We start from the raw sequence: 144,179 nt of genomic DNA, 5'->3' as shown, positions 1-144,179 counted from the left end.
GAGCCTGTGTTCTCCACTGACCGCTTCTGTCGGCCGGACTGCCCCTGGTCCAGGCTGTCAGGTAGGGCCTTCTCTAACAAGGTCTTTCCAGAACCTTCTTCTGAGGCTTGCTGCTCCTGGCCTTGGAGAATGAGGCCTTGGGGAATCATCCTGCTGTCTTTAGCTTGAACTTCAGTCTGGTTAAGATGGGTGATATCTTGAGGAAAGAGACAAAGGTGGTGAGAAAGAGCTAAGATTAATAGCTGACTACAATTAACTTCCACTTCTGGAGAAAGTTCCCCAGGCCACCTCTGTTCCCCATGGACATCAGCTTTAGTGACGTGGAAAAGTGGTTTTGAATCCAGCTGATTCTCATAATGCTAGCTATTTTTGTTTTTAACGTAGTCCATTCACATTTTTATTTATTTAACTTGAAAAAAGGAGTGTAAAGTAAGCATGAGTAGACTGATTGAAACTCAACTGAAGTCAGTGAACTGTCATATTTGATAAATTATCAAACAAAGGGTGACACTAACATTTTAGTTTCTCCCAAGGATAATTAAAGCAGAGATATGAGTCTTTGAGCAATAGAGTAAAATGCGGTTCTCTTAGAACACATCTTTTTTTTTTAACCTAGTCTTCCCAAAAGATGTCCACCCTCCCTGAATTGTTTAAAAATCAATGTAAAATCGATAGAACATCCAGAACATGAGGTTATTTATTCAGGAAGACCAGCAAGAGTACCTTCAAAGTCCACAAGAAGTATAAGATCATCATTTTTAAGAAAACTCCTCCTGTTTAGCATTTGGTGGGACATGAAACTATTCCAGCCCAAGTCGATGCTTCTAAAACAGTCACAGTCGCTATAGTAGGACCCCACAACGGACGGCCTGTCCCAGATGACGGAGCCATTTATCGCTGCAAAGTTATAGACAACATCAAATCACACTATGTCTTTATACTTCGCTTTCCAGTTTGTCTTAATGAGTTTATAGAGCTTCATTTGCCAGAAAAAAATATGTTGGAAAAAATCAGGTTATTTACTCTTTCTGGAGAATTAAAACTCAGAATTGGGAGCGGGGAGAGGCAGAGAACCACAGCTCTGAATGGTCAGTTGTCCCCTCCTGAGTGACCTCCTCAGTGAAGAGGGACGAACACCAATAGTTTCTTTCTTTTAAGGCTTAAGGATCTTTACCTGGAAAAAAAAAAGTCTGCCCATTCCTTTTTTGATGCAAGTTTGTTTCATGAACATAGGGATGATCAGTAATATTTTAGGAGTTAGTGCATTAGTTCTGCACAGAGCCTAGGAAATTCTGTGTATTTGATCAATGATTGGCAGTATCTATCTTCTCATTTAGACTGAGCTCAGTAAAGGAGGAATTGCCTGATTTGCCTGTATTCGAAGTACCCAGCATAGAGTTTGGCACATTGCAGGTCCTTAAAAGATGCTGGATGAGTGAATTCAGAAAAGAGAAGGAAGCTGACATTGAAAATTTTAACTTAACGCTCCAATGTGACTGGTACTGATACGCCCACGGAGGAAATGTGAGAGGAACATTAATCTCTCTCACACAGAGGAGAATCGCATCTGTTGGCCCTTCCAGGTTGAGGGGCAGATCTTAGAACCACCTACCTGAAGATGTCTGGGACTTGGAGGTAGTGAACACCATGCTTGAGGACATTCTATTCCTGACATCAGCCTCCTGGTCAAGTACTGTTATTATCACTTGTCTGTTTTCCACTGGCCACTCCAGGATAGCGTCATTCTCCCCACTGCACAGGTGAAATGCAAGTCTTATGTAGCCAGAGCTACTGGAGTTTGTTCCATGAGGGTATAAGGTCAACCCAAAACCGTATCCCTCTGAATTGTAGAATCGAGGGCTCAGGAGCCTGTCCCCTTTGACGGTGTTCTGAAGGACCTGGGAGAAATTCCGTACTGTCCAAACCCCTGTGGGGCATGGGGTTTCAGTCAGAGTGATGTCATCCAGGTAAATTCCCCCATTCGAGTTCTGGGGGTCACCTTTTGTGCCCTGGAAAAGGTAGCGAAACTTCTTTTCCTCTCTGAGTGTCACATGGGCAATTTTCCAATTTTGGTCGCTGTCTCCTGAGGACACAGAATAAGGAGAGTGACAACTTTGGCCGACATTTATTGAGCACTTACTATGAACCTGGTACGACGCCACGTGCTTTCCATGAATTAGCTCATGCAGTCCTCCCAGCAGTCCTGGGAGATAGGTACTGTGATAAACTGGGTAAGGGACTTTTCCAAAATCACATGTCTAGTAAGGGAAAATAGCTTAAAAAATGACACATTATGACTTATTTTAAAATTCGTATTCCGATTTAATCATGAATGTGTTTTCCATTATCATTTAATTCCACAGATTCTGGATTTCTACCTGGGTTTGATGGTATTAATGTACTCCATCCCCTAACATTAGCCCTAAATACCCAAGAATTAGGCTGAACCATATAAAATAGTCATTTTGTAAGCCAAAAGCCAAATAATGGCAATTTCACGGAGTCTGACCAATGACTTAATGCCAGAGAGAAATATGGAAGGCCATAGAGAAAATGATAACTTACAAGACCAGCTGGACCTCCCCTACCCAAAACTGACTCAAACCCTAACATCCAAGTTTTTATCTTCCTCATATTATCTGAAATTCTACCAAGTAGGGGCTTCCTCCTCTTTTAAAAAACAAATAATCCAAATAGAGTTACCACCAACCAGATATCCACATTCCAGTGAAATTTAGATCTACTTGCTTTTTCCTGAGACTGAACTGGAAGTAGGAATTTTGAATAAAGAGCCGAGGGAAGAAGTGAGAAGCTTGTCCTAGAACATGGGATCCTGGGCTGGACAGCATAAGAAGCCAGAAAGGAGCCTGTGAGACTGAGGAGAGAAAGCCGCCAGGCCAGAGAAACGGAGAATTCCCCGAGGATCCGCCCCACTTTGATACTGTGCCCGGGGGGAGCCCTAGCATTGGGCTTAGAGAGGTGAAGAAAAATGTGACATCGCCAGAGGGAATCATGCTGCCTAAAATGAATTCACACAGACGAGCGTTCCAGAAGTTTAATCTGAAATACAAGTTGCCAGAGGGCTTTGAAAAGGTCTTTTTTTCCTCTTTCTGCGTGTTGTAACCAGAAATCTACTCACAGAGCTGTACTTTCCCCCAAACTCAAAAGTCCTTTTATCTCCCTTTGCTCTGGGTGATTCTCTCTAAGGACGACTTCAAGAGACAGGTCTAAAATGCTCTGTTCTCCGGGGTAGAGCTGGTTACGGCCTGTGTGGTCAGGGTACATGTACACAGAGGAGAGAGATGGAGAAGGAGACCATGTCTGTAACATACAAACTGATGTAACTGTCATCTCCTGGGGACAGGACCACAGCCAAGTGGAGGACACATGGACTTGAAATGTAATGGGTGCCAGAAAGTCCAGAATAGGGACAGAGATACGAGATTTGAACTATTTACCGAGCAGAGTTATAGATCATAAGAATTCTGAAAAAAGAACAAGAATTACTTTCTTGCTGATGACTAAGTACCCTTTTTTCTTCAGATGGGTTGACCATGAGGTTGGAATGTGGGAACATAGGACAGAGAGGAAGACCTGAGGGGCCATTACCATGTGGGCAGGGCCTCATCTACGAAGTCATTAACAAGGTTGTATTTACATGCTCCCACAGGGCTGCTGTGTACCAGGCAGGCAAGAAACGGTACTGAGATTGTTTAAGACAAAGCTCATCCTTGTTAGTTCAGAATTGTTATTCTTAAGGGTATCCTGGCCTCACTGAAAACGTGCGTGTGTGTGTGTGTACATACATATATTTATGTGCAAACATTTTGCATGTAAGTTTGCATATAAACATATATATATATATATATATATATATACACGTGCACACAGAGACATATTTTGTATGTGAGCATTTTGGTTAAAAGACACATTTTTCAAAAGTTAAAAGCTATTCAAAAACAGTTGCAACTATCTTAAGTTGAATACCACCTGAACACTAAATGTATTCAACTAACCTTTGAGAAAAGTTTCATCGAGAAGTCAGTATCAGAATGTACTACTTTAAAAATCCATTCATATGCCACTTCCAGGGAACTTACAGAGACACACCTTGAATTCTACCGAATTCAAAGCATAAGCAGTGTAAGTAACTAAGACAGCATAAGAAATTTGCTTGGTTGAGTTTATGCTTGTGAGGATAATATTTGAAGCTTTCTATGAAAGTGAGCAGTAATAGCTCCCATCAATATTATTGAGACTCTAATTCATTTTCTCATTAAATATTTACAATCCTAGGTAATAGCAAATTCTCAGCTCTTAAGGGCGCCTAGCTGTCATCCCCCCATTTGATAAAGATGCTCTGTAAATTTCAGCCAGAAAAGGGAACCCCTCGAAACCGTTATCTGTGGCGTCCCCAGGGGGCCCCCAGAGTGGCCTGGGCAGAGACGATCGGGCATCTGTTCTTATGTGTGGCCTCTAAGGAAGGCTCCACCCTTCGAGAGCAGCAGCAGCATCTAGAAGTTGACAAAGAATGCTTCCTTTACTGGGACTCATTTTAACTTGAGAAATTCTTTGTCGAATGGAAAAATAGGAAAGCGTGTCTCTCTTTTCCTAGTTATGAATGAACCACCACCACAGCAAAAGAATGTAAATACTTAGCTTTATAACCCAGGATTTTGATTTACAGCCAGACTACCCTCACATCCTACTGCCTACCTTAGCACTGTAAGATTTCCACGCTCTCTTACAGAAATACATAAAGTATAAGTTAGCAATATATAAACGACGGTAACAAAATTGATTTATACAAATGGCTTATTTCCCATCAACTTCACAAGCAGGCTTCAAGTTACTTCAGTGTATTAAATAAGGCTATTGTTCAGTTTTCTGAAACAGATGCAGAAACACTTATGGTCAAGCTATTTAACCAGTCCCTCTCCAGCAGCATCGATTCCTGCTTCCCTCTTTCCTTCCAACCTCCACTCCTGAGTCAACAATTTTCTCTGTCCTGGCTTTCTCCAAAGTTCTAGAGAAAATTGGACTTGTATATTCTGATTGGCATCTTACAAAAGTATATTTCAACCTCACCTAAACCCTCACTGCTTCTTCTGATTTCTGAGTGGCCAAAACATTCATTGAGTGGTTAAAGCATGCCAGACATTATGCATTTAGAAGAGGAGGATGAGGACGGGAGGTGGAGGACAAGGGAGGAAGAGGAGAAAGAGGAGGCGGCAGAGTGGGAGGAGGTGGCGAAGGACTGAATAGAGGAGGGAAGGAGGAAAAGAGAGCAGGAGGGGAAGGAGGAGAAGGATCAAGATCTCAGGTTTTTAGCCAAACCAGTCCTGGCATCAGTCCCTCCAAGTACCTTGAAAGGTCTTCACCTTGACCAGCTTGCGGACGTTGCCCGTGCCGTCATCCCTCCTGACCCAGACGACGAGTCTATCTGAAGGGCTTCCTGTCATTCTATAGAAAAACTGCAGGCACTGCTCCTTCCTCTTTGGGTAAAGAATCCGAGACTCCAGCAGGGCTGCCTCTTCTGTGGACCCCGAGCTCGTGTTGAGGTGCATGAAGTAGCCGGCACCTACGGAGAGAGCACCCCAAAGTCCCATCTCTGGCTGCCCACACCACAGGGTGCCCTCGACCCCAGCAAAGTGAAATTGTGAACAACAGCCATTATCCAGGCAATGAAGGCTAGACCTCCTCTGGGGAAAATAAAAAGGTTGTTTGTCAGTAAATATTCTGTTTGTCTCCATGGACAGACTCGCTGGCTAAGCCACAGCTCTCCACTGCTTCTTTTGATCATCTTCGTTCCCAAGCTTGCATAATGTATACCTCTGACTTCAGGAGATACGGGCTTCAAGCAAAGTTTGACAGAATTTAGTGTCTGTGAGATGAATTCCATTTTCCTCACTGACATCACTGTTTAAACTAGAGATTCATTCCAAAGAAAAGAGCTGGCCTCCTAGTTGTGTAAGAAACTGGGACCCAAGGTTTAGGAATTGGATTTTAAATATTCCCAATGACAAGGGTTCAGTTTCATCTGTTTCTAGGCTAATAACTGAGTTATTATCAGTGGTAAAGAATCATCTTTACCGTGTCATAAGAAGGGACATTCATGGCATATTAGGGACTAATTGAGGATTTCTCCTGAAAGGGCACTGAAAAAGAGGGCAGAAAGTGTCTCCATTTGTGCCAGAGCTGGGGTTTTCCCAACTCAGATATCTCAAAACTGTCTCCCCCAAAACAAGCAGGTGGCTAAGCAGATATGTTACTTGGAAAACCAGCACGCTTTCCAAAGTCAAGCGCAATGAACAATTTTTGCATATAAAGCAGTCACTTAAACTTGCTCCAGTACTCAGTCTCTTACCAAATGCTCCACTGAAAACATTTCTCAAAGTAAAAATGAAGTGAGCATCTACTACAGTTCTAGATATTGTGGCAATATGCTTCTCGGCCTCACCCTGCCTCACCCATGGGGTGCCTGCCTTCCTTATCGGCAGCAAGCATCAATGTGTAAATAAGCTTTCCACAAAGCTTAAAAACATCACAAGGTTTTAATATTACATCAGGACAAATTATATTATCTTCCATGTTCTTCTAAATGTGTTATGAATTACTGAGTGCTTGGGTTAAAGGAAACGAGCTCACATGGTCTCCAGGTGGTCCTTGCTCAGGAATTCTGTCCAGGTGGACTTGGAATGGGGAAGTCAAGTCCAATAACTCAGGTCTTGGAGTCAGACCTGAATTCTTGCCCTGGCTCTGCCACTAAGTAGGTGTTCATTCATCTCTCTGGGTTTCAAATAGGAGGTATCTTCTATGCTTCAAGCTCTTCAAGTCTGCGCATCTACCTGAACAATACCAGTGCTCTCTAGACAGAGGAAACACCATCCCATTAGATGCCTCCTGTGGAAGAAGCATAATGGCTGGTCAAGTTAACCTGACAAAGCTTTTCTAGATATTTCTTCTAGGGTGTGGTTCTTTCCTTTCCTATTAAGTTGCTAGAACATTGTTCTAGCTGGTTCCTTCCAAATGAAGATCACCTTTCTGTTTAGCTGGAAACTATTATCCTAGCAGCAATCCCACAGGAGAGATTGGACAAGAGGCAAAGATGGAAATTTAGAGAGAACTTCAGGCCTCGATCACCCTTTGGACACTTGGAATTATGTGTTTAATAATCTGCTGTGTGACAGAGACTTTCAAACTTTGCCAAGGCCAGAGGAACAGTGGCAATGTTTTATGACCTCTGACATTCTTCTCCCTGGTGGCTGGCATCTGAGTGACAAACTGGGTTCCTTTTATGAAGGAACTCTAACCATCTCTCACACAGGCACGGACTAAGTGACTTCGTAATAGACCAGTCTTTAAAACGCAATTATAATCTATAACCCCACTGCTTCCAAACAGAGGAGAGATGATTTCAATGACAGGCACATAATAAAAGGATGCTAAAATAGAAATTAAAAAAAAAGGAACCTCTGACAAGAAAGGGAAGATGGAAAAAAATAAGGAGTGAAGCTGCTGGTCTGCAGCAGGAAGCTCTGTACGCACCATCTCCTTCCATCCTCATTGTGAAGCAGCAATATCTTGATGGTCAGAGAGGGTTATAAAAGCAAAGACTTAAAAAGCAACAACAATGAAAACAATTTCTTGTGGTCACATTAGCAAGTAGTGGAGGCAGATTTCAAACCCAGGTCTGTCTGACTTTACGGCTTTTTCACTATACAAACCATATATAGGAGCTGTCTGAAGCTGTGCTATCCAATATGGCGGCTGCAAAACAAATGTGGCTATTGGGCACTTGAACTGTAGCCTGTCCAAACTCAGATGTGGGAGAAGGGTAAAATACGCACCAGATTTCAAATAACTAGTATAAAAAATTGTGGAGTACCTCATTAATAATTTTAACATTGATTACATGTCAAATGTTAATATTTTGGATATAGTGGGTTAAATAAAATATATTTTTTTACATAGCTTATTTATTATACACATATTTTAAATAAAATATAGCTTTTTTACATAGCTATTAGAAAATTTTACATTACATATGTGACTTTCATTATAGTTCTATTGGAGGGCACTGCTCAGGTACACTACCCTTATTTACAAAGTCATGTCTTATCAACCATACGCTGTATCAGTTTTGTCATTGCTTAAGTGCATCTTTCTTTTGCATGCCCAGAACCTGCATGCTTTTTACTGAGTTAATAAATAAGATATGAGAAATGTTCTTTGTCCTTGTTCAAATTTCCAAATTTGATAACTAACATTCCAGGGGAGGCAAAACATGTTGACAGCCATTTCCTAATTGAACCTGGTGAACCAACTCAATCTGTTTACGCTCTACCTTCACCAACCTGTGCATTGTCCCACCAACGTGTGATCCACTTGTTCAGGCTGAGAGCTGTCTTCATGGAGCCAGTCAACATCATCTCTGGTACCCTGAATCATCCCACAGATGTTTGTCTTCTCAAAAGCACAGTGGTCCAAAAGGGTGTGAGTTGTGGCTGCAAATGATATTTTTGTCACCTTGTTAAAAACTTAAGGCATCTCATTTCAAATACCTAATGTCTCAGACCAGTAAAACCTCATTGCTCAGATACAATAGTATCATGAGTCTTTCATTTTCTTGACTTTTTCTCAAATGCAAATCCTATTCTCATCCATTAGATCTGAGACTTGCAAACGCAGATGAAGCCCTACCTACCTCACTGAGTCACATGATGAAAAGAATTATGCTTTGCTATATAAATGCCAACCACGAACCCCTTTAGATCAAGAACAAGGTACCTGTGTACTGGGCCTTGTATTTAGTGGATCTTCAGCACATAAGTACTGAACAGAATTAAACAATGTGTCTCTGAAGACTAGTGGGGTGTTGGTTCACAACCACGGGAGTTTCCCGGGTGCCAACAAGGGGAGGGGAGACTGAAGAAAGAGGCAGACTGCCCCAGATTGGTAGGTGGCAGGTTTCCTAAGCAAGGGAACTTACTTATGAGGCTTTTCATGGGAGCCTCATGGTGAATAGCTCTCCACACCCACCCACTAGAATCTTAAGGCTTTATATGGAGGTCTTAACTGGATTCAGTCACATATACCGTCCAGATGTTGTCAACAACACATTGCTCTCTCAAGGCTGCGTCCTTGAAAATGGCTCCAGCTGTGGGAATGGCGGGCGAAGGTACATTCTAAGGACAGGGGAGGGGTGAGAAGCCTCAGATCGCCTGGGTCTAGCTCAAGGGTTAACTGCTGTTCACATCCTCTTGACGACCTCCTCCAACATGGGGTCATCTTAGAAAACATGCCATCCCAGAGCATTGGGTTACTCTCGGAAAAACTAAACTGGATAAAAAAATTTGCATGGAAAAAAACCTTTCTAGTCTATCACCGACCTCGAGCTTTACATGGTGATGCGTCCTTCCAAAGGAAGCTACAGAAATGAGACAATTACAGCTCCTTACGTTGATCCAATACTTCCACTTTACAAAACACAACCACACATTTGATTTTCATAACCATCCTGTGAGGTGGGTGTTATAATTTTTTCTATTCCAGAGACAGAGAAACTAAGGTTATGTAGTTTCCCATAACTAGAACATGAACGAAGAGGAAAGGAAGCGCACAGGAGATCAGCAAGGCTGGAGGACTCTGTGCGGGGTCTTGTACACCCAATCCTCAGCCCCAGGGGCACTCACTGCAGTTGTACATTCGGTTCAGCCTCTCCAAATCGACGGCACTGAAATCCAGGCGCTGCCCAATGATGGAGTCGAACTCAGGGATTTTTGCCGTGATGGTGGGGACACTTGCATCCTTGTTAAATGAGAAAGGCCCGTAGTGCATCACAGACTCGTAATCATAGGGTGTGTTGAGGTCTGTGATGAAGTTGTCATCGTAGGTGTTAAAGTTGTGCTGGTAACCTGTCAAGGAGAGAATCCACAGGTCCTGTTCAGTCACAGCATTTCCCCTTTGACCAGATTCTCAAGCAGAGATCAAAAAACAAGGAGACAATGTATCTTTGATTTAAATATATTTATATATTTAACACATTTATAATTAGCATAATGTATAAAATTGATGCATATTATTAATTACTATTCACCAATTAATATTATAATGAATTAAGATATAATAGCATATAAAATTATTATAATAAATATTAAAAATATATATTATAATTAATATATAAATATATACATGTTATATATTTTTAATATATGTATATATTTAAATCAAAGATCATTAAATTTCTGGGTGAATGTGTATGTGTACGGTTTTCAGAAAGAGAAGGTAAAATGTCGAAGTGGAGGCAGGTATTCCAACTGGCAAGAATTTTTGAATTCAGGAAAATATCCAGGAGTGATACACCTTGCTAATAGCCAAGTACCTCAGCCGGCTCTGTACCTGGCCAGTCCTTCCACAGGTTAGAAAAAGGAAATCTGAGGGGCAGAGGGAAAGGTAAGCAGCTGGCAAGAAAGGGGCATCTTGTCCATCAAGGCTCACATCCTTCTGTTCCAGAAATAGCCTCATGGAGAGAAGAATAAAATAGGAAGAAAACAATTTATTTTCCTATCAAAATAGAAAAGGAAACTATTTTCACAAGATTAGTGCAAGTGAGATAACATGTACTGCAAAGTGCAAGGCTGAAATGAGAAACCGATGGGCTCTTCTTTTCGCCTACTAGCCACCAGGCATCGACTGCTTCAGCTGCAGTCATGGGAGGTTCACAGATTTTTAATTTCCTTCTAGAGCAGTGGTTGGAAAACTGAATGAGAATGTTCATATCTCTTCCAATAATAACTTTCCGTCCTCGTGATCTTCTCCTTCTCTAGTTCCCCTTCAGTTGTTTTTATCAATTAGAAGAAAATATGCCACCGGCCAGGTGGCACAATGGTTAAGCGCGCACGTTCCACTCCTCGGCGGCCCAGGGTTAGCCGGTTCAGATCCCGGGAGCGGACATGGAACCCCTTGGCAAAAGCCATGCTGTGGTAGGTGCCCCACATATCAAGTAGAGGAAGATGGGCACAGATGTTAGCTCAGGGCCAGTCTTCCTCAGCAAAAAGAGGAGGATTGGCAGTAGTTAGCTCAGGGCTAATCTTCCTCAAAAAAAAAATTTAAAAAAATAAAAATTAAAAAGATGAAAATATAATCGTCTACCAAAGGCTTTCATACAGGTACATTTAGGACTGAAGAAGCGTGGCGCAACCTGGGGGATGGTCCAGCAGGTGCGGGAGGGAGTCTCCAAATGCTTTTGGAAAAGCCAATGAACCTCTTTGAGCAAGACTTTGCTTTAACTATAAAACGAAAATACTCATATTTCATCCTCCCAACTCACAGGGATTGTATGCAGACTATGGGATCAAAGCATTTTCAAAGGTGGGACAGGACTGAAAGAAATAAATGACCCAAACAGGGAAGGGGGAAAGCGACTCCTTCCAGAACATTTTGTCCTAGGATGTCATTTGAGGAGCAGATTTATAAAGAGCATCACGGTGGTATGAGGACTAGGGCTTGGGTCTGAGGTCTCCTGGTGACTCTTGGCGGCACCTTAAGCAAAGCACTTTCAACTCACTGGATGTGTTTTCTTTAACTTTCAAGAGAATCAAGTTAGAATAGATTATTTTATTCTTTATTATTCAAGGATTCTTATCAGAGTGCTTTACCAAATTAATGCTTTGAATGATTTTTAAAAACGTATTCATTTTTGTGCTTAATTTGTTGTGCTTAATCTCTACTGGGAGCTGTGCCAGGTGGGCGGCGGCCCCTGGCCATGAACAGGACAGGCAAGGTCCTGCCTTCAGGAAACTCGCAGCTGAGAGCCTTGAAGAGGGAGCGGTCTTGTAAACCAGAGGTCTGTCGGCAAACCCGTTGTGTAAAGGGTCAGAAAGAGAATACTTTTGGCTTTGCAAGCCATATGGTTTCTGTCACAGCTATTCAACTCTGCCACGTAGCACAAAAGCTGTCATAGGCAATGCATGAACAAAGAGACGCGGCTGTGCTCCCGTAACACTTTATTTACAAAACCAAGTGGATGTGGCCCATGGGCTAGAGTTGCAGACCCCTGCTAGACTTCAGAAGTTGAGTTTTTCTTTAGTGGAGAGAAACAGATGCAGAAAACACAATTCCAACTTAAGAAACGGAGATGGATTTGGGGAGAGAACTACATAGCCAGTACAGTGTGTTCGTAAGTTAAGCAACAAGATTGCCATCAACTGAAGATCAGATGCAATACAAGTCATAAATTACCCTGAGCAATAATACTGCCCTTGATTATGATTTTATTGTATTTGATGTCCCACTTGAGAACCATTCTCCAGCGAGTGCAGGCAATTTAGATATATGGAATTACACCTGATGAAAATATAGATAGGTGATGAGCAAACGTGTTGAGTAGCCCATGCTCGACCCAGGACTCAGCAAGTCTGCAAACTACCCTGGCAAACGTGTCAGCTCCCTCCGAGAAAGGGAACTTCATTTGGCCTAAAACCATCCAAAAAGCACTAAGCATTAGGCTCTGCAAGACTTAAAAATGTGAATATTTTCTGCTTCCCTGTGTAATTTTCAGCAGAGTCAAGTACAGGTGCAGGAAGGTAAGAAATTCAGGCCTCTAAACAAATACAGAAAAAGTCTAATAGTGCCTTGAGTCTCACAAACAGAGACTCTTTTGGTCTTTGACCTATGACCTCCCACTCCCCTACCTCTCTACACAGACCCAGTTATTACCCCGGGAGAGAAATACATTAAATTTGATCTGTTATTTCATATCTGGGTAAATTTCATATCTGGGAGGCAAAAAAGAATATGACTCGGCCTCTAGCTCCATGGTTGAGGGGTGGATGGGTGGAAGTGTGTGTGCGGATCCAGTCCTGCTGACATATTAGGCTTTTACAAACCACACAGTTTCCCTCCTTCCGTCAGCACTCCCATTCATAGAAATACCAGAAGATGAGGTACTGGGAGAGACACACATTGAGAAACCTTACAGGTGATTTTGATACGATTGGCCATCCCCACCCCCACCTCACGTGAGAACCATTCACCCACTTCACTCCAACATGAGCTAGTTCTGGCGGAAGTCTTTTGGGCATTCATATTTAATTTTAAACTATGGCCAGTTCTTCCAAGTCCCTAAAAATAAAGTTGTTAGAGATGCCCTGCACTATGTGAACCCACACATGAAATTGGGATCTAAATAAAACAGGCAGTTACTTGCCTTATGAAAATCATGTGTGGTAATAGTTAAGGCATTTTTAATCCATTAAAGTTTCATTAATCTATTACTGCCAAAAATAATGCTTTTCCACTCCCTCAACTAATTCCTAATTAAAATTCAGGTGTCTTCAGAAACACAGCATTGACTTTTTCTCTCACTGGAAACTACTCAATAAATAATGTTTTAGCGTACTCAAAGCCACTCTACTTAGTTGTCTCAAACCATTAAGGATGGCAGTGTCCAAAGAAGTCTAACAAAATGAAAGAACGCCGAAATTGTTAGAATAACGTTACTGCATAATAATATGTGAAATAAAACTGTGTCATCATTTGCGTAGCATGGGCTGCGGGCAGAGGAAGAGAGGTGCTCAGGAAGGAGAATGAAAAGACCAGCACATTTTGATTAACTAGAATTCAGACTACTAGCCAGAATTAACATAATTAGGGGTACAATTTCAGATAGAAGTATTCATTTTTGTTGTTTTTTTTTGTTTTATTTTTAACACCTATCATTGACCTGGTAAAGCACCAAAAAAGTTCTTGAGTGTGTTTTAGCGTCATCACACAGTCGACTAAACCTCATGCAGTCTCCTACAGCTAGATGGGGTTTCACATCCAGAAAAATGACCCCGACATCCTCAGAGACCTAATGCACTTTACTAATTCAGATGGGAAAATAGACAGCATTTTAGACAGATTTTCGACGAAAACACTGAAACAAAGTAAAAACTTCTCATTAACTTTCAGTTAACTCCCACATTGAGTTAACCAACATACAGCATTCCCTGAGACTCTTATCTGGGATTGGTTATGATCGGATCAGTACAGTCCACAGGAGAAGCCAACAAATTGCATCCAGCAAAGTGTGTGTTCCCACTGGAGAAGCTGAAGCTCCCATCCACACACAGATATGGCCAGGTCATCCCAGGGTTGTCTCAGATAAAGATAATAGCAAATCCCACCCAACCACCTTGGTTTCATACACACCTGAAATAATTTCATCCCACCAGATGTTCACATAATCATCCCGGTCAGTCCTTGACTGCTCATGGTAAAATCCCAAAGCATGCAAGATCTCATGTTCGATGATGGCTTTATAGCCACATCCCTGGCCAATGGAAATGTTCTGTCCCACGTGTTGGTCGCCAACCTCAGACCAGCACCTTTAGAAAGGAGAAGAGGGAAATTTTCTCCTACAGAATTCTTAAGTGGCTGTAATTCACAGGATTCCAGAACACAAAATTTGAAGGGAATTAGATTTGATTTAAAAAAGAAATTATCAATAGGCATTCTCATAAGCAAATGGCTCAACATAAAGGATTGGGTAAATAAGCAACATTCCCTGGAGGGAATGTCATGCAGGCTTTAAAAGTGACGGTTCATCATAAAGGTGGTACGTGTACTCAGAGGCAAAGTAATCCTAATAACACATCAGGTGAAAGATGTAAAAATTGGCATTCTTCCTCACCTTCGCAAAATCATAGGGCATTCCAAAGAATAACGCTATTGCTTTTATACTACAATATTAAGTTTTCTCTGAGCGGTGGCTGTGGTTGATTTAAATTTTCTCCTTTATACCTGAATGAATTTCCAAATTTCCTTTAATGAGCAGGTGTACATTTTAGGATCATGAAAAAGAACATCATTAAAAAAGCAAGTTAATCCAGCCCATTTATTTGATGTAAGCCGATCTGTAGCATGATGACAGCACAGAGCAGGCTGCCTAACTCATTTCTGAAGGGCTCCAGGCCAGGAGGACCCATAACCTCCCTCAGGAAGCAGTGGACTCGGACACTGCTGGCAGAGATTGAATTCCTCATGGTGTAAACTCTTGCCCTCTTTTCCCCAATTATTTTTGTCTTTTCTCATAAATTCAGTTTTCCACCTCTATTAGCAAACCTGAAGGTTTCTGCAGATTGTCCCCTTACCTGCTTTAAGTTGTGGAATAAGCATCGATACTCTAACCCATGCTCCGCAGGATGAGCGATTTGCTGTTAGTTTGAAATGCGACCAAGGGATTGCAAGTTCCTTGGTAAAAATCGCGTTGTCTTATCTACCATTGTTTCTCGAGATTGCTAACATCACATGCTAATGGATTTGATTTCTACTCAAAGATAAATCTTAATTATTTGCTAACAACTTTATTAAGATATAATTTACATATCATAACATTCATCAATTTTAAGTATACAACTCAACAATCTTTAGTAAATTTGCTGAGTTGTGCAGACATCACGGTGAACTCCTGCCTCTCTGACAGTAGCATTTTATTACCAAACCAGAGTTTACTCTGCAAAATATTCATAATCCAGAGGGAGCATTTATTATTTATCGTTTTTTTTTAACATCCCTCCCCAACAAAAAGGTGTAAGTTGCAAAAAATACCATAACTGTGCCACTCTGTGAATCTTCCACCTTGTCTTCCTGAAAGAGCTCAGCTCACCTCCAGCTTCGGGGACCAGGGCCCTGAAGGGTCTGGGGTATTCTGGTCCAGTCCCCTCCCTAGAACTTCTTCTTCCTTCTCCCCTCCCCAAACTTAAATGTAACAGAGACACCTCCCTGCCAAGGCAATATGAGTCCCCCAGATTCAGTTTTACAGAGAATGTCCCTCACAGCTGGCCCACCCTTTCCTCGGGTACCTGGAGACTGAGTTACAAACTGAAAAGAAACCAAGAGAATTTTACTGGAAAAGGGAGAACTTTTGTAAAGTGAGCAGATTGACTTTGTTTTATTTTTGAGAGAAACAAATTGTCTCTGTTTGTGCAAAAAAAAAGGGGGCGTAGTTAAAGAATGGAAATAAAAGTGTTAAGAAAATGAATATTTTTCCTGAAATTTTCAATAAATAATTAGAGGTTTTGGGACTTTCTGGAAGCTCGGAGGTCGCCAAAGGACAGTATGAAGAAGTCAAAAGCAGAGGACCTCCAAAATCTGTGTTCTTGGCAAGGCCTGAGGTATACTTTACATGCTTTTTTCTTCACATAAGAAGAAACTATCCAAATATTATTGGTTACCTCCATTTATGCGGCCGACAAGAACCTCAAACAATAAACCACATGTCTAGGAACAAATTCACTGTTCTAACCCAAAAGTGGTTCCTCCAGCAATATTCCCAAACTGGGTGAAGGAAGTTACCACTCACCAGTCCTCCAAATCAAAAATCTTCGAGACATCCCGGATTCCTCTCTCTTTCTAATCCCTCACATCAACTAATCACCAGGTTCCGATAAGACCGCCTCCTTACAAATTTCTCAAATGCATTCCCTCTTCTTTATTTCAACTGCCTCTTCTTCAGGGTAGGTCCCTTTCATTTCTCTCCTGGAGGACTAGAACGTCCTTTAATTGGTCTCCTGCCTCAACTTCAGTTCTTTATTCACTATTGCTAGAGTAATCTTTCTAAAATGGAAACCTGAACATATAATGAATCTTGCACAAAACAGTAGCTTCTCTTACGCATGGCTCTCTATTGCCAGGCTCCTGTTTATCATGCTGGCTCATTCTCACCGTTCTGCACCTCACATGCAAAGCTTCAGACTTTCCAAACTTAACGGATTCTCCAAGTAAGCCAGATTTCCATTCATGTTTGCTGTCTTCTCTCCTTTTTCTTCTTCCCTTTCTCTCTTCTTCTTCCTCCCCCCTTTTCCCCTGCTCTCACTCTCTTCCCACCCCCCATTTGTCCTTTCCTCTCTGCTGCCACTATGTCCTCTCCCTTCTTCATCTCTCTAACACCCAGGTTGGCTCCCCCTGATGCTTCACCTCACACTAGTAGGTATTCATAAATTTCTTTTTTAATAAAAACACAAGCTAAGAAAACAACTAAGGTAAGCAAGGTACTTAACTTGTATCTAAGTAGCCATCAGAATTTTACTTTTTTTTAGTGCTAATTGCCGCATACTTCTTCTTAAGAGCCTGAGTCATATGCTAACTTCCTTCGGCATCTGTTATCCATCCATGATTTGCAAAAACCCCACCGTGGGAGCTAAACCCCCAAATCCAGGCGACACCTAGAGGCAGTGATGGGAACTACAGTGTGAGGAAACTCCCGGAGCAGCTTGAAGACACAGAGTCAGGGAAGACGGTAGCTTCACTTTCCAACCTTATCAGCCCAGGTTAGTTGACATAAACCCCACTGGAAAAAGGGCTTCTTCCTTGATACACCATTTATTTCTTCTTAGAAATAAATAACTATGAAGAGCAAATTTACATCCAGAAATTTTTAAAGAGGTCCAGCCAACCAAGTACCATAATTTAAAATGGTACCATTAAAAACAGGATAATTTATACTTTAATAAACCTGACTTTAAAAAGGCGCCATAATTTAAAATATGACCTAAGCCTAGAAAAAGACTTGGGATAAATCTCCCTGAGGCCCAGAGTTATCCAAACAACTCATTCTCTACATAATACATTAAAAATGTTATGTAATTTAAAAATCCACAGTGAAAGATTTGATTTTGCTTTCAGTTTCTTTCCAATTTCTTCTTTTAGCTGTTGAAAGAGATGTGTCACTTTTTATAAACCAAAGGATGCATGACTTTCACACTCTGTAAAAGTTCATACTTACCCGCTAAACTGCTGAAAGATGATATATGAGCTCTCTCCTTCATAGGGCTTGAAATCCACACAGGACTTAAGGCGGAACATTTCAAAGGCATAGAGAATGGCTCCTTTGGCATTCAGGTCTGCAGAAATCAGCAAAAATATCAACGAGCATTCTTTATGTCTTGGATAATATACATAACATAGTTTAGAGAAAATCATGCCATGACATAAAACCCACAGAGGCCCATTATAGATTTTTTCGGTAGTAAATAGATTCCTTGAAAACTAAAACTGAAAAATTAGTTGTGGATATAAACATTAAGTGCATACTTTAAATATATAATGCAAATATAACAACAAAATAAGAAGACGTGTGTGTGTGTGTATAGGTGAATAAAATCATAAAATAATTTCCCACTTTCTCCCTTTCCTATTTCCCCATTCAAGCAGGGATTCTCAGCGCATTGCCTCAGGAGAGTCGCATGGCAGAGCAGAAGACAGAAATGACTGCAAGTCACTTCTGTCATCTGGATGAACTGATGAAGTACCTTGGAGAGCAGCGATGCAAATGGCGTTCCTTTACCCCAGTCTAAAAAGGCATCCCCTCTTGCCGGAGGGAGAGAGCAGAGCTTAGAGAGGTTTGTGGGTTCTGAAAGCATAAGTCCATATGGTATTTAACCCTGCTTCCCTACAAGACCCCTGGGGAGATGGCAAAGCTAGACAGACAGCCTTAGAATAGACTTCTGTAACCCAAGTTTGGAACCAAAGCAGCAGAAGCCTAATGGACTTGAAGGGGCAAGAATAACAGATGCCTTCTCGCAACCTGTGTGGACCAATGACCAAAGATCAAATGTCTTTTCTTTCACCTAACGTGCACACACCTCGGTGTTGCGTAAGACAAGGATGGGTGCAGAAGAAAGGTACTCCAGAGGAACAGAGAGTATGTTTTACTTTGCGTGTGTGCCTATTTTTTTCTTCCGTCGACTCATCGAAGGTAGGTCTCTAAGTTAAAAATCAAGCTAAGTTACACAAAATTAAATTACATTTCTGGCACATTTGATTTTGTGCAATCTCTCAAAGAGTTTACAATTCTTGGGAGTTTACCAAGAATTTACGAGTCCTTATCTCATATTTTCCTGGCCCTTATTTCATTTGATAAACTACCAAGTTGGAGATTCCACAGTTCAGATGTCGTAAGATCATAGCAAGGTCACTAAAGAAATAGTCATTGGAATAATCCGTAAGTTAATTGTGGAAACAGCAGAGATAACAACAGTAAGTAGTCCAATAAACTTACTAAGGGATTTTCATGGACTTTTACCTATTCTTATTTAGTGATATCTGTAATAGAAGGTATATACACAAGACAGCTTGGTCATCACAAAAGCGTAAGAAAAAAAAGTTTGATTATACTAAAGTCTAACTGTCTATAAGATTCGGTTGCTTTTGCTATCCTCAAGCCAAATGGTGGGAGTTCCAAAAGTGGTTAATTTTAGAATCACATCTCTTCTGCCCTCCCCACACCTGAATAACTCGTAAAGAGGGAACTAAGCAACTCTGTAACAATTTTGTAGAAACTCTTCCAACATCATTCAAATGGAAAAAAAAAAAAAAAAAACGGAAAAGAAGCCCACTTGAAGCCTCCTTATTCACCATGAAGCCAACCTCGGGAAGCCACGCTTGATGTTTTGTGCGCTGTCTTTACACAGGTGATCTGCTCCACTTAGGACGCTGCTGGCTCTTTAAGAGGAAGGAGCCTATCTTTTGCCTCACTGTATTCCTAGGTCCTAGTTCTTTACTCTGCCCTGACATAGTTAAGTGTTACATAGCTCTATCTCGAACAATCATGTTAGTTTGGAAAACCACTAGCCCTCTTTCACCCTGGATCAAATAACATGAGAAGAGTTAACTTCAGACACCGATGACTCTACATGTTGGAGGACGAGCACAGGAAGGCTAACTCTACTCAGTTTAAGAGTCCCTTGAGAGAGTTTTTGATTCTGATAATAGCAGAGGACCTTGAATCTGACTAATCCCCCCACAGATAACATTTATCAACTTTGGGAAAAATCAAGAAAATAAACTCTTTGAATGCCTAAAACAGGGAGAAACTGGAGGAGTGTTTATTCTTGACAGAAGGAAATTTCATTGGTTAAGATTCACATCTATACAGCTTTTTGCATGAGGGCATTCCCCAATCCTTTCAGCACAAGGAAGAGAGAACTCAAGCATAAACCTACAGGTGTATTTGCTTGGCATATCAGAGGGAAGAGTTTGGGACTGCCTGAATGGCTGAAAATCAAGGGAGGAAACCTGGAAAGGAGAGAGCTACGAATGACTAGGGAGGCGAGGGCTAGTGGTTCCAAAATCTGTGTATAAACACCTCTCCAATCTTTTGTCTGACTCATGAACATTGCCTGAATGGGAGAAGACTCCAAGGAACTTAGTGGAAAGTAGTGGGGGGAAGGCCGATTAAATTGAAGAGATGTCTCAGCTGCTGCCCACCGTCGTGGAGAGAATTTGAAGCTGGAGTCATGTCAATTAGAAGGGCTGGGAAAATTCTTGGGTGTCTTATTGAAATCCAGAGAAGCCATGTCTTAAAAGTAAAGACTATGTCCCAGCACAAATGGATTTTCTTTGAACTAAGGACAAAATCAAAACAAACCCTTTATAAATCCAGGAGGACCAGACAGTAATTTAACTGCTCTGACAAAAGTTAACACTATTCAGAGAAAAACAGAATGCAGAGTGTCTACAATGTGATATCTACGATGACTAATATATAGCCGAAAATTACTGAATCTGTGAAGAAACAGAAAAGTGTGATCCATAAACAACATCAAAAGCAGACAATAGAAAGAGAAACAGACCCGAAGATGACCCACGTGTCATAAATAGCTGACAAGGATTTTAAAGCGTTATACATTTGTTCAAGGATTTAAAGAAAAAAAGACGAACAGTCAAAGAATCTCTGCAGAAAAATGGAAATTATATAAAAGAACTAAAAGAAAATTCTATCAGTATTATATCCAAAATCAAAAATTCACTGGATGAGTTTAATAACAGACTAGAGATGGTAAAAGAGTCAGAGAGAAAAATATTGAGAGAAATGAAGAGAGCTTTAGTGACCAATGGAAAAAATACCAAGCAGTCTGACAGCTGTGCAATTAGACTCTGAGGGACAGGAGAGGCACAGAAAAAATATTTGAGGAAATAATGGCCTAAGATTTCTCAGATTTAGTTACTTAAAAAAGTCACTGTAAGGTCTAAGAAGCTTGGTGAACTCAGGCAGGATAAATATAAAGAAAATTAACAGGCATATCAAAGTCAAAATATTAAAAAAACAAAGAGAAAGAGAAAATATTGAGAGCAGGCGGAGAAAAACAGACACATGACATACAGGGGAACAACAATATTAAAGATAGCTAATCTCTTGTTAGAAAACACCAGAAACCAGAGACAATGTAATTGGGGCAAAATATTTGCAAAATACATATCCAAAAAAAGACTTATATCCAGAATATGTAAAGAACTCTTACAACTCAATAATAAATACACAAATGACTTGATTTTTAAAATGAGTAAACTATTTAAACAAATACTTCACAAGAGAAGATACACAAAGGACCAATTAAAAATGAAAAAGAGTCAGCATCATTAGTCAACATGGAAATGCAAATGAAAGCCACAATAAAATACCACTACAGGTCCACCAGAATGGCTAAAATTAAAAAGAATGACACCAAATGTTGGCAAGGATGTGGAGTAAAGGAACTCTCATTCATTGTTTGTGGGAGTGTAAAAGGGTACAAGCAGTCTGAAAGAGGTCCAACAGTAAACCTACATCTATGTGAAAACCCAGCAATTTCACTCAGGTATTTACACCAGACACACGAATATGAAGGCACACACGAATATTAAAAAAAGATTTGCACAAGAGTGTTCATAGTAGCATTATTTGTAATGGCCAAAACATGGAATCAACCCAGGGGTCCAACCCCACGAGGATGGAGAGCAAGCTGTGATGTCCTGAATTCATACAATGGAATGCCACTCAGAGACAGAAAAGAACCAAGTATTGACACACATGACAACTGTGATGAATATCTCAACATTTTACTGAGTAAAAGAAGCCTTAATCAAAAGAGCTTCCATTTGTATGAAATTCTAGAACAGGCAAAACTCATCCATGATTAACACAACAACAACAAAGAGAAGAGTAGTTGTTTCTCGAAGGGTGAGCATAACTATGAAGGAGAACAGAGAACTTCCTGGGATGATAACAGTGCTACATATCTTGACAGACGTATAAATATTTTTACACTGTATAAATGTAATATATAAATTATAGAGGTGTATAAATATTTTAAAACTCATTGAATGGTACTTGTAAAACTCATGCATTTTACTCTATCTACATTTTACTTAAAAACGAACCATAAACAGAGGCTGGCCGGGTGGTGTAGTGGTTAACTTCATGCACTCTGATTCAGTGGCCCAGGGTTTGCCAGTTCGGATCCCAGGCACAGACCTACACACTGCTCATCAATCTGTGCTGGGCGGTGTCCCACATACAAAATAGAGGAAGATTGGTAGAGACCTCAGTTCAGGGACAATCTTCCTCAAGCAAAAAGCCAATCCTCCTCACCAAAAAAAAAAAACACAAAAAACTAACACCACCCATGTAAGAGAGGATGTAGAGCAAATGGGACACTGATACATTGTTAGTGAGAATGAAAAGTGGCACAGCCACTTCGGGAAATTATTTGGCATTTTCCTAAAAAGTAAATACACATTTTATGATCAAGCAATTCTATTCCTGGACATTTACTCAAGATAAATAAAAAAAAAAATCTATCCACACAGACTTGAACAAGAAGGATTGCAGTGGCTTTCTTCACAACAGCTGCGAACTTGAAACAACCCAGTGTCCATCAACAGAAAAATGGATAAACAAGTTGCAATATATTCACACAAAGGAATATCACTGAGTAGTAAAAAACATTAACTACTGATCCACAATGATATGGAAAAACTTCAAAAACATGTTAAGCAAAAGAAGGCAGATACAAAAGAGGACATGCTATGTGATTCCATGTATGTGTAAATCAGTTGTACACCAGGTAAAACTAATCTACAGGGGAACAAGTTAAAATGGCAGTTGTGTCTTGGGGAGTGGGATGGGGGTTGGCTGGAAGCAGACCCATGGGCACTTTCCGGAGTGATGGAAGTGTGGGTTACATACTTTATGCATTTATCAAAAGTCATTGACTTGTACGCTGATTTGTGCATTTCACTCCATGTAAATTTAACTTTAATAAAGGAACTCTATACAAATATTGAACTGTAATTAGTACATTTACTTTTCTCAATGCCATGGGTCCAGGCATCTGAACCGTTTTTAACCCTACAGGTGATTCTCACGTGGTGCTGCTTGAGAGCTACCACCAAATGCTTGTGCTGCCGTCTTATTTCAGGCCACTTGTTTTCAGTTTGCTCTCCATTGATCTGTCGCCTACATTGCAGCTCAGGAGACCTTACTACTCAAAGTATGGCCAGCAGACTAACAGCATCAACATTCCCTGGGGGCCTGTTAGACTCTCGGAATTTCAGGCCCTGCCCCTGACCTCCTCTGCATTTTAACACAATCCTGGGGGACCTTTATGCCCCTTACAGTCTGAGAAGCACTAACGTCCGCCTCCCAGAGGTGCGGTGAAGGGTAAACAAAATATCAGGTGTCTTGATGGGAGGGGCGTAGCACGGGTGTGACAAACAGGAAGACAACTGTCATGGGAAAAAAAACCCTTTCAAAGCTGACCTTTCTTAAATCAGGTGGCAATAAATACGAGTACACCATGAATTTGCAAGTATCCTGGCAAACACTGGGAAAGACAACTCAGCTCAATTTTCCATAAAATAACTGAGAACAACAGCATTGGTTTGTACCTAGCTCTTCTCCAGAAGGGATTGGAGGCAGCGCTGATAAGGGTGACGGAAAATACTGAGACATAATCTACGTCTCCTGAGAGGGGGAGCAGCCTAGCAGCCCACTAAGACTGTGCAACCTTGTCCTGGCTTCCCCGCCCCTCTCTCCTCTGCTCTCTCCACACAGGCTGGGCTCGCAGGTGTTGTATCCTCGTGCCTGCTCAGCTATCAGTCAGCTGCTTGAGGTCAGCCAGCGTCTGCACGTGGCTGCTAACACTTATTTATTTCCACCAAGTATTGTTTCCACAAAGGGTAAAATATAATTTATTCAGTCCTTTATCTTAAGAGAGAGAAAAGAAGATAAATTATTAATACTGAGGAACAAAGACTATGAACACGTGAAATACACACGTTTCTATTTCTCAAAAGGGTGGCATAGTTGTAAAAAAAACCCGAAGAAATCAATACGCTAAAAATAGTATCCTCAGACCATACTTAGATTGACCTAAACCAACTATTATTTAAAGTGCAAATTTTTCCTGCTATGATGTCAAATTATACTTCATTGTGTTTTTGTTCTTGATGTTGCTCCTGGTCTTATTAACATGGTAATGTGTACTGGGTTTTTAAAATTATTGTTTGGTACTGTGTCTCAGACTGGTTAGGCAGCACTGGTTTTGATGTAATGTCATGCCTTTCACTCCGGGAGATAAAGAATCATCGGGACTTGGAAACCCTCTTATATGCTGGTGATTACTCTCCATCTGAAGCTGACGAACAGGAGGAAGGAGGAGGGAGGAGATTTAAACCCCAAGCTCCTAATTAAGACAGTTGCTATTACCCAGATTGTCAGCCAGAATGTAAGGAATGGGGAACTTCCATCTGGCGTTGGGCTCTCTCAGGGCGTTTCTGGAGTTCTGTAGAGACAAAGGCAAACATGACCAGGAAGGCTGGTCCTCAAGGCCTCCCCGGCCTCCTCCCACCAAACTCTCACACCACAAACAATCTGTCACACAATTCAAGCAATTTAGTGGCATTTGTCTTTTGATTATAAAAGTGATAAAAGTTCATTATAGGCAATTTGGGAACCTGGGAGAAATTAAGAACAAAATAAAGGAGACTGAGATAGCCGCTTTAAACATATTGGTGCACTTCCTTCTCTCTCATTCTTCACGTCTTAGGAACATTGCGTGGACAAGCAAAGTACTAATTATAGACTCTTCTGCACTCTTTCTAATTTTTTCATCTGTTTTTGTCATCACCAACCACAGTGGAAGTTCTTGTGTGTACAGATTATAGATTAGATTCTTCATCTCCTTCACAGCACCCATCTCAGGGCAGGACACAGAGCAGAAACTCTCAATCCTATGACACATCCAGTCCTGAGGGACGCTGTTGTGTCATTGGCAGGTACTCACCCGCAAGAGGATGTCCCCTTGAAAGAGGTCCAAGCCCGCAGCTAGACATGGATTTTTAAAAACAAAAAAGGCATGTGTCATAATAAAATTAATCTTTTCCATGAGAATCTTTCATTGTTAATCTTTATGCAGTGAAACTCATTTTGAAACAATGCAAACATTCCCTCTAATTGAGTGAATGTAAATAGCCAATAGATATCCTATATTGTCACAGCCTCTGTTTTCGTTTTTGGAACAAGAAACCTTGTCCAATTCTCTTAGAATTAAGTGATGAGTTAGAAGGGATCTTACTGATCATTGACTTCAGAACTCTCATCCTTCAGGGGATGAAACGGAGTCCTGAGACAGGAAGTGATGTACTAGGAGGTCAGTGGCAGGAGGAGCATTAGAACTCCCGACCTTCCATCCAGAGCCCTTTCTGCCATTGCACCATCCTGCCTCCTGACCCTAAGTAAATGGGTTGATTTTGCTCTTTCCCATGGAAAACAACGGTTCCCTCCAAATCCAAGCTCAAGATGCCACCTTTGTAATAAAGAAGACCAGGCAAACATGGACAGTTCCATTCAAAACTGGGTCTCCAAACATCTACTGTCAGGAGCTTCACAGAATATGCTTTCTCCGGGATCATATTCCTTAATTCTGGTCTCACACCATTTCTGAAAATAAGGTCCTTAAAAGGGAGGCTCCTTGCTGGAAAACTTTAAGAGCATTGAAAGAATGTCACTCCTTATCACAAACTTCCTGTGATAAGCAGCTTCCCCCATAAAACACAAACGGCTTCAGACAGGGTCATTGGATTGGACCTTGTTCTGAAGACAGCCCCTGACTCCCAGCTGGGAAGTCAAGCTAGAGAATAATCACGAGAGCCTCACATGGTACCCGAGGCCCCATTGGCAAAGCCTATGGCCCACTCGGGAGCCAGGTGTAGTCTGTCAATGACACCATGGAGGTGTCAGGTATTAGGAGGCATCATGGTTTCACTTGCCAGTGACTGACTAAGGCCGTCCCTGTATCACCCTCTTCCCCAAGCACACATTTCCTAGATTTGCTGAACTTCCATAACCCTAACCAATCCTCAGGTAACAGCACAACTAAACTACAGCAAAAAGCAAAGACACCACTGCACCACTGGCACTAGGGCCCAGGTTCTGAATTGCCTTTTCTGCCAAAGTACTATGTGCTGGTCCATCCACAGTCTTGCCTAGGCTTGTCATGAGCAAAAGGATGCATTTCCTGACACCTAGCCTGGATTAGAGATGGGGAGTGAGGGGAGGGCTCTTCCATAGCCATATGGACAAGCCCACTCAGACTTTGGCCCCAGTGGTTGGTCACTATGAATGCGATCACAGGTGGTGAGATAGTGTGGCAGGAGGAACCCTTCACAAAGAAGCGTAAATCCATTGAGAGCAAGCCTCACTCTATTTACTACCCATTTGTTCACAGAGCGCATACTTATTAAATGCCTCGTGTGTCCTAAGCATTGTTCTAGATGGTGGAGATATAGCAGAGAATAAAACAAAACCCTCAGGGAGATGACATTCTCGACTGGGGTGGGAGGAGAAACAAACAAATAAACAAACGTAGAGTATGGCAGATCATGAAAAGTGAAATTTAAAAAAAACATAAAACAAGGTAAGAGGGAAAAGAGTGCTGAAGTGTGGGAGGGTTGATATTTTTTAAAGGGTAGTCAGGGAAGGCTTCCCTGAGGAGGTGGCATTTAAGCAGACCTCTGATAGAGTGAGAACGAAGGAAGAGAATTGAAGGCTGAGGCAACAGCCAGTGAAATGTCCTGGGGCAGGAAAGCCTTGACGTCCTAGAGCAGTGCTTCCCAGACTCTAGCCTCAGAGCCCCCTGGAGGGCTTGTTCAACAGATTGCTGGGCCCCACCCCCAGGTTTCTGAGTCAGTAAGTCTAGGGTTGGGCCTGAGAATTTTCATTTCTAACAAGGTCCCTGGTGATGCTGCCGCTGCTGCTTGGGGGACCACACACTGAGAACCACTTTTTTAGAGAAATAGCCATGAAGTCAGAGTGGCTGGAGGGCTTGAGAAAGTAAGGGGTTGAGTAGTAAAAAATGGGTCAGAGAGGTGGCTGGGGTCAGAGCATCTCAAACTTTAATATGCTCGGAATCATCTGGGGTCTGTCAAAGTGGAGATGCTGATGCTGCAGGTCTAGATGGGACCTAAGATGGGGCATTGCCAAGACAGTTCTTGGGTGGCACATGTGATGTTGGCCTGTGGACCGCACTTTGAGAATGGGGATTCTAGGGCCTTTATTTTGTGATGGATGAGAAGTCACTGGAAGAATGGATCAGAGAAGTGACACGGTCTGTATGACATTAAAAGGAGCACTGGGTCTACTTTGTGAAGAATAGCGTGTACGGGGTGAGGGCAGGAAGGGAGGAGCACTCTTAAGGCCACTGTAGAGACAGGCCAGAGACGAGGTGGTGCGGACCAGGGGAGGAGAAAAGAAAGTGCTTAAAAGTCACAACTTGTATATAATTTGATGGTAGATCTAATCGCATTTGCCGACTGATTATGTATAAAATGTGAGACAAAGACAAGTGTCAGGGGCAGCTCTGAGGTTCTGAGCCTAAAAAGTTAGAAGGAGGGAACAGCATTTGCTGAAGTGGAAAAGACGGACAGAAGCAGGTCTGGGGCAGAAAGGTTAAATCAGCACTGTGAGGCACAGAGAGAAGATAGAAAAAGGTGACAACTCTGTCTACTTGGTTTTCCCAACCAATTTGTGAGTTAGAATCTCACTGTGTGTCTAACCCAAACAATCCTGGTAGCTTGGCTGCAAGAACCCCAAAAGAGAAGGAATCCACATGGTACTTTTTTTCATTAGAGTCGCAGTTCAGAGGTGGGCGGAGCTGAAGGGTCAGATGGCTCTAAGGTAAAATATTTAACTTTTATTAAATAAATAAGGACGAGATTAGGAAAACTCCAATCCTAATCCCAGCCCTACTCCATGAGAAATAATTGAATCTAGTCAGTGTTTAGCAAGCCCTCCAGGAGATTCTGATGCTGAAGTTCGAGAAGCGCTGATCTGACATCAAGGCTTTCCTCCCTCAGGACCTTTAAAATATGACCGATCCTCCGAATTACATACACCTTGACTGCCAGGCTGGAGAGAGAGAGAATTTGATGCCTGGCTCCGAAGTCACCCATTTATCTTACTTAAACCATATCTACCCTGCCCATGTAGCCATCCACAAGCTCTTCCGATTGAATATCAACTAGCCTGCCTTTCCCGTAAATGGGACAAAGCCGGAGGAATTTAACCCTGAGCACAGGGTTTTACAGTTTTGTAGTCTTCAAATAGCACTGAGCTGCTGAGCTGAGTCAGGAGAGCTGGAGGTGAGCCCCATCACTGCCGTCTGTGATCTTGGGTGAGTCACCTTCATTAAAAGAAGCCTCCAGTTCCTTCCCTCAAAAGGAAACGGCACTTACTCCACTGCAGGATTTGACAAATAAATATGCAATTGATACGAAAGCTTTTTTAAATTACAAGGTGTTTATGATCATGAATACTTCTGTTTCCCACCAATTCTAGCCAAAGACACCCAGAATACAAAGGTTTCTCCTTCATTTTAGAAGCAGGACAAGAGAGGAAAAAGAGAGATGATAACTAAGCTTTTCTCTCCTCTCAATCACGATTTCTTCAAGAAATGTGTTTGCAGACAAATGTCGAAATGGAATCATCTCTACATTCTTCTCTAAATTCCGACAAACAGTTGTTAGGCAATACAATGGGCCAGTAGAGGGGCTGGGGGTGGGGGAGGTTCCCCACTAAATACAACCAAAGGCATATTCCTTATATTTTTCTTAAACAAGCAGAATAATCATCCATTTTTCTTTCCTTTTCTTTTCAAAATGGAAACTGAAAAAATGAAATTTTTACAAACAAGTACCTTATGTATTTTCAGATCCATTGAGCACTGACTAGCTCTCCTAGAAACTTTGGTCTAACCATCATTCTCTTTCCACACTTCCATTTTTCAAGAACTCTGCAAATTCTAATGAAGCACCAATAAATATTTCTCCCCCAAATTTACCCAATACCATATTACGAAGCTAAAAGTTTTTCACAGGACTTAAAATTCTATCACAGGACTTAAAATTATTTCAAGGCATTAATAATGCAGAAATTGAACCCACCTAAATTGATTTCTGAAATATCCTTCTGTTCACCAAAATCTATTAAAGGGAGGAAAAAAAATTGTTACCAGTCTTGCTGAACAAAAGAAAAAAAGTTCAGAAGCATTCTCGATGCAATCAATTGGTTCTTACCATTTTCTTCAGAAGGACGCCTAATCTGAAAGGAAATAGATAGACAGAAAATGGATAATGCATACCAGAATTAATATTTCTACATACCCCAAAGAGCAGAACTCTTCTTACCGAAACAGCTGCTATGTGGGCAAAAAGCAAGATGAAGGAGAGAAGGCAAATAGATCTACTCCAAACCATTGTTGCGAGTGAATGGATATTAGCAAAGACACCTTGTAACAAACATATTTGAACCTTGCCCTACTGGCATATTAGAAACTTTGACCCTTCCATGTATACTGTAGTTTTAAAAAAAAAAGTAGTCAGAATGTCATTGAGGCAGGCCGGCCCTGTGGCGTAGTGGTTAAGTCTGGCACGCTCTGCTTTGGCGGCCAGGGTTTGCTCCCAGGCGTGGACATACACCATCCTTCAAGACATGCTGTGGCAACAACCCACATACAAGACAGAGGAAGATTGACACAGATGTTAGCTCAGAGCAAATTTTCCTCATCAAAAAAAAGAAGTCATTGACATTTTTGAGGGCAGATACTAAGTTTAACATAAAAGGTCAAGTTCCAGAGACCAGGGAAAAGTTTGAAAAAGTTAATACTGAGATGTGCATATAAGAATCAATAACATTCCTATACACCAGCAATAATTGTTCACATAATATAACAGATAAAAGATCTGTTTTCACAATAGAAATAAAAATAATCTATAAAGTGATCATAAAATACTTTAATAAAAAATGAATTAGTTTTATGGAAATATTTCAGAGCAATTATTGAAGGACGTAAAAAAGATCTATCTATATACACACATATACGTATATATTTATATTTGTGAAATATTCGTGGATGGGAAGATTCAATATAATAAAGATGGCCCTTACTTTAATGTTAGTCTATAAATTCAACGTTATTCCAATAAAAATCTTAACAAGGTTTTTGCGGAACTTGACAAACTTGACAAATTCATTCTGAAATTCACATGAAAGAGTAAACCTCCAAAAATAGGTGAGAAAATTCTTAAAAGGAAGAACAAGAAGAAAGGAAGTGCCCCAGCAGAATATCATTAATTTTTATACAGTTATGGTAGAGAGTATGATATTGCCAAAAAAAACCCCAAACAGCACAATGGGTCTAGAGAATGCAATAGAGAATATCAAAATAGATGCAAGCATATATGGGGAAGAGGAACCAAAAAATCTTATAGGAGAGAAACCAAAAAATCAATAGGGAAACTTTGGTCTTTTCAATAATGATGTTGGGATGATAGCATTTCCATCGGAGGAAAAAAATTAAATTCTTACATCATTCACAAAAATAAACTCTGGATGGATTAAAGACGCAAATGTGAAAGTCTAAATTTTAAAAAAGAAAATATAGGAAAATGCCTTTAACTTTGAGGTCAGAAAAGATTTCTTAAACAAGAAAAAAACCCCACAGAAATCATAATAAATTTGACCATATCAAAATTTAAACTTCTTCATGACAAAAGAGACAACGACATAGTTAAAAGACAAGCCACAGATGATACGGTATATAATTGAGGAAGAGTACGTTACTCATGGTATATAAAGGAATTCTTACAAATCAATAAGAAAAAAGAGAGAGATGATTTAAGAGAAAAATGGACTAAAAGTATGAACATAAAATTCACAAGAAAGAAAATCCAAATGGCCAATAAATACACAAAAACATTTTCAACCTCACAAGTAATCAGAAAACTCAGCTCAAATAACACTGAAATGCCACCTCAAGCTCAGACCGACATAAATGACAAGGGCTGACAATACCAAGTGTTGACAGGAACATGAGGAACCAGGAAATCTTGTACACTGCTGGTGGGTCAGCAACTGGATGCTCATATGTTGAAATGTGTATAATTTATAAGCTAGAAATTCCACTTCTAGATATACACCCTAAAGAAATTCACATATGTGTACACAAAGTACCATATAATATATTCACTGCAGTATTTTTTTGTAATAGTAAAGAACTGGAAAAATGTGTCTATAATAGAACAAAAAAATAAATTATGGGATCTATTCATTCATGCACAAATAAATGTTTAACCGTCAGCTCCCTTAGAAAACAAGCCCTTATTTGTAGTGTTTGCTGATTTCTGGGGGGGTAATTGTTCCCACCGTGGTCAATTTCAAACTACCAACATTTACGTCACTGAATGCAGTATTGGGAAGAGATGTGCACTGTGGGCTCTACCCGCTCTACAGTACTGCATATATTTACACCCCCTCCTACTCTTGCATGCACAGTTATAAGCATCCTGGGTTTGGGGCGGTCCTCCGGGTCTGGAGCCTGCATGTCTCCGTCTCAGACATACTACCCCGGCAAGTGGACTAGTCCTGATATCAGCAGAGCATATCCTGTCAGAAAAGCCTTTCTGGAGGCAGAGAGTGGGGCTTCCTGAGCTATAAAATAGGAGGCATGACAGCTGGGGGCCAGCTTCTGACAGGCAGAGGAGGTGTATGGCTGACTTCCATTTTACCGCAGCCGGTGACAGTGAGGTTGTGAAAGAGAGTATAGTGTCATCCCCCACCCTCTCTAACCCCTGGAAGCCACCAGTGTTTTCCAGAAAGAACCGAACCTGCTCGACAGCTAAAATGGCTTAGGTCAGCAAATACAATCTTTATGATTAAAACATGGGTGGGAGGGACATGATGAACATCAACTTAATGAGAATAATTAGCTCTAAGCTTAGAGGAGGAAAACACAAGAGACCTTTATTTCTTAAAAGTATTGTTTAGTTTTTTCTCAAATTTTGAAACAATGATGACAAAAATGAGTATTTGTTAATTCTGGAGGCCAGGAAGTAAGGGTTTAGGACGCTGTTATCTTGTTTTTTAAAGAAAGGGCAGTGCTCTCATTTTGGTACTGCTCCCTACTAAATCTCGGGCATTAGGATCAAATAGGTAGTAGTGGGGCTGTTTAATTCTCTCCACCCTCCCCGCCTCCAGCCAGATGTGTTTTTATCTTTCCCTTCCTTCTTTTTTTTTTTTAGAAAGTTTAGCCCTGAGCTAACTACTGCCAGTCCTCCTCTTTTTGCTGAGGAAGCCTGGCCCTGAGCCAATATCCATGCCCATCTTCCTCTACTTTATACAGGGGACGCCTACCACAGCGTGGTGTGCCAAGAGGTGCCATGTCTGCACCCAGGATCTGTACTGGCGAACCCGGGCCACCGAGAAGCGGAATGTGCGCACTTAACTGCTGCGCCACCAGGCCGGCCCCCTCCCTTCCTTCTTATACTTATCTGAACAATATGCCATAAAGACAGGTTTGGAGTCACATGGACAGGAATTTAAATCCTTCTACCACCGACTACCTGTGGTGTTTTAAGCCTCTGCTTTCCATGTGTAAAGTGGATAGCGGTGCCCACTTCATGGGGCTAATATAAGGATCCAGTGGGATAACCTGTGTAAACCGCAGGTAGCAGAAACACAGGAAGCACTCAATAAACTATAGCTCTTTCTATCCAAACACACTGCCTGTTTGCAAAGGACAGGCACTAAGAACTCAAGAGCCTAGCGTGCTCCTTGCTCAGAGAACGCCCAGCTGACGGGAGCATAGGTCTTCAGCAGACACAACTTGCCCTTGGTGATTTTTCTTTTATGATGTTGATTGTAACTGTTAATTAGTTACCAGTTATTTGCAATCCTAGGCATTTCATGCCCCGGGGTGTCAAGTGAGTGAGGCTGGAGACTGAAGTCCTAGAGTTGAAGAGTTTATGGCTTTGCAGCTACGAGGTCGACTACGCACTCCACTAAGCAAGCTCCATGTTTTATTTTCTGTATCTGCCCCAGTGTCTGGTGCATAGTAGGCGGTTAGAGATCATGTTGAATGAAATACAGTAAAATCTAGTTTTCTTTGAAGGTCTCGGATGCAGCGACTGACTTTGATCTCAGTGACAGTATTTCATAAACCGACCAGTTGAGAAACCCACATGAAGACTGGAAGAAGAAAGCCATTGGCAGGTGGGAAGAGGGAAAACTCTCCTCTGACTGTTGTAGGACACTCTCCAGCCCAGGCCAGGACCACTCAGGACTGAGCTAGGAGGCTGGAAAAGACCCCTCCCCTCAACTCCCTCTCAGGGATGTTCCCTGCTCTCTGCTTCCTCCACCTTCTACCCTCTTTCAAGACACCAGCTCCTTCTGCTTCACCCACAGAGCTGTGCCCTCAAGTGTTAACCTCTAACACAGCTGCCTTTGCTGTCCTCCGGGAGATCCACATATTAACAGGGGCTCGAAGGTGATTAGAGCAAGAGTGGGCAAACTTTTTCTCTAACGGTTCAAACAGAAAATATTTTAGGCTTTGTGGGCCATGAGGTCCCTGTTACAACTATCTAACTCTGCCGTAGCAGTAGGAAAGCAGTTGCGGACAGTTAACTAAAGGAGCGAGTGTGGCTGTGTTCTAATAAAGCTTTATTGACAAAACCAGGTAAGGGGGCCTAGTCTGCTGACTCCTGGGTTTTAGAGAATTGACCCCCAGATGGTGGAGATGGAGATAGTAACAATCACAGCAGAAGCAGCAGCAGTAACCGACACCCACACCGTTCTTACTGTGGGCCGGGCACTGTTCCAAGCCTCTGAAGTGTCGTTACTCATTTAATCCCCACAACAGTTCTAAGAAGTAGTCACTACTATTCTCCCCATTTTACAGATTAAGAAACAGAGACAGAAATATTAAGAAACCTGCCCAAGGTCACAGAGCTCCTGGCAACGCTCCTAAAATACCACCTGAGGGGCAGCTTTCTCTACCTGGGGCTGGCCCTGGCAGCCCATGGGTGAGGCCTCCACATCGAGCTGCAGCCTGCAGGGCCCCATGTTCCACAGAGTGCCCTCTCCAACAGTTTGCTAAGAAGATTTAGCCTTTGCGGAAACAGTTCCCAAGCTATAGAGTCTTTCAAAAGCCCCTGGAAAGCTTGTGAAAGTACAGATTCCTGGGCCTGGAATTTGGAAATTTTGATTCAGATCAGAGAGTGAGAGCCAGGAATCTGCATTTTTGATCAGCACCCCCGTGATTGCGATGCAAATAATCTGTGGTATACACTGTGATAAACAAGGCTCTAGGGAATTTATGTGAACCAGATGCTTCTACTCCGATTGTGGTTATTAGATAGCTTCCCCCTGGTTCCCTTTTTATAAGACAATCAAAAGATCATAGCAGCCTCCAGTTTCCTTTTGGGGACGTTAGCGGTATTAAGAATTAGACAGATCTTCCATGCAGAAATCCACTTCAGAACACCTCTAGGAGCCGCCTCTCTGGGGGTGGCTTGAGAACCTGCATTTTTAATGAGCAGGGAGGCAAATCCTATATGGAAAATGTGAGACCCACTGATCTTTGCAGACAACTCTGTTTGGGGCTGTGCCAAGACCCCATCATGCCAGTGGGCCCCACTGGAGAGCCAAGGAGAGACTTCTTACTGTCCTGGCCACTGAGGTTCCTGAAAAGCTGCTCTCCACGTCCAGGTGGGCATTCAGTGGATTTGGTTTGAGCTTTTCCTCCTTTATGGGACCTAAAAACACATTACGGCCCATCTTTCATGGTGTGGAAAAGAATCAGACAAGAAGGTTGCTTCATTTTTTTGCCAATCCTCTTCCTACTTATTAAACCCTCACAGAGGACTTGAAATTGAAGCAGACTCAGCTGAGAGTGACAGGATTGTCCCCTGATTTCAGGAAAAGTCTCTAACCTCTACTAATTACAAGGGTTACCACTACCCAAGAGGCCAAGTTGGACCATGGTGTCAGGCAGGAAAGACTGAACACATGGGAATGGTTAAGTAAAGACAAGACACAATTGGGACGGGCTTTTCTCTGAAAGGAAACATGATCCTGAAGAGAAAAAGTCTAGCTGTTTTCTACTGTCAAAAGACGACACTAAACCAATTTAGTAACAAGTTTGACGTCCTTTATTCAAGGGAAAACAATCCATGGATTGGGGGAGTCCAGCGCCTCACAAGCAGTGGTGATTGACTGGGGTTGAATATCTGATCTTGTTTAGCAAGATCAAGGAACAATGAAATAAGTTTAGAGCCCAGAGTTGGCTTGGCGTTTGGGGATTGGCTGACCGGATATATTGCATTTCTGGTTAAGCGGAGCATTTACAGGAATATGAGAGTTCAGTTTGCTGACATGGCTTCCCGGGCAGGAGCAGCTCCATCTTGGGCCTAGAAATTTATTTCAACACTACTGTCCCTGAAGTGAGGATACAAGGAAACAGGCTCAAATTGCAAGAAGGACACAGTTGTTAGATACAAAGACTTTCCTGGTCATCTGAGGATTCTTGGATTCTAAAGTGTGGTAAGGAGGGAGACAGCGTTAGTCAGAGAGAATAACGCCAAAGCTGCAGGCTGGTGGTGAGGCAAGCACGGACAGACGAAATTCTTCGGAAAGAGATGGTGCTGGAGAAAGAATAGGTGGGGCTCCATTTGGGGCTTTTTCTTTGTCCTGGGAGGCGTCATTCAGTTCTGTGGTCATTTAATGGCAGCAAGATGATGGTAAGTCCCACACGTAACTTGATCCAGGGAACAAGAGGTTCAGCCTTCTTAGAAAACAAATGGGAATTGTAATTGAATTTCCCTCTGAAAACCATGAAATTGTTTTTGGTAACAGCTGATTCTTTTATGCAAGTGGCCAGCAGCTCTGTTCAGGCCCAATTGCATTATCTGATACTTCAACAGGAATCTGAATTAGCACAAGGGGAAGGTGATAGGAGGGCTTGTGGGGGACATTATTGGAAATTCAAGGGGTAATTGGTCAAAGTAAATAGGCTAGCTAAGGAGGCTTCCTGAATTAGTAGCAGCTCTGTTTGTGTTCATATGTGGAATCAAATTTTTAAACATAAGTTGATCTTCTAATTATCAATGGGGAAGACTACAGTGGCAGCCACTTCCAAAAGCAATGTCATGTATTACACACTACAGAGGACAGCTTTACACAGACACACAAGCAGGAACGTCAGTCACTGATAACCTGTGAATGGATGGGGCTCAGTCACAGCATGCCAGGAAAGGAAGAAAACTAACAACATCTCGGTGTTTCAGTTGAATTTCTGGGAAAAGCAGTTTGCTAACCCTCTACAAAGTTCTCTACCTTGAATGGCATTTCTTCTTATTCAAATAATAACAATTATTATGATAATAACCAGATGACTTATCAGGCACTTAATACTCTGCAGGCACTGTGTAAAATGCTTTACATAAGCTATTTCGTATAATTCTTATAACAATCCCAAGAGGTAAGAATCATTGCCCTCATTTTATAAAAGACCGAGCTCAGAGAGGTTGTATGTAGTATCCAGAACCTGAAAAAGATCAAAATAGAGAAATTAGTGTAACAATGTGGTTCTCTTTCCAAAGCAGTCTCCATTCTCAGTTGATGAGCTAGACCAACCTATTGTATTCATTCATTCATTTGTTCACCCATGCATTCATCCATAAGATTTTTATTGAGTGCATCCTCTGTGCCAGGCACTGTGTTAGGCACTGGGGACACAGCCATGAACCAGATGGATACTGACACTGTCCTTGCCCTCACAGAGCTTAGACAGAGGTGAACATCATGGGGAGGCAAGTACCCTCCAGCATTTTCGTAGATCTCAAAGTAAAGATAGATCAACAGGCAAATAGATGAATAAATTGTGATATATTCATAGATCACAGTAGACTCCCACTAGAATATAATAGAATACACATTAGAATATGGTCATCACTGAGTACTACTCAGCAATGAAAAAGAATTGAACTACTGATACACACAACAACATGGACAAACCTCGAAAGGATTATGCGAAGTGAAAGAAGCCACATACAAGACCATATGCTCTGTGATTCCACTTATGAAAAACACTAGAAAAGAAAAAACTATAGTAATTGAATCTGGATCAGCAGTTGCAAGGGGCCAGGGTTGGGAGTGGAAGGAGATTGACTACAAAGAGCAAGAGGAAACTTTTGGGGGTGATGGAGTATTCTATATCTTGATTATGTTGGTGGTTATGCAACTGAATAAATTTGTGAAAACTCAAGGAATTGTGCACTTAAAGCTGGTGAATTTTATTGTATGTAAGTTACACCTCAATAAAGCTGATAGAAAAACCAATGGAAACCCTGGCGTCCACATCTCACCTCTTCCGCTGACATACCGTATGACATCGGTCAAAACATCGAATGGACGTTTTGGTTTCTTCTTTCGTAATATGGGGCTAATGAGAGCCGTTCTGCTACTTTTATTACTAGGTCAAGAGAATTTCAAATGCGCAGGAGAAAAGCTTTACCATGTATTAAGTGCCATGTAAATAGGTAACTTAATTGTTATTGTTCCCTCACTGAGGACCATCTATCTCAATTCTCAGGGGCCTAGAGTGAATTTAGCTTGATAGGTTTCATAACATTTTAGTTTTTGATCTTGTAGGCAGGGCAAAGCAGAGGCTGAGACGGGGCTTTCTAGACGTGTGTCAGCATGTTTTGGAGAAGACCCACCCATCTGCTCTGTATTTGGACCATCAAACAACTGAGCAGATGGAAACATCATCTTCTGAAGTTTTTTGCCAATGACCACACATCCCTACATTATTAACAAGTCCGCGTCCCCGTCTGTCTGGATGAGAGACAAATGCTGAGGGTGGTTCCATGGAGACCAGTCGCAGAATAAAATAAGCAATTGCTGGTTGGCTGTGTTTGGAAAAGCTCTTTGATTTTCATCCAGAGATTTATCTCTTTAGTGCTGGCTATTTTCCTGAAGAAGCAGAATTGCTTTCTTCTCAATTCTGAAAGCAATTCTTATGCCACCAATTTATATTTTAATTAAAAATAAAATTGCCTATTTCATTTTCATTTTAAAAATAAAATTACTTATTTTACAGTTCAATATGTCACTAATTTTGAAACTAGTCACACTAAGAAGGAACATGAGTAGCACAGATAATCCAGCTTGACATATTAACCAGCCAGCCAGTATTTGATCCAGTCACCAAGATGCACAAGGGCCCATGCTGAATGCTGAGGGAGAAACCAAGAAGAGTACTGCACATTCCACGTCCTCAAGACCTTTTTACATTTAACTTTTCCTGAGAGGTCAGCCTCTTTGTTCATTGGGTCAGAAAAAAAAAGGTTATAACATTAAAACATGTCCATTATGGAGTATTTTTAAAATTTAAAAATATATAAAAAAGAAAAATCACCATGAATTCCACTCTTGACGCATAGTCTGTTTCCTTCCATTTTTTAAGTTTATAAATGCATATTTTATAGTAAGACAAATTTTGACCACTAGGGCCTTCAAGGAGTGGTTGAGTTGGAATGTCATTTAGTTTTCCTAAATTATTCTTCTCAAGAGCTCTCATCAGCACTCGATCCTCCCCAGCAAGCTATCACCGGTGCAGAGCCCCAGCAAAAACACTGCGGGTCCTCGGATAACTCAGCTTTCCAAACAAATAATGTTTATTAAGTTTCCCTGTAATCACAATTAATAGTTATTCAATGCAAAAAACTGGAAAATGCTAACTTTAATTCCACTACCCAAAATAACCACTACTGGCATCTTGGTGTATGTCCTTGATATTTCCCCCATGCCTATTTTTTTTCATAAAAATGTTGGTTACGTTAGATTTACAGCCTGGCTTGCAAATGTTTCCTCGTGTTGATAATTATTCCTCAACAACAAGCTTTTCAGTGACTACATTCAATTCCACTGAATGAATATCCGGGATTTAACTGACCAGGCCTGGGTTGTGGATGTAGAAGTCATTTTCAGTTGGTTTTGCTTAGGACAGGTAAAGCTAGGGTAAATATCCTTTCGCATTGTATGTACCTCAGGCTGCTGCCTTAGAACAAATTCCAAGTGGAATTGCTGAGTCAAAATATACTTTGTTTTATTTTTTTAAAGGAATGTAATTACGAAAGGTCTCCAATGTCCCCACCCTCTGAAAGCATGTCATAGAAAGGTGAAGGTAGTTTGAACTCCTTTAGCCAAAGACCCTAAGAATGCAGGAAGTAACTCTTTAAGACAGAAACAAAGTAATTTTACTGTAGTTTGGTGGCTTACAAAAGGCAACACAAAAGTGAGAGCTATTAGAGCTAATACCATGGAAAAAGTATTGTCATTCTTCCATTCTTTGTTAGATGCTGTAAAACAAGTTAAAATACATTTAGCGAGAGTAGCAAAGTATAAGTTTCCTATAATGGGATAATGATTGAAGTTTCCTTCAAATGGGATAATGATTACAAACACAATAGACATGACAATTCTCTTAAGGCACAAAGGAAGTCAACTTTTGTTACCTGTACGCTACAACCAGAATAGAGCCAGTGTTTATGTCATTATATCACTTAATCTTCACTCAAGCCTTTTAATGTATGTTATGGACTGAATGTTTGTGCCTGCCCCTCCCCGCATTCATATATTCAGGCCCTAACCCCCAGTGTGGCTGTATTTGGATATGGGGCCTCTAAGGAAGTAAGTCAGGTTAAATCAGGTCATATGGGTGGGTCCCTGATTCTTATAAGAGATACCAGGAGCTCACGCTCTCTGTCCACGTGCGCGTATCAAGGAAAGGCCAAGTGAGGAGACAGCAAGAAGGCAGCTGTCTCTAAGTCAAGAAGAAGACTCCCACCAGGAGCCGAATTTCCCCGCGCCTTGATCTTAGACTTCCCAGGCTTCATTATTTATGAGAAAATAAATTTGTATTAATTAAGTCACCTGGTCTGTAGTATCTTGTTGTAGCAGCCCGAGCAGACTAATGCCACAAGGGCCTTATCACCATCATCTATGTCATAGATGAGAAAACTTTGACTGAGAGCGGTTAATAATTTGTTCAAAGTCACACAGTAAGCAGTAATCAGCTTTTAAATTCACCTCAGTCTGCTGTCACAGCCCATGTCCTAGCTGCTTTATCTCCCTGACTTTACAAAGAAGGACCATTGGTGACCATCTTTTAAGTGATTTGAGAAACTCTATTCGACCCTTCTAGGCCCCGAAACATGCCTTTTATCATCTGTCTCAGTTCCTAAAAATCCACTATTAAAGAATCTTTGCCCAGTGTTCCAAAGTCTTCTCCCTTTTCTTGGAACCCCTTATAAAATTCTCAAACCCCTGAAAGAATAATGTTTTAAGCCAAGGAATTGGATATGTATCCCCTGCCCGAAGGTACAACCCATCTGAGTTTTCAGGCTACATGTCTAATCATCTCGACTATGAATGAGGAGACCAGTCAGGCTTAACCAGTTGCCTACCCATGCAGTTGCATTGCAAACAAATGTCAGCCAGGAGGCTTGAATCAACAAGTGATCATGATTAAAACCTAATGTGATGATTACACACTTTAAAGCTGATTTAATTTCATTGTAATTACATCTTAAAACTGGGGCATCATGAAAGTTTACTAAGAAGAAGACAGAGAAGAACAAAGTTTCCATTATGCCCTTGACTTTGTCTTTTTAGTCTCATCAATACTTGCAAGCCAGGCATGGACTTTCTCCAATCCCCTTGCTATCAGTTAAGTGTCCATGTGAACATGCACACACACACACACACACACACAAGATTTCAGACTATGTGTCTCAATCCTCCAAAACTCATAAACAATTTGCCTATTAACTTTTTTTGGCCATCATTTATTCATTTAGCCTGCTCTTGCTCTCATATTCCGTACCTCACTTACCATCTATCCAACCACCCCAAACCAGCAATATAGGAAGCATCCTTGCGTCTTCCCTCTCATGGAAGTTAATCTCAGTAAATTCTGTGGATTAACCCTCATAACCAACTCTCAAAACCATCCACTTCACACCCTTCCCATAGCCCCCACGCCATCGCGGGTCAGCATCACCCCTCCCTTCTATAATTGCATCAGCCTCCTAACCAGCCTCCCCACCAATTCCCTCTAGGTAGCTTGAGAAACTTCAAGAATGTTTAAGGAAAAGGTATCACTAAAAGTATGGTATATTTGCCATACCATAGGAATATATTTCTCTTGACACATCTCTACGTGGTCTTTTATGGATACTCAGCATGATAATGAAAATCATGAAAGGTCATAAATTCTTAGCAAGACCTCAGATTTGTGATGTTTTATGGTTTGAGAACAAGTCACTTCACTTCTTTGAGCTTTGGTTTCATTATCTATAAAATGATGTCACACCTTGATGATGCAACATCTCAAATTCTAAGATTCTATGATGTCTTGAATAAACTTATCATCCACTTCTAAGATTTTGTTTGCTTTTATAATTCAAAGCTGGGGATTCATTGATGAGGGCTACTGTGTTTAGACTGTTCAATACTTCCTGACTGAAATCTTTCTTTCGTCTTATATAGTCCACAAGAGGGCGCCCGCTTTCTAGCAAATTGGACATTAAAGCCTTGGTTTCACAGAAATCAATTCTCTTAAATTTAGGGAAATTCCGTTAAGCACAGGATTATAAGCAATTTAAACTGTACTCGTAGTTTAGTTAGTTATTTCAAAAGATAATTCTTAGTACAAACTGACTTCAATTTTTTAAAAAAGAGTATCTCCACCAATGGGGTAAATTTGTGATTTTACCCATGATATTTCATTTGTGATGGAATATATGACATTTGCCTGGAGCTAGAGGTGAAGTTCTATTCAACACTATAGAGAATCCCCAATTCCTTAACTTACCCACTTCCTACTTAATGGTTGTGCTTCCCCATTACTTCTGCTTGATTTACCTCAGAGGACTTTATGGAGATTAATTTAAAGGATATGAAAACGGATTTGGAACACCATGTAAATGTAGGCTATTGTTATTAGGCAGGAGTTTATTGCTGAAAAAAAATCAGGACTTAGGATGTGTGTTAATTGTCTTAATTATAATTAGATACTTGTATGAGAAAAAAGAAAATGAAATCATAGAAAGATCCACTTTGTCTTTTTGAAATGCATTTATGTGAAATCCCCATCAAATGGAAGAAAGGTACCACATAAACAGCATGGGTGCACTCAACAGCATCCTACTTTTTATGCTGCATGGTGGCTTTATCAAAATAAGGCCATTGAGTCAAATGTTTTCCTTATAAAAATTATTCTGGGCACAATTCTTCACAAAAATGAAATATTTTGGAGAAAGAATAAGTAGTTTTGAAGGAAGATTTTTCTACCCATTGAGCGAAGTTGATTCAAGGATGCATATTTATGGGCTTTAGGTAAATTATGATGGAATTTGGTGGTGGAGGTGGTAGTGATGATGAAGAGGATGGGGCCAAGTTGATAGGGATAGGGAAGGGAAAAGAAAGGAGTTGGGAGATCTAGTGGAGGGGTGGGCGGAGGACAAACATATCAGTAATCACAGGGACCTTGTAGGCGGACGTTAGGTCAGCACTTCTGACACCAGAGAGCAGCTGTCAAGCAAACTGGACACGAGGTGGACTAAAAAGTCTCATAAAAGGCAGAGCAGCTACCCAGAAGGCTGGTCAGGGCATCACGAGAAGGTGTGAGATGATGTCCATGAGAAGGGTTTCTTACATGAGGTTGTAGAATTAGTAGAAAGAGCACGGGCATTTTCAATATGGGTTTGAGTGACCTTGAGAACATTAATTAACATCTCTAAGGCTCAGTTTCTTCAACTGTGAAATGAGCATGATAATACCTACCTCTCTGTATTGTGTAAAGATTTAATGACTTAACATGTATAAAGCCACCCACGGCAAGTATAACAAAACACAACCATCATTGTGAGCTTCCTCTCTTCCTCCTCCTCCTCATTTTTATCTTCATCATTATCTCCACGTGTTTTTTTCATTCTAAGGCCTGAGGATGAAAGTCCTTCAGTGGACATATCTAGCTAAAGGCTCCTGTGGCTTCCCATGGATGAAAACTAAATTGAAAACAAAAGTCTGATCAAGTTTAACATACACCTCCCCTCTGACCAAGCGATTCCACTCCTAGGTATTTACCAGAGAGAAATGAAAATATGTGTAAATAAAAAGTTGTGTACCCAATATACATTGCAGTTTTTTAAAATTGTAATGAGAACATCTAACATTAGATCTAACTTTTTAACAAATTTTTCAGTGTACAATACAGTATTGTTAGCCATAGGCGTGATGTACAGTAGATCTTTAGACTTTGTTCATCGTACATAACTGAAATTTATTCCCATTGAACAGTAACTCCCCAATTCCCCTTCACCTGAGTCCCTGGCAACCACCATTTTATTTTTTGCTTCTATGAGTTCGGCTATTTTTGATATCTCATATAAGTGGAATCATGCAGTATTTGTCTTTCTGTGTCTGATTATTTCACATAGCCTACTGTCCTCAAGTTGCATCCATGTTGCCACATATGACAGGGTTTCCTTCCTTTTTAAGGCTGAATACTATTCCATTGTGTGTATCTGCCACATTTTCTTTATCCATTCATCTGTCAGTGGACATTAAGGTTGTTTCCCCGTCTTGGCTACCGTGAGTAATCTTCACTGCAGTTTTAATCATAATGGCCTCAAACGGGAAGCAACTCAAGTGTTCATCAATTCCTATTATTATGAACTAATAAATAAATCGTGTTATATTCATCCAGGGAACAATCTACTGACCCAGTCAATAACATAGCTGAATCTCAAATACAGTATGTTGAATGAAAGAAGCCAGGCACAAAAGAATGCCCATGAATGATTTCCTGATATGAAGCTCAAGAATAGGCCAAACTAATTTCTGGTGACAGAAATAAGAACAGAGGTCGAGGGGATGAGGCTGAGGAGGGTAGAGATTGACTGGAAAGCGGCATGAGGGAACTGTCTTGGGATATGAGAATGTTCTAATCCTGTTTAGGGTGTAGATTTCATGGGCAAGTGCGTTAAACTGTTCACTTAGGCTTTGCACATGTGACATTTGTAGATTATACACCAGTAACATTTCAGTTCTTTGGAAAAATAAGACAAAACAAGAGAAACAAGTCTATGATATTTGACTAGCCAAAAAGAGCTCACAAAGCAAAGCTGAGCTACCAAGATATAGTAAAGGCAGCACGTCCAGAGATAGCTTTCCTGGCAAACAGACAGAAGCATATAGTGTTGAATAAAGCAAGAGCAACTTTCCAGAAGAGTAGGCACATCTGTAGTCATTCAGAAAAATAATCAGCTGACAGAGGCCACCCCAGCAAGAGGATTTCCTCTGTGAAAGCTGAATTGTCATCAAATATAATCAAGGTCTGTGAAAAAGGGTTGATGGGGCACAACCCGAGCATTTGTCTATTTTCTGTTAATTTGTGTATTCACCCTACAGCCGGATCCTCTGCTCTCCCTCCAAAGTACGTCCATAATCTGGCCGCTTCTCATGGACTTCACTGCAGCCCAAGCCGCCATCATCTCTAGCCTGATTGCAGCCATAAGCTCGGTTACTGGTGTCCCTGCTTCCCTCCTCGCCTGCTACAGCCTGTTCTCAGCACAGTATCCAGAGACATGTGGTTGAAACTCCCCAGTGGTTTTCCATGAGCCTTAAAATGAAATGCTCAATTCTCGCCTTGGCCCACAAGGTCTACACAAACTCGCTGCTCCACCCCTCCCACCTCGGCTCCTTTCCTGAGGTCCCCCTCCCAGCTTCATGCTCCAGCCATAGTGACTTCTTCCTGTAGCTTGGATATTCTGAACTTGTCCCAAGTACACGGTCTTCTACTTGCTGTTCCCTCCACCTGGAATCATCGCCCTCCACACCTTCTTGCTTTTACTTCATTTAGGTCCCTGTTCAAATGGCCTCTCCTTGGAGATAACTTCCCTGACTCTGCTTGATAAAATGGCGCCCCCAGTTACCAACTTTCGTGTTAACCCAGATGATGGTCAATTTTATGTGTCAACTTGACTGGGCCACAAGGTGCCCAGATATTTGGTCAAACATTATTCTAGGTCTTTCTGTGAGGGTGTTTTGGGATGAGATTAACATTTAAATCAATAGACCAAGTAATGCAGATTGCCCTCGATTATGTGAGTGGGCCTCATCCAATCAATTGAAGGCCTGAATAGAACAAAAGACTGATTTTCTCCCAAGTAAGAGAGAATTGTCCTGCCTAACAGCCTTTGAACTGAGATATCGGCTGTTCCTGGCACTATGACAGCCTGCTTGCTTTCAGAGCTGAATGGAACATTGGCTCTGCAGATTTTGGACATGCCGGCTTCCACAACTGTGTGAGCCACTCCCTTATAATGAATTGAGAGGGAGAGAGTGTGTTCCATTTTTCATTTTTTGAGGAACCTCCATCCTGTTTTCCATAGTGGTAAGAGAGAGTGAGCTCGCCTCGAAGTTCTGTTCTCTGGAGAACTCTGACTAACACAGCCTGCTTTATTTTCCCCACAGCACTTCTCACCCCCTGACGAACTATGTATTTCCTAGTTTATTTGTTTATTGTCAAGCCCCCTCACATAAGCTCACGAGGGCAGGGACTCTTATCCTCTGCCGCACTTAGTGCCCAGCACATAGCAGGTACTCAGGAAACGTGAAATGAGTCATGCTACTTGAAAGGCTACTAAGAATACACAAAAGCCTTTTGCAACACCAGACACCTGGAGTAGTGGCTCTCCATTTTCGTTACACGTGAGAATTAATAAGAAACTTTTACATATTTTATTTTATGCTTTTAAAATATGATCCTGAGATGAGGCCTGTAAGCATCACCAGACAACCAAAGGAGTCTGTGGGACAAAACAGTTAAGAACGTCCGCTTCTCTAGAACTTCCTCTATAGCCCCAGCGCTGACCACCTTGCAGATGCTCGGTACACGGGCGCTGAGCAGAGCAACCGAGGGGAGCACCTTGGTGGGCTCCTGCTGCCAAGACCACATGGCTGCTGAGCAGGCTCTGTGCCAGGCCCTGTGTGGAATGCCGCGCACGCCCCTGTCACTTACTTCTCACAGGAATGATCCTTTGAAGACAGTACCATTATTTTCCCCACTCACAGGTGAGAAATTGAGAGAAGTGAAGTAATTTTCCCAAGGTTGAGCTTCTCATGGATCCGTCTGACCTGGGAATCCAAGCCGTAACCACTAGGCTATCTGCCTCCTAGGGGCATCTCTCGCCTGGGTTTCTCCAGTGCTGTCGTAGCTGGTCTTCCTGTCTGTGTTCTTGCCCTGCTCCAATCTGTTTGCCACGCCACCATGTCACAACCAATCCTGCCGAAAGCCCCTCAGAGCTTCCTCATGGCCCTCAGGATACCATTCAAATGCCACACGGTGACCAATTGTGACCTGGCTTCATTTACCCTCAGGGTCACCCCCACCCCCGGGGTCACCATCTGCCCTCATCTTCCCTGCTCCTTCTCACATGCTGTACTCCAGCCTTGTGAACTCGCTTTCGTCCCTCAAACTCAACATACACCCTCCCACGTCTGGGCCCTCGTAAGGCGGTTCCCTGGCCTGCAGAGTCCTCTCCCCAACCCTCCTGCTGCTCTCCAGCACACCCTTCAGTTTTCTGTTCAGATGCCACTTCCTCCAAGAAGCCGCCTCTGACTTCCTCAGACTGCTTTCTGAGTTCCAGGTAAGGGTTCCCAGAGAGCCCTGGGCCTCACCTTTCACAGCCCATCACCTTCTCTTGGTTTCGGATGTTCCCTTGCGGCTTCCTTGTTGGCCAGGATCTAGTCTGTTTTGCTCCCTGTGGGGCGAGCACCCAGCATGGTGCCTGGCACACCATGTGTGATTCTGGGATAAGTTCTTCAAGTGAGTGATTGAGTTTATAAGTAATAGAGACATGATTATCAACTCTCAAAAACCCATTATCTATTTGTATAAAGTGTCTAGAAAAGGTAAATCTATAGAGAAAAAAAACAAATCAGTGTTGCTGGGAGTGGAAATGGGAGTCACTAAGCAATGGGCAGGAGAGATCTCTTTGGGGTGACGAAAATGTTTGAAAATGTTCTAAATGTTCTGAAATTCTAAAAATCTTTGGATGGTGCACTTATAGTGAGAACAACTTATGGCATGTAAATTATACTTTGAAATCATTGTTTAAAAAAAAAACAGGAACTAATCTGGTGTCTGCTGGCTTCTTGCCAGCCAGTTCCAGAGGTTTCTCTGATGGCAGGAAAGAGACTTCAAAATCTTATGAAGCTTAATATTTTGATAAAAGCAGTAATATCCAGACTTCAAGTTTCACTGTTTCACACGCAACCTCACCCTCTCTGTGGAAGGTATTTTGCTGCTTTAGCTTCTGAAGGGTCTGTGATCATCAAGTTTCACGGCAAGTGGCGAGGTGGCTCAGAGTCACATGGCCATGAGAATTCCTGCACTGAGTGTTAAAAAAGAAATCTTGGTGGCTTCATTTGCTTAAACTCTAGCACGATGTGTGCATGTGTTAGACAAGGCCAGAGAAATGTCTCCGTGTGAGCAGGCCAGACATAGGAAGACGCTTAGAGAGTAGAAGCTGTTCTGTCAAATTTCTGGACCCCTTGCTGCAAAGTTGCTAAACAGCTACATGGTTTCTAGGGGACAGAATGCCTCTGATTTCTTGTCCACAAATTTAGGGAGAATTTGGAGTTCCCTAGCCCTACGTAAGGGAACATACGTGGGCAGGCCTTGGCACCCCAGTCATATTCTGGGAGGGAGCTGCCTCTTTGCCCTGATCCGATCAAATGAGATGGGGCAAGAAATGGCTCGCTGAGGGCCGCTGCTTCACCAGTCAAGCCGCCACATGCCATGCTTTAGTCCCCAGACAGAAATATCATGGTGTTTCTCAGGCCTGAGGTCCATGGAGAGCTCAGGGCTGGCGGCCCCAAAGTCCCTTGATCCCATGGAACCTAGGACTGCCCACGTGATGAAGGCAGAGCAGCAAAGCCAGCAGGGGCGAGAACTCCATCACGCCAGCCCCGCACTTCTACCTGCTGGATATTTGCTCTGTTGCATGGGAATTATTGGCGATATTTGATTGCCATGTCACTGGCCTAAGGAATTTTACAAGATGGAAGGAACAAGCCTCAGGAGGAAGAGTGAGTCAATGGACAGATTACTGGACTGGAACATCAAAGGCCTGAATTCAGATCCTAGTTCTGTAACTAACCAGCTATGTGACACTGAGGAAATCACTTTTCCTCTTTGAGCATCTGATTGTCTATCCGTAAAATGAATTTGGGCTAGATGAATTTTAAGGTCCTTTTGACTCTGATAATAAGAATGGTGATAACTCTACTTTCCTAATCATAGGTGCCAGGTACATTTGCATTTAGTTCTTGGAGGAAGCATAGTTTTTGCTGTTTACGAAAGAGGAGTGAAGATAAGGCAGGCTAACCACATTGCTCAAGTTCAAAGTGCTTGGAGACAGAATTGCTTGGACTCACCCAGATCTGTCTGCTCTCCACTGGGTCCTGAGCTCCAACTACACAACAGAGCACCAGGGAATCATTCCTCATTTCTTGGGCTTGTGGGCACCATAGACATTTCCAAAGGCCACTTGCTGCTATAGAAAAGACTTTAGACTTTTTTCCCCCCAACATTATATTTAGAAAACTCTTAAACAGACAGGAAAATTGAAAGAATTTTACAGTGAACACCCTCACACTATTTTCTACTAGCTCTTACTGCTTGCGTTGTCACACATTGAGCCATCTCGCCCTCCCCCTATTCCTCTGTCAGTCTGCCTTACCTTTCGTGGCATTCTTTGGCTTTGATTAACTTTGAGAAAGGTTTCTCCCATCAAGTTTTCTCAATCCTTTCTCCCTGGCCACATATCATTTAATCATCACAAAAGCCAATGCAGCAGGTATGATCCTGCCGTATGGATGAAGAAACAGGCTCACGAAGGTTAGCAGCTGGCTCTGTCACTGAGCTGGGAAGCGCTGCAACCCACATCTCTCTTGGACTGAAGCCTAGACTCCCTGTGCTCTCGTGCCCTCTGACCCAGCACTTTTCCAAAACATAGGCATTACGCCTTCGCTTTGACCAATCTTCCGCTATTTCCACAGGGGATTTTTTCCCTAGGCAACTAACATCTTTCATAGCCAAATGAAACAAAACGAAAACAACTCAGGGTTTATTCATAAGTACAGTATCTTAAAAGAGAATACAAAACAGATGTGGTCCTTCTCCCAGAGAGCTTAACATTTACAGTTTTGTGCATGTATTTTCCTGTGTGTGTGTGTGTGTGTGTACTTGCGTGTATTCTGTAATATCTGTTCCTTTTACAAACCAATGTCTTTGAACTCAGCTCACAACCTTGGCTGTTTCTTTTTGGTTTTTTGTTTTGTTTGTCATGTTCTTGAAATCCTAGAAGAGGTTTCATCAGGGTGCATAGTGTGTCAGTCCTTGGGTGATGTGAGATTGCTCAAATTGCTCAATGTGTCTCTCCAGATCCAAGCTTGTTACTCTCAACCTGTCAGCTCGGCTCAAACAAGTAAACAAACTCTCTTGCCAGTCTGAGTGAGCAGAGGGGTGTTGTTCACCAGAAATACCTTAGATGATCCAAAACCCAGTCGTCACCATTTATGTTTTAGACTAGTTTTCCCCTCTGCTTTCATTTAAACATGGGCGTGCCTGCAGTTATGGGAGCCATCAGACTTCAAATCAGGAAGACTTACCATGAAAGGGCTTAAATGTCTTGTCCCATGGGCCCTTTGGCCATCTGGTGAAGCCTTGGACTTCTTCTAGGAAAATGTTTTGAAATTAATAAAATGCGAAAGAGTACAAAGAAAACCAACTTTATTCAAGTGTAATTATCAAAATATTAAAATAACAGTTTGTGATTCTTATTTATGCTCATTAATGTTTCAAATAACTAGGCACAGGGATAATTCCAATAGTTACAATAATTTCCAACCAATGATGAGTGTTAATTCTATTTCAAGACATCTGAAATACTATAAAAATATTTCATAATCTGAAATACCATGATTTGTAATATCAGGTGAACACGAAATGAAAATATTGGAGATGTCTGTGTGCGACAAAGTCATAAGAATTGCTAATATTTCTGAGTTTTGTGACCCAAATTCACAGTTGAAGGAAATGCTAAATTTCAGTTAGGATAAGCAAAAGTAAAGATGCCTTTTCCCCTAGAGAAGTTCACATACACCCTAAATTCTATGGAGTCAGAGGAACGTTTAGTTTGGAAAGGACTCAACAATTACTTGTCTCAAGGGTTCTAAATCTAGATGACTTCACAATAATTCCGCGAATATTGAAGAGAGAGAAATTCCTGGAATCCAGCCATGATTTACTGAATTAGAATCTCTGAAGTGAAATCCATTTATTTTTCACAAATTCCAGAGGTGATTTCGAGGCATAGCCAGTTAAGGAATTCATTGAACTCCTGGTATCTCCGAAGAATTTCTCCAAGAATTTCTGCTATATATTCCCTTTTCCACCCTCACCTCTCACGGACCTGGTGTTTTGAAAAGCTCTGTCTCAGCGTACATGTTAAGTAGTCATTAATTCCTTCCTCCTATAAAAAAAACTATTTATGATATAATTTATGTATAGTGAAATTTGTACTTTTTAGTATGCCATGCAATCACGCGACCACCACAACTATCAAGACATAGAACGGTTACTTACGTTACCCTAAAAAATTACTTGTGTGTCTTTGTAGACAACCCTTTCTTCTGTCTCCAGTCCCTGGCAACAACTGATCTGTTTTCTGTTCCAATTGTGTCTTTCCCAGATTGTCATATAAGTGAGTCATACAGTATGTAGCCTGTGAGTCTAGCCTTCTTACACTTAGCGTTACGCATTTGAGATTCGTGCATGTTGTTGTGCGTATCAGTAGTTACTTCTCTTTTATTACTAAGTAATATTAATTTCATGGTATTGATGTACCAAGTTTGTTTCACCAGTTGAGGGCACTTGGATTGTTACCATTATTTTTGGCAATTATGATTAAAGCTGCTATAAATATTCACATACACATTTTATATAAATGTCAGTTTCATTTCACTTGGGTACAAATCTAGGAGTGGAGTTGCCGGGTCATATGGTAAGAGTATATTTAACTATGTAAGAAACTGCCGAATGATTTTCCAAAGTTGCTGTACCATTTTGCATTCCCACGAGCAGTGAATGAGGGTTCCAGTGGCTCTGTATTCTTGTGAATGGATGGTATTGTCAGTTTCTTTTTTTTCTTCCATTCTAACAGATGTGTAATGTGTCTCATTGTAGTTTTAATTTGCATCTCTTTTACAGCTAATGAGGTTGAGCATCTTTTCATATGTTTATTTTCCATTTTTGTATTTTCTTTGGTAAATTCTCTGTTCCAATCTTTTGCCCATTTTGTAAATTGTGTTGTTTTTATGGAGTTTTGAGCTTTAAAAAAATATATATTGTGAATACAAGTCTTTTGTCAGATACGTGTTTTGCAGAGAAATTCTCCAAGTTCGAACAACTAAACAATGTCTTTTGAGTAGCAGAAGTTCTTACGCATCATTTTTTCTATTATAAACAATGCTTTCAGGGTCACATCTAGGGCATCTTTGCCTAACCCAAAGCCACAGAGACTTTCTCCTTTTCTTTGAATAGAAGTATTAAAGTTTTGTGTTTTATTTTCAAATCTATAATCCAGTGTGCATAAATGTTTGTATTAGGTGCCAATTATGAATTGTTTTATTATTATTATTATTTTGCATGTGGATATTCAATTGTTCCTATACCATTTGTTGAAAAGACTTCATTGAATTCTCTTGGCATCTTTATCAAAAATCTGCTCACTGTATTTCTGTGGGTCTATTTCTTGACTTTCTATTCTGTTCCATTAATCTATGTGCTTGTATTTCTGCCAGCATCACACTGTCTCGATTGCCAGTCACTGCCTTGAAATCAGGTAGTGTGAGTCCTCCAACATAGGTCTTTTTCTAAATTTTTTTGACTATTCTAGTTCCTTTGCCTTTCCTTAAAAATTCTAGAATTGGCTTGTTAATTTCTACCAAAAGAATCCCTAGCAGGATTTCCATTGGGATTGCATTGAATTTACAGAACAGTTTGGGAAGAACTGATATCTTAACAATATTGAGTCTTCCAATCAATGAATATTTATATCTCTGAGTTTATTTAGATCTTCTTCGATTTCCCTCATCAGTTTAATAGTTTTTAGCATACAGATATTGCTTATATTTTGTTAGACTTATGCCTAAGTATTTCACATGGGCTTGGTGCTATTACAAATGGTACTTTTTACATTTTTCAATTGCAAATAGTTCATTGCTAGTGTATAGAAATAGGACATTTTTTATATTGATTTTTCATCCTTTAATCTTGCCAAATGCACTTATTAGTTCTAGTAGCTTTCTCTGCAGATTATTTGGAATTTTATAAATAGACAATCATCTTATCTGAATAGACAAAGTTTTATTTCTTCCTTTCCAATCTACATTCATTTTTTTTTCTTGCCTTATTTCATATGTCAGAACCTCCAGCATAACGTGGAATAGGAATGTTAAGACATCCTTGTCTTGTTACCAATCTTAGGGAGAACATATTCAGACTTTTACCATTAATTGTGATGTTAAGTGAGGTTCTTTTGTTAGATGGCCTTTGTTAAGTAGGTTTTCCAAGTGTTTCATTGAATTTTGTCAAATGATTTTTCTGCATCTATTGAGATAATCATATGGTTTTCTTTCTTCAGTCTGTTGTTAATGGTGAATTATCTAAGTGATTTTTGAAAGTTGAACCAGCCTGGCACTCCTGGGGGAAAAAAACCCACTTAATTGTGATGTGTTCTCTTTGTATATATTTTGTATATTGCTTGATTCAATTTGATAGTGTTTTGTTAAGGAATTCTTCATCTGTGTTTATGAGAGATATTGGTCGGTAGTTTCCTTGAGATGTTTTTGTCTGTTTCTGTTATCAGAGTAACGTTGGCTTCATAAAATGCTGGCAAATGTTCCCTCATCTTCTATTTTATGGAAGCATTTATATAAAATTGTTATTATTTCTTCCTTATATGGTTGGTATTTGCTAGCAGAGCCATCCAGGCCTGAAGTTTCCCTTCCTGGATAATCTTAACTACAAATTCAATTTTTAAAAATAGATATAAAACTATTTATCTGTTTCTTTTTGAGTGAGCTTTGACAAATTGTGTCTTTGAAGGAATTTTCCTATTTCCTATAAGTTGTCAAATTATGGACATACACAGAGTTGGTCATAGTATTCTCTTGTTAACCTTTTTAATGTCTGTAAGTTTCTCCCATTTTTACTAATCAACAACTATCAAATTTGCTGTCAGATTAGCAGGAACCAGGATCATCTCACCAAATTGATATAATTCCAGACCAAAGCAAAAATTGGATGTTTGAACTCATCCGGTCAGGCATATGTAGTGAGAACAAATGATTTCTGTTAGTCATTTTGAAATATTATTCTTTCAATGTCCTCATTGGCATGTTTGCAATCTAGTGACTTAATTAGTTCTCCAGCTTTTCTTTGAGATTTTCTAAATAAACAATCATGTCCACTATGAATTCCATCTTTATAAAAGAGAAAACTGAGATCAGAAATGTTAAGTAGTTTGCTAAGGAACATTTATGGATGAAGACTAAAAACCAACAACTCAGCTAAATCCAAAGGAAAGGCAGCTGGGAGAGCTACAAAAGAATGGGCTTGAGGATTCAAGTGCGACAGGTGTGTTCTGCCCCCCTACGTCAGTAACTTATTGATCGTTTGATTTCAGACACATAGCTTCACTAAACTTCCGTTTCTTTCTCTCTAAAAATACTGAACTTAGTGGGTGAGTACGATGTTTTGAGGAGATTGATACAAAACCCCTGGCCCATGGTCACTGTTCAGTAAACAGAAGCTTCTATTATTTGCCATGGCAACCAGCTCAGCAACCTGAGTTAAACTTGTGCCAGTTTCTAAAGGTTAGGCTTGGAAGTCAGAAAGGTCAAGTTCCTCCACGTTGCAGAGAAAACCACCCTTAATGTCTTGCAGACTCCAGCACAAGTTCTCTGAGGTTGTTTTCAGACTGTGTGTGGGAATCCTTCCTCATCTTCATCTAGAAAAGAGTGACTCCCATTTAGTCAAGAAATGTGTATCAAACAGTACAGGTGACTATCATTGTGCTAAGCCCTATGGGGGAAGCCAAAGAAGTACTTGCAGAGCCTTGCTTTCAGAGAGTGTAAAGGAGAATCAAGCTTAAAGTAGAGGAAAGTGATATGCATGGACCAATTAAGACAAAAAGAATAGGATTATAAATTTAATTAGAACTTGACACAGGGCTGGATGGTGTAGGCCTTGTAATCTGAGAAGGCTTCTTGGTGCAAGTGGACCCTGAAGGAGGCATAAGGTGTGGAGATGCAGGAGGGAAGGTGGACGGTGTCGAGCAGAGGCAGCAGGAACCAGGACCCAGGGCGGAGGGGCAGGGCAGCACAGTGGGACATGGCCAGGCTGTGAAGCTGGATTGCTCAAGTCCAAGTTCCGGCTTTGGCCCCTGCCAGCTGTCTGACCTGGGCAGATTACCTAACCTCTCTCAACCCTTGTGTCCTCACTTACTGTAACGATTAACTCAAAGAATTATTGAATGGGTCACAGTAACATGCCTAGTGCATAGTGTACATATTACCGGCCAGTGAACAGCCCAGCTTGGCAGGCACCAAGGGTGCAGAGGGAGGAAGATTCAGAAGTGAGAGTAGATGATGGGCTTGGCATCAGATAACAAAAATTCTGTTATTCTTCATAGTTTTGATTTCTGTATTAACTTTATTTTAAAAATCTGTCTTTTCTCTGGAAATTATAGTCCCATGCAAATAGTATTATTCTTGATCAAAGTGATTTTAAGAGTCTCCTTCCAGAGAGATGATTTTGTGTGTGTGCATGTGTGTGTGAGGAAGATTGGCCCTGAGCTAACATCTGTTGCCAATCTTCCTCTTTTTGCTTGGGGAAGATTGTCTTTGAGCTAACATCTGTGTCAGTCTTTCTCTATTTTATATGGGACATTGTCACAGTGCGGCTTGATGAGCAGTGCCAGGTCCGTGCCCGGGATCTGAACCTACAAACCCCAGGCCCCTGAAGAAGAGTGTGCGAACTTAACCACTATGCCACCGGGCCAGCCCCCAGAGAAATGTTTTAATCTACAGTTTAGTCACTTTATCTTCACTTAATTACAAAAATGCGGTCGGGGCGGGTGGGATTCAGGAGTCAAGATATTGCCTCCCGAGCCAATGTTGCAATAATAAAAGAAGATGAACTGAATGATCCTTTTAAGCACTACAGGATACTTCAGTGTGAAATATGGGATTTGGTTGCCTCGGCTTTTGGTTAAGTGCTTTTCTTTGGCTTCACCCATGAACTTTCTCTCCCCGGGCTTTTACGCAAACGTTGACTGCCAAAGGAGTACACAATTCAGGAACAGAAAACAGACTGTGGGCCCTGATGCATAAGGTCAAGGATGAAGGTCAGAACACTAGGAAGAAAAACTTTACCAACACTTTTGGCCAAAACCAAGCTATTTGGGACTCTCTCTCAAGTAATGCCAAATAACTTACGCTGTTAAAAATAAATCCGACCAGCTTCTTTGACATGATAAATACTAAACAATAAGACTGTTGACTGCATTTTTTGTGTTTCTAACCAGTTGCTTTTATTTCATGGAGATACACCCTGAATGGTACAGTTCTTAGAATCTGTTCAGTAAATTTTTATTTTTAAAAATAAGGTATAAAACTTTCGATGGCCAAGAAAAGATTTCCGTGTAATTCAGTCGTTGGCCAGAATAAAAACCTAATAGCTATGCTGAAGAGCATTAAAAATATATAATGTTATTTATCCTTTTGATATATTAGAAGTATCTCTGAACTGAGTCAAAAGATTTGGGTTGTAATCTTGGTTCTGCCCTTCAAACTTCGTGGTGTTCAATAACGCCACAAGAAACGTTCGTTAAGCCCTACTGATATACTAGGTAACTCTGCTCAAAGACATGACATTGAATAATCAGAGAATGTCCTCATTCTGTGATCAATACTATATTAGGGTTCTCCAGAGGAGCAGAACCAGTAGGATATATACGGAGATATAATGTAAGATTTATTATGAGGAAGTGGCTCATGTGATCACAGAAGCCACAGTCTGCCATCAGCAAACTGGAGACCCAGGAAAGCTGGTGGCATAATTCTAATCCAAAGGCCTGAGAAGCAGAGGAGCCGAGGGTGTAAATCGCAGCCCAGGGGCAGGAGACGGAGGTCCCAGCTCCAACAGGCAGGCAGGAGGGAAAAAGTGGTGACTTCCTCCTTCCTCCGCCTGCTGTTCCATTCAGGCCCTCCCTGGACCGCATGGGGCTCACCCACGTTAGGGAGGGCAACTACCTTACTGAGGTCCACTGATTCAAATGCTAATTTCATCCCATAACACCCTCAAGACACACCCCAAAATAAGACATAACCAGATATCTGGGCATCTCCTGAGCCAGTCAAGTTGACTGTCACGAATACTATCATTTGAAAGACTTCCGTGTTAGTTTGCAGGGGCTTCCACAACAAAGTACCAGACGTTGGGTGCTTTCACAGCAGAAATGCTTCGTTTCACAGCTGTGGAGGACGGAAGCCTGAAATCCAGGTGTTGGCGGAGTCGGCGCCTTCTGAGGGCTGTGAAGGAAGGATCTGTTCCAGGCCTCTCTCCTCAGTTCGTACATGGCAGTTTTCTCTCTGTGTCTCTTCACATCGTCTTCCCTCAACACGTGCCTCTTTTCACAAGGACACCAGTCATATTGGTGAGAGGCCCACTCTACTCCAGTATGACCTCATCGAAACTAATTACATCAGCGGTGACCCTATTTCCAAATAAGATCCCATTCTGAGGGGCTGGGGGCTACGAGTTCAACATATGAATTTTGAGGGGACGCAAGGCAACATATAACAGCTTCCATTTCTCATCTGTAAAGTCAAGACAACAGCATTTTCCAGTCTTTTAATAACTTGATTCATTTTTTTCCCAGCAAACATTTATAATTATGCTTCTAGGCAACGGGCATCCAAAATTGAATAAAGTACCCGCAGTAACACACACCCTACTCAGACCTCATTCATCTTTTGATTCTCAGAACCAAGCATAGTGTTGGACACAAAATATCGGCTCTATAAACATTTGATGAAGGCAAAAAGCAAATAAGGAAAGAAGGGGGGAGAAAGGAAGGAAGCGGTGGGGGGAGGAAAGATTCTGTTTACCTTAGATCTTCCCTAGTGACAAAAAGTCATCGCTTGTCATTTCCGTGAGCTCAGGCTTTGTATAGGTCCCAAATTAATGCTTCTAGCAAATGTGACCATCTGAATGTAAATATAAGATTGGATGCCCGATATGACTTCATTAGGGACAACATCTTGTCTTATCTTGGTTTCTTAGCCAGCCTAGGTCTCAGGGTCCCAGGCTCTCCTATATCGTATCAGCATTAGACGTGAGCTTGGAGGTCTCGCTCTGCCTCTAGTTTCACAGGCAGAGGGTCCCGTCCCAGAATCAGTGCTCACAGTCACGCAGCCTGCTCCCTGACAAGTCAAGCCTAGAATGGCCTCTCTCCTCTTCTACTGTCCTTTCTATAACACAATGCTGACCTGCTTCCTACACAATAATGTAACAACTAATTCCTCCCTCCCAAGACGGTGGGAGAGAGCAGGTGAATTTCACCCCAAATAACACAACCTCCAGCTGCTGCAAATCCTCACCTAGGCCTCACCGCAATGGACTTGGTATTGCCGCCGAGTGAGGGCGGGACGTGCGAAGTCCATCTATTACTACCTGTGCGCCTTGCGAGGGATGAGCCCCTGGTACTGTGAAGGAATCCCAGCCATGAGGCTACTTGACTGAGAGCTCAACCTCAAGGGGCAGAAAAATAGGTGGGCACCTTCATTCAGGGATTTGGTGGGCTTCAGAGAGAACACTGCCCTCTAGTTCCCCCTCTGGACTGATGCTAACGCTTGTTAGCAAGCCATTCTTTGTGACCTCTCTGGGACACTGAAGGTTGTGAAAACAGGAAGCAACACAATAATTGACATGAACTGACCCTCACCACGTGGACAGCATTGTTCTAAGTGCTTGACATGCATTCTCTCATTTAGCCCTTACCACACCGTGGAATAGGCACTGATATTCTCCCCAATTTACAGATGGGGAACCCTCCCAAGGTCCCACAGCCTGAAGGGTTAGAGCTCCATCCAGTCCAGGCAGGCTTTAAAGGTAGCCAAGGTAGCCTAGGGTAAGCCACTCAACTTCTGAGAATTTCAGTTTGTGATGTCAGTTGGGGACAATGATACCTGCCTTGCAGATGCATCATGCAGATTAGATATAAGACATGTAACATACTTAGTACAGAATCTACATTGCAACACATTCTTCATACAAGGAAGCTGTTGGAGTGTCCTCTTCCTGTTGTTCTCATTTACTGTACAAAATCTTGTGGAATAAGAAACATATTCCTTCTCCTAATGCCTTGATGAGATTAACAATGAAAGGAGGACTTGGTGAGGACACTGAGAAGCCATGAGGTTATGGATGCAGTAAAGGACCCTAAGAACACTTATCACAGATTGGTCTGGGTCTGTCCAGCCAGTGGAAGGCAGGCTATTATCCACGCCATGAAATTAGATAGGGGGTATTTATGGACTGGACAATGGAGAACCTCACTTGACCCATAAAAGGCATTATTCCCAGACCCCTTCGGGATTCTCAGGGAAAAATTGAGCTCACTTTTATAGTAATATAAACCCCATGACATGGACCAATTACAAAGTGCCAATGTCAGCATCTGACGCACATCGTCTCATCTCACCCTCTGCAACCCCAGGAAGGAAGGATTATTTCGCCTCTTTCTTAGAGAACGATACAAACCTAAGTCTGCTTGACTCATAACTTCATGACCTTAAAATACCGTACTTACTAAAAAAGACTGGTTGCCAGGGGAAAAAATCAATTCAATATACTGTAAGCAAAAGAGGAAGTATTATGACGAAAGTAGTATTTCACAAATTCCCTGAGTAAGGAACCAGAACTGGAACCTAGAAAGTCGTGCGCCCTCTTGCTCTCTCTCTCTCTCTCCACCTTTTCCTGTCTTCTCCTTCTCTTTGTAGGACAGCTCTCCACATTCCCGCAGCCCTACTGGAGAATTAGACACTCCTCACTTCTGAGGTTATACGCTACCGGTCCATCTTCTCAGGAAGACTTCTTTTCGAGTTCCCACGGGAAGAATCTTTTTTCTTTTCCTTTATTATCTAGGTTGGGGTGCAAAAGCCACAGAGGGAGCCACTAAAATTCCAGAGAACAGCCAACTGCTCCATAGGAGTCTTGTGTATCCTTGCAGCCCACCTTTTCAGTTTGGACCCCTCCAAGGCTGCCAGTTGTATTGTGGGAGTCCTGGCTGTTAAAATACCCTCCGTTATATTGCTCCTGCCTCTGTTAATTCCCCTCCGTGGGTCCATCCCATGCTGAGGGGGCAGGTCTGGGAGGCAGCCCAGGCCCGAAGGTTTCCCAGTCCCTCCCATGCCAGCCCCTGACCCCCGACCTCTTGGTCATCAATGTTCCTCTGAAAATGGGCACCCAGACCAGACTGCCGCCCTCTAGGTCTGACCTCTAGGCAAAATTTCCCTGCCCTATGGTCAGCACAGTACCTGGTGGCCAGGGCCCACAGGGACAAATTGCCCCAGAAGAAGAGCCACTGGGAGTCATTCACTGGCCAGAAGCAATGATGAGGGAGGAAGTGGAAGTGGAGACCACCCTGCTCCTGAGGATGCACAGGGAAGTAAGCACTCCAGGAGGGTCCCAGACAGGTGGGAGGAGCTGACTCCACAGCCTCCTCCCCTCTGGGCCCAGTTCAGGCTGACAGGCCTCCAGCGCTGCTATTCTGAGGGTGTGGCCACCGCCGAGGGTGGAGGGGAAATTGTGGAGAGGGGACTCCTTGAGGGGGCTGAGGACTCCCAGCGGGCGGGGCCTCAGTGAGGCAAGGAGGGCCCACTGAGGGAGGGGGCTCATCCTTGAGGGGTCCATCAGTGAGGAGCCCCGTGAGAAGCTGGGGGCTCAGCATAAGTGAAGAGGGGTAAACGATGGGGAGGGGCTGAATGTTACAGGTTGGGCCCTTTTCTGCTTGCTCCCCTCCCGCCCCACACCACTCTCTCCACCCACAGGTCTCTGCACGAGCTGTGGTTGGTGGTCCGGGAGACGTGTGAACCTGGAGAGAAAGGATGGAAACTCTAGAGGTCAAGGGAAGCGTGGGGTGGGTCAGGAAGAACGTCAAACACCCCAAGCCCCCTGAGCTTAGCCTCAAGCTCCAGAACCAGCGGGCCCAGGGCCTCCCCCTTCAGACTCCCCGGAGAAGAATCTTCTTGGTCCAGCTTGAGTCAGGTGTCTTCCCATGTTCCTATCTGTTGAAGACCAATACAAGTGTGACCCGCAGGAACCACCCCTGAGAATCACAGGGCGCAGAGAAAGGGCATTGATGCTCGGGATGGCTCAGCACTGCAATAGGTACCCTCCATAGCTCACTACTTTCCTCTAAGATGTTCAAGCATTTATTCATTTCAGAAGAGTCAAACCAAACATGGCCTGTATTAACATAAGCATTAACTGAGGATGCATAATAAAGACATTGGGTACCTAAAGACATTGATTTAGGCGAAGAAATTAGTAAACTTAGAATGTGGGGCAGCCAATTAAAGGGCACCAGGCCAGCTACCTGGTGGGGGCTTTAAATATTTTCTGGTTTCCATAGCAGTGCTAGCTGATAAGGGAAAAAAAGCAAGCTACTTATGTAATTTTAAACATTTCAGTAGCCATATTCTTTTAAAAGTGACAGGAAAGAGGTAAAATTCATGTTCATAATAAATTTTATTTCACTCAATATCCAAAATATTATCATTTTGACATGTAATCAATATTAAATATTATTCGACCTTTTTTACATTTTTTGTTCTAAATCTTCAAAATTCAATATGTCTTACAGCACACATCAACATTTTCATTGGAAATACCTGATCTGGATTTAGATTTCCTAAAATATACAGTTGAACAATTAGAGCTGTAATCACATGTTCCATTATTTTATGCTGTCTCTCATTAGTTGTGTGGGATTAAATTAATTCATGTCAGGGCTTCCAGTTAATTCTCCCTGAGCTGGTCTATTGCCCAGATTCTTCCTTCTATGCAGAAGTGATCATGGGTAAAATGGCGGCCCTGAGATTGTGGGTCCCTACCCCACAAAGGAAAAAATGGCTAGAAACTGGGAGATACATTTGTTCTCCTCTTTGCTTGGTCTATGTGACAACAAACAATTTTGTTTCATAGATTAACTGAACCAAGTGTGTTGGAGATTTTCGAGATTTTGTTGTTACTTTTCTTTTTTTGTCGTTGAAACAATCAAGTTTTCTTAGGAGGACCTCTTTCTTAGCCCCCTGAAATTCCATAATTGCGCCTAGGGGGTTAGGAGGCACTCAGAGTGCAAATCGCTGATGACAAAATGCAAGCAGCTGATATTTATTCCCTCCTGGTAATTCTCATGGGCAGCAGGTATTAGCAAGGAGGCAACAGCCCGTGTAGAGATCACCCAGGCCAGACTTCCAGATTGAATGACGGGTCATGAGCTCTCGGGGAAGCCGTGAGGGTAATGGCCTACAAGTGAAATCACATAAAGACAACACGCGCCTAACACTTTCCAGTCTGGCGCCAGGGAAAGTCTCCTATCGGAAAATGTAGGTTCCAGTCGCTCAGGCGCCGGCCTCCTCACCATCTTCTCCCCTTGGTATTGCTGAGCCTGGTGGGGCCTTGACTTTTCTTATTCTTTTTCTTATTAGTGTTTTGATTGGAGGAAGGAAGAGACAGCTCCAGCTCCCTTTTCTTGGCGTCCCAGTCTTCGTCCCTCTGGTCCAGCGGCAGCCCCTGCTGCCTGGCGATGCGGCGGTGGTCCCGGCACTCCCGCTCGGCCCTGGCAGAGGGGAACAGGGCGGCTCTCAGCGCGGACAGGAAACAGACCTCACTTCCCGCCCCCTGCACACAGCCTGGGGTTTCCGTGACACAGACAAGAAGGGAGGAGGCCAAGTTGGAGCATTTCCAAGTGTCCCCTTAGAGAGGTCTCAGACACGAAAGAAACTACTTGGAGGTGGAGAAAAATGGCGTGCTCGGAGTGGGATGTTAATAGAATCTGAGACAGGCACTTAACTTGAAGAAGACACTGCTAATTCTTAAAGTGCTCACATTTATAGAGCAACCAGCATATTATTGGGAGGCTGTTTTCCTTCATTTATTTTATTTTTTCTTTTTTGAGGAAGAGTAGCCCTGTGCTAACATCTGCCACCAATCCTCCTCTTTTTGCTGAGGAAGATTGGCCCTGAGCTAACATCTGTGCCCATCTTCCTCTATTTTATATGTAGGACTCTTGCCACAGCATGGCTTGATAAGCCACGTCTAGGTCAATTCCCAGCATCCCACCTGGTTAACCCCAGACCAACAAACCAGAGCAGGTGAACTCAACTGCTACACCACTGGGCCAGCCCCCTTCATTTATTTTTTAATTGTAGTTTTTCCTAATTATAAAAGCCATGTCTCTTCATTGTATAAAATTTTAAGGTACAGAAACATCTAAAGAAGAAAATAAAAATTACTCATAATTGCATATGTATTTTATGTATAGATGGATTTATGTAAGGAATAGTTAAATGATACATAGATGATAGATATAGAAAAATAGAATAGATGATCAATAGAGAAATAGGTTGATGAATTGATCATCATATACATATGGACAATGGGAAGCATACAAAAGTACCGTTTTATATATGAGGCCAAAGGTGAGTGTGTGACTCGCTTAAAGATGTGGCTTTAATGTGAAATGTGAAAGCCACTTCACAGAGATAAAATTTGAGCCAATATGAGGACAAGTGGAATTTGAGAGGCTAGATGATGGTATGGGGAGGGCAAACAGTATCTTAAGTGCAAAGCATTATGAAAAGCACAGTCCATTAAGAGGATAGTAAACCTGCTTGTCCATCAGCCCCCATCTCCCTGAGCAGGCTAGAAGTGACCTCTCCATATTCAGACCACATATGCTGTTTTGTCACTTTCAGTCTCGTGTTAGAGTTATTTATGTAAACAAGTTATCTCCTCTCCCAGCCAGGGAACTTCTTAATGTCCAGCACTGTATCTGATTTATCTTTGAATCCTTTTTGGTATCTAGATCAATGCCTTGCACATAGTAGGGCTCAAAAATATTTTTCGAATGAGAGATTTGCTACTTAGAGAGGTTGAATCAAAAGTTGAATTGTTCCGCTAGGATCCGTAGGATAGTCAGAAAATTATGAAATACTGTCTAGGCTTCTTTTGAAATTCACTTATACCGTTCTCTTCATCTTCCTAGCCCAGAAATCCACCCTCTTGCAACATGAAGCGTTAAGAAATTCCTTAGGTGAGCTCCTTGCCTACAGGCTGAGTGCTCCAATGCTGCCTGCACAGCACCACGGCCACCTCTTCCACTACAGGAGTGACTTTGCTAAAGTGTCTGTTTCACCTTGTCAATCCCCTGCTGAGTTCACATTCATCTGCTTGCCCAGCTCACTGTGGTCACCCACCCACCCAACCTTATTCACTACTTCTCTCAGCGTGAATGCTCTACTTAGCCAGGCCACTCATCCCTCCACTATCCCTCCACCTCCTCACATATACACACAGTGTATGCACATTTCCAACTTGATGCCTTCACGCCAAATCAAGACTCTTTCTCCCTCCTCCGTTAACCAGATCTTAGCTATATTTCAAGATCCAGATTAATTTCCCCTTAACCAGGATTCCTTCTCTCTAAACACTCTTTCAGAAAGGAAGCTCCTCATGATGATGATGCTAAGTAGAAATGACTTACATGTGATATGGGAGATGATGATAAGTAGAAATGACTTACACGTGATGTGGTTGACCTTCCTTGTTTTTGTTGGCTCAGCACTTCCTGCCCACTTTTCCTGGTGATAGCACTCCCCATTATTTGGAGGAACCACTCCTCCTCCACGTCAGTTATGCTGGAATCGTGTACCATGTTCACCCACCCATTGGTCACGAGGGTGAGACTACTCAAAGAAAGTCAGTAGAGGAGAGTCACACAGGACACTGAGGAATTTCAGCATCTAAAAGGTATGCAAGAACAGGAGCTTAGAAACATCATGAGAGGAATGGCCAGATAGGTAGAAGGAGAAGTAGAAGAGAGTAGCATTAGACAAAGCAAGAGAGAATTATCAAATAGCAAATTAAGTGGCGGTAAGATGTGAATTGAGAAGAGCCCACTGATTTAGCAACAGGGATCTCCCTGGAGGAAGATTCAGTGCAATGATGAAGAAAGGAGTCTGCAGAGTGAGTGAGGATGTAGAGACGTTTACATAGATTACCTTTCAAGTAGCTAAGAAATGTAGGGAAGATGAAAGGCATGTTAGACATCAGAAGGGCCTCCAACCGTGTGTTTGTTCAATAAGATCTATCTAAATATGTTCATAGGCCAAAGAGAAATGAAGGGAAGAAATAGGAAAAAAACTAAAAATACAGAAGAGAGAATGAAAGATACAACAAAGAATACGCATGGATGATCTTGTAGGAGACGCAAAGGATTAGATCAAGGGTCTGTAGGGATGGATAACACTTCTCAAGAAGGATGGACAGGATGGTGAGAAGAATCAGATGTAGATTTATACGCTATATGTAGGTGTAAGAGGTTTAAAAATGTACACGCATGGCTTCAATATTCTCTGTGAACTAGACAGCATACCCTCTGCGGGACAGGCTGTGGTGGGATGGGGACCTGGGGTTGTCAAAGAGGAAGTAGGACAGGAAGAGACAGACAAACTGCTCTGAGGGCTCAGCTGAAGACAGAAATCTTAGAACTTCTGGTGATACCTACTGATCTGGTGGTCTACTGATCTGTGGGCTTTTCTCTAGTAGACCAAGCATAGGAGTGGAGAAGACAGAGACTGATCCAAGGTTGGGAATTCTGGCTTATATGCTACAGAAAGACAAAAGATTAGAAACTTTAGAAAAGTGGGAAGAGAGTGGAAGAAGCAGTGTATCCTAGTGTCCAGATAGCGACAGATGGAAGATAACGAAACCTTCAGGCAGGTGATAGATTGGGAGGGAAAGAAAAAGTTGAGTGAGAAGAGACCTTGATGCACTCAAATAACTGTGTGATGATCCAGGAATGGGTAAAATGAATATGGTCACACTGTGGTATGTTGAAGTTTTAAACAGTTCAGAGAACAATGTTGCTGATACTGAGGCGCACAGCTGATGGAGATCATTGAATGTAGGGGATAATGGCAGGATTGGGAAGAAGAGAGAGTCTTCAGGTCAGGACTCCAGGTTCTGCCTCTTTACTCCCCAAATCATCTTGATTATGATTTTGAATTTTTTTAACATGGGTCATCACTTGTAAGAGAAGTTCTCTTGGGTTACTTCTGCAGATAATCAATCTCATCACAGGCAAAGATTTTACTAGTTTCACTTTCTGAAGCTAACTTTATTTTCAAGTTTTTAGGAGGACATTTCACTGTCATGAACTGCCCTAATGATATGTTTGCTATTATCTCATTTTATCAAGCAATGCTGTCCTCACTCTGTAACTTTCCGGTCTCTTGTGTGAATTACTTATTAATTCAATCAGATTATAAGCTCCTAAATTTTATTTCCATTCCTCTCAGAGCACGAACTGTCATGTACATCATTAATACTTAATTCTATTTGAATGCTTGGCTAAGAGAAAAAATTAACAAATGCTAGAAAAGTTCTTATCTTTTGCAGGTGTGTGAGTAGGAGATTCATAGATGAGTAGAAGTTTTAAAAAGTAGAAGGGTCCATATGAATGATAGCTGAATTCACCTGCTTCATCTTAAATATGAGGAAACTGAGGCTCCAGAAGGAGATTTAATTTGCCCAAGGTCAGGCAGCCAGTTTGAATACCTTTGAGGAATCGGAGGGGGTCCATGAATCTGGTACCATGTCCCATTTTCAAATGTGGTGTCCCACCTCTCTTATCTGAGATCATTTTTGTATAATCCAAAACAATAATTAGAAATTATATTATTAAAATTATAATAATTATAATTTTTGTACAATTTAAAAACAATAGATCTTACATAATCTAAAACAATATAGTTTCCACCTCCAACTAGTCATTTCAATGGAAAATTAATAAAAACGACTCAAACAACAGTTGGCTGGATTTCCTCACTTCATTTTTGTCGACCTGAGACCACTGAGTCTGCAAAGACTTTAATCACAGGCTCCTGGTTCTCTGCCCTTTCTAGAGCTGGAAATAAATGAAACTTACTTCTCCAGGAATGCCACACAGGCTTTCTGCCCATAGATCTCTGCGATCCTCTTTGGTGTGTCTCCAAAGAAATCAGGGGCATCGATGGCGGCATGCAACGTGTGGAGAATTTTGAGCACATTCAGATGTCCTGACTCAGCTGCAAAATGAGCCGGGGTCCAGCCCACATCAGTTACCAGGCAGGGCCTGGCTCCGTGTTCTATGAGAATCTGCATCACCTCCATATGCCCTTCGATGTACCAAGAAGAAACAGGAGGAGATTAAGATTAAAATGTCTGCCAGACTGAGGTGAGAGCGGGCCTAGGTAGCACAAAAAGAGGTGAAAACATTTGCCTTTGAGGCCCCTCCGGTTTCCTAACTTCAGCCCCTCCTCCCTTCTCCCACTCCTTCCCAGGGACTCAGTGCCCCACCCTTATCCCAGGGACCTCACTCCTACCTGGGGCCTGAGGACCTGCCATACCCCCTCACCCTCCCTCCCGGGCACTCTGCTCCCCTGTCCCTCCCCGCAGGCCCTGCCTAGGAATCTTGCTTTCTCTCCCAAGTCACTCTGCACCTGCCTCTGCTGGCACTGGCAAGCCTCACTGGGCTTTCAGCAGTCCCAAAGCTGATTTCAAAAACAAATATGTTGCCACAACATGGATGGACCTTGAGGGCATTATGCTGAGTGAAAGAAGTCAGACAGAGACAAATGCCATATGGTCTCACTTATATGTGGAATCTAAAAAAAAACGAAGCTCATAGATGCAAAGAACAGATTGGTGGTTACCAGAGACAGCGGGTGGGAGGATGAGTGAAATAGGTGAAGGGGGTCAAAAGGTACAAAACTTCTAGATATAAAATAAATAAGTCGTGGGCATGTAATGCACAGCATGGTGACTGTCGGTAAGAAGCCTGGACGGCATATTAGAAAGTTGCTAAGACAGTAAATGTTAAAAGCTATCACAAGAAAAACAATTGTGTAACTACATGTAATGACAGATGTTAACTCAACTTACTGTGGTGATCACTTTGCAATATATACAAAAGGCAAATCATGCTGTACACTTGAAACTGATATAACATTGTATGTATATTATACCTTAATAAAAAAAAATTTAAGTTCTACTTACATTCTAGCTAGCACAGCTTAAGAGCACAGGCTTTCTAGTCAGACAGATGTGGGTTCATACCTGACAATAAATACCAGTGCGAAGTAGGTACCACAGACAAGAAACAAATGTGTGAGGCTCAGTTTCCTCATCTGTAAATTAAGGCTATTACCACTTACCTCACCTAGTTCTTGTCAAGTACAAATGAAATCACAGACGCGAGTGCACAGCACAACGCCCAGCATACAGCAAATATTCACTAAAAGGTGCTCTAGCATAGCTACTATCACTTCCTCCTTAAATTTCTACAAAATTCTCCCATCTGATTTCTCTGCAGCCAGTCTTGCTTCCTGCCAATCCGTTCTCCATAAGGAATCAAACAAATTTTTACAAAGCAAAGTTGACTATAATACTTTCTTATTTAATTTCTTCAATGGTGTTCTGTTGCCGAAGGCCCTGACAAGCCCCTTGGCTGAGTTTTTGCCACTATCTATCTCCAGTTCCATAACTGAGCCATGCTGGGCATGGGAGATACAGTGATGAGCAAGGCAAAGTCCCTGTCCTACAACAGGAACGATGCTCCATTCCTGTTAGAGGGCAAGAGGGCAGAGGACTAATATTAACTGACAGCAGACGATTGATAGGCACTGTACGCCCATTCTCTTACTGAATCCTCCCCACAAGGCTCCAAGGTAGCATTATTGCTCCCATTATATAGATGAATAAATTAAGGCCTAGAGATGTTAAATAACTTGTTTACGGCACTACAACCAGTAATTGGTGGTGCCAGGATGGAAATGTTCTGTCTGGTTCCCAAGAAGTGTTCTTTTTACAACCCCACACAGACTACTGACTGGTAACTTCATGAATGCTGGACTCAAAGGGGTGGATTCTACCTAAGCCCACTCACCGTTGATTGCAGCCCAGTGAAGTGGGGTTCGGTCATTCCAGTCCACGTCCTTGTAGTTTGGGTCACAGAGACCTTTCTTCAAAATCTTTTTCACTAAACTGTAATTCCCCGCAGCCACAGCTTTGTGGAGCTTTGTCATGTCCGACATTTTGGTCAGTGTTAGTTCCATGAGAAAAAACAACTGTGGGAAAAGCATGCCGCTTAGGAAATTCTACAACTCCTTATTCCTAGTGAGTGATTCCATAGGATTCTTTATCGTTTATTTTCTTTCCTACCTCATAAATTTGCATCCAGGGCTGCTTCGTGTGCATGCTCTGCTGAGTGTGTGTTTGGATCTTAGCCACTGCGGTTAGTGGATGCCAGTCCCCTGACCCAAAACTATCAATGGCTCCCCTCTGCCTACAGGATTATCAGGTAAACTCATGGGGCTGGCATCTGCTATTTGGCCTCAAAGCACTTTCCAGTGCTATTTCCTACTCTTGCTCCAAAGAGCAAGTAGTGTGACTCTGAGTTAGTTGTGTAATTCTGTGCCTTACCTTTCTCACCTATAGAATGGGTATAATTTGCCAGGGTCGTTGTGAGGATATAATGATGATCCATGTGAAAATATATTGAATACAGATCAAGTACTCCCTGGAAATTAAATACTACCGCTACACCAATTCAGGAGATGAACAAGATGCAAACATACAAATAAAATGGCTACAAATTGTTTACAACATTAAGATATAAACCAACAATTCTCAAACTAGAGTCTAGAAACATTTAGGAATCCCTGGGATCAGGGGATCCATGAGGTCAAAGTTATTTTCATGATAACGTTAAAATGTCATTGGCCTTGTTCACTGTGCTGACCATTGCCCTGATGGTTCAAAAGCAATGACGTAGAGAGCTGCTCGTGCCTTAGCACGAAGCAAGGCCCTGGGCAGTGACGCGAAACTGGGCTAGCAGTAATGGAATTCTTCACCACCACACACACACAGTTAACAAAAGCTAGTTTCAGTAAAGCAACTAAAGCAGTAAGATTTATTTTGATTAAGTTTTGACCCTTGATTATATGACTTAATAAAAGCAGTTTAAAAATATTGTGTAATGAAATGTGTCAACATATGGAAAGGCTGCATAACTCTGTGAACCACTATTTTCCATATGACAAGCGTACGATGTTACAAAATCATGCATAAGTAAAGAGATCCATGCAAGACAGGGCAATGGAGTTTAGTGGAACAGGGTATGAAAAGTACATTGAGACTGTTTCAGATCCCAACTAACCTTTAAGGCACTGCCACTTGTCCAGTTTTGGCATAGTATTAAAGAAGAATATCCACAATTATCTGGAAAGACTATAAAATACTTTTCCCTTTTCTAATTTTAAATATGTGCAAAGCTATATTTTCTTTGTAGACTTCAACCGAAACAAGAAATCGAATGCAGAAACAGATATAAGAATCCAGGTGTCTTCTATTAAGCTACATATTAAAGAGATTTGACCAAAAAAAAGTAAAACAATACTATTCTTCTCACATTTTTTGTTTTAGAAAATATAATTACTTCTCATAACAATGTTATTTATGTCGTGCATTACAGTTATTATGATTTTTGTATATGAATTAATAAACATTTTTAAATGTTCTCAGTTTTAATTTCTAGTCGGGTAAATATCAATAGCTTTAATCCACATAAACAAAAGCTCTCTGGGGTTGTCCATAAGTTTTGAGAGTGTAAAGGAGTGCTGAGACCAAAAAAGGTTGAGAATTACTGATATAAACAAATAAGGAGCTGAGATAGAAAAAAAAGAACAAGGAGAGAGTCACTTGAGATGGGGCCATTGGGAATGTCGCTTTGATCTCAACATTTAAGTTGAGATCTCAAGAAGAAGTTGGAGTCAGCCATACAGACTGTGGCCCAGCAGGAGCAGCACCACTCAAGAATTTGTTACAAACGCAAATCAGATCTACTGAATTAGAAACTAGAGTCGGGGGTTAGTGACCTGAGTTAGAGTAAGTGCTCCAGGTGAGTCTGATGTACACTGAAACATGAAGACAGTCCTAGAGTGGAGAGAAAAGAAGTAAATAACATAATTAACGTGCAATGCCCTAAGTGTCATGATGGCAGTGATTTTCTGGGGACAGACGGAAAGGACCAGTCACCAAGACTAGGAAGTGAAAGGCACTTTCCTCTGAAAGTGACATAAGCTGGGTCCCAAAGCTAAGAATAAGAGTCATCTTGGGGACTGTCAGTGGTGGAGGATCCCAGCACGGGCACAGAATGTCTGTGGCGGAGAGGCACATTCTGCAAAGTGCACATAGCTCCAATTTAATGTGCAGACCAAGGGTCCTGTAAACGACCAGATAGGAAATTTTTTAGGCTTTGTAGGCCAAGAAGCAAAATTAGGATTATTATGTAACAAGAGAAAACTCCTGCCCTGTTTACCAGGTGTGGGCCATCCTGGGGGAGGAAGGGCTGGTGGTGGTGGATGAGCATGCTTTGTACCCGGGAGCCCTCAGCTGAAGATATTCTCAGGGAGAAGGGCAACCAGCCTGAGGGGCAGGGACCTGGCCTGTGGGACAGTCACTTTCACTCTGCCCCAGTGATGCCCAGATCGCAGAGTCCCCTCTCTCCTCTCCAAACCCGACCATCTCAAGTTGACAGCTGGCGAAGGGAAGATGACTTGATTAGACTGAGATTGCACTGCTCAGTGCCCGGCAGCTGCCAACAACAGAGTCCCTAAAGTGTAGGTGGTGACCAGCAGGGCCCTGGGCAGTGGCTAGGCACAACCATGGTCTTGGGAGGCAAGTGCTGGGAGCAGACAGGGGAGCAGAAGTAGAGAGAGTCACCTCAGCTGGCTCTCCCACTGAGATCCACCACCCTAGGTGGTGACCATGGGTCTACAAAAGCAGAGGGTGAGCCAGATTTGGCCTGTAGACCATAATTTACCAACCTCTGGTGTCTTGTTAAAATATAGATTCTGCTTCGGTAGGTTGGCAATGGGAACTGAGATCCTGCATTTGTAACAAGTCCTCATGGCAAAAAATAAAAAACTTATTTAACTTTATTTTAAAAAATAAATACCTGGGCCTTCCTCAAGTGGTTCAGAATCTCTGAGTGTATAGGACAAGGACATGCTTCTTTGCTTGAAATGGGTGCTCAATACAAATGTTAGGTAACAGAAGACGGCACAGAATGCGTTCTATCTTTTTGGTTTGTTTGTTTTAGTAGAAAACCTTTACACTGGAGCATTTGATCAATGACAAAATAAAGCAGTAAACAGAAGTACTACAGGGTTTCTAACCTGCAGGTGTCATGAAAGCCAAACCATTTCTAGAATCAGTGTCTAGAAGTCTCTTTGCTTGCTTTTCACACAAGTCTTCAAGCAGATTTACACTTAACCACATTTGAGTTCCTATCAAGGAAATTCCACAACTTCCCATGGATAAGGTATAATTCAAGAAGAAGTTTTCAATGGGTAACTAAGTTTGTTTGAAGAGAAATTGATGAGGTGATCCTAAAAACTCATATGGAAATGCAAGGGACTCAGAACAGCCAAAACAATCTTGAAAAAGAAGAACAAAGTAGAAGGACTACACTTCCTGATTTCTAAACTTACCACAAAGACGATAATCAATACAGCGTTGTACAAAGTACACTATGTGGCATAAAGATAGACATATAGAGCAATGCAACAGAATTGAGAGTCCAGAAATAAGCCTTTACATTTATGGTCAATTAATTTTCAATAAAATTGCCAGGAAAATTCAATGGGGAATGAATAGTCTTTTCAAATGGTACTGATGCAATTGGATAGCCACATGCAAAAGAATGAATTGGTCCTCCATCTCATGTCATATATAAAACTTAACTTAAAATGGATCACACACCTAAACACAAGACCTAAAAGTAAAACTCTTAGAAGGCAACATGAGAGCAAGTCTTCATTACATGGGGTTAGGCAATGGTTCCTAGATGTGACAACAAAAGAACAAGAGACTAAAGAAAAAGTTAAATAAATTGGATTTCACCAAAGTTTAAAAAAAAAATTTTTCCTTGAATGATACCTTTGAGAAAGTATAAAAGCAGCCACAGAGTGGGAGAAAATATTTGCAAAACATATATCTGATAAGGGACTTGTATCCAGAAAATATAAAGAACTCTTGCAACTCAACAATAAAAAAACAAATAATTTAAAATGATCCAAAAATATAAACAGAAGTTTCTCCAAAAAAAAAAATAAACACAAGGTCAATAAGCACATGAAAACCTGCTCAACATCGTTAGTCATTAGAGAAATGCAAATGAAAACCACAATGAGACGCCACCTCACGCCCACTAGGATGGATATAATAAAAAAGACAACAATAACAAGTGTTGGTGAGGATGCGCAGAAATTGAAACCCTCACACACAGTGGTGGGAATGTAAGATGGTGCAGCCCCTTTGAAAGGCAGTTTGGTATTTCTTCAAAAGGTTAAACATAGACTTGTCATATGACCAGTAACTCTGCTCCTAGATATCTACCTAAGAGAAATGAAAACTAGTACACACAGATTTATAGCAGCCTTATTCATAATAGCCAAAGGGTGGAAACAGCCCAAATGTTCATTAATCGATGAATGCCTAAAGGAAATGTGGAATAGTCACACAACAGAATATTTTATGACAATAAGAAAGGAATGAAGAACTGATGCATGGGACTACGTGGATGAACTTTGAAGACATGCAACGTGAAAGAAGCCAGACACAAAAGCCCACATATTGTGTGATTCCATTTATGTGAAATGCTCGGAATAGGCAAATCTGTAGAGACAAAATGTAGATTATTGGTTGTCTAGGACTAGGATGAGGTGGGGGTGGGAAGTGACTGCTAAATGAGTAGTACAGGATTTCTTTTTGGGGTGATGGACTGTCCTAAAATTAGATAGTGGAGGGTGACACTTTCATAACTTTGAATATATTAAAAACCACTGAACTGTGTACCTTATATGGATGAATTTTGTAGTATATAAAGCGTATCTCAATAAAGCTGTTTAAAAAGTAAATGAAGGGCATAGTGTTTAAGTTTGCACACTCTACTTCTGGGGCCCAGGGTTCGCAGGTTCGGATCCTGGGTGCAGACCTGTGCACCCTGCTCATCAAGCCATGCTGTGGCAGCTTCTCGCATACAAAACAGAGGAAGACTGGCAACAGACGTTAGCTCGGGGCCAATCTTCCTCACAAAAAAAATAAAATAAAATAAATGATACTATTCATTAGAGGCTTTCTTAAAAAAACAAAAATTTATTTGTAGAAAACATATGCAATCCACTAGCTTACCACTGACTACTAAAATTTAGCAAATACACATGAATCTTTGTAACTGATTAGGTGCACTCGAATTTCTATCTTTCTGGTACAGGTGTCTCAATGTAAAAATGTAGCCCATAAATATAAGTTCTAATCAGTATGAATGATCTATAATAACTACAGTAAACATCTGAAGACAAGGCTAATGCAAAAATACTTACTGTCTTGGTTGAAACTGGAGGCGCTCCGCTCCGTGCTGGAGGGAGTCTTAGCTGCCTGTCTTGTTGTGTTCATTCCATGGAAACCGACCCCTCCTTCCTCATTAAAGCCGGCTCGTCAACATCAACGTCAGCTTCACCAGGAGGTGACTGTCTCCTGGAGAGCAGACTGCCCTTCCGCTGTGCACTGAAGCTGCTCCACAATTCCAGTCTGCTTCCGTAGTCCAAGTGTGGTCCCTAACAGGTTCTTTTCAAATAGCATTTTATCAAAAAAACCCAAAAATTGAAAAACTGATTGCCAGTTCTCAGGACTTAAGTTTTTCTTTCTCCCTCCTTCCCTTCCTTCCTTCCTCTGCCAGTGCCAGGTACTTGATAAATTATTTCAGCTACTCTTCTTTCATAGCCCTAGGAGAAAAGTATTACAACTTCGTTTTCTTGGTGAGAAGAAGAGGCTCAGCAAAGGTAAGGGCCTTGCCCAAGATCTCACAGCTGGTTCCGAATGTGACGGGTGCACTGTCTGCCTGACTCCTCAGAGGTGACTGAACAGCTCCCTTACTCTAAGCATCTACCATCTTTATGATGATGCTGGTCTAACAGATTTTATTCCTCCTTCCCTTCCTCTTCTCTCCACTTTCTTCCTTCCCTCCAATTCCTCCTCCACCTCCTCCTTTCGCTCCTTCCTCTTCCTTTGCTCTCTCTCTCTCTCTCTGTCTTTCTTTCCTTTCTTTTCTCCTTTCTCCCTCCATTTTTCTCTTACCTTTCTTCTCACCTGTGTTTATTGAACACCTTATAACTGCCAGACACTGTCCTGGGCCCTAGGGAGAACAAGGCACTCATTGTTCCTGTCTTGAGCTTAGAGTCCAGAGAAAAAGACAATAAGCAAGAAAACAAATAAATGTATGTATAAAATGACAACTTGTGTAAGTGCTGTAACCAACAACATGCAAAAGCAGAGAATAATGGGAGAGGCAGGGTGATCATGGATGTCCTGAGGCAGTGACATTTAAGCTAAGACCCAGCATAAAAGAAGAAGCCAGGCATCTGAGGAGCTGGGGAGGTGCTCCGGGCAGAGAGTGAGAAATGAAGAAGAGGCGGATGCATGTGGTCTGTGGGTGTGGGCAAGTAGAAGAAGATGAGTTTAGAAAAGGCAAAGACTAGATCATTCAGGGTCTTCTAGGACATGGCAAGGAGTTTGGATTTTATTCCAAGTACAAAAAGAAGTTATTAACAGGTTTTAAGTAAGGACCAAGATGGTTCAATGTATATATATATATATTTTTTAAGATTTTATTTTTTTCCTTTTTCTCCCCAAAGTCCCCCAGTACATAGTTGTATATTCTTCTTTGTGGGTCCTTCTAGTTGTGACATATGGGATGCTGCCTCATCGTGGTTTGATGAGCAGTGCCATGTCCGCGCCCGGGATTCAAACCAACGAAACACTGGGCCGCCTGCAGCGGAGCACGTGAACTTAACCACTCGGCCACGGGGCCAGCCCCTTCAATGTATATAGTTTTAAAAGATAACTTTGGCTTCTACACAGAGAATGGACTGAAGAGAGGTAAGATTGAAAGCAGGAAGACCGCTGAGGAGGCTATTGCCCAAGTCCAGAGAAGGAAGGATACCGGCTTTGTGTACTGGGCAGTGGAGATGGAGAGAAGTGAATGAAATCAAGGATTATTCAGGAGAGAGGATTAACAGGACTTGTCCATAGATTAGACATTGAGTAGCTGGGGAAATGGAGGAACCAAGGGTGATCCTTGGGTTTCATATTTAACCAACCTGATGGTAATGTAGTGACATTTGGCAGTGTTGTGGTGACTGAGGGAGGGCCATGTTTGGGTAGCTGAAAGGTAGTTTAAATTAAATGTTCTGTTTTGAATGCAAGTTTGAGATACTTGTAAGACATCCAAATATCAAACAGGAGTCCAGACTTTTGTGACCTTTGGGCTGAAGATCCGCATTTGGGAGTTGTCAGCATATAGGTGATATTTAAAGGGATAGGTCTATGTAAGATAAGCTAAGGGCAGCAGGTACCGAGAGGAGACGTCCAGCATTCCGAGATCTGGGAGCAGAGGAAGAATTATCCAAGGAGACTAAGAAGCACCGCCAGGGAGGTAGGAGGGAAACCAGAAGAACACAGCCTCAGAAGCTAAAGGAGAAGAGTGTGGTTGGAAAGAGAAATGGCCAACCACATCAAGGAGAGCGGAGTTTAATGAATGCCTATTATAAGCCGGAAATGATGCGCATTAGACCCCATGCCCACCCTCAGAAAGCTCAGTGTCTCATCGTGGTTTTTAAGCCTCGTAACAGTTCCAGTTCAACTCGATTTCATTCAACAAACATTTAATAAACAACTAGTGTGTGTTGAATGATGCAAGGACGGAGATCCACCCTCAGGACACTTGTAATCTAATAAGGGGTAGCTGGTAGGAAGCTGTAGCTGTTGCCATCAGCAAACGGCATGTATCTGGGGCCGCACCCCCTTCTCCATGTCTCCTTCCCCTAATTATAGCTTTCTGACCCCTAACTCCTTGACAAACCAGGGGCTGGCCAGGGAGTGAGGCAATCAAAGGGAAAGAACCTCGAGATATCTCATAGATCAAGAGTGAAGGTGAGATACTTCCATTGCATTAAAAAAAATGGAGAAATGACTAAAAAAGGGTACATTTTGAATCTAAAAAAACTCAAAATTTTGACCAAATGACACACAAGTCTACATAAAAATAAGATCAAGATGAATCCTGATCTTACAAAAATATTAATTCTTTGTACACCCCAAGTGGTAGGATCTGCTAACGGGATACTCAGTTTGTGTGGTAAATGCTTTTGAATGGTGTCAGTGCGATCTTGTGACAGAATGAATAACTTCATCTGGGGTTAATGTCAAAAATCTTCCCTTGAGGGTCTCTTATCCATATGCTGGGCAATATCTGTGGGCCAGTCATTGGTCTTTGGTCACGTTGGCTCAAGCAGTGACACTAAAATTTCTGACTGAGGTGACTCCTGTGAAGTCTTTTCTCCACGGCATCAAAGCCACTCTTAGATCAGGAAAGGACTCTAGAAACCAAGAGCCAAAAATCATTTTATAGATCAGAATATTGAGACCCAACTGAGGGGCATCCCTGCACCCCTCGGCCCTTCTACTCATCAATTATTTATTATTTATTGCTTTTAGGAGAAAACCTCTATAACATTTTAACAGAAAGCAGCAGGTCAAGAATAATATATAGATACTTCTTGATCATCCAATTAACCAGCAAACTTAGAAGGATGATGCATATATATATTTAGACAAAGAACTGGAGGGAGAAGGAAACATTAACCAAATAGAGGCCATAAACCTAATTCGACATCTTATCTGGGCAGGATTCCTTTCTGATTGTCTCAAATGGGACTGTGTGCTTCTCCATTAATTAACTGAAAAATATCTTGAAAGTTACCTGCAGGTGGTCACCTTCTCTTACTATATCTAATTTTCCCGGGAGGTAGTGCCTCCCAAGCAGCCACCCAAAGGAGTGAAAACTGGAGGTTAAGAAGGGAAAAGGAATGAAGGGCAATTAGAAGCAGCACAGGTTTCAGAAGTATATGAGGGGCCGGCCGGTTATTCTTCACCAAGGGGCGACCCTGCACCCCTAGGCGTTAATCGGCTGGACCCTGTCAAACAGCCGATCAAATGATGTAGCCACGGCTCCCAGCAAATTGAGACCCACTGACATTAATTTATTTAATTAAAGTCACGCTACTACTGTGTTTTAGTTCATCTCTGACCACCTCCCTCCTCCCTAGTTGAGCTCAGCGTACAGAGTAGATGCACAGTGACTGCCAAGTTCAAGTGTGGGCTGGGCAACCTTGCCACTCCCTTGCATTTGGACTCTTTACTGTTGACCCTGCTTGGGACACTGGATTCTCTTCTCCCTCCTCCAATTCCAAAGGAGACAATAATAACAAACCTGTATCGGCTTTGTTCTCAGGGCTTTAACATTCATTAGCAAGTTTAATCACGTGAGGCAGGTATAATTTCATCCCTACTTTACTGAAGAGCAAACTAAGGCACATAGTAATCAAGTAACTTGCCTAAGGTTACAAAGCTGGTTGTTGGACAACCAGGGAGTTGGGTTGCAGTGTCCATGTTCTTATCTCCTCTGCTACATCGCCTCCTCAGATGGTGAGTCAAAGTCACATGCAAAAGTTGTTGAAATTACGGCCTCTCTGCCTGGAAAATGATGCAATTCCATTCCAAACATATACTGTGAAAGAGGCAGTACAGTGAGGTAGACGGAATACAGAATGGTGATCTGGGAACTATGAGTGGCAAGAAGGAAGTGAAATATTTGTTGAATGCCTCTGTGCATCAGGCACTTTTCTTAGTGTTCTGTGGATATTATCTCATCAATCCGAATACCAAGTCTGAAATACGGATAGTTTACAAGCAAGGAAACTGAGGCTCAGAGGGCTTAAGCATACTCAGACCAGGTCTGTCTACTTCCCGTTGAGAGTTGAGAGTGAGAGAGGTGATCAAACTCAGTGCCTGATGTTGTTACTATCAGGGCCCAGATCTCAGGAAAGTTCCAGGGTTTCCTGTATCCTGGGACTGGGAAGGTGAGAGTTGGGTACCATTTGTGACTTCCGGGTCCTTTTGCCTACATCCATCTTGCAGGAGCTGTCACAGAGCTTCCACGGAGGTTTCTAGTCAGGAAAGAGGACCTTGTTGGACATCTTGGGCCATCCCTGGGATCAGACTGGAGAAAAAAGATGGCTGGGTCTAAGATACCAGCATTACTGTTGATCGGAACAAGCTTGAGATGCGTGCCAATCCAGCATGAGGCTTTTGAAATCTTGTCCTGGAAGTTAGGATTTCCAGGTTGGCCATGTTTTCTCTAAGATGTTATTTCGCCATCTTGTATCCTTCAGAGACAAAGCTATGGTTCTTCTCTCAGCCTCTACTGGGTGCTGCACAACCTGAATATGGGTCTGCGAAGCTCCCGCCCATGCTGACTTCTGGGTGGGGCTTATGTAAGGGCTCTGAATTGCTGTTTTGGTACCTGGTACCCCTTCCACCGGGCAGCCCTTATCCAGGCATTTCGTCTTTTCTACCATCTCCTGTGGGCCTATTGCCTCTGGTTCAACTTCCTTGAGGACGCTCCCTCCATTTGTTCCATCAGACCCACTCTCTGCTATTCAGTACCCCGGAGGCATACCTGTGTGGACAGTATCCATGGGCTCCTGTGCCCTCTAGCTTCCAGATGGGCCAGGCCAATTTCCAGCAGGTGATTGGAGGGTGGATGGAAAGTGGGCCTGGAACATTTAGTCCTTAGGCTTCCTGCCTAGTTGTCAGGGCTTTGCTGCAGAGGTCACAGCTCCTGTCAGGAGGCCTTAGAATTACCCTCATCAGGTCCGCATCATTGCTTCTCCTCTTGCCCCTTCAGGCCCCTGCGTAGCAAGGGCTCCCTGGTGCTATTTGCTTAGAGGCACAGCCCACTGCCCTTGTGGGGTCGCCTAAATTCTGCTCTCACCTTTGTAAACAGTCCCTTTATCAGACACTCATCAAATAATCCAGTTAAGGATGCCACATGCTTCCTGTCAGAATCCAGACCAGTAAAGTAAGAATTCTACAAACAAAGAGGATGCCCCAACATGGAGTCCAGATAGTCGAGTGTAAAGGGAGTTGAACATGGGAGACCTAAATGAAAAGGAGTTTGAGGCCAGATCTTGGAAGGCCACTAATGCTGTGTCAGGACATCTGAACTTTATTTCTCCCTTTATAGAATGGGAAACGTTGACACTTTCTGAATGGTGAAGTAAAATGATTACAAGTTCATCATTTACAGTGACGTAATTTTGCCACAAGAAAGTATAATGATTTCTGGGGTGAGGGACACCCCTGGAGAAGGAAGAAAGACTTAGAAGGCAATAAAAATGCACACACATTGACTCAGAAAATCCATTTTTCAGAATTTATTGCAAAGAAAAAATTAAAAACATGCACAAAAATTTAACTGCAAGGATATTCACTGAAATGCTACTTCAAAAATTAAAAATTGTAAATGACCCATATTTCTAATAAATAACCCAAATTTCCACTAATAAGGGAAATATTATATAGGCTTTTAAACTGACACTATAGATGTGCGTTTATCGGCTTGGTAAAATGTTAACATTATACCGCTAAATTTAAAAAAATCTTATCAAAATGACCAATAATTTAGTACATATGTATGCACTTATTTATGTAGAGAAAAGCTTAAAAGATATACATTGAATTTGTATGAAACAGCATTTTTCCTATAATGAGCATGTACAACTTGTATAAACAAAGGAAACATTTTGCAATTGTCCAGGGTAGAGGTTTTGAGGACCTTGATTAGCATGGTAACAGTAGGAATGGGAAGGAGGGAATTGATGACATTGCACGTGTACAATCAATTAACTTGGCAACTGGACAGAGGAGCTGGGTGACTGTGAATCATAGTGCTGCTGAGAGAACCTTGGGAGTCTTGGACCTGGCACAGAGCCTCCCGCATCTTGATGGAGGCCACAGGGGCGTTATCAAGGACTTGGGCAAGGAAAAACGTCCTGGAGACTGGTTTGCTAAGCTAGATCCTAGAGTCCAGTTACTGAATGCATAGAGATAAGTCAGTTGTGGCATCCACAGTTCCAGGGTCTCCAAGTAAACCAACTCTACAAAAGGCTTTAAGACACCATCAAAGAGCAGTGAAGTCTAAGCCTGGCATTGGATAATGAATTTTGGAATTGGTTAAAATATTGAATAAAAGATTCTTCATCTTCTCTCTACTTTAGAAACTTAGAGGCATGACCATCTGGAACCTGTCGTCCTGTGGAAGTGTTTCCCCTCTGAAGTCTTATGCTTCAAATTCCACTCTCCAACTCTGACAATCTACCTTTCCACTTCTGCCACTCTGCCTCAGGGCAGGTTCTTCCACCCCACTCAAATCACCAGCATTTTTCAGTCCTTCCTGATTATATGTGTTACGTGTGTACGTGTGTATTTATATACATGAATTCTTTCTCATAGGTGTGTGTGCGTATATACATATATATGTGTATGTTTCTACACGTATACACATGCTTATATGAAACTCTTGCCAAATATTGTTCCAAGCAATTTACATGCATTATCCCTTTTAATCCTCACTGCAACCCTGTGGTATAAATGCTATTCTTTCCATGTTACAGACTAGGAAACTGAGGGATTAAAAGGCTATGTAACTTGACAAAGGACGTAGAGCTAGTAAAGGTAGGACTGGATTCGCGCCCAGGTTTATCTGACTCAGTCCTCTTAATTACTACACTTACGTCTGGAAAAATATCTGGAAGATGTGTACCAAATGTTAAATAATTACCTAATGAGGTTGGGGATATTTTTATTATTATTTTTCTATTTTTATTATTTTGTTTTGTTTAGGTTTCTAACGATACAAATATATTACACCTTAACTAGAAAAATAACTCTTCAAATTGTCATCAATTCCCTCATTTTCTTTGCCTTTGGCCAATCACTCTTCTAGTTCCCAAGCCCAAATAACCCCCTTCTCTGGTCTTGTTCCCAGACTGACAAACATCACCAGGGAAAGCATATCATCAGACAGACTAACTCCATGACTAACGAGTGAATTCCAGCCAGCCCCATGCTGGGGCTCAGAAAACTTCAAATATCCTCAGGCAGATCCCATGACCATCCCCCAGATTTTCACCCTCCTAATGCTTTCTCTCACTCAAGCTACAGCCATGTCGCTTTCCTTTCCTTCTCCATAAAATGTCTTAAAAGTAGTCTATACTTATCATCTTTGTATCCTCAGCTCTACTCCTTACTGACTCCCTGCCTTCATCCCTCTATTATATTAAAATTGGTTTTAGGGTCACCAATGCCATCCTAAGTGCTGAATCCCATAGCCCTTTCTTCAGCCTTCATCCATTCTGTTTAATCAACAGTGTTGACCGTCCTTATCTTTAAAAACTCTTTTTCCTCTTGACTTTTGTAGAGCTTCTCTCTTTGTTTTTCTTCCTCACTTTGACCAACCTTTCACGATTTCATTCACTAGCTCCTCTTCCTCCTATCTTCCATGAAAGTGATGTTCTTTAGAATTCTGTCTTCTACCTCTGCTCTCTTTAAAAACTCTCAATGGCCAATCCTATGCACTCTTGGCATTTTCACTTCCAAACAAACAACTTCTGCCCAGGTCTCTATACTGAGCTTAAGATCTGCATAACTACCGACCCATGAGATGATTCCGCCCAGAGGTACACCAGCTCACAACAAGGGAAGAAAGTTCCATGTGGTAGTGTTTGCTGATTTCTGTGGCATGAAGTCCCCACTATGGCTGATTTCAAGCTATCAGCGTGAAGTCACTGAATACAGAGTTGGAAAGAAATGTGCACAAGTGGCTCTCTGGAGCAGGAGTAAGATGACTCCACACACCATTTGTTCTGCCTGGTATCCAAGGGCAAAGGCTCTCAAACATTTTTTTGACATATGGTAGAAAATATGTTTTATGTCAGTTACATGCATATATACGCAATGGAAATAAAAGTTCCATGAAACAACACTTAACCTTACCATGTGATACACTTTAAAATTTATCACGTTCCATTTCATTAAAAGTTACTTGTCTCAACTCACCAAGTAGATTTCAAAAGCCATTAATGGTTCAAGACCCACAATTTTTAAAACGTCATCCTCGGGTCTTTCAAACTCAATATACGCAGAATTGCATTTATTAACTCACTTCTACAACCTGTTTCTTTCCCTTATTTACCTTTCTCAATAAATGGCTCTATCATCTACCAGGTTTCCCCAGCTAGAAATCTCAGGGCCATTTTGGACTCATCCCCCTTCTTTATCCTTCACATCCATTACAGCCTTATTAATATCTCTCCAGTTGATCTTCCAATCTCAATTCCCACTGTCACTGTCCTGTTTTATATCATCACTTTTCACCTAACAGCCTCCTAATTCACCCCCTGCTTTTGGTTTCCCTAACCTCAACTCATCTTTTGTCAGTACAAAATTATCTTTCAAAAATAAGTAACACTACTGCTCTGCTTGAAAACTTTGACGGCTCCCTGTTGCCCCCAATGAATATTTTTCATTCATTCAGAAAACATTTATTGGGCAACGACTGTGTGTTAGACTCTGTACTGGATGGCAGAGTAATAAATGTGAGTAATTCCTGTACTCAAGGAACTCATAGTCCAAACTCCACTGCATTACTCAGAAGACTCTAGTAGCAGTCCCAGCTCACCTGCCATCCTTCCCTCCTGCTATACCCTATCTATGCTCTTGCCACAGTGGAGAACTTGACATTCTCAAGGCATATCGTTCGCTTTAGTCCCCTGTGCCTTTGCTCATTCAGTCTCACATTCTGTAGTACGCTCTCTCCTTCTCTTTCTTCCAGATGAACTCCTACTCATTCTTGAAAGCCACTGTCTCGGCTAAGCCTTTCTTTTCACAAATTCCTATTCTTAAAAAGTTTTAAATATTTAATCAATATAATCATGCACATACTCTGAATAGTTAAATAGTACTGAAATACTAAAAGAGTCTCCCATCTCAGTGGACCCCAATCCCAGATCATTGCTCCAAAGATAATCACTCTTAACGATTCCTGTTTTTAAATTTCTGGTTGTGATCTCCATGTTTCCAAAACAATATGCTATATTATTACTTGTTGGTGTATCATCTTAGGCACTATCTATCTCATTTCTGCTAGGAGAATGAGCATTTGACTCACATACACACTGGTCCTGTCTTTTCTCGTCCCTAACCCTCCTAATAGATTTACATTTCTATCCTCAGGCCCTCTACTGCTCTCTTTTCTGCAATGTTACTATGCATCAAGACCTTTATTTCCTGTTCTACCAACTATAGACAATATCTCTTGACCCTCAACTTTCTAAAATGACACCCTTAGTAACCAAACCTTCTCTCCACCCTGCTCCCCACTTTGACCTCCTTCTACCTATCTTTCCTTTTTATTTAAAAAATTGATCATATTTACATTCCCTGATATAATTATAGCTAATTCTTCTTTGGGTTCTTTGATTCTAAAAATTGAAAGCAATAAGCAATAACCATGAGAATATGTGACTGTTGTTTCCTGCAGCCTAGTGGAGTGCTCTGATCATACTTTCTTCTCTGGGGCATATTTTGGATTTCAGGTTTAAATGTAGTCTCTGTTTTTAGATACCTCTCCATAGCTCAAAATCAATCCACTGTAAATTGCACCACACTTGCATCATGCCTCTTAGACATTTCCCCCTTGGAGTTCCTAGTTTTAACTTTAATTTTTTTAATTTTAAATTTAAGTAATTTAATCTTTAATTGTTTTCTTTGTATTCTGTCACCTCCTAAGAATCTCAAGGGTTTCCAAGTTCTCAATCATACTTTCACTTTCATTGAATCCCATTTTTTCCTCCAGTTTAATTATTTCAGTCAGGATGGGTTAGTTTCTGGGCCTAGGCACAGCTGTCACCCTGGGACTTCCCTCCTCTGCTTTTCTGTATTGGAGTCTTTTTTCCTTAAATCCTGTGCAGTGGGGATGGCTTTGACTTCCACCCCTTGCAAGGACAATTGATAACTGACTTCTCTGAACTCCCACAGTCCTGTATTTACCTACACAGAATAGCACTCTGTGTCATTATTTCCTTAGCCTCCAGGGCATAGACTGTGTCTTATTCACCCTTGCAATGGTACCTGACATACAGTTGGCCATCAACAAATGCCCTGGAACACTATTGAGCACATGATTACTATTTAATCCAATATCATGATTGAGAGGAGAGGCATCATTTTTGCTCATATTAAAGAGCCAATAAGCACTTCTGTGTTGATGAGAAGTGAGAGTAAGAGTTAAAGAGATAAGAAATAGCTCAACAAAGAATCAACTTATAAACACGAATACATTATTTTTCTTCACTACATAATATTAAAACCAAACCCATATCAGACCCACCTTATAATTGGTATGTCCGTGCTGACTTGCCATCCTTTTGAAATGTGAGGCCCATTCTTTATTAATTTATTAATTTCACTGGACTAGGGTTGCCAGGTAAACTACAGGATGCCCAGTTAAATTTAAATTTCAGATAAACAAGAAATAATTTTTTAGTTTCAGTATGTTCCAAATATTGCATGGAACATACTTATACTAAAACCTTTTTGTTCTTTATCTGAAATTCAGATTTAACCTGGTGTCAGATTTATTTGCTAAATCTGGCAACCCCACATGGGGCATTTTCTCAAGGCAATAACCTGCTAAATGCCAACCACTCTGAAACCCTCAGAGAATATGATCTGATGATGATGGGAGAAGGTATAGAGCTGCATTGAGAGAAAGGAATAAAATATTTCATCTATGCCTTTAAAGACCTGCTTTCAAAGCCCACCACACTTTTAGGTGTGATGCAGAGTCCCCTGCTTCTTCATCCAGTTCTAAGGTCAAATGGTGGAGGTCCTTAGAGACATATTGGGTAGGGCATAAATGTACTCTAATATTCTGGAGCAATTTGTGTCATAGGAGGGTAGCTCAGGAGCTACAGGAAAATGTCATTGGATTGATAGAGTTTTATTTAAACTTTCATCTATTGTTGGTTTAAATAAGTCACTGCTTCTTTAGAGGTATTAATATCAGATAACAGTGTGAATGCTTTCCACGTGCCAGGCTCCCTTGTCCTAAGCATTTCATATGGTTTTGTATTTCATTCTCACAAGGGGGCCTCTGACTGATGTACTTCATCTCCATGCCACCTAGGAGGAAACTGAGAAGCAGAAAGGATAAAGAACTTGCCCAAGGTCACACAACTAATAAGTGGGGGAAATGAGCTGTAATCCATGCCTTCTGACTGCAGAGTCCTGAGAATAAAAATAAAATTTATTTTACATATATTTATATGTATTTTGATATATATAAAATGTTAATACATTAAAATTTATTCTTAGTATCTACAGTTGTCACCTTACCAAAAAACAAAATTACTATTTAAAAAATACAAACTTTTAATACTCAAGAATAGCATTAAAGATAAAGGGAAGGAAAATACCAAAAACAAAGATAATCTTGTCATTTAATCATAAACTCACAATACAAGGTAGAATAAGATGTGAGAAAAACAACTTAGGAGGGGAAGAGGAAAGGGGCTGAATTAGTTTAAGAAAACAAGAGGCCATCAGAAAACAGATTATCTTATCTACGAGATTTTGAATACAAACCTCATGGTAACCACTAACAAAAAAGCAGAACAGAGACACAAATAATAAATAAGGAGAAAACAAAGAAATACAATATAAGAAACTACATAACTCAATTGGTAGACTGAAACACACGGGATGAAAAACAAAGAACATACAGGAGAACCAGAAAATGAGTGATAAAATGGCAGCATTAAGCCCTCATATATTGATAATCACCCTAAAGTAAATGGATTGAATTCTCCAATAAAAAGACACAGAGAGGCAAGATGGATTAAAGAACAAGACCCAACAATATGCTGCCTCTAGGAAACACATCTCAGCTCCAAGACAAAGACAGGCTCAGAGTGAAGGGATAGAAGATGATACTCCAAGCTAATGGCAAACAAAAGAAAGTAGATGTCGCAATACTTATATCAGATAAAGTAGACTTCAAGAGAAAACAGGTAAAGAGAGACAAAGAGGGGCAGTATATAATGATTAAAGGGACACTCCACCAAGAAGACATAACACTTATAAATATCTATGTACCCAACACAGGAGCACCAAAGTACATAAAGCAACTATTAACAAACCTAAAAGAAGATATTAATAATAACACAATAACAGTAGGGGACCTCAGCTCTCCACCCACATCAATGGATATCTCATCCAGACAGAAAATCAACAAGGAAACCGTGGAATTAAATGAAAAGCTAGACTAGTTGGACTTAATAGACATATATAGAACACTCCATCCAAAAACAGCAGGATACACATTCTTCTCAAGTGCATGGAACATTCTCAAGGATAGACCATATGTTGGGAAACAAGGCAAGCCTCAATAAATTTAAGAACATCTAAATAATAACAAGCATCATTTCCAATCACAATGCTATGAAGCTAGAAATTAATTACAACAAAAAAGCTGAGAAAGGGACAAAGATGTGGAGACTAAACAACATGCTGTTGAACAAGCAGTGGATCATTGAAGAAATTAAAGGAAAAATCAAAAAATATCTGGAGACAAATGAAAATGATATACCATACCAACTCATATGGGATGCAGCCAAAGCTGTATTAAGAGGGAAATTCATAGCAATACAGGCCCACCTTGACAAACAAGAAAAATCCCAAATAAGCAATCTCAAACTACACCTAACTGAATCAGAAAAAGAAGAACAAACAAAGCCCAAAGTCAGCAGAAGGAGAGAAATAATAAAAATCAGAGCAGAAATAAATGCTGTTGAAACAAAAGAGGCAGTAGAAAGGATCAATGAAAGAAAGAGCTGATTCTTTGAGAAGATAAACAAAATTGACAAACCCCTAGCCAGACTTACAAAGAAAAACAGAGAGAAAGCTCAGATAAATAAATTTAGAAATGAAAGAGGTGGGCCCAGCCCAGTGGCACAGCGGTTAAGTGCACACGTTCCGCTTCGGAGGCCTGGGGTTCGCCGGTTTGGATCCCGGGTGCGGACATAGCACCGCTTGGCAAGCCATGCTGTGACAGGCGTCCCACATATAAAGCAGAGGAAGATGAGCACAAATGTTAGCTCAGGGCCAGTCTTCCTCAGAAAAAAGAGGAGGATTGGCGGCAGATCTTAGCTCAGGGCTAATCTCCTTGAAAAAAAAAAAAAGAAATGAAAGAGGAGAAATAACAACAGATACCACAGAAAGATAATGGATAATAAGAGAATACTACAAAAAGCTATATGCCAACAAAATGGACAATCTACAGGAAATGGATAAATTCTTAGACTCTTATAACCTCCCAAAGCTGAATGAAGAAGAAATAGAGAATCTGAATAGACCAATCACAAGTAAAGAGATTGAAATAGTAATCAAAAGCATCCCCAAAAATAAAAGCCCAGAAACAGATGGCTTCCCTGGAGAATTCTATGAAACTTTCAGAGAGGATTTAATACCTATCCTTCTCAAGCTATTCCAAAAAATTAGGGAAGATGGAATGCTTCCTAACACATTCTACAGGCCAACATCACTTTGATACCAAAGCCTGACAAGGACAACACAGAAAAGGAAAACTACAGGCCAATATCGCTGATGAACATAGATGCCAAAATCCTCAACAAAATATTGGCAACCCGAATACAGCAATACATCAAAAAGATCATACACCATGATCAAGTGGGATATACACCAGGGACACAGGGATGGTTCAACATCCGCAAATCAATCAATGTGATACACCACATTAACAAAATGAGGAATAAAAAACACATGATCATCTCAGTAGATGCAGAGAAAGCATTTGACAAGATCCAACAGCCATTTCTCATAAAAACTCAACAAAATGGGGATAGAATAAAATTACCTCAACATAATGAAGGCCATATATGACAAACCCACAGCCAACATCATACTCAATGGGGAAAAACTGAATGCCATCCCTCTGAGAACATGAACAAGACAAGGATGCCCACTATCACCACTCTTATTCAACATAGTCCTGGAGGTTTTGACTAGAGCAGTTAGGCAAGAGAAAGGAATAAAAGGAATCCAAATAGGGAGTGAAGAAGTGAAACTATGGCTGTTTGCAGATGACATGATCCTATATATAGAAAACCTTAAAGAATCCATTGGAAAACTATTAGAAATAATTAACAACTACAGTAAACTTACAGGGTACAAAATCAATTTACAAAAATCAGTTGATTTCTGTGCTCTAATAACGAACTTACAGAAAGAGAACTCAAGAATACAACTCCATTTACAATCACAACAAAAAGAATAAAGTATCTAGGAATAAATTTAACGAAGGAGGTGAAGGACTTATACAATGAAAACTCAAAGATATTATTGAAAGAAATAGATAATGACATAAAGAGATAGAAAGAGATTCCATGCACATGATTTGGAAGATAAACATAGTCAAAATGTCCATACTACCCAAAGCAATCTACAGATTCAATGCAATCCCAATCAGAATCCCAATGACATTCTTCACAGAAATAGAACAAAGAATCCTAAAATTCATGTGGGGCAACCAAAAACACTGAATTGCTAAAGCAATCCTGAGAAAAAAGAACAAAGCTGGAGGCATCACAATCCCTGACTTCAAGATATATTACAAAGCCACAGTAATCAAAATAGCAAGGTACTGGTACAAATACAGACACACAGATCAATGGAACAGAACTGAAAGCCTGGAAAAAAAAAAAACCTCACATCTACGGGCAGCTAATTTTTGACAAAGGTGCTAAGAACATACAATGGAGAAAAGATAGTCTCTTCAACAAATGGTGTTGGGAAATCTGGACAGTCACATGCAAGAGAATGAAAGTAGACCATTATCTCATGCCATACACAAAAATAAACTCAAAATGGATCAAAGACTTGAAGATAAGTCCTGAAACCATAAAACTCCTGGAACATAATATAGGTAGTACATTCCTTGACAGCAAACTTAAAAGGATCTTTTCGAATATGATGTCTTCTCAGACAAGGGAAACAAAAGAAAAGATAAACAAGTGGGACTTTATCAGACTAAAGAGATTCTGCAAGGCAAAAGAAACTGGGATCAAAAAAAAAAAAAGACAACCCACCAACTGGGAGAAAATATTTGCAAACCATATATCTGACAAGGGGTTAATCTCAGTAATATATAAGGAACTTGTACAACTGAACAACAAAAAACCAAACAGCCTAATCAAAAAATGGGCAGAGGATATGAACAGACATTTTTCCGAAGAAGATATACAGATGGCCAATAAGCACATGAAAAGATATCCAACATCACTAATCATCAGGGAAACGCAAATCAAAACTACCCAGATACCACCTTACGCCTGTTAAACTGGCTATAATCACTAAGACTAAAAATAACAAATGTTGGAAAGGGTGTGGAGAAAAGGGAACCCTCATACACTGCTGGTGAGAATGCAAACTGGTGCAGCCACTATGGAAAACAGTATGGAGATTCCTTAAAAAACTTAAAATAGAACCACCATGTGACCCAGCTATCCCACTACTGGGTATCTACCCAAACAACTTGAAATCAACAATCCAAAGTAACATATGCACCCCTATGTTCATTGCAGCACTATTCACAATAGCCAAGACGTGGGAGCAATCCAACTGCCCATCTACCGATGACTGGATAAAGATGTGGTATATATACAATGGAACACTACTCAGCCACAAAAAAAGACAAAATCATCCCATTTGCAACAACATGGAAGGACCTGGAGGGACTTATGCTGAGCGAAATAACCCAGACTGAGAAAGACCAATACTACATGATTTCACTCATGTGTGGAATATGAACAAACACATGGTCAAAGAAAACAGTTCAGTGGTTACCAGGGGAAGTGGGGGGTGGGGGTGGGCACAGGGGGTGAAGGGGAGCACTTTCGGGGTGACAGACAAGAAATAATGTACAACTGAAATTTCACAATGATGTAAACCATTATGAACTCAATTAAAAAACGCAAACTTTAAAACCACCACATATACATTTCAGACTATTTTCCCCGAGTCTCTAACTGAAGCTTTAAATGAGTATGTTTTTGTTAGAAAGTGGATTGAAGAGAAAGCATCGGGAAATGAAGGAGCGAATGTCAGTTAAACCCCAAATAACTGGGATAAACTGAGCTATACGAGATGGCCCCTTCTTACACCATTTCCCAGAAGTCATAAATACTCTGCCTGACTACTTTTCGTTATATTTCCACGGAGAAATGAAACTAACACAGTGGCAGGCTTTCTAATCCGGAGCGTAGTCCACATAATTTCTGAGTTGGCATCCACTGTACAATGTACCAAAATGCAGAATGCGCTGGGCATTTCAGCTTACAGACGGAAGCAGAGCAACTCGGCATTTAGTGAAACAAGCAAAACTGGCTGGATGGGGGGCGAATTAAGCAGAGAACAGATCTGATCAGAACCGAGTCTGAGAACAGGCACTGCGGGGCAGAGCACCCACCCCGGAGCTGTCTGGATCCACCTCGGGGCAGGTTAAGTTAACTCGCCGGTCCAGGTTGCGGAACCCCGGGCTGGGGAGAGTGTTGGGTGCGCTGAGCACGCTCGCGTCCCAAGCTGCCTCTGCTTGTGGGAGGCTGGTGGCCACTCCCTCCTCCCCGGTCCCTCGGTCACTCCTCCCCCAGCGTAGGGAGGAGAGGGTCGGGGCAGTAAGACCGCGCGGGGCGGACGGAAGGCAAAGGCCGCGCCAGCCCACCGCCCGCCGCCCGCGGCCACGGGGACTGCGGCGGCCAGAGGCCCGCGCGCCGGAGCGAGCAGCAGCCGGGCCAGCGCCCTCTGCCGCGTCGGTGCGCCGCGGGACGCGCCCAGGGACCCCGGGTCCTGCGAGCTGCTCAGCCAGCGCCGGGTGAGGAGGGACCCCGGGGCGAGGCGGGAGCCCGAGGGGAGGCGCGGGGACCCGGGAGCGCGACGGGCTGGGAGATGAGGTAGCTGGACCCTCGCCTGCCCTCCGGGCGGGTCCTGGGCTCTGCGTCCCCGCCGCCCTGGGAACCGCGCTGGGATTTTTGCGAGGAGCGTGATGGAACTCGACCCTCGTTCTCCCAAACCTCTTCCCGAGGAAGCAGCCCTAAGAATTCGGTGCCGAGAGGGAGAATCAGGCCAGAGCAACCGGGAACACAGGGAGTTTTCTTCTCTGTGGCTCTCCCGCGGGGACCAAACAAACAGACAGCTCCCTTTGGGGAGTTTGGCTTCTTCTGGAGCCCAGTTTTGAGTAGCTGTTGTAGGACCAGAATTTTAAAAGCAAAGCAATACCACCTCCGCTCAGCTCTCTCCCCGCCACGCCTCCCAGAGCTGCCCGCTGGTGGCCAGATAAGATCAGGGCTGCTCTTCTCTGAGTCAGCAAGGAGGCTTGTTTTTCAAAGGTCAAACAAAACCAGAAAGCAGAGAACATTCTCTTCCCCATAATCCCCTGGAGCTTCTAGTAGAATTTTCTATCTCCAAAAACAAAAAGTTTAGGCTTTCATTCAAGCCTGTGGTTCTTGGGGTTGCTGCAGAGGTGATGAGCAGGGAGGAGAGGTGCGTGCTGCGCATAAAGAGGAGCTTGCCTCCTTTGAGGGACACGGGGGTTCAGGTTGGGGAGGGATTTGTGTTAACCAGTCAGTCTTGCACAAGTTACCTTTGACCCCAATGAAAATGCTGAGCTGGGAGTCTGGTGTGTGAGTAGGAGCTGGAAAATGTACTGCTTACAGTGTTGACAATCTCAAAAGGCTCAGGACCAATCTTGGGCTAACCTGGAACTCAGGGATCAGAGCATTGAGTATTAGCCTGATCCATAAGGAGATGGCCTTCTGGCCACCACGAGGGACTGGTGAGCTGCCAGCCCTGGGAGGAAGCTTTCCTCACAGAGGGAATTCTGATGACCCTACAGAAGCTCGTGAGAGAGCCCGCCGACTTGGTGTTTTCCAGCCTGCGGGCTTCCACTCATTGCCTGTGGGCACTGAGGCTTCTCTCCCTCCCCCAGACTTTTGTGCAGGACTTGCTGGTGTGGACGGTGTGGCACGGCTCTTCATTGAACTGAGCCCTTCGTGCACCAGGCTGACACCACAGTCTGTCACCATAGGGTATCACCAAGGCTGTCACCGTCTGTAGAGCCACTGAGAGAGAAGGAGTAGCAGAGTGGGGAGAGATAGTAATCTGGGTCAGCTACTCATTGTACAGTTGAGAAATCCCTTCTGAGGTGTGAAAGGGCTTGCCCGGCACCCTGAGGCATTTTCTACAAGCAGAACCCTGAGCAGCTGGTTCCTCAGTTCCTCTCTGTGGGATGTCTGTGCCTTTTGCACTTTAGTGTCTTGAGGATTATGCATCCCCTCACCCAGCTGGGTTTGCAGACAGTAACAACTTACCATCCTCCTTGAGGCTCTCTCAGCATAGAGCCTTAAGGAAAGTGCTAACTAGGTACCTGAGCAGCTGGAGTGGGACCCCTGGGGATGTCAACTGGAATTTAACAATCTGTATTCCTTTCCCTGACACCTCAGAAAATGGATATTTCCTGGAAAGGAAGGTGATCATTAGGATATTTATACCTTGGTTCCTCTTAGGCCTGGTTTTTTTTTTCAAGACCCATGAGAATTGGCCTGACTGACCTGAAGTTGAGAAATTTCCATAAAAGTGAAGCATTGAAGTACTGGGCGAAGAGAAATTGAAGGGGAACACTTAGCTCTAAAATCATATTGTTCCAGAATTCTGAGGAAGCTTTGTCGTTTGAAGGGATGGCAGTGGGTTCTTACTGCCTTTCTCTATGAAGCCAGGCACCTGTTCTGTGCCCTCACTGTCACTTTACTCCATTTTACAGGTATGACTCATAACACACTAATAGAAACAGTCTAATGTCTATAGGCTTGTAGTTTATTAAAAGCATAATCTTAGCAGTTGAGGAGAAAGAAAAAGTCTATGATAAGAGTAGATACTTGATTGAATTAAGTGAGCTCGTTGATTCCTAGTACAAGCTTTGTTCATTCCTCCATTGGCTTCAAGAAATATTTATTGAGCACCTACTGTGTGCCAGGCACTGAGCATAGAGCAGTGAAAAGACAGATACGGTCTCTGCCCTCATGGAGTTCACATTCTAGAATCGAAGGATGAGCAAGGTAAATTTAGATAGTACTAGATGTTTTGAAGAAAAGGAAAAAGTGCTGTGGTAGAGTATGGAGTATTGTGATGTGTGTGTGTGTGTGTGTGTGTGTGTGTGTGTGTGTGTCTGTGTCTGTGTGTGGAGAGAGAGAGAGGAAGAAAGAGAGAGATGGACTGGTGGGAGGGACCCAGCTTCTTGGATTGGGTTTTGAGCAGAGACTTCTCTGAGAGATGCCCTTGAGTTGAGCAGACGCTTTCAGCGGAGGGAACCATAAGCACGCAGTCCTGGGAACAGGCTCAGTGTGTTGCAGACACAATTGGAAGGCGGAGTGGCTGGAGTGAAGTGAGGGCGGAGGAGAACCGAGGGGTGAGGTTGAGGGGCAGGGGCCAGGTCACGCAGAGCATCTGAGGCTGAGGTAAGCAGTCTGGACTCTCAGTGTGGAGGGTAGCGAAGAGCAGAGGCGGGACGTGATAGATGTACGTGTTTTCAGAGGTTGCTCTGGGTATTAAGTGGAGAATGGATTTTAGGGGGAGAAGAGGAGCGGTCAGGAAACCAGCTCCAGGCTTGTTGCTGATGATCTAGTGGATAGCGCAGCAGTAGGTGGGCAGAAGCTATTTTTGAAGGTAGAGTGGGAAGTTACTTCATGTTTCTCTCTGAGATTTGCCACCTGCATAATGACAATGACATTGCTACATCTGACCCACTTGTCTTATAAAAACAAATAGGCTAGTGGATATACTCTTAAGGGTAATTTAAGATTTTATTACTGTTATTATTTGCTAATATTGTCTTACTTTGAATTCCCTGTGCTTCATTTTCCAAATTTTTATATTAAATTTCAGCATCTTTATTTATTTCATTCTTTTCAACAAATATGATTTATTAGACATAAAGAATATTTTGCTCTGTTCAGAGTATTAGGAAGCCTTAACTAAGAGTTACCAATATAATGCACCAGCATAGAATGCAGTGGAATTAATAGCCAGCTTACTTTTAAAAGTTAATGTGATCAGGTAAAATTCAGAATAGAATATTTGAAGCTGGGAATTGGAAAAAGTACAAAAAATAGTTAAGAGCTTTGCCTTTGTCCTGGAAGCAGTTGTGCACAGGTATCTGCGAGTGCAAAGTTCTGTTGGTAATGGAAAATCGATAGTGGCAGCAGCGTTTCTGGAGAGCGCCGGGAAGCAGAGTTGAATGGGATTGTTTCCCTTAATGAAGCATTCTCTCTCGGATGAAACTCTTGAACTTTTCCTACTTGATCACTAGCTAAATATGAGAGGGCAGGGGAAGAGCTTCGAAGTTGTTTACCAACTAGGGTAGGGGTGACCTCAGCCCCAACTAGGGTAAGACAATTAACTGCCACAGTGAAGCAACCCTCTTTCCTGCCTCGTTTTGAGGTGCAACTTCATAGAAGGAGATGCATCTGTTGAGAATAGAGGCTCTTCCTCATTTGCATCGTGTGCAGTGGAAGACTCAGCTCTTAGTGACTTGATCTGTGCCTTATCTTCTGTCGCCAGACTCCGAATTATTTATTGGTCAGTGCGTCTGAATTTCAGCGTGAAGTGGTCAGTCTGATGATTCAAATTGCAGACAAAATGTGACAGTAGTTCTGGGGTCTGTATGGTTTCTCGTCTGCTTTATCTACCATCACAGTCCTTTAGGGTTGGAGGTGGTTGGGGCGTCTTCAAGGGAGAGGAGGGTACAGTGTCTCCTGGAGGACACTAATCTAGTCTGCTTGATTTATATAATATTTTGAAATGTTGAATTAGTTGCTGTGCTTTAAAAATCAGTAGATTTTACTTACAAATATGGTTTTCCAGCTTTTCTTGGGAAAAAAATGAAGATCTAGTAACATGGAACTCTCCTTCCTTTGTGGCAGCAATCAACTAGAGTAGAGTGGTGTTAATCCCTTTCAGATGGTCCCGTTTGCCACGGTCCCCACCGTGGCTTTTTCTGTTTCAAAGGTCCTGTTTAATTTATTTAAGTTACCCGGCTGGCCCTTGTAGACGTCTACTCTTACACCTCAGGTTTAGGGTTATATAGTCCAGCATGTCCATTCCACTCTCACCCTCATCCAATGCAGGAATCCCTTCTTCAGTTTCCTTGCTGGTAGTCCCCAGACCTGCGCTTAAACTGCTCCTCTGATAGTTCAAAGTAATTGTTGAAAAGCTCGTGCTAACAGAGTTCTACTGTCTGGGTCCCCATAGGACGTGTCCCTTTTCCATAGAAGTGTGGCTGTCATGTGCCATCTGGGTTTTCCCCAGAGTAAACATCCCTGGTTCCTTCAACAGCTTTCTCATGTGACTTACGGCTTTGTTCCCTCACCAGTCTGGTTATTGTTGGGTTTATTGTCCTTTTGAATGAACTTTGACTTAGTAAAGTCCTTAAAGCCCCACCAGTTCAGTGAGATGTGATTTCACTGGTTGTAGAATGTCCCAGTAGGCTTCCAGTATGGCAGCAAACTGCCCAGTGATCTTAGATAATGTGTAACATTTGTCACCTTAAAGCTGTGTAGGGCACCAAACATCTGGATGTTTGCAAACTGGATGCAGATGGGTTCCCATTTTCAAAATGTGAGTAGAATCAATTAATTTTGTTTTACTTGCAGCTGTTAAGTATTTGTACTTATAAATAGCTGTTCTATTAAATTGCTTCCACAATAGGGAAGTGCTTTGTATTTGCTTTTTTGACCCTCTCTCTTTTCTTAGGTTGTGAAACGATTACGCAAGACCTGTATCTACAGTGCCCAAGATCAGAGGCATCAGACGCTTTTGCACTTGAGCGTTGTACATTTGCAATACTGTCCAGATTAAGCTTTAATTCCATTAGCTAAGATGGTAGAGAGAAAATAATATTAATAGAGTAGGTATTATCTTTTCTCTTTCCTAGTTTCAATATTAGCAAGTATTAAGTAGGGAATTTTTGCTGATGCTTGTAAAAGGAATCAGTATCTTAGATAAAGATAGAACCTCAAAGTCCAGCCACACCCATGCACCTGTCCCTTTTTCAGCATCCCAGCAGGGGACCAGTTGGCAATGTTTCAGTCCTTCTGATGACAGAGAACTCTCTCTACATTGTGAGGTATACATCCCAAATGGCCTGATTATTGAAAAGTTCTTCCTTGTGTTGACGTCTACCTCCCTGTAGCCTCCCTATACCTCCCTATAGCCTGTTTCGGAATGAAATAAGTATTTCTTCCTTATTAAACAAGGATATAGTTTCTCCAGCCTCCCCTTAGACCAGGGTTTCTCAGTCTCAGCATTATTGACATTTGGGCTACATATTTCTACGTTGCGGGATCTGTCCTGTGCATTGTAGGATGTTTACAGCATCTCTGATGTCTACCCACCAGAATCCAGTAGCAACCTCCGACAAAGATGTCTCCAGACTTTGCTGGATGTCTTCTGGGAGGCAAAATGGCTGTTTTTGAGAATCACTGCTATCGGATAACATTCCAGCTGCCTTTAGCCTGTTGCAGATTGAAGCAAACATTGTTTCCTTATCAGACAGGGGTATAGTTGCTTAAAAAATATTGCTTATAGAAAACTGTATGAGGTTATTTACATCTAATTATGAACAGGAGTTTTCACTAGTTCCTGAGCAGGGGAGAAAATGAGTGTAAAGTTTTAGAGATGTGGACTTTCAAAGTTACACCTTTCTGTAACTTTTGGATTTTTCAACAGGGAATATGTAACACTAACGTAAAATACCAACAAAAGATACGGCAATAAAAAAATGGTAAAAATTGCTTAAAAATCAGGGCCGGAAGACTGACAATCTCCTGCCTTCATCCTATTTAAAATATGCAAAGCAGAAGATTTTGTGTTCTTCCTCAATAATTCAGTTTGGTATTGGGTCAATTTTGAGATAAACTACTTTCTGCGTCTTTAGTTGAAAGTTCATTGGCCTGTTATTTACAATCTTGTCTCGTTCTGTATCTTTATATGCTCTGTGTTCTATTACTGCTGTAACAATTGATCACAAATTTATCATCTTACACTTCTGTAGGTCAGAAGTCTAACGTGGCCTCCCTGGGCTACAGTCCACGTGTCATGGGCTGCATTCTCTTCTGGCAGCTCCAGAGGAAAACCTATCTCCTTGCTTTTTCCAGATTCTAGAGGCCGCCCATATTCCTTGGCTCATGGCCCCCTTCCTTAGTCTGCAAAGCCAGCAATGATGGGTTGAGTTCTTCTATGTCTCATCACTCTGACTTCCTCTTCTGCCCCCTCGTCCACTTTTAGGGAGCCTTGTGATTACGTTGGGCCAACCAGGATAATCCAGGACAATCTCACTATTTTAGAGTCAACGAATCAGCAACCTTAATTTCCCTTTCCCACGTAACGTAGCATATTCACAGTTTCTGGGGGTTAGGATGTGAACATTTTTGGGGGGGAAGGGGAGTATCATTGTTCCGCCTGCCGTCTACGCCCATTCCAAAAATTCATCAGAAATAATTTGACAAAGAGAGTGCTGATATTTGTGAAAGAGCATTTTCTTGCTTTTTACCAGTAACAGAAGAGTTAAGGCATATGCCCTAATCTCTGGCCAGGACTGGGTTTTACTTGGATTTATCACCAGCTTTTGACAGAAATTCTGGACTTGAAAGTGGACATTTTACCTATTAGTCTGTCTTTTGTTTCAAAAAGAGAAATGAAACCTGGTGAGAATTTAACAGTGACAGACAAAGAGGGGAAGATAGGATTCGCAGAGGTCACGGTAGCGTGTGGGGATCTCAGCTGAGGTTTGAAGCGAAACTGGTTTCAGTGGTAGACACGAAGTCTGCAGAAGGAAGGCAGAAGATGGTATCAACTTTTCAATGGATTTAAATAGAATTTTCTCTGAGCTCTTATTTAAAGGTCTTCTTCATCTGCCAGATTGATATTTTATTGCCAAAACTGAAGAAAATGATTTTCAGGCTTTACTATTTAAAAAATTGTTGATTATTTAAAGTAAATATTGTCATTGATTTAAAATACTGGAAAAGGGAACAGCAGAAAGAAGGATAAAAAAAATTACCTTTAGTTTCTAACTATACAGAACTCTTCAAAGAAGATAAACTTTGTAAATATTTCTTTTTATTTATTTTGTTTCTTCTCATTCTTGTTTTCTCCTCCTTCTTTGTCTTTTCTTTTATGTATCTGAGATAGTGGATAATTCTTTTAATTCTCTACGTAACATTTTACTTAAACATAAATACTTTTCATGGTCATACAAACTCTTCTTATATATCCTCTTAAAATTATTAGTAAAGCAGTACATTTTGTTGTAAAATATATGAAACAAAATGGGGAAAACACTCATAATCCCATCACCCCTATTATATTAATTAGTAGTCTTTCAGTGTGAATTTTTACATGGCAATTTTATATTGTTTTTTCAATTAAAATTGCATTGTAAACAGTTTCCTAAGTCGTAAAGAATTATTTTGTAACTCTCACCTTACTAACTGAATAAAATCCCATTGGTGATATCCTCTTACTGTCTGACATTTGTAGGCTTTCCGTATGTGTGTGTGTGTGTGTGTGTGTGTTGGCTCTTACAAATACAGTTGGAATAAACGCCATAGTGCATTATGTTTTTAGGGTTTTACTTCCCTGTGTATAAGATTTTTTGTGTGCTGATCTCAGAAATTTTGTGAAAAGGTCAAAGGATGTGGACAATTTAAGGCTTACCAAATTGCCTCCCAAAAATCAATATACCTATTTATACCCCTGCTGGAATTGCTGACTTTGCTTTGGTAGATTTTGCAGTGTCAAAGAATAGGTAAGTCCTGCGTTCTCTGGCTTTTGGGTCATCAGTTATTGCTCTGTCTGGCCAGTTAGGAAATTTTGTGTTAGCTGGTGGTAGTAATGGATTTTCATACATTATGCTAATGAAGACTGCTGTATCAAGGGTTTTAGTGTTGTCGCCTTGAATTTTCCAGTTCTAAATGTCCAAAATAAATATTAGACTTTTCAGAGTTGTAGTTCACAAAAGTAAATACCTTTCTAGCTAACTCATGTCCCACAGTTGAGAAAACGGCACGTTTCTGTGGAAAGAGAACTTTGAGAATTGGAAGACTTCTTGTGAATTATTCTCCTGTGTTCACATTCAGAATCCTCCATGGTCATCCTCTCAGAGATCTCAATCACCATCAGAAGACACAAGAAGCTAGTGTCCGAGGAAGCCAGGGACTTGCAGCCGTTTATAGTAGCTCTTTGTTCAGGAAAGCAAGAAGCACTCTTTGATTTTAGTGACATGGAAAGTGTTTGGTCGTATTTACCTAAGGTGTGTAGTACTTCTATAGAGGATTGGTGGTTGCTTATAATAAAATCACATAAAACTATAAAACAGCTTATATAGGAAATAAAGCTAGAGAAATGGACCAGAAACCAGAGAATGTATTATTAAGCACCCACTGGACACATAGAACTGTGAGAAATCTAAAAAGATGAAGGGTATTGGATCATTTTCAGGAGCAGCTTCAATCTATTTGGGGAAAGAAAATGGACAAGAAAATATTTTAAATGTTAAAAAGCAACACATGAATTAACTGCAAAGTAATAGCGTGGAGTGAGCATGGTTTATGGGTGCCGAGGAGGCACTGGGAGATGCTGATATGGTCCTTGACTGAGCCAAGATCCCCTTGACTCAGGAAGGACGAGGCTGGAGCCTGGAACCAAGAGCTGGTTCTAGAAAGGAGGGGCTGACCTTTGGTCTGGTATTAAGTGAAGGTGAAGAGAAGAGCTTGCCGAGGGAGTGTGAGCCTGGTGTTCTCTGTTTTCCTCTGCGAAGAATGTTTTCAGGTCTTCAGTTGTAAGAATAGGAGGACAGGGTGAAGGAGCGTGTGTCCATTTAAGGGGAGAAGACTTTAACCTATTGAGGAGAGGTGAGCTAAGGAGGGAAGACGGGGGCCGCCATGAAATCACTAGGATATATAGTGGATATATATGGCATAGCTGAACTGCAGCCTGGGGGCACAGCTGTGTTCAGAGAACAGGTTGAGGCTCCAGACCCCTCTACTTTACATTCCCTGTAACCCCCAAAACACACACACACATACACACGTGACTGGACTAAGGACACACAGAGATACCATTCTGCAGGACCGAAGTCATTCCTGTGTTAATTCAACAGATGTTCATTGTACATCTGGTAGGTGAAAGACCCTCACTGCTAAGTGTGGTGGGAAATACCACTGCCTGCGGGACACAAGTCCACTCTCAGATGTACTGCCAGCAAGGGTGTCTGTTCTGCCCCCTGCTCTTACCTCAACGTCCTTCCTCCCAACACCCACCTCCTAACACCTCCTACCATCCTCTTACTGATTCCTAGGCTGCATCACTCTCAGTATCGTCAGTGTGACATGCCTTCCTGCTTCTTCCCATTAACCCAGGTCAGTCTGCTAAGGCTCCTCCTCTTTCACCAGTCAGCTCCAGCGCGACGTCCTCTAGAAGGACTTTCCATAGCTTCCGGCACCACCCACCCGCAGAATTGACCTTTCTCCTTTGTGCTCACACGGAACTCACTTCTGTTAAACTATCTCAAACTCCAAATTGCATTTTAAAAATCCACGGCTCTCTCCATGCCTGCTCAGCACTTAACCAAAGCAGGATTAAGGCCTTGAGAAGCTCCAGGTGCTGCAAATACTACAAGATGCTCATTCTCTATGTGTAATTCAAGATGAAGACAATACTAGGCCAAAAAACATAAAACTCATGTGTATATTGACTTAGAATAATTCATTTCTAGATTTTTCTGATTGAAATATTCTAAATACGTTCATCAAGGCTGAAATTTTCCTATAGCTGTGGAGCCCCTGCTGTACTGTTTTTTGCATGGGGTTTGGTGTGCTTAGAGTGGAAGGCAGCCAGACATTTAGCCCTCAGTACTTGGCACAGGCATGTGCTTAGTAAATGTCTGAATGGACGGTTGGGTCAGTGGGTGGTCTGGTGTATAGGCAGTTGTGGTATAATACACTGTGGAAAAAAGTAAGCACTATAAGAGAGGAGTAAACAGTGCTGTGGGCATTGTGGGGAGGGGCAGGTGCTTCTGGCTGGGGAAGCTAGCAAGGACATCATGGCGGAAGATCCCCAACTGGATTAAGTAGAGAATAAGATAAAAGTCAAGTGAAGTGATGCATTCTTGTCACCAGTTAAGTACATTCAAGCAGGATTCACATATCTTTGTCAACCTACACAGACAAACAAACCCTATGTCTAGTGTTAGATAAACCTACTTGCTTATCAAGAGGGCTCCTAGTTTCAGCTATGTCTCTTAAAGTAGATGGTTTTCCACCCTGTCCCATCTCCCAGGTGAGGTAGAACCCTGCCTGTGTCTGCTTGCCCTTTATGTAGCCCAGTGGTTCTCAACTGGGAGCCATTTTACTTCCCCAGGAGACACTGGCAATATCTGGAGATGTTTTTGTTTTTTGAAACTGAGTAGGAGGGGTATTGTTGCTGGTGTCTGGTGAGTAGAGGCCAGGGATGCTGCTAAACACCCTAGAGTGCACAGGACAGCCCCCCCAGCAAAGGATTACCTGGTCCCAAATGTCAGTGGTGTGGAGGCTGAGAAGCCTGATGGAGCCTGAGCCTGCACCACTGATGTTGCTTTGGCAACTAGGCAGGATAAAAATCACCAACTCTCACACCTCTGGGCTCTTTCTTTTCTCACGATGTAGTCTCTAGAGTCTAACATATTTTGGTCCCAATGGGGCTAAGCTGGTTCCTGGTGAAGAAAGGAAAGGACGTTCATTGAGAGTTAGTGTGTTTGGCTCTGGGCTGGCACTCTCCCTCACCTCAGCAACCCTATGAGAGATATTATCAATCTCGTTTCACTGATTAGGAGACTTAGGTTTCGGATGTGCAATGACCAGTCCAGAGTTGATCCTTCCATTTGCAGGTTCAGGCCCTTCTCGTTGCCCTTGGCAGCCTCAGCAGTCCCTGTTCAGATCTCAGTGGGAGCCATGTTCTCCACAAAAGAGCTCAGATGCATTCTACCTAGAGTGTAGGGCTGACTGATGTTGCAAACCTGATGGCCTGCTGACCAGGGAGCAAAGTATTTTGATCCCAGCTTGGCCACTAATTGGCTGTGTGGTTCCAGGCAAGTTGCTTCCCCTCTCTGGGCCTCAGTTTCCTTATATGTAAAACAAGGGGATTAGACTAGGTAGTGTCCCATACTTTGACCAGAACTCGAGTAGGTTATGTCCATCTTTATCTAGACTACAAAACCAGGCACTCTTTAAGCATGGTATTCTCTTTTGTTTGTCATCCTGCACCTTACTACACCCCATAAACACACACACACACACACACACACACAATGGGACTCCCTTAAAAGCCTAGCACAAAGCCTGGCTCATCGGTACTAATCTGAAATTTGTAATAATCACAAACCACTCATTTTTTCAGGAAAAAATACCAACCCCAAACTTTCAAACTGAAACTGTGTACCTTTTTCCTAAAATTATTGCTTCAAAACAGAGCCTCAAGTCCAATATTACCTAAATCGGACCTCAAACCTCTAAGGGTTCAGCTTCTCTCTGACAGGAAGCCATTTGTTTAGATTTTGTTGCCCAAGGAAAGAGCTAGGATTTTGTTTTTCTTTTTTCCTACTCAAGTAATGCGTGTTCATTGTTGACACACTGGAAAAGTACGTGTTAAAAAAAAGGAAACTGGGGGCTGGCCCCGTGGCCGAGTGGTTAAGTTCGCGCGCTCCGCTGCAGGCGGCCCAGTGTTTCGTTGGTTCGAATCCTGGGTGCGGACATGGCACTGCTCATCAGACCACGCTGAGGCGGCGTCCCACATGCCACAATTAGAAGGACCCACAACGAAGAATATACAACTATGTACTGGGGGGCTTTGGGGAGAAAAAGGAAAAAATAAAATCTTTAAAAAAAAAAAAAAAAAGGAAACTGAAGTCACCTATAATCCTGCCACTTAAATATAACCACTGAGAACGTTGTGGCTTTATATTCATCCCGACTCTTCTTTTTCTATTTGTGTGTAAATGTATATGTTTGAATAAAAACAAGAGCACACTTTACCGATAGATGTTTGTTGTTACCTCGGAGGCTGGGCTGGTTGATCAAGCCCCTGAAACCTGTCAGTCATATGGGTCAGCCAGTGTCCCCGAGGCTCAGTGTTTTTTAAGTGTCAAATGGAGGTGATAGGACCTGCCTACCTCTACTCCTTGTGAGGACGAGAGATTACAGAAAGTACCTGGCTAGACAGTGCGCTCCATAAAAGGTAGTTAGTTATGCCTCCAATCACCTTCTTATTTCTTAACGAAACCAGTAATCGGATTTTGGATTCACAAGGTCTGAGTTGCAGTCAAAATACTTCTTTGTATATCTTTAAGAGTTTCTGCCTGATGTTAAAGCCAGTCAAAGCCCAAATCAACAAGCTGAGAAATTGGAAACCAATGCCGGGTCTCTTCTCAGATGCCGGAGCTGAGTTAACGAGGAGCGTCACTGGGACTTCCGGAGGGGTGCCTCTTCAAGTCCTATTCCTGCTCCAAGGAGTTCTCGTTCAGGTTTTTAGAAAATGTAAAACTGAGTAAAAAATGCCTGTCAAAATCATCTTTCTTATTTCTTCTTTAGTCTTGTGCCATAATATTAAAAGGACTTCTTGTCGAGACCCACTTGTTTCACTATTAAATCTCCTGAGAGAGGACTGGCTTAGGTTTCATCAAATAGAGAGAAAAATTTGTTTCAGAAGAGAACAATTTTTCCATTTTTGTTTTCAATTATAATATGACAAGTGGCATCCCAAGAACAGAACTGTTTGCTCCGAGGCTTTTTCCCCTTAAATATTGTCTGTTCCCTCCCTCAAACACAGAAGTTCCATCGCAATCTCTGCTCTGAAGAATTAAGCTCCTGGTTTGTGGACTGTCTCTTCACTGCAGTGCTGGATGATAGAGCGCCACGTCACTCACTCTTGTCTGAAGCTTGGCAGCCAGAGGGTGCTGGGGTAGGCAGAGTGGATTACTGCCCATAGGATCTGATTTGAAGACAGTAAAATTCCTCTTGTCTCCAAAGCATTTCTTTCCCATAGCATGTGATTCTTCCCTTTGGAGTAAATTTTCAGGGACTTTGATAACTTGCCTCCAGGAGACCTTGCTTAAAAGAAAGGATCTGGAAGGAAAGAAGATCCTTCTTTGTTAAGAAGGATCTGATTAGGAAAGGCTCCTGAGCACAATGTTACCTTGTAGCAGCTTGTTAGATTAGGGGTGTGGAACTTTTGCTGTTTTGTGAGGCATGCCAGGGTGGGAGACCACAAGGGGTGCCCCAGGCATTATCAGGGCCCTAGCAGCCTGCAGAAGGGAAGAAGGGCAGTGAACACAAAGTTCCCCAAGAAATGTAGGAGAAATGCTAATTATAGCCCTAGGGGAAGTTGGAGCCCTTAAGGAAACCTGTAAGGTCTATTCAGCAGAACCGCCTATGGACAAAGGGGAAAATGACCTTGGAGGGATTTCAATCAGCAAAGAGAAAGTCTTCCTGTTCCTGTCTCAAGGTCCTAATTGACACCTTAGTTTTTCTTTAGTTTATTGAGCAACTGCTTAAGGGGAATGCGTGAGGGTAGGAGTACAAAGTGAGTAGGCTAATGTTTGTATTTAGCTACATGCAAAAACACTATTTTCCATATTTTTATCATTTAACCCTGGGTGATATTATTATCATCCTCAGCCTCATTTTACAGACGAGAAAATAAGGCACAGAAGGTCTCCATAGTTTGCAGGAGGTCCCACTGCTGGTGTCAAGGCTGGGATTCAGACCCAGACAGTGCAACTCCAGGCACTAAAGCCCACACAGTGGACCCCTCCCCACGTCAGTGAATTGAAAAGTCACATCCTGCTGTGAAATCATCCGAGAAGGTGTTTCTGGACTCCCTGGCAGTCCGCACCAGAAAGAAGACAGGATCCCTCATCTTTATTCTAGAAGCCTTTACAAGTGCTTGCTATATGCTGGGCCCTCTGCTGAGTAGTAATAATAAAAAGACAAATGAGGGGCCAGCCTGGTGGTGCAGCAATTAAGTTTACACATTCCGCTTTGGCAGCCTGGGGTTCGCCGGTTCAGATCCCGGGTGCGGACATGGGACCACGTGGCAAGCCATGCTGTGGTAGGCATCCCACATATAAAGTAGAGGAAGATGGGCATGGATGTTAGCTCAGGGCCAGTCTTCCTCAGCAAAAAGAGGAGGATTGGCGGCAGATATTAGCTCAGGACTAATCTTTCCCCCACCCCTCCAAAAAAAGACAAATGAGACCAGTCTTTGCCCTGGAGGAGCTAACAGGCTGCTGGGTGAGGCAATGTTGTGAATAGAGCATTGCAGGGGAGGGTGAAAAGTGCCCGAATGGAGGCATGTACAGATGCTGCTGGAGCAAAGAGGAGGCTGCCTTCGTGCTGCTAATGGCCCCGTGGCCTGACTATACCCAGACCCGTGAGCCTCTGCTGCTGAGATGGAAAGTGCCTTCTCCTCTGGTACCCCATGGAGTCAGGCCCAGAGAAGACCTCCTTTCCTGACTGTGGGAAAACTTGGGTGATGGTGATGGTTGTCCCTGCCTTGGACACAGCTGTCTTGCTATCAGCTGGGGACAGCCTTGGCATATCTTTCTCTCCCACAAAGCACACCAGCCAGAGGCAATGGGGAAAGGCAGTGCATTTTGTGGCACTGGGAAGGTGGAGAGAGGAGAGCCATCCCATTTGGGTCATTCTGTCACTCGGTACATGGGGGAAGACCCTCCATCCGGTCCTGCCCATGCCAAAGACTCACTGTGTGACCTTAGGCAGGTGGCATCGCCTTTCTGTTTTTGTTTGATCTTCATCCCCCAAAATGAAAAAAGGAGGTCCTAAAATTTGCTTCTCTTCTTTTATTCCCACTAGGCATTTTCTCATACTACATCTCGTAAATAAGCTGCAATAGCATTTGTGATGATTATTTGACAGTCTTTCTCCCTGCTGGGGGTTTTGAAGACAAAAACCACATCTGCTTGAGAAATCTTTTTATCCTCGACATAGTGACTGACATGTAGGCACTCTTAAAACTCATTAAATAAATACATGAATAAATGAATGAATGAATGAGTTAGCCAATCATAGATTATTTAGAGGATTATTACTTTGAGAATGAGGGTGGTGAAAAAACTCTACACAAATAGTACTTATATATTCCACTGCAGCAGTTTCCAAGCACTGTATAAATCCTGGGATTGACTGTATCCAGATCCCTAGGGAGCTAAAATGCAGATGCCTGGGTCGGCCATCTGAAGATTCTGAGGCAGTAGGTCTGGGGTGGGGGTCAGGAATTGCAACGTTTGAAAGTTCCCTCAGAGCGTTGGTAGCTTGCGCAAGGTCAGGTTGGTAACTCCAGCGTGCCATGTCACCCAGCCTTAATTCTGCCTTGTTCTGCCATGAGGATGGAGATGTTAGCCCTGGCACTGGTCTGGTAGGAAATGCGGGGAGGGCAGAGCACCCCACTCCTGCTTGGAGGACTTGGGGAAGCCCTGCCGGCCATTGGCTATCTCTGCTTCTTCCTGAGGCTATTGACATCGAAGATGTGATGAATACCAAGGAGCTGTGGGCAAGCTCTCCTTTGGGTTAGTGCGGTGTTCCTAAAACTCAGCTGTGGATCTGCTTGTGTGTTTCACTTTCGTCTCTTCATCCTCCATGATCTTCCAAGTGGCTGAATGACACTCCCCTTATTCAATCACAGGCTGTCAGCACCAGGGGTAGAAGTTCCTAAAGCCCTCGGCTCGTGTCTCTGTAAATATTTTCTGTGCATGATGTTATTTGAGGAAAAACCAAGTTGTAACAGCGTAACAGTGGGGTAGTGGTGGCAGCTGGGGAGCATCTAGCCTCGCTTCAGCTCAACTTCTTCTGTTGCTTAATTGGGAAATTCAGGAGCTATTTCTCTGGATTCATACACAGTACTCTGCTGTTTCCAAGGGTCTTAGCATGTTGCTCCTAATATAAATTAGGGCAAGAACAATGAGACAGAGTCTCATTTCATTAAAGAACAATTTCTAATTCCTTGTTAAGTCATTTTCTCAATCCACGAAGCAGCTCCTGAACACCTGAGCATCATTGAAATAATTGTTCTGTTCATTAACTTTAGAAGACGTTGGTTTTAGAGTGAATAGAAATTGATGCTTCACAAGGATGGTATGTTGTGGTTAAAAGCAGGGAGTCAGATATTCCGGGTTTAAGCCCTGCCTCCAGCATTTGCCAGCTGTGTGGTTAGGACGAGCCCATTGAACTCTCCTTAATTTCCTCATCAATAGAATGGGGATAATTAAACTTCCCTCACAGATTGTTCTGATGATAATTGATTAAGATACCGTGTGCCAGAAACTGTGCACAATGCTTGGCGTGTAATAAGCATTCAAATGTTAGCAATATTATTATCCATTTAGTGAACAAACTTTTTTGAGCACCTCCTAAGTGCCATTTTAAAAGAAAAAGAAAAATTATAGTGCTGTGTGCTCATATGAAAAGATTTCTACAACATATTACCAAATTAAAAATGTACGTTGAAATATAAATGAATAGCATAAGGTTTTATGAACAAATTTTAAAACTATATATATGTGTATGTATATTTATTTATATATATGTGTGTGTATGTATTCAAGTATAGAAATACATCTGGAAAAAAATCTATGAGCAAGTGATTATCAGTGAAGAGACAACTCAGTTTTTTATTTACCTTGTTCTATCTTGTTTGAATTTTTGAAATCACATATTAACTTTGTAATAAAAATAAAAATGATACTTAAATAAGATAAAAATCAACCAAAATTATAAATAATCTAAAGAATTCCACTATGTGTTCTTTTTTAACCAAAAAAGAAGAGATAGAATAAGGAAATACAGCCACTCTACAAGTAGCCCAAGAAGCTTAGAGCTCCAGGGACAATTTTCCCAGCTACCTGTCTGGATTTTTAGCCTGTGCGATAAGAGTTGACCTGGCTATAGTCTGTCTCCTCTGAAATCTTTCTCTCTGAATTCCTGTTGCCCTGAGAATTTATACCATATCATTTTAGAATTTTAAATGTCCCTGTAATTTGCTCTCGTCCTGTATTATATATGCTGGTCTTGACCCTGAATCCCAATTGTAAGCTCTTTTAAAGCAGGGGTTGTGTCAAATTCTCCAGTATTTACCGCAATTGTTGATATCAGAGGGTATGTAGTATTTGCTCAATAAATACCCATTGACTGAGTGCCTGCAGATCTGACATTAGTAAGGACAGGCCGTGCTGTGCTGCAGTAAGGCAGAAACAACTTCACCTGGAAATTTCAGTGGCTTGACCCAACAAAGGTTTATTTCCAGCTCATGGACAGCCATATGAATTGGCTGGGCACTTCTCTATTGGTGACAAGTGATCCAGGATTCCTCTGTCTTTAGACACCACATGTGGCTTCTGAGTTTGCTGTGTGAGGGAAAGGAAGCGATGGGGAGGACATACCCACTCCTAAGAGTCCTAGACCACTCCATTCAAATTCCCATTTATCAGAAATCAGTCCATGGCCCCAGTCCAGCCACAAGGGAGGTCAGGAATGTAGGGGAGCACACAGAGATTTAGAAACACTAACTCTCTGTGCCACAGGTCTGTGTTTATATCTGCCTGCTGAATAACTATGCCAACTTGTTAATACCCCATTAGTATCAGTGGGACCAATACCCACATGGATCATTAACCTTGGCTCAGTTTGTGTTAGTAACCATGTGTGTTAGAAACTACTAGGATTCAGAATTTATTCACTCAACAGGGGCTTATTGAGTGTCTCTTGTGTACTAAGCACTATTCTAGGTCCTGGGAATACAGCAGGGGAAAAAACAGGTAAAATTCCCTACTCAAGAACTGACTTCCTAGTGGAGGAAGATAAACAATTGACAAATAATGTCCAGAGCATGTTAGTTGGTGACAAGTATTATGGAGAAAAATTAGGTGGGGGAAATAGGGCGTGTATTGGTGTGGAGAGCGGGGTTGGGTTGTAATTTTAAATTGATTACGGAAAGGCTCACTGAGATGGTAGAAAGGAAGCAAAAACCTAGAGATGAGGGAGCCGGTCACTGGGGTCTCAGGACCAAGAGGCTTTCTGGAAGAAGGGGTCCATGTGAAGATCCCAGGCAGGGCAGGGAGTCCCTGGATGTTTGGTGAATGGCAAGGAAGCGAGTGTGGTTGCAGTGAGTGTGTGAGAAAGGATGGGCTAGGATCGGCGTCTGTTGAGTACGGACGATGTAGAGCCTTGTAGGTTGCTTTAAGGTCCGTGGCTTTTGCTCTGTGAGATATGATGCCATCTGGGAGCAGAGGAGTGACCTGATCACTCTGGCTCCTGCGTTGGGAATAGCCTACAGGGGCAAAGGTGAAGCTAGGGAGACCAGTTGGAAGTTATTGCCAAAATTCAAGTCAGAGATGGTGATGCCTCAGGCCATTCCCATCACCCCAAAAAGTTGAGGGGAGAAATTTTAAAGGGAATAAGTGATGCACAGATACAAGATAGTTTTTGCAAAGGAGATGTTAGCATAGAGCCTCATTGTAATATAATTTATTATTACCATGAGTTCGATTTCATCCGTCAATTCTACAAACATGTTCAACACCAACTGCAGGCCAGGCCCTCTGATAGGCATTGGCTCTGCCTTTGGGAAGCTTTCAGCGTAGGAGGATCAGAGAGATCACCAAAGCTAGGACATGCACAACACCAAAAGAACCACAGCTGCAGCAAAAGGATCATTTTATAATTATGATGGAAACATTAGCCAACACTTAGCGAGTGTGTACTATGTGCCAGACAAGCCGGGGGATATTATGATTATGATATATGGTTGTTATATTTTGATACTATTCTTTGTAACCAAACTAGACAGCTACAGAGTTAAAGAACTAGTGACCCCAAACCTAATATAACAGCCAGCAGTATTATTTCTGTGCTCTACAATCCAGATTACCCAGGATTTTGCCACCCTAGTGCCTATCAAAAACCCAGCCCAGAAAATGCATGTTGTATTTTTTCCAAATGTCTTCTTCCCTTACCATATATAAAATCATGTTACTAGTACCTTAGTCTCATTGATTTGTCAGCCTAAGTCCTCTTTATTGCATGTTTTTTTTTTCTTTTAATAACCTGCCTTGAAGAAAGTTAAGCTGAAACCGCTGCTCAGCTTCCAAGATGTTGCCACCCAAATTGCATGTGCTTTTCTGCCTCTGCAGCTGCCTTGTGCTGGTTCATCCTTTTGACTGGCAAGACCCAAATCCTGTTGCCCATATTAAATCATCAGGTAAGAGGTGTATTTGTTCAGGGGTTTGAGTGACTCACCTGTTGCCAGAGTCAAAGTGGCCCCAGAGAAGTTGCGTGAATGAATTTCTAAGCAGATTCTATCAAGAAGATGCTCATGGAGACCCTCTGTCCTCCTAGAGAATGGGGGAGGGCCTCACTTTCTCCTCATCCCACTGAAACTGAAGAAGCACCTGTCTTCTTCAATATTGTGACTGCAGGACAGAACCAGGATGAGGTGTTTTCAGACAAACTGGAAGCTCAGCTTGCAATCGCTGTGGAGAACTTCCTCGACGCCGTCCCTTCTCTCCCTCTCTGCCCTAACCTACTCCTGCTTGAGCGCAGTAACACAACTCCCCTGGAGTTTCCCCAGAGGCAACCTCAAAACCCGAGTCCGCGAAAGTGAAGAAGAGGCAGGTGTCTTGATCAACAGATATAGTCCTGGTTAGTAGTGGGGTGAGAAGATGGCAATTTAGGATCTTGGGATTCAGAGGGAAACAATCTTTTCTTCCTAACGACAGGGAGAAGTAGGGACAAGAAGGCACTAAGGATCTCCAGATGAGAATGGAGGTGCATTACATGCTCTTTCTTACCTTGTGGAGGGAGGGAAGGAGAGGAGAGGACGGCTCAGACACGTCCACGAGGGGTGGCCAGAGTGGGACAGCCATCTCTAGGACCTTTTCTGTGGAGAGATTGCTTCTGGAGCTTTGTGAATTCCTGCCAATGCCTGAGAGTTGTGATGCGTGAACTTCTCTATCCGGTCTCCTCAGGTGAGCAGTGTAGGTGGCTTCTGCATGGTGTCATACCGTCTGTCCCCGCAGACCTGTGCACCTGGATAATGTGGTCACACTGGATCTAGTTGTTCAGGCTTGATGGGTGCCTTCTTACTACAGCATTTACGAAAGACTTTTCACAATCGATCACCTTAGAGATAAATCTCACCCTACTTTGTAGTTGGGGAAACAAATGCATCAGTAGGAGAGGAACTGTATCATCTTCCTGCATTTGCATAGGAAATGGAGTGATATCTCACAGGGGCCTTCATTCTACAACACTTGGCAGGAAGCAGAGGCATCGGTGATACACTGGTGACTAAAAACAAAGAGCTTGGAGGCAAGTTCAAGGAGCTTGGGACCTAGTTAAAATTGTTTATTTTTCCCATTACTTTTTCCATAGATTGAAAACAAGTGACATCTTACACGAGGAGTAAATGATCACCCAAGAGACATTTATATCGTGCACTTTTTATTGGGCCAGGGTGAGAATTTGAGGACATGTTTTATATCGCCTAATGTTTGACAATCATTGGAAAGCTGTCATTGGACTGGCAGAAACTTGAGGACAGGGACACTGTTTTATTTATCTCTGTAGTCCCAGCGTTGAGCCCAATGTCCCACTTGTTCTAAATGCTCAAAAATGAATGCATAAATATTTTTTAAATTATTAGGAATAGTTTATTAAATAAAAGATTAAAATAGTAGATGATTCTTTATAGTCTTACTAAATGAATACATAGAAAATGTGGTTATGCAGGTAAAGGATAAGTATGGGCTGGAGATGTCCTATTTGCTAGTGGAAGAGAGAAAGCCATATAAGAGAATATAATGTTCCTAGCATGTCTACAAACCCTATTCAAACCCGGGAATGAGTATCAGGAATACTTGACAAATAAATGCCACCAAGAATGTATAATAAGATGAATAGCATACTCACAGGTTGCAATGCTCCTATTAAAGTTGAAGAAAAATAGGAAGTGACATTTCTAAGTTCTGACCCACAAAACTGTATCATCGCAAGGGTGGCATTCAACCTGACAAGTCTCTTCCCTGCCTCTTCCTTCATGATGAGTCCTGATAGACGGTTAGAGAATGGGAAATCCGGGACCACGACCAGATCAGATGTAAGCCAGGGAGCCTTCTCTGCAGCCATCCTGGCACTGGCCAGCAACAGGGGCCTGTAGACCTATACCCAAACCTGGGTCAGCTCAAAGCTTCCTGGGACCTCGGGGGTCACATGTCCTGGCATAGGCAGACCCACAGTCTCACCTTGACCTGTGGCTCCTGAAGGCTGAGTGGGGAAGCTTTTGGGTAGAGCAGGTTTTAGAGAACCAGGGCACTTCTAGGTTATTGGAAAAGGTTCCCAGAGCCTTGGTGGAATTGAGATCTCACAAGGGGAACCCTGTGTGACTTGGAGCCCTCCCCTGGCTCTAGAACGGAACTCCCAATTCCAGAGGCAGTGCCTCCAAGGCAGCTGTGGGTTCTCTGGGGCTCCTCACCAAACTGGGAGCCCGAGTCCTCTCCCAGCCCCCTGGTATAGCCACACCATGGCCGCCTGTGGGCTGGGCACAGCAGAACACAGGCAGCTTGTCCTGGAAGAAAAGGCAGGCGTAGCTTACCCTAGCTGACCTTCCCTATTACAGCTCGAAGTGTGGCTTAGTCTTAAATGGGAGAGGAAGAGCCTTTGTAATTCAAAATAGACCCTAAAGTGTTAGCCTTACAGGTAAAGGTTTTAAAAAAATCTGAGGAAATACCTCGGATTTTGGATCTGCCCTAAAGGAAAACGGTATGGTCTAGTTTTAGATCAGCTAAAACTCCTCTAAAGGCTTGAATTTAGGTAGCCAGAGAGTTTAACTAACTCTAGGTAAGGGACAAATAATATCAGTTGTCCCCCATTATGTCGTCTTGCATTCTGTGCTAAGTACTTGACTTACATTATCACTTCATCCTTACGACTGTCCTGCAGGCTAGTCAAGTGTTTTTATTCCCACTTCACAAATGAGGATAAGAGACAGGAGTAAATTGCTTAGGCCAGAGCATCATAGCTTGTGAAAGGTACAACTGGAATCCAAAATAGGCTCATCTGACTCCATTACCCAGGGTCCATTCATCTTACCCCCTCCCTTCCTCAGAACTACCTTCTAACGTTTGACCATGAATTGCTGACGCTTGTGTCAGGCCAGGTGGTCTGGTACCCTAGTCCAGTGCTGCTAAACTTTAATAGGCGCACTTTTTCAGATTCAGTAGAATTCGATTACCTGCATTACCAAGCTCCTAGGTGATGCCAGTGATGCTGAGCCATGGACCAACTTTGAGTAGCAAGGCATTATGTATGGAAGGGCTCATCGCTGGCAGGCGTTTCACACATTAGTCATCAATGTGGAGGGTGTAAATGGGCTTCTTCTCATGACTCAAAACCTTTCTGGATGACGCCCTATGATATCAATGCGGGTGCCGTACTTAACATAGTTCTAGGTGTCTTAGTGCCAGAGAAAGGATGTGATGGAAAGCAGGAAAGAGTCTGTCTAGCAGAGTGATCAACTGCAGTAGAAGGGTAGGAGTGGGCAAACTGAATCTGGAAAAGTGAAGGTCTGGATATACTGATATTTGGACTCACCATCTTGAAATTAAATATGGACTTGTTTGGGGTTTAGAAAGGAGGAGAACAGGTGAACCTGCAGGTGTGTTGAAGGGTTTTGGTACTAGAGAGAGGAAAGGTTCAAGAGTGGGTAAAAGAATGTATACCATAAAATGTTTGATGGGAATAAGAGAGACCAGTGGCAATGAAAAGCTTAGTTCAGATCATTTTCACAAATATTTATTGAGCACTGACCATGTGCCAGACGTTGTATTAAGATCTGAGAATACAAAGACATGGATACAGCTCTTGAGAAATAGCCTAGGGTGGGAGACAGAGTGTGCAAACACATAATTTCAGTATCATATGATAGGAAGGATGATAAAAATATATACAGGGAATTGATTTAATACTGAGAATGAAATGATGAAGTCTGGGAGATCAAGCAAGGCGTCAGAGAAGACCTGACACCTGATAAGGTGTTAAAGGTTGAATAGGAGTTTCAAGCACAGGGCATAGCATTCACAAAGGTGGAGAGGCATCGAATAGCCCAGTGTGTAGCTCAGGAATGCTGGAACACATGGAAGGGAGGTAACCTAAAGGGAAAAGTCAAGAGAAGAGTAGGAGGCAGCAGACCTCCCGATCATGGAGGGTCTTTCTTGCAGCGCCCAGAACCTTGGGGTTTAACTTGTGCACCTGTGAACCTTGACGCATTTTAAGCTCAGAACGAGGGAAGGCTAGGCCCCACTGGTGCCTCAAGTAGCAGTGGAAGTAGCTCAGGAAGACACCTGTAGATATAAAGACCACCTACAAACTGCCGTCCAAAAAGATTCCAATACATTTCTCTTTCAAGAAAACCACCTGGAGACCAATAAGAAGCCATCAAAGGGTTTTAAGAAGAATTGCCTGGTGAGATTTGTGCCTTAAATCACTCCAGAAACTGTGTGAAGGATACATTTGAAGAGGCCAAGATCCAAGGTGGATAGGACAATTAAGAGAGGTGACAATTGCCTGGTCAAGAGACAGTGAAGATTTCAGTGAGACAGTTGAGCTAGAGGGCCAGGGATATGTTGGAGAGATAATTCTAAGCTAAAAACAAATGTTAGTTGTTGAGATTGATTGGATGTAGGGGTTGGTAAGAAAGAGGTAGGAGAGAGGGATAATTCCCAGGTTTCTGGCTTGGGATACCCAAAATAGGGAATTCTGGAGTTGCAGGCTGTGTGATTGGAGGATAAGGAGGGGGAGATGGGAGCTGGTCATTTAGTTTGATTTTGGACCATTGGTTTGATGTTCCTATGGGAAGAACATGAGGTGGAAATCCCCAACCTCGGAGGTTGTAAGCACAAGTTGGAAATGTGAGATAAAGTTCATGTTCAGGAAAACCAGATTTGGGAAGTGATCTTTAGTGTGCTCTGGATAAGAGTAGGAGGTAAGGACAGGGCTGTAAGTATTAGGAGGTGATGGTCCTAAGCATCTTGGGAGAAGGGCTATGTCTCCCTTCATCTTTTTCCCTCACACAGTACTTTGCATACAGCAGGCCCTCAATAATTATTTGTTTATTTCACTAGTTAGCAAAGAAATAGAGGAGGCCAGAAACTACGGGCAGTAACTCGATTCCCTTGGAATTCCTTTGCATAATAAAGTCGGGGGTGCAATGGATGACAAATGAGATCATATTTACCTGTTTTTCAGCATGGGTCAATAAAATCCAAGCTTTGATGGCTGCTGCAAGCCTTGGCCAAACTAAAATCCCCAGAGGAAATGGATCTTATCCCGTTGGTTGTACAGACTTGATGTTTGATTATACTGATAAGGTAAGGCTTTGATTAATACCACTTGTCTATATTCTAATATCGACTGTTGCCATGACCCACTATCAGGTTCTGAAACTTGACCTTGCCCTCACCTGAGACCAACTCATTGTGCCATTTGCATCGTTTCACAGGAAGCCTTTTGCTACTTCAGTCATTCCTCGATTCGTTGCTGTCATCTGATTAATTTTTCTATAAGCTCTCTTCTTTTTCTCCTTCCTTAATGGTTGAAAGCAGACTGCTCATCCTCTCTTCACTCAGAAAGCATACTGTTCTATTTTGCATCTCTTTTGACTGTATTCAGTCACCACAGCAGCTTAAAACATTCTCTGGGTCTCTTCATGAACAGCAGAGGTGTTTGGGTCCCCACTAATTAAATATGCAAGATCGGGGCTGGCCCGGTGGTGTAGTGGTTAAGTTCGCATGCTGTGCTTTGGTGGCCCGGGGTTTGCAGGTTTGGGTCCCAGGTGCGGACCTAACACCGCTCGTCAACCATGCTGTGGCAGCATCCCACGTAAAATAGAAGATTGGCACAGACGTTAGCTCAGAAACAATCTTCCTCAAACAAAAAGAGAAAGATTGGCAACAGATGTTAGCTCAGGGCCAATGTTCCTCACAGAAAAAAAAGGAAAAAGCAAAATAATTATTGGAATATATTTGAGAAGCAACGTGATTAAAATTACATGAATTTCTTTCCTCCATAGGGCACCTTCTTGCGTTTGTATTATCCATCCCAAGATGGTGATAGCTCTGACACCCTTTGGATCCCAAACAAAGAATATTTTTGGGGTCTTAGTAAATTTCTTGGAAGACACTGGCTTATGGGCAAAGTTTTGAGCTTATTATACGGTAAGATTTCTATTGATCCTGCTTTGTAGGCTCTAGAATGTAAGAAAATCTTGAAAACAGCAAGAGTTTCGGGCAGTTAAAGACCAAAGTAGATTTTCTCCAGTCTAAAGTTCTCCTAAGATAACAAAAAAAGTATTTCTTAAAAGCCCAGGTAACTTTCACAGAATCCAGAGTTCTCATTTTGTCCATTCTGTGTATGATGGAGAGTATGATGGTGTGGAGCTGGAGATGGAGGGAGTGAAAGTGTCAGACTTTCAGCCTGGCGCTAGCTGCTCTCCATGGCTGGTCTCTAGTTTTCCTTCTTACGTACTGTGGGGGAGCAATAATGTGGTGAGAGTAGCAGGTTAGCTAATGTAATCACTGCCCCATATGCTCTGTGCTAAAGTGCTTTTTAAACTTGGGCAAAAGTAGAAAGAAGTGGAAGCCACCATAACTCTCTAGATCCAAAACAAAGGAGTGAAAGGTAATTTCTTATCATAAATAAGGAGACTCTACTCTCATTCCCATCACCCACCCCCAAGGGACCACCCTCTCTCACTAAGACAATCTTATGTGCCTTCGTCACTTAATTGTCTACATTTCACTAATACAGACTTTTCCTTCCTTATCTGTTTGACCAGATAGTACTCTTGGGCTGGTGTGAACTAGGCCTTCAAATTTCCCCTTCAAAACTACCTACAACTTTTGGTATTCATTTTAAACATCTCCTCGGGGTTTTCTTAAAAACCACTTTATAACAGAAGTGATAAAAATACTAAAACTACGCATCTTTATGGTGCTAAATAACTTATACGTCACTTCTACAGCAATCATCGCATTCAATGTTCATGACCACATCTCCATTTTATAAGTGAGAAAATGAAACACAAATTGATGAGGATGATGACAATAAAAATTGAGAAGTGAAGGAAGAGAAGATGATATCTTCCATTTTTTGAGCCCCTTACTATGTGACTAGATAAGTGCTTTAGGTATATTATCCACTTGAATATAATTCTCACAAAAACCATATGAGGGAGATATAATTTTCTCCTTTTTACAGAAGAGGAATCTGAAAATCAGACAGTTCTTTTAACTTACCCAGGATCAATAGCTAGTAAGTGACGGAGCTGCATCTGCAGCCACATCTAGGTATGAAGTCCATGATCTCTCCAGCTTTCTTTTGATCACTACCATGTTAGAGTCTCCAACTCAAAGATCCTGGCTCTCAGTGTAACGTTCCTGAGGTTTACTGGGTAGTTTGGTTTCAGAACATTCCCTTTGAAGTGTTGCCAAAGCCTGGGGTTGGTGAAAGAGAGCAGCCTTCCCCAATACACCTGTAAGTGGGAAACTGTCTCACCTTAAGTTCAGGGCTGACAGTGAGGACTGAGAATTAATGACCCTGTGGTCGTAAGAAAAACACATGGTTCGGGTCTTTGGTTGGTGGGTATCTAGTAGCAGACTTTTTAATGAATTTGCCATTAATACACAAAAACATAAAAATAAATTCCATGGGTCAGGACTTTATACTAAGGAGATATAAGTTAAATTAACCAGCAACATTCAAGTCAGAGACAAAACACTAATCATCATCCTCCATTGTTGTCTAGGTTCACTGACAATTCCTGCAAGCTGGAATTCCCCTCTGAGGACGGGTGAAAAATACCCACTAATCATTTTTTCTCATGGTCTTGGAGCATTCAGGTAATGTTTGAGAGGTTGAACAATTTTAACCCCTAGAGATCAATGACTCAATGCATTGTTTTCCAAAAAAAGGAATAGCTGATTTTGGAGTATCATGCTGGCCCCTGTCCTGAAGGAATTGGGATTCCTTAGGAGTTGACTATGGTCTGTTGATCGGTCCTAGCCCTGTCTCGTCAAGTAGTTTGTTCCCTCCTTCTAGCTCATGGGGACTGGCCTCACAACAGGAAAGAGAAGGTGTTGCATTTTGGGTTGTTATCCTTCTATATATAACACACTCTCAAAACGATCTTCTGTGTTAGTTCAGGTCCTCTGAGAAATAGACACCAAGATTGGATTAGCTGTGAAAGACATTTATTGAAAGAAGTGCCGGTGACGGATAGAGGGGAAGGAGCAGGAAAAGATGGGGAGAGCCTTCACCCCATGATGCAGGTTGGACACTCAGGAGGGAGATGGGAAATGGAGAAGGATTGGGTGAGAAGAGTCTCAGACTACAGCACAGACTACAGTCTCTAAGAAAGACTGGGCCAGGCCAACTGAGGGAGTGCTCGACCCACAGTTGCTCATCAGAGGAGTCCTGCATCTCACTGGAATGGGCCTAGGTTAGTATGCACACTGTGCCCAGTCACTGGGAGCAGCCCACAGGAAGCTTAGCTGGTGGTGGCGGATCCAGCGGGGCAGGAGCTGGGTGGGTCTTTAGTCATCTGTGCTCTCTGTGGCCTGATACCTGAGTGATACATTTTCATGACCACCACACCTTCTCCACTACCTTCTTCCATCTTCTCGACTGCCTCCCCTTCTTTTATCTCAGGCAATTGTAAGACTTTCAGAAAATAAGAGGTGGCTTTTCGCTGGCAGGAAGTTGGGTAGCATCTGCAATAAGAACTTATCTTCAATACTTTAACTGTAGTCTAGCTAGTTATTTGATTTCTACTAGACCAGTGGTTGGCAAATTAGAATCCAAGGACCAAATCCCACCTGCTGCCTATTTTTCTAAAGAAAGTTTTATTGGGACACAGCCACACCCCATTTTTCACATTGTCTATGGCTACTTTTGTGCCAGCGCAGCAGAGTTGAGTAGTTGTGACAAATACTGTACGGCCCACAAAGCTGGGAATGTATACCCTCTGGCCTTTTGCAGGGAAGGTTTGCTGATCCTGTACTAGACTATCTCTCCCTCCTGAGTAGGTCTTGTGTCTTCAGCAGTAGAAGACACAGTTCCCACCGACCTCCTTTGTATATTCTATGCACGTTTCCTATTGAACGCATGATATGAGAAGAAGATTGTGTGGTGAATACATGGAAGAGAGGTGTAAATGTAGTTGCTTAGCACATGATTCTTTAACTACCTCACTCTGTCCAATCTTTTAGACAACAGTTAACATGTATTTCCCCTGTTTTAGACACAGCGATAAGCAATGAAAATGTATTAATTTACTTAATCCTTACAACAATCCTATTAAGTACCATCCTGTTATCACATCACCCTTCTACAGATAAAGAATCAAGGCAGAGAACACGTAAGTGGTTTATCCAAGGTAGACAGCTAATAAGTGGTAGAACCAGGGTTCAACCCAGGTAATTGGACCAGATGATTTCTTGTTGTGGAGGGTCATCCTGTGCATTGTAGGATGTTTAGCATCTTCCCTCTATCCCCTAGATGCCAGTAACACCCTCCCTCAGTAGTCATGATAATGAAAATACCTCCCTTGTCAAATATCCCCTGAGGGCAAAATGGCCCCATTTGAGAACACAGCTCTCTGGTTTACCCCAGGGCACTACTATAGGAAAGTAATGGCCTCCGTGTTCCGGAGTTTATTAGTGGACCCCCGCCTTGTAAGCGTGACTTGTAGTTCAATGCTTCCCTCCTTTTGTTTTGAAGGACAATTTATTCTGCTATCGGCATTGACCTGGCATCTCACGGGTTTATAGTTGCTGCTGTGGAACACAGGTACGTCATCTGGTATGTAGCTGGGCTCTAACTTTCATAAAGGTTTATAAAAAAATGTTGATGCAATTGTCAACTGTGATTACATGATGAGAAAAAATGGAGACTGAGTTAGATTCTCAAGACTTAAAAAACAGCTAACATTTCTACAGTGTTTATTGTGTGCCGTGTCCATATCGCACCTCCTATAATCTTCTTGGCAAGCCTACGAGATGGTTACTATTAGCACTGTTTTAAGGAGGAGGAAATGAAGCTGAGAAAGGGTGAGTCCTTTGCCCAAAAGCACACAGCTAGTAAGTGGCAGTGCTGGGATTTGATTCCAGGCGTGAGTTTTCAACACATCCTCCCAGAACTGTGAAGACAGAATGCGTTGAGTTTACCCATGACAATGTCTTTTCCTTAGAACTCCCTTGGGGGCCCCTTTGATTTTAAAGAAAAATGCAGAGTGGAAGAAGAAAGGGAAGTCAGAAGGAGAAGAGTGAAGTTGAGTCAAGGATGGATAGAGGAATGTGGGTGAGATGGGGAAGGGAAAGAGCAAGTCGAAGTAGGTGATTCTGTTTGTTTTGTAGAGATGGGTCCGCATCCGCGACTTACTATTTCCAGGACCAGTCTGCTGCAGAAATAGGGAACAAGTCTTGGCTCTATTTCAGAAGCCTAAAACGAGAGGAGGAGGAGGTGCTTGTACGAAATGAGCAGGTACATGGCAGTAAGGGGAGAGGTGGCATGGGGACTGGAAAGCATCTGCAGCCTGATGACATTGCTGATTGACGTTTACATACGGCACACGGTGCTCCTAGCTCTCTTACTTGCCGTTCCCAAAAGAGCTGCAGCGAAGATTCTCCGAGTAATAAAATTCTCTTAATGAAATGTCTAGGTCATAGTCAAAACGTAGACAAAAATTCTGGGAGATGACAGCGAATATACAGAATATTTTTGCATTAGAACTTCTAATTTTAGAATTTCAGAATAAATTCATAGACATCCCCCCCCCCACACACACACACACCAGGGAGTATAAAGAAGGCTACTTGGGGCCAACCCAGTGGTGGAGTGGTTAGGTTCCCATGCTCCGCTTCGGTGATCTGGGGTTCGCAGGTTCAGATCCTGGGTGCCGACCTACACACCATTCATCAAGCCGTCCCACATATAAAGTAGAGGAAGATGGGCACAGATGTTAGCTCATGTTAGCCAATCTTCCTCACACACAAAAATAAAATAAATAAGACTACTTTTCAGAGAGGTAGTATAGAATAGTATTAAGGATGTAGGCCTTAGAATCCAACTTTCTGTGCCTGATCCTGGCCATCACTTTGCACTGGGGTGATCTTGGACAAGTTACTTACTCTCTTTATTTTGCTCCCATGTTTTATTTGTTACAAAATAATGAACAGCAACAGTATTTTTCTCACAGGGCTGTTGGGAAGATTAGATGGAATAAAGCATTCTGGCTTCCGCCTTTGTGCCAAGCTTTATAGTGGGTACTTTATTTTTATATAAATATTCTTATGTAAATATATTTTCTATTTTAATTTTTTATTTTAATCCCACCCACATTTCACTGAGGTAGGCATTATCATACAATAAATGGAAGCTCGGAGAGGTTAAGTAGATCCTCTGAGGTCACACAGTGGATATGCAACAGAGACAAGATTTGGACTAAGCTATAACTACGTGCAAAGCTGGTTCCTGTGTCATTATGCTAGGTGTTTTCTAATCACTAATCGCTCAGCAGACATTTCCAATTTATAAGCGACCAACCATTTTCCCCACATCTTCCTCTATACAAACTTTAAAATAGGCGTTACAACGTTTACTGTGTCATTTCCTTCTTCCAATAATCATATTAGGTACAGCAAAGAGCAAAAGAGTGTTCTCAAGCTCTCGATTTGATTCTTGACATTGATCATGGAAGGCCAGTGAAGAATGTATTAGATTCAGAGTTTGGCGTGGAACAACTGAAGGTGAGCTAAGAAGGCCATTTCCCTCATCTTGCGGTTCTTTACTGTTCTTTGTTGTCTGCTTTACTGCTGTGATACAAGGTACCAGATGATAAAGGGCTGCAAAAAACAGTGCAGGTAAAGTATTACAGCCATGAGGAACACATTAGTTGGAACTATATATGAAATTGCCAACAGTCAGTTTTGATCTACAAATATGGCAGTTTCACATGGTTCAACTTAAGACCTCCAGTCAAGTGTCGTGATTTCTTGGATGGCTCCTGCATTTTTCTGAGCTTGATCCTGAAAAGTTGGGCCAAAGTGTTGGAGAAAATGTTGGGAGGGTTGGAAGAACAGACCGAGTAGACGGCCTGAACAGAGACTCAAAAGTGTGTGTAGGGAGGAGTCCGGGGGATAGAGGAAACTAGAAGTGTTCGGTTTGAGCATAAGATGATGGTCCATTCTCTAGATGCACTGGAGTGTTTGTTGTCCCTCAACCCGCCACTCTCTCTGCTGTCTCCGTGCCTTTGTACATATATGTCCCCTTGGCCTGACACACGCTTCCCCCTGATAAGTCCTGCTGAATCTTCAACTCAAGTCAGGCATCACCTTCTCCAAGGAGCTTTCTTGGACCCCAGTGCCCACCCGTGGACCGAGTTAGCTATCTATCCTATGTGCTCCTTGCCGCCACTCGATTGCATTTGCATCATGTATGTGTCTCTCTTCCTTCCCTAACAGACTGTGAGCTCATTCAAAATGAACTACAATGCCTGGCACAGAGCACGTGCTCAATCAACACTCACAGAATGAACACACTAGTAAACATCATGGAGTGGGGATAGGGGAAGTCAGCAATGATGATGTTTCAAGTGTGGGTGACTAGGAAGACCGTTAAGTTCACTTCTGAACTTTTGCAAATGCTCAACATACATGTGCGTGTGTATTTGTATATATATGTATGTGTGTATGTGTATGTGTGTGTAAATATGTATGTGTATACGTGTATATATGTATGTGTACATATTTCTTTTATAAGAAATTAAGGTACTTAACCATGCCCATGAAATGAATAATAATTGTATGATTCACGAAATCATTTAGTCTATTCTTGTAACAACCTGTGAGATAGTTATGAATTATCTCATGCTTTTTCACGTAGGACTCTATCGATAGGAATAAAATAGCAGTAATCGGACATTCTTTTGGCGGAGCGACGGTTCTTCAGGCTCTTAGTGAAGACCAGAGATTCAGGTAAGAGAATAAGGTAGCGATAACCCTTGTGAGACAGAATTTTTTTCATCAAATTCTTAGTGAGGAAGGGATCCTTTGGGGCTTACAGGTCTGTCCTTTGGCCTCCGCAAAGTACTCTATACAAATTTCCCTAGGCAGAAGCCATCCGTCTACTTCTCCTGCTGTGAAAAACTCTCCCCGTCCCCCTCTATTTTCCATTCCTATTTATCTGCTCAAGGGCTTAACATTTTCACTTGAAAATTTATCTTTATATATACATTTTATCTGTGGCATCATGATTATGATAATAATATTGCCGTCTTACAGTATTGCTAGACTTGCCCAGTAGGGAGGACATTTTTAATGAATTTTTTTCCATCTTTAAGATGGAGTGAGGTCTAAAATTACACGGCTGTTTGGGTGGGAGTCAGACCAGACCTCAGTCTTCTGACTTGCAGAAATATTTTGTTTCAAATCACTTCATCTGAGATGGATGAAATCATGTAGAGCCAACTGTACAGAAAGTGGGCAGGGTCATTTGTGAAATTTCTCCTCATGCTTCTTAAAATATGTTTCAGTATAAGGGAATTCTCTTCTTTCATCCATTTAGCACATAAAACAGAGTGCCCAAAAGGTCAAGAAATGTGGCATAAACTTACTTTAAAAAAGAAAATTCATTACATTGTCAAATGATATGCTCCATAGGTTTTTCTTCAACTCCCAGACACCTCTAAATACAAAGCAATGGGTCCAATGGTTACTCTGAAAAAGGTTTAATAAATACACTACAGTGTCCTGAAGGTCTGAAACCGGGAAAAATAGTGTGTTTATTATTCTTTTTTAGATACCCCACGATTTTGAAGAAATCATTACATATTTTAATTTATTTTGAAAACAGTCTAATGAAAAATGAATAATAAAATTGTTTACAGGTCATATATTTCTAAATGCCTCCTAAAGAAAATGATTATAATTCCAAGTCTGCTACTTATAAAGCTAATCATATCTATCCTCTTCCCACATTGAAGTATAATACCTCTTAAGCCCAGTGAGATAACCCACAATAAACTGGTATGATGTGTGTCATTAATACTAGCATTATTAGAAATTCCTGTGTCGGCCAGTATGTAACCCGACCTCTTTTATCCTTGTCAACACACATCTGCAGGTGTGGTATTGCCCTGGATGCATGGATGCTTCCAGTGGGTGATGAAGTATATTCGAGAATTCCTCAGCCCCTCTTTTTCATCAACTCAGAACGGTTTCAATATCCTGCTAATATCATAAAAATGAAAAAATGCTACTTACCTGATAAAGAAAGAAAAATGATTACAATCAGGTAAGTGTAAGTGACTTATTTCATCATCTGAAATAGCAACTCAAAATTTAGAAAAACATCAACAGATACCATTTGTTAGCCGTTATAGAATTGTTACATTCATTGTTCAGACTCTCAATAAGGAAGAATATTGGAAAATCTCATTTCTAAGTGCATTTAGACTTACTCCTTTTTAAAATGCCAGTGTTTTGAGTAGTGGTAATATGTGTAGAGCATATACTGATAATTAAAAGTTGCGTTGGGTGCCTGCTACTTTTATCTAAACACAAGAGCAGCAGGCCTTCATGTTTCTGAGGGTAGGGTAGGGGAAAGTATTCCATCCTTAGGCTAGGCTACTAAACTCTTCAGGGAAAAAGTCAGATCATCTGTTGAGACTCGCAAGGTGTTTACCTGTTTGGAAAGAATATGAATTTGTAAATTCCCCAAAGCTATAATGGAGTTCCCTTGAGTGTCGGCAATAAGCATATATATCAAACATATGATAATACTCCCAGTAGGGTTTTGAACTCACAATGAGATGCTACAAAGCAAAGATAGAGCTCATCCCTCTCCTATCTGAAACCTGGTTTATTTAGGAGAAAAGAAGAGGCGGCAGGAAGGAGACACACGCAGTGTAGGCAATAAACACTAGGGCAGCCGCAGCAAAGCAAAGAGGAAGAGCTGCACTGGTTGGGGCTGGAAAGGTGTGTTTTAACCTTGGAATTTCTTAGCCAGTGACTGGGAAATCTGGGTAGACATGTCTGGCCACAAATTGGAAAAGTACAGAATATGTATATTATAGATGGAAACTTTTGGAGTAAATAAGACCGCAAAGTGAGAAACGAAGTGGTCTGAGAATAGAACCTTCAGAAATGCCTACATTTAGGTGAAGAGCTGAAAACACAGTAGTTAGGGAAAGAGGGGAAGGTGTAAAGTCCAAGAAACCAAGAGAAAAAAAATGCAAGAAAATCAAGTGTCAGATGTCCCAGAGGTAGTAGAAAATGAACCCTAAAAAAAATGCCATTCTATTTGATGTTAGGCTGTTGGTGAATTTGAGCAGCAGCATAAGTAATATTTATAAGGTGCTTACAGTTTAAATAATACAAGGAAAAGTTGTTGTTGTTTTTAGTCTGTTTAATCCAAGGTTTAAATGCAAAGTGTTTTGACCAGAATCAAATAAATACCAAGTTTAGTGGTGCTGATGAGGGAGCCAACTTCTGGCTCTGAGTTCAGAGCCTCTTCAACGTACAACACAGTCCATGTACTCAAATTAGAAATATTCTAGTGCGTCAAAAGACTAGAATCATTACTTCTAAAACCAAGATGCCAAGTAAGACGGGAGTCTTTGAATTGTTTATCTAGATGAAAAGAGGAATATATACGCTAGGATCCCTAAATGAACACAGCGTGTGACCCTCAAATAAATCTAAGGAGATCAAATCTACAAGTTTTGTTTCCTTGATTTTTGATAAATAGGCCAACCAGGCCAGTATCTTTCCTGCACCCTAACTGCAAAAATAATTTTGTCAAACAATGATTTGTAAATGTCTCATTTCTCTTTCAGAGGTTCAGTCCATCAGAATTTTGCTGACTTCACTTTTGCAACTGGCAAAATAATTGGATACATATTCACATTAAAAGGAGATATTGATTCAAATGTAGCTCTTGATCTTAGCAACAAAGCTTCACTAGCATTCTTACAAAACCATTTAGGTAAGAAAATAATATTCTTTCATGACATAAACCATGTGATTCTCAGGACAAAACTGTCTGTCTGAACGCAGCATTAGTCCCATTTTAACTGTCTCTGGTGGGTTTACAATTTAACATAGCAGTAAATCAGTTTGAAAACAAAAACTTGACAAGTTTGATTTTGCTGCTTTGGATACCATGTAGCATGGACAGCAAGTCTCCCTGTTAAAGCTAATAGCCTTTCTGTGAAGACTGGGTGGGCTTCCACGCTGAGGATACTGAGGGCACAGTACCTCCATCCCATGTCTCCTGCAGACGGAGCAGCTGAAGCAGCCACGTGGCTGCTCAGCAGAAGACCTTGCCTGTCTAATCATGATGCCGTTTGTGCAATCTGTGATGCTAGGATGCCACCTAGAGGCACTGAACTGTTTAATCCTCTTCAAAGTTTAATATGTTTGCTAACATTTATATTTTACAGGACTTCAGAAAGATTTTGATCAGTGGGATTCTTTGATCGAAGGGGAAGACGATAATCTTATTCCAGGGACCAACATTGACACAGCCAACCAACATGTCACTTTACAGAACTCTACAGGAATAGAGAAATCGAATTTAGATTAAAAGAGCTTTTTAAAAAAGTCTCATTTAAAAACTAAGTGTGTGTATGTGTGTGTGGTGTGTGCATATGATTTTAATATATTTTCTTAACTCATATTTAAAGATGTAGGCTATACCATAATAGTGATTGGAGCTTGGGGTAAGATTTTTTTCCTTTAAATGTAAAGAAAGACTGCTATATATAAAAATCATATCAGGCTAAATTTTAATTTTACTAAAATGATCGCTTTTTAGTGTCAGAATTAAAAACTGCTTTTACATTACTTTAATGGACAAGTATATTAAAATAGGCACAATGCCAATGAAAACACATTGCAGTGACATAATACTCCCTAAAAATAAAATCAAAACAGATTTTCTTTCATCTTCTTTCTATAATGAGCCGTAGAATTGAGATTTAGCAACATGGTATTAGGTGGAATTTCACAGCACTTCCCTTTGACTTGTGCTCATGGTAAGAAAACCTAGATCAAGCAGACAATAAAGCTACTGCTTTCCCACAGATACTATACAATTTCAATATGATGACTAAAGGGGACGTGGACAAGGGTAAGAATCTCAGAGACAAGGCAAAGGCAGCAGATTAAAGTGGATTAAAGAAATTTGGTAATTGGTTTGCATTCACTTTAGTGGTTGATCTCTGATGCATTCTGCTTGCTAAAGAAAGGCCAGGGGTCCCAGCCATCGCACGTTAAATTAGTTATTCACCCAAAAGCTGTGAAGTATAAGAAAGGAAACCTTGAGAAATAATTTTAACTGCTTCATTTTCCATTCGTTTTATTTAATGAGTGTTAATTCTATACGTAGTAGTGGAAGTAGAATAGCATAATAAGTGGAGCTGAAAAGATAGCTTAAAAATGTATGCACTTATACATCTGGGAGTCACAGAAAATGTTTTTTGTTTCCTACAGGGTATAAAAATTTATGTCACTCATTTGTTAAGTATATTTTCGTGTAACTATGGTCTTGTTCCTATGAATTCTCCATAATTAAGTTTAAGCCTGTGTGAACAGGGATAATCATACTTAGTAAGCAAGCCTGGTTAACTAGAACTGTTTCTACTTGTGCCTTTTGCCCAGGTAATAAGTGACTATGTGTTTTGATTTGGCCCTTCCGGCCTGTCTTAATGTTTTAAGGTGCAAAATCACTCATTTGGAGAAATTTGATTCTCCTATCCTTTAGTCATTCAGATTAAAAATTTTAAAACAGAGAGTTAGATAGAAGCTCTTAGCATGAAACTGGCAGCTTTCTGTAATCTGGCCCTAAGGCATCTTCTCTGATGTTTTCTCCCAGTAATTCACAACTGTATCTCCTAGGTGAATGAACCAAACTTGTCTATTCATAATCCCGGGAACAAGCAGTATACTCATCTACCTCAACTATGTTTAATGCAAAACCTTCTCCTTTCCACTAACTGAAATTATACTCAGCTTTTAAGGTTCCTAATTCTCACTCGTCCCATCAGGCTTCAGGGTCTGATAGTGTTTCATAGACCTACATTTTTTCTCCACTCTTACATAGCAAACCTCCTTACTCACTTTAGAAATGGATAACTATTCCAATTGTTTTGATGTCCCATTCAATAGCACCTCTTTAAAACCCTTTGTTGGTGGCACATGCCAGGGTTGAAAGGAGAAGATAAATGCTGGAAGGATCCAAGGAGTTAGGATTTTTTTTTTAAAACATAGCATAGCGCATACTGCGTATCTTTCAGGGAAAAGAAGGAAATATTCATCGAATGCCTACTCCTTTTCAGGCACTTTATGTAAACCATTCCTAACCTTAAAAACACTGCAAGAAAGGTTTTATTCTCCCCATTTTGCAGATGAGGAAGATCAAGGCTCAAAGATATAATATAACCTGCCCAGGTCACACATCTAGTAAGCAGCAGATAGCGAAGATCGTTTCCTAAAGGTAGGATCTGCATTCTGCATACGACCGCCTACACAAAACCGTGTTTGGAGAGCATGGGCTCTCAGGTTAGGTGGGTCTGGGTTTGATCAAGCCTCTGAGGGTCACTAGCTCTTTGACCTTAGGAAGTTATTTAACTTCTCTAAAAAGCTTCAATTTTCCCACCTATAAAAAATATGGATACTAATAATACACATCTCAGAGTCGAGGATTAAATGAGAAAATGCATTTAAAATACCAGTCAAGTGACTAACACATAAAAGCTAATGTTTAACACTGCAGTTTCACCTGATTATAGAATTGTGGTTCCATTACTACAGATATTCCAGATTCCTATGTCCTTTTTAATGAAATGAGACCACCACACTTTTAAGGATAAATTTTATTCAAATCTTATGTCATATAAGAATACTTCCAAATTCAAACAAAATATTAGCCAAATGTTTAACTACACAAACAAGGCAATGCTTCAGAAAGAAAACAAAAATTCTGAAGGAGTTATGACTAACAAAGCCATCCTCCTAAGTAGCATCATATAATATACTTGTCATAAACCTATTATTTCCTATTTTAATTTAAACACTGCATTCAAAAGAAACCAAAATAGTTTTTTTGACATGTGAGTAATGTGTTAGCAAATTGTCTAGCAAAATAAATCTTCCCAACTGATTAGAAACATAGCACATTCAAAGGAAGGAGAAAGATCCCAGATCTGTATATACTGCAATACCACTATAAGGACACTGCATGGTCAACCTGACGTCTATTTTGTTTTCAACACATATCAAAATTTTTGACAATGACAACTTCTTGTGATTACATGCTCTCAATTTGCTCAAATGCTCTGTTGGTCTGGGTAAGATGCCACTTGTTTAAGAGCAGCTCCTGACTGGCCACATCTATGGATCCACAGTTAAATCTGTATCACCTCCAGACGCCTTTTCTGAAATGAAGAGAAAAACCTCAAGTTGAGAAAGAAACATAAAGACAAGAAAATTATTTACATGAGTTCTACCACCTTAAATGTAATATCCTCTCAAAATGGGGAGAGGAGGCAGATAAGTATTCTAATTTCTATGGAAAATTATTCCTACAGAAATGGTTTTTTTCTTTTCAGTGTTTTGGTTCTCTCACTCTACCTATTATCAAACAAAGCTTCTCTAAAAGATTATGAAATTGGCATATTTTATGTTTTGCTAGAGTGATGTTAACAAGACTGATAACCAATTAGTCCTTTATTCTGGTTGATTAGAGTGTATTTTTCCCATAATAATAAAGCCAACAAGAGCTGATTTCATTCTTAATGTGCCTTAATTCTAAGAACCAGTGTGCTACTTATGCACAAGATCATGCAACTACCAGGATCTTGCAACAAAGTGAATCTTATCATGCAGACAAACTGAAAATCCAGAAAGAAATTCCAAGAAATCACTTAACATACAAAGATAATTTAATATATGGGCTAATTAACACGGAGAAAATCCTTCAAAATATGAATTTATCAGATTCACAATTTAATTTTTAAGATCAATTCAAACAACAAATAAATTCCCTATGATATTTCAAGAAATCCACTTCTTGGGTTTTTCCCCATAAGCACATTTAACATTTTTAGCTCAAGTTTTAAATTTTCTTTCGACTACTAATGTCCAAGGAAATTGATAAAGCATTTTTGTGCGAGGATTTAGGGTAATGGTATCTTTAAGACTTGGCAATCTGGGTAATAAAAGTATTTTATTTTAAAAACACGAGTTACCTTTAATTGTGGTATCATCCGATGACACGAAGTCAAGATCTTTTCCCAATGTTTGGAATGTAGCCTAAGAAAAGCAACCCTTAGATTAATACCAACTCTTTATTATAAGCACAAAATAATTACAATCAGAAAGAGGACCACAGATAAACCAAAAAAATGGTAAACGACAAAAAGTAATCCTTGTAAAAGTATGACAATCTGATTTTATAGTGAAGAATCACTTCAAGTATATTTTCTATTCTTTAAATACTCATTTCTCTGGAACACCTCCACTGGAGCATTCTACACAGGGAATAAAGTACCCTTTTCCAACTTTTAGCCTCCAAACCCACACAACTCTGGTGTTTGGTGCATCATTCAAGGCGCTGCTATTCAACCATTATCCATGATGAGCCACAAATGCTTCATGAAAGAATTAATAAGAGGGATATTTCTCCTATATTCCTTTCAACTCATAGCGTCGTGTGCACGCATGATGTCTGTACAGAAATTAATTCAGGAGACATATTCTTATGGTGAAATGAAATAGCCCAGATGAAAAAAAAAAATTCTCAAACAATGTAATCAGAAAGACTCCCAGATCATAGTGACTTTCATGTGTCACAAAAAAAAAGTCACACATAATTTAATACCCCACAATCTTCATTTTTTAAGGAAACCTAGCTCATTTCTAGACAGGCATCCGTATGTAAGAGTGTCTTCATATTTCAGGAAAGCATCATTTAAATCTCATTAATAACCAAATGAACAAATGTAAAGCCTTACTCGTAAGTAGTGCCTATGTTTGCTAACTAGCTTAAAGCCAGAGGTTGTTGAGTCTATATTATTTTATGAACACTTTAAATTGTGTTAAATGGTTCTCTTCTATTTGGCAGGTATAAGGTAGTTTATCCAAACAGAATCTTGTATGTATATATCTAAGATAACTTATCCAAATAGAATCCCGTATGTATATATTTATGTATTTGGCTGTGGGTTCTTGAAAATTAACAAATGGAAAAAATCAGAATGTAAAAGTTTTAGTAAATACTGACGTAGCATAAGTGAAGCAGGCTATTATTTCAACAAGTAAACAAAAAATGGAATTCACATAAGAAGAGAGATGTTCGATGATTTTTCATAGTGGAAAATTTCAAATGACCTAAATGTCCAACACCAGGAGAAATGGTTTAATAAGTTGTTGACCATTAATGCCATGTAATATTATGTAGTTATGGCCTTCTGGTTGCAGCCAAGATGGAGTAAGCTGACTGTAGCCTCTTTCTTAAGCTGATTACAACTAAAGACTCTGGAAAGAACACAAAAAGCAACCACCTTCTGACTCTGAAAAGTAAACAGGATGAGGCAGATAGACGACTAAAGTAAAAACTTGAATAATGACTCATAATGGGTGAGTTTCACAGGTTTTGGTTTTTTCTTTTTTTCCTTCGTCTCCTAGTTTTGACCTGAGGCTGGACCAAATCAGAGCTGCTCAGCTCGGGTGGACAGCCAAACTCAGAGAGATCCCCTGTTTCTAGAGAGAGGCTTGGGAACAGCAGCAGCTGAATGCTAGAGAGTGGGGATTGAGTGGGAAATCCCTTCGTTACGTTTCTTGTTTTTCTCCTGGCCCTGTCCTGAGAGCAGCCCCAGTCACTGCCTGGGGACAGCAATTGCAGTGCTGGAACCTTAATCTGAGAGAAGACTGGCCAGTGCAACTGGGGAAAGGGCCTTCTGTTATCTGAAGAGTAGCGGGCGTTGGTTATTTTTTTCTCTCTTTTCTCTTATGTGCTTCACTCCAAAGGCAGACTCAGTCAAACAGAACTGTATGAGAGCACAGTGGGAAACCTTGTCAGAAACATGTTTTCTGGCCAGAGGCCCAGGAAAAGAGGCCCCTGGGGCTGGGTAAGAGGACTCTTAGAGCCATAAAATGTGAAGGAAATCTCAGAGAGAAAAGGAATTGGAAAAATTTGAACCCCTAATACTATACGCAAACTGCTATAAGCGCCAAGGTCACCCCTGAACTATGCACATGCAGAACAGAACCAAGCAGGCACAGCAAAGTCTTTAACACCTAAACTACTATAGAAACCACTGCCCAAGTCCCAGCCTAGCCCCCAAGTGGCTTATGTCCCGGGCAGACCCGAACATCACAGCAAAGGCTTTGAAAGCTAAACTGCCTTGGAACCACCAAACACAAAAGGAGAGAGAGAGAGAGAGAGCTTGTAACGACTCTAACTGGGTTGATTACCTGCTATATTTTCTAGAAGATTTTTGACAGGATCCAGAGTCTTAAAAACATAATATTCAAAACCTTCAGGATATAATCCAAAATTACTCAACATACGAAGAACCAGGAAAAGCTAATCATTTCTCAAGACCATCAGGAGATGCAAACTTGGAGATAACCAGATACTGGAACTATCAGACACAGATTCTGAAGCAAGAAGTTCAACAAACTCCAGACAGGATATGCTCAAATGCCCAGACATATCATAATGGCATGGTAAATTGCCCACCATATAATCTTAAATGAAGAACACAGAATATAAAACTGTATGTAGAAAGAAATCAACTATGTTCAAAACATGTAGATGATATACTTATATTCCATATAAACAGAAAAATTATGAAAGAAGGCCAAACTGATCAATCTGTTTGTCTTTGGATGGATGTATTACAGGTGATTGATACTTCCCCCTTTTTTGCCATTTTCCCAGATTTTCTGCCTCAGGCATATTTTATGAAGGTCATGGACACTAAACAATTTTCATTCTTTAAGTCTCAAAATGAAAATCAGAGAGTAAAACATTAATAACTAGTTTTCCCAAAGGGATACCTCGCATAAAGTCCAGAAACATTGATTTCGTTATTGCTGTTTTTCATTGTTGTTATTACAAGATTAGTATTTTTTTCTCCATTATTCCTAAACACAAGGGCTTTGGAAATAGTATGTCACCTTTCAAAATGAAGGACAATGCTCTCACTAGTTACTAGTTGCATGATTCCATACCTCAGATGGACTCTTATCTGATTTGGGTATGCCATTCCAGACATTCTCAGGGTTCACCATCTCCTCCAAACCATTTGAAAGGTTTAAAACCTACAAGAGAGAAAAAAAACTTAATAAAAACTGGTGGTTTCCAAAAACTGTAACTGAATTATGTATCATAGCAATTCTTTTTAAAATGAAATACCTAAAAGGCAACGAAAATGATTTTATTAAACTTCAATCTTATGTTTCAACTCAGTGGTACTTTGGTTCAAAAAACATATATTGAGTATCTATGCCAAGAGATCAAAGATAGGTAAAATTTACATCTCAAGAAGTTCAAAATTTGGTGGAGAAATAGATCTCTAAGTGGATAATTACAATACCATGTAAGAAGTATAGATTTTGGCAGCAAGAGGTATAGGAATATAATATAGGTATAAAGCTTTGCTGGGGGGGTGGATGAAGAGATGGAGAGATTTAGAAAATAATGCCAGTGAATGCTTCCTGGAAGAGATGACAGCTACGGTAAATATTTTAAAGATAAGAGGAAACTAACCAGTTGGGGAAGGGAATAGAATACAGGCAAATAGAACTGCCTATTTATTATTAAATACATCAAAGAAGCCAAGCAGAACTGTATACGTAGGAGGAATCAAGCAGTTTGACGTCTACCTAATATAAGGTAAAAACATAAAGGAGAAAGACCTAAGGCTGGAGGGGTACACGGACACTCAACTCTAGAGGACCATGCCATGTTAATGAGCGTGTCTTTTCTATTCTAGACCAGTGGGTCTCAAATTTTAACGGTATAAGAATGAACATTCCTGGTCCTACCCCCAGAAATGCTGACTCAGCCAGCCAGAGCAAGGTGCAGGAATCTACAATTCAAGAAACACACCAGGTGATTCTGACAGGCGGTTTTCACAGGAGAAACATGAGCAACTGGAAGTCCCCGAGAGTAAAGTTTTACCATAGGAATGATGTAGTCAGATTTGCATTTGACGGACTTCACACTGGCAGTGAGAAGAATCAATTGAAAGAAGACTAGAAGATGTAAACCAAATAGAAGGTTAGTAGAGTAATGTCCTCGTGAAATGAGAGGCTTAACCAAGGCAGTGGCTTTAGGTATAAAAAGTTTTAACTAAGAGATAAGTGGGAAGTGTGGAACTTTGGTGACTGATAGGATATCAGGCATAAGGGAGATGAAAGAACCTATGATGATTTCTTGCTAGGAGGCTTATACAGGAGCTTTTGAAATGATTTTTGCACTGCATCTGATTATCAAGGAGAATGAGCAGGTAAACATGTGTTCAATTGCATTTTCTAGTCTGACAAAGTTTGGTAAAATTTCCTTAACAGTCTGCAAGTACATTTTGAGATAAAGTACTTTAACTTTACTTACTCTTGTGCCTTCTTCAGCTATTTCCAAAATCTCACATTTAGACCACGTGTTTCTTACACTTGACCACACGACACATTTGGATCCAACAGTAAATCCTTTCAGAGTGTAGATGTTCTCTGGTTGAGCTACCAGATTGAACAGAATAAGATTCAATGCACACCTCCTCATTCCTTAATGTTAGATAGACAAGCAAAGCATTTTCCTAAACTGCATTTACTATTCCTATGTAAACAATATCATGTATGGTACGTGTTCTAAGTCTGTCTCCTTTCCTCAATTTTATTTTAAATTCTTCCAGCGCTCCCTCTCCATGATGTGATGTGTTTTCTTTTTTCTTTTTTTTTTTTAAAGATTTTATTTTTTCCTTTTTTTCCCCAAAGCCCCCCAGTACATAATTTTATATTCTTCATTGTGGGTCCTTCTAGTTGTGGCATGTGGGATGCTGCCTCAGCGTGGTTTGATGAGCAGTGCCATGTCCGCGCCCAAGATTCGAACCAATGAAACACTGGGCTGTCTGCAGTGGAGCGCGCGAACTTAACCACCTGGCCACGGGGCCAGCCCCATGATGTGTTTTCTTAATGATGTGAATCTGATTTCTAACATTGAAAATTACTACTGAAAGCTAGTTATTGCTGCCACATGTGGTATAGTCTACGGTTACAACAGCCCCTTCTATAGCGAAGCAGCATACTGCAAGTGAGCAGACGGTCTTATCACAACGCTACTACTTATTATTAAATTGTGACAGTGAGGGCTAAAAATGTAGGGTAATGTTTAAATAAATTGTTGTATACCCAAACGATGGCATAATATGGAATTAAAGTATTTTGAAAGCACATTTACGGGACTAAAATGCAGAATTCAACACTGGAGGACAGTATGATCTCTATTTAGTTTTTAAAATTGTGTGTAAACAGACATACACAGAGAGGATGGAAGACAACAGGAAGGAAGGACAGCACAGGGTTAACAGTGGTCATTTCTCGGTGGTAGGCTCCTGATGATTTTCATTCTCCTTAGTCTATTGTTTTCTCTATTTTGTACAATGGCTCAAATTTAATAATATAAAAATTGACATTTAAAATATCTAAGATTGATCGTAAAAAAAGCCGCCAAAAGTTAGCCGTTTCTTGTATCTTTTAAATCTTATTAAGTAGCCAAAAAAATAGCAGTGAAAACAATTTATAAAAAAGTTAATGACAATAAATGTTCTCCAATATTTACTCATGGCTAACTGTTTTGATTAATAGAGGCTGTCTGAACTAGTTTTTGTTTAAGGGTTTCTAAATGAATGGCAACATGTATGCATTGACACAAAACAGTTATATTTGAAAACTCTGCTAGAAAGACCCTTATCATAAATTCATGCCTAGAGTAGTGCTTGGCAAAGGAGCACTATGGTTTTTTTTTAAAACACATAACCTTGTCATTTTAAAGATGATTCGTTTACATTTTGAATGTGATTACTTTTTGGAGGCACAGATTTTAAACATTCTATTTTAAACACAAAGTTAATAATTCACCATTTCACTCAGCATATAAAGTATTACTTTACAAAGATTTCAAACAATTTCTCCATGTTTAAAATGCCCTTTATAAAATCTAAATCTGATTCTCTTTTCAGGTTTTAATCTTTTCCCCGAGAAATTAATTTAAAAAATTCAAATAAGAATTCTTCTCTTTTAAGATAAATAAGTACTTTTGAAAGACACTAAGTTAAACTTACATAAAAGTGAAAGAAAAAAAATTCACATACCTGGCACATGATCTGGTAAAGCATTACCGTGTTTCCTTCCATCTGTGGATTCTTCTCCAGAGAACAAAGAAGTCAATGATGAAACGGCATCTCTGTTTTTATATGCTGTGAATTCTTCTTGATATACATTCATTTCAATCTGAAGCTTGGGATCACAATTCTTTCCATGTGGATGCAATGATAACCTATGCTGGTCATCAAAACATTCGACACAACTTGACTTTCTTGTGTCCTCAGGACACATGGATTCTTGGGCTTTCTGACTAAGTCTTAAAGACAAAGGGTTTATTTTATCATCTAGACACAACTGGGCTGTAGGTAATTCTAGTTCTGGCTGTTTCTCGGCTTCACAGTTGAGGGGCAGCTGTACTGTAAATGGTTGCAGGACGGCTTCTGTGTCACAGCCTTGTGGGAGGGGCACCATCGGAGGCACCAGGCCTAGCTCTTCTTTCTCTTCATCCCCAACTAAAGAATGTTGTAGTTCAAGGGATTCTAGTTCCAAGAATTCTTTTGATTCATCATCAGGAGACAGCGGTACCTCAAGGGAATTCAGTTCTAATATCTCCTTTGTTTCACTGGCACGCGGTAACAACGTGCTAAATCCTGTAACTAGGTACTTATCATCAAACTTTGCTCTGTCAACAAAATGGCACTCTGCTTTATCTTCTGGTAACTCAGGGCCAATGTTATCTTTGCGTGGGTTTTCAAAAGCTTCAAAAATGTCATCAGTTTCAGGGTCATAGAATTTACTTGGTTTGGTCTCGATGTTTAAGTCATTTTCGGTTCTTTCAGAGAGCTCATCCGTCTGTGACTCCACATAGAGTGTTTTCTCTTGTCCAGCTTTACTACTAGCTCTCTTAAGTCCAACATCAGGACTGGGGGACCCAAGAGCTCCCTTTATCCCTAGGCAATTGTTTTCATCGGGCGGATCACTGTTACTATTACCGATTTTAGAATATTTCTTCATTTTCTCATTAATACTTTCTCCTTTGCTTTTCAGGTCAACAATTGCTAAAGGGATACCACAAACATCCTTTTTGATTTCTAATATTGTTATCTCCAGTACATCTTCTGTTACTATTTCATAAAAATAGTCATTCCCCTCTTGAGGGCACACACCTTCTGAGATATCAAATCCTGAGAGGCAACATGGAAAGGCCTGCATGGGAACGACCAAAAGTTCAGAAGGAATATTCCAGAGGGCTTTTGGGTCCACACAGTCTTCAATGTTTCCAAAGTCCACAAGCCTGACAGATACAAGATAATCTTCACAAATATTGGTGATGAGAGCCCTATAATAATGCCCATCATCTCTGTATCTCACTATGCAAGGATCTCCAATATGCGGACATGGGATACAACTCCTGCAGTCTGTCACCTTTTCTCCAGCAGTCTGCACTTCTACTTCTAAATACTGAAGTTTCTCTGTATCAGCAAATTGACACCAAAAATATTCAGGTCCATCTATTACAGTGGCATAAGCTCTTATCATCTTCATCTTTGGATTATACCAGTTAAGGAATACTGAAGTGTCTATGTCTGTTCTCTTGACAGACATTGAACAGGCATCTTTAGTTATTTGGGTAGAAAGTCCTATCTGAGATGTTTTACTGAAAGCATATCCACTAATCATATCTTCTGCGATGATCCCGTGTTCATCAGCAAGAATAACTTCCCATCTGTCTTGAAATTTAACAAATTCACATCTTACTTGAGACTCACCTGTCCTCAGGGAAAAGTAATGCATCATTTCCTTAGAGTTGAAAATCTCAGGAACCCAAGGTCCCCGTAAGGAGCAGTGAATGCACAATCCTGGTAACAGTGCATTAATAAGGTCAAGCTTACCTATCTTGTTAGTGTGAACCACAGAAACATTGCCATAATCAATAAAGTGTACAGACAGAAGGTCATCGGGTAGTTGTTCCCTGACCACAGCACGATACCATAAATTGTCTTCTGGAAAAATGGCACATATTACATCTCCTCCTTTTAACGGTGGACCTGCATAATACTCAGGCCTTGTTCTAAAATTGTTTAATCTCTCTGAAAGACGATTAATTTCAGCTTCATCTTCTGTTAGTTGAACATAAAAGTCTGAAAGATCATTTATATGAGAAACATATACAGTTGTTTTAAAGCCAGAAATTATAGTCTTCTGAGGGAACTCAGAAAATCTTAAAGGCAAATCTGTGTTATAGGAATCTCCAATTTTTCTCTCCGAAAGACTGGCTTCTAGTTTTGTGGCTTTCAAAGGTGGCTCAGCAAAACTTTCTTCTTTCTTTTCTGTTGTTAATGGAGACACTTGATTATTTTTATTTCCCACAGAGTACTGATATTGGGTGACTAAGTTTGTCTTTGTTGAACTTTGTAAAAGTTTGAGCTCCTTACATGCTGAGCTGATCTTGGGTTTGTACGATTCTCCCAAAATCTCCATACTGTGTAACTTCTTCTCTACTGATTTACTTAAATACTCTGTGGGTGACATCATCATATTTTCCTTTTTTACTTCAAGAGTTTCGGTTGTAGAGAGAAGTGCGTCATTTTCTTTTTTTTTTCTTTCCCCATCTTTGTAAGCAAGTAGCCCTAACTTCTTATTAATACTAGCATTAATTTGAATACTGTCATCATACAGTTCCAGAATCAGTCTTCCATCTGGATCTTTTGCTACAACCAAAGCCTTCAATGACTTATCTAAAATAGTCTCCTGAAACCATGTTGTAACTTCTTTTGGTACGTGATCAGGAATGTCAGACAACGAACATTTAACAGCTTGCATGGGCAAAAGTAAGACGTCACACATATCACTAGGTATTGGGAGCAAATCATCATTTGTTATCATGTGAATGTTCCCAAAATCAACAAAGAAGACTTTATTTGGTTCTTTTTCTATTATTATCCCCCTATACCAGTTTCCATCAGTATACTTGGCAAGGCACAAGGTTCCAGGGATCAAGGGGGATGTTTTTAAATTCAGCAAAATTTTACTTAATCGTGTAATATTACATGACAACTGTTCTAAAACATTTGCATTTCTTCCCAGCTGGCAATAAAATGTCCAGGGGTCATCAACGTGTGTTATATACACTGATTCTTCACTTCCAATTTTCACATCATGTGTAGAATAGTAGTAAGAATGTAGCTGAACAGAGGACTCCAGAGGGTTCTGAAGTTCTACTGGTCTTGCAAGGCTCTTTTCTACCAGAAAATGGCACACGCTCTGAAAGGGTGTTAGCAAATCCACGATAGTAAATAGTTCTTTATCATGTACTGAAGCCAAAGCAAATATTGTGCATTTTAATTCTAGATTGTCTTCCTCGGCATTATCTACAAATTCACTAAAAGCTTGTACTGCCTCTTCATCCCAAACAAAAGGACTGTGACCAGTTGGTTGAATTAAATTATAAAGACTGCACCTAAAAGCCTGAGCCTTAACTTTGAGAAACTCTTCACTAATTGCATAAATATTCTTCACAGACACCATATCTTTGTCTCCATAATCTACAAACACTACTGTGACATGCTCTGAAGATTGTCCTCCGCTAATCAGAGCTCTGGACCATTGTCCATTTATTGTTCGTTTTGCCAAACAAGTGGGGGTGGTTCCCTGGTAAGGAGTAGCTGTATTCTTGCAATAGTCTTGAATATCACACATTAGAGATTTGAGTTCTTTTTTGTTCTGGGTCAGCTGGCACCAGAAATAGCCAGGATTTTCCACATAAGACACTTTGACTTCTACTGTACTTCCAACTTGTAGCTCTCCTGTACCAGAGGAAGCTGGCTTCATTTCCAAGAAATTCTGTATAAGAGAAGAATAAACAGATACTCTTTTCTCTTTTTCTTGCACAACTAGTCCAGCTGAGACATTAGCAACAACTGTTGGGTCACTCAAAGCTTCTGCAACAGATGTAGCTTTATTCTCTCTCTTGGCTTTCTGTTCTACTTCTACCTTACTGGAAGAAGGTATTTTGTTATTCTCAGAAGTGAAATGGTTTGAAACACGCCCTGGAGAGCGGGCAGTTAAGGGAATATTTTCCTTTGTTTCAAATTCCTGATACTTGGCATATCCAGCTTGAGCAATTACTTTACTAATGTTTTCTTCCCCTGTTCTTGATTCATCAAGAATCTCGATAACATATTGCTTATCTTGCTTATCAAGGACATGGATAACTAATTCTTTGTGCAGTACAGTCTTTTCAAAAAAGGAAATTGCCTCCTGGCTCCAACTCTTCCCCAAAGGCCAAATGTCAGCCAGGGTGCACCTCAGAGCCAATATTGGAAGCTTCCTAAACTGAGGAAGCAGCTTCCTCACATCATACCAGTCCACGTTTTCCGAATTGCCACGGTCAATTAAGAATACATCCACACTCTTCTCATCTAATCTGGTGACCATAGCCCGAAAATAGCCATTTTCTTTCCATTTGACACAGCAAAGGTCATCAGGTTCGGGTTTCAAAACGACCCCATCCAGCTTACTGGCCGAGGAGTAAAAACTGCACATTTTCCTCATCAATTTGCTGAAGGTGCCATTGTGTTTCCTCAACCGAATCCAAAACTCTGAAGGATTTTTAACAAACTCTACCTGGGCATCATAGAAGGCGTTCATCTTTAACCTGACGGGTCTTAAGGCTGGGAGGGACATCTCTTCATCCACTTCTTCAGCAGGAGATGAGGACTGAAGAGCTGTTTCTGGTTCCTCCTCCTCCTCCTCCTCCTCAATTCCCTGGCTCTGAAGGAATCGGTCAGCCAAGCAACAGGACTGTACTCCAAAAACACAGTTAAGATTAATCCCGTCTTCTCCATACAGGGTGACATAATACACATGCTCAAAGGAGCAGTAAAATTCAATCTTTGCATTCACTGCGTGGCCCAGTATCAGTGCCTTCAGGTCACCGACCTGGGACCGAGACCAGCCTCTTCCAGCATCCCAGAGTCCATACATAGCACAAGGGTAGGTCACCACAGGCATTCGAAAATATTCAGGCAGCAGGTAGCGAAGGCTGCTACAACTCACTAGCTCCTTCCTTCCATAGTCTACATGAAGCACCTGGGCACAGCGCTGGGGCCGAAAAGTCTCCAGCAAGAGCGCCCTGTACCAATGTCCATCCAATCCATAGGATGCGCACGGGGAGCCCGGCTTGTCTGGGCTCTCCTCCCTCTCCTCCCAGGTGGCACTGGTAGAGTTCTCATCTCGCGTCCCCGTGGAAGCCCGGTATATCTGGGCCATGCTCTCGGAGAGGCGGTGGATCTCCTGCGAGAGGCTCCGGAGCTGGCAGTGGATGCGGTGGGGATGGCACACCTGGGTCACTACCACGGGCTCCGTCACGCCCAGCTGCAGCTGCGGGTAGAAGTAATCCAGGCCCGGCTGTTGTGCCTTGGGCAGGCCCTGTGGGAGGGCTGGGGCCCCGGGGCCCACGCCAGCCGCGGCCGCCTTGAGATAGCGCTTGAGCAGCAGGTGGAAGAGGCTGTCGGGCACCTGCCGGGCCAGGCCCAGCTCCTGCATCTGCTGGCACAGGCCGGGCACGTCCAGGAGCACCAGGCGCTGGGGGCACAGCACGTCGAGCACGCGGCCGTGCACCTCCTTGCCCTGCAGCTGGCTAAGGAAGTCCACGGCGCTGGGCGGCCAGTGCTGGGGCTCGCCGCTGCCCGCGCCGCCCGCGGGCACCAGGCCGGCCAGCACGCAGCCCAGCGCCTCGGAGGGCAGCTGGAAGAACTCGCCGCGCCCCGGCGCCAGCGAGCCCGCGCCGGCCGTGACGGTGCGGCCCTCGTCGAGCAGGAAGACGCGGCTCTCCTGCGCCTGCCGGCTGACTACGCGGCAGCGGTGCCACAGCAGCCCCACCCGCACCAGGCACAGCTCGCCCGGCGAGGCCGCGGCGCCGCCCAGCGCCCACGGGCCGCGCGCCGCCGCCGCTTCCTGGATCTCCCGGCTCAGCCGCACGTACTGCTCCCGCCGCTCGCCCACCAGCCCCCAGAGCTGCACCGGGATCACCTCCGCCTGCACGTCCACGAAGGACACCCGCAGGGCCAGCGCGGTCCCCGGCGCCGGCAGCCCCGGCGTCGAGCACATCCCCCCGGCGCGGCGCGGCCTCGGCTCGCTGCGGGGTCAGGGCGGCGCGCCCGGCCGCTGGAAGCGGGGCCCCACGAAGCCAGGCCCGGAGACCGAGGCACGGGAAGGACGCCCGCCAGGCGCCCCCTCGGCGACGCGCCCGACGCCGGGCCGCACGGACTCCAGCCGCCGTCTGCTCACACGCGGCGGCCCGACCAACCGCCCGCGCTTGCGCCGCCGCCGAGGCCTGAACCGCGCGCGACGCCCCCTTCCGGCCGCGGGCGGCGGGACGCGCCCCCGGGGGTGGTCCCGGCGAGGGGGAGGCCGGGGGCAGGCAGGCGGGGCTTCTGGGCCGTCCAGGAGGCCTAGAGGTGGCCGGACCCGGACGCGGCGTGCTCCTCCTCAGGGCGCCGGCCACCCGGGAGCAGGCGGGGAAGGCCTGGCAGCGGGCTGCGGTGAGCGCCAGGCCCGAAAGGGACTTCGTTTTCGGCTGTCCGGCGCATGCTGACGGAGCCCGTGAGCCAGAAACGGGAAGGAGGGATGGAGGCGCCGAGGGCATGTGCCTAGCAGAGTGGGCCTGCGCTCCGAGGCCCGCGGCTCCCGCCTGAGGCGGTCGAGTGCGCCTGAGCCCCGCGGGGCCGGGGTTTGCTGATGCTCTTTCGGTGTTGGGACCTGGAGCGAGGTGCTTCTCCTGTCCTTTAGGAACCTGTTTGATCGCCTGGGGTTAAAATGAAGTATGAGAGTACTCGGAGACTGTTAAATGCTTCTTTCCCCACGTTGCTGGTGGAATGTAAAAGGGTATAGCCACTTTTTAAAAACTAAATATGTACTTGCCATATGAC

General features: G+C 41.9%; 4 protein-coding genes and 1 long non-coding RNA gene across 18 annotated transcripts in view; 1 reads left to right on the top strand and 4 right to left on the bottom strand.

Moving 5' to 3' along the window:
* Nucleotides 1–29,559, bottom strand: part of MEP1A (meprin A subunit alpha) — a 33,617-nt gene extending 4,058 nt beyond the window's left edge. The window contains 14 exon segments of the mRNA XM_070586159.1: nt 1–196; nt 724–897; nt 1,613–2,083; nt 5,366–5,581; nt 8,358–8,507; nt 9,696–9,917; nt 14,197–14,372; nt 17,771–17,888; nt 24,515–24,590; nt 25,092–25,132; nt 29,248–29,286; nt 29,380–29,410; nt 29,412–29,468; nt 29,470–29,559. The exon segment at nt 1–196 is cut by the window's left edge and continues 105 nt beyond it. Of these exon segments, the coding sequence (XP_070442260.1) occupies nt 1–196; nt 724–897; nt 1,613–2,083; nt 5,366–5,581; nt 8,358–8,507; nt 9,696–9,917; nt 14,197–14,372; nt 17,771–17,888; nt 24,515–24,590; nt 25,092–25,132; nt 29,248–29,286; nt 29,380–29,410; nt 29,412–29,468; nt 29,470–29,559 (2,057 nt within the window).
* A 5,707-nt stretch (nt 29,560–35,266) lies between these two features.
* LOC139077514 (uncharacterized) lies at nt 35,267–46,550 on the bottom strand. Its single transcript, XR_011530116.1, has 2 exons — nt 46,230–46,550; nt 35,267–36,683 (listed from the first exon to the last, which is right to left on the bottom strand). It is a non-coding gene; the product is annotated as an uncharacterized lncRNA (long non-coding RNA).
* A 14,525-nt stretch (nt 46,551–61,075) lies between these two features.
* On the bottom strand, nt 61,076–111,802 carry ANKRD66 (ankyrin repeat domain 66). The gene is made up of 6 exons (XM_070586179.1): nt 111,655–111,802; nt 111,104–111,276; nt 74,057–74,458; nt 68,557–68,737; nt 66,559–66,787; nt 61,076–62,187 (listed from the first exon to the last, which is right to left on the bottom strand). Exons 4-6 carry the CDS (start codon nt 68,723–68,725, stop codon nt 61,986–61,988), a joined length of 600 nt encoding a protein of 199 aa, XP_070442280.1. The 5' UTR covers nt 68,726–68,737; nt 74,057–74,458; nt 111,104–111,276; nt 111,655–111,802; the 3' UTR covers nt 61,076–61,985.
* On the top strand, nt 91,015–127,536 carry PLA2G7 (phospholipase A2 group VII). Of its 14 annotated transcripts, none has more exons than XM_070586160.1 (13): nt 91,344–91,581; nt 110,923–111,065; nt 111,283–111,505; nt 116,108–116,229; nt 116,931–117,075; nt 118,665–118,758; nt 120,638–120,706; nt 121,273–121,399; nt 122,551–122,664; nt 123,800–123,891; nt 125,039–125,209; nt 126,753–126,901; nt 127,359–127,536. In XM_070586160.1, the coding sequence occupies exons 2-13, from the start codon at nt 110,976–110,978 to the stop codon at nt 127,499–127,501; spliced, it is 1,539 nt and encodes a 512-aa protein (XP_070442261.1). In that variant the 5' UTR covers nt 91,344–91,581; nt 110,923–110,975; the 3' UTR covers nt 127,502–127,536. The 14 variants fall into 14 exon arrangements, with proteins under 14 accessions (XP_070442271.1, XP_070442266.1, XP_070442261.1 ...); XM_070586163.1 differs by having other exon boundaries at nt 91,348–91,581; nt 110,998–111,065; XM_070586169.1 differs by lacking the exon at nt 111,283–111,505 and adding an exon at nt 93,413–93,525 and having other exon boundaries at nt 91,348–91,581.
* A 2,240-nt stretch (nt 127,537–129,776) lies between these two features.
* On the bottom strand, nt 129,777–143,608 carry TDRD6 (tudor domain containing 6). The gene is made up of 5 exons (XM_070586158.1): nt 137,295–143,608; nt 135,539–135,663; nt 134,155–134,244; nt 131,166–131,229; nt 129,777–130,352 (listed from the first exon to the last, which is right to left on the bottom strand). The coding sequence occupies exons 1-5, from the start codon at nt 143,356–143,358 to the stop codon at nt 130,309–130,311; spliced, it is 6,387 nt and encodes a 2,128-aa protein (XP_070442259.1). The 5' UTR covers nt 143,359–143,608; the 3' UTR covers nt 129,777–130,308.
* Between the last annotated feature and the right edge of the window lie 571 nt (nt 143,609–144,179).

This window comes from Equus przewalskii, chromosome 19, assembly GCF_037783145.1.
Source record: "Equus przewalskii isolate Varuska chromosome 19, EquPr2, whole genome shotgun sequence".
Lineage (NCBI taxonomy): Eukaryota > Metazoa > Chordata > Mammalia > Perissodactyla > Equidae > Equus > Equus przewalskii.
Note: the sequence above shows the minus strand (reverse complement) of the source record. Positions and strands in the feature narration are given on the sequence as shown.

Excerpts from the sequence above, each read along its gene's own strand:
- ANKRD66 (XM_070586179.1), bottom strand. The coding sequence starts at position 68,725 with ATGGAACTAACACTGACCAAAATGTCGGACATGACAAAGCTCCACAAA. Across the intron at positions 66,788-68,556 it reads TCACTGGGCTGCAATCAACG|GGCATATGGAGGTGATGCAG; the intron begins GTGAGTGGGCTT and ends GGTACATCGAAG. Across the intron at positions 62,188-66,558 it reads TGTGTGGCATTCCTGGAGAA|GGCCGAGCGGGAGTGCCGGG; the intron begins GTAAGTTTCATT and ends CCCCTCTGCCAG.
- PLA2G7 (XM_070586160.1), top strand. The coding sequence starts at position 110,976 with ATGTGCTTTTCTGCCTCTGCAGCTGCCTTGTGCTGGTTCATCCTTTTG. Across the intron at positions 117,076-118,664 it reads AGTTTTGAGCTTATTATACG|GTTCACTGACAATTCCTGCA; the intron begins GTAAGATTTCTA and ends ATTGTTGTCTAG. Across the intron at positions 125,210-126,752 it reads AGAAAAATGATTACAATCAG|AGGTTCAGTCCATCAGAATT; the intron begins GTAAGTGTAAGT and ends TTTCTCTTTCAG.
- TDRD6 (XM_070586158.1), bottom strand. The coding sequence starts at position 143,358 with ATGTGCTCGACGCCGGGGCTGCCGGCGCCGGGGACCGCGCTGGCCCTG. Across the intron at positions 135,664-137,294 it reads TTTACCAGATCATGTGCCAG|CTCAACCAGAGAACATCTAC; the intron begins GTATGTGAATTT and ends TCAATCTGGTAG. Across the intron at positions 131,230-134,154 it reads CAGATAAGAGTCCATCTGAG|GCTACATTCCAAACATTGGG; the intron begins GTATGGAATCAT and ends TGCTTTTCTTAG.